This window comes from Hippopotamus amphibius, chromosome 6 (assembly GCF_030028045.1).
Source record: "Hippopotamus amphibius kiboko isolate mHipAmp2 chromosome 6, mHipAmp2.hap2, whole genome shotgun sequence".
NCBI lineage: Eukaryota > Metazoa > Chordata > Mammalia > Artiodactyla > Hippopotamidae > Hippopotamus > Hippopotamus amphibius.
In genome coordinates, this window is record NC_080191.1 from 60465283 (window position 1) to 60571442 (window position 106160).

Sequence of the window (106160 nt, forward strand, 5' to 3'; positions counted from 1 at the left end):
AAACACACCCAAAGGGTGGTTACAGGGAAGCCCTCTCCCCTGTCCTCTCTCCCCTCCCCTACAGACCAGTCCTGACATCCGAGCTAAAACCCAGTGCCAAGAGGGGCCCTGCGGCCCGTTACTTAGCTGCCAGGTTATCCCAGATGGGCCACACTCTCCAGTGGAGGATGCCTGCATATGTGTTGATGTACGCAGGCCTGAGTACAAACTGGCTTATTATAGTATCTGCCCTTAAGTCAAGGACTGTGCAGACTCACCAGAGTGGGAGGAGGGTTTGCAAGTGGGAGGGGAAGGGCATAGGCAGGGAGAGAGAAGAGCCCCCTCACCCCCACACGCGCATCCATCAGCACCTCGCAGTTGGTTCTGCTTGTCACTTCTAGAGCGTTGGGCTCCTCTCACTGCGCACCCATCCTGTAAGCCGATGGGGCAAGTACCGTCCCCATCTGATAAATGAGAAAAGCGGGCTCAGAGAAGTCAAGGCCACACGGTAAGTGGCAGGTCTAGAGGTTGGGGTCTCAGTTCTCTCCGAGAAAACACACCTTTGAATCCCCCCAAGTTCTGCCTGGTGTGAACAGTGGACCGCAGTACCCTCCGTACAGAAAGCTAGCAAAAGGCAGCATTTATCGAACACTTCCCATTTGCTGGGCATTCACCAAACCCTTTACACGAACTAACTCCATCCTCACCGCCACTTTATGAAGTAGGTACAGTTACTAATCCCGCTTCACCCGCAGGGCTACTGAGGCACAGGGGACAAGGGACTCGCCCAAGGTCGCAGAAGTAGATGAGAGAGGGGGGTGTGAGTGGGACTGGGGAGGATCTGGGAGGACGAGGGCGGACTACGGAGGACAGCAGAGGACCCGGGAGGATTATGGAGGGAGGATTACGGAGGGCCCGACCCCGGCGGTTTCGAGCCCCGCGGCGCCGGCCAGGCCCCAGCTGCCCATATAAGGCCGCGGGCGTCCGGTAACGTTTCAGGCGCATTAGGGCGCCCCGCGGACGGCAGCCTCCTCCGCGTCGAGGAATGTGTGGAATCCGTCCCCCTGGCTGCCGCCCACCGAGGAGGACGTCCCCTCCGCACCAGGGTCCGCGATTAGCCCCGCGGAGAGCCCGGAGGCCGCCCGCCGCTGCCCGGCCGCTGGGGGGAGCGCGGCGCCTCGGCGGAGCCGGCCGGGAGGCGGGGAGGCGGCCGCGCGCCCTCACCTGCCCGGGGCGGCGCGCGCGGGCGCGGAGGCGGCGGCGGCGGGGCGGGGGCCGCCGAGGGGCCGGGGCGGAGGCCGGGGAGGAGCCTGCGGCCGGGCCGCGGCGTGGGCGCAAAGTGAAACTCCTGGAAGTCGCGGGAGCGCGGGGAGCCGCGGCGGACCGCGCGCGCATGGCTCTGAGCAAAGGGCTGCGGCTGCTCGGGCGGCTGGAGGCCTCGCGGGAGAGCAGCGTCCTGCTGGAGGCGCGCGGCCGCGGGGACTGCCTGCTCTTCGAGGCCGGCACGGTGGCCACGCTCGGTGAGTGCGGCCGGAGGCGCCGTCCGGGGCTCCGCGCCGGCGACTCCGCGGCGGCGCCGGGGCTCGGGCCGCGCCCTGGTCCCTGACCCGGAGGGGGGGGCGCCTGCCTGTGCTGAGACCTAGACAAACGGGCCCCTCCCTTCCCCGAGGTGACCGGTCCCGGGCGGCGCGGAGGCGGCCGAGGCGTGGGGGTCGCTCGCGCGGGGCGGCGGGTGGCCTGTTTGAATGAAGTGACGCCGGGGAACACGTGTGGCTGCGCCCGGGGGCACAGGCGGCCCGCAGCCCCTCCTCGGGGTCTGCCGTCTGCGCGCCTGCCGGCGGGGTCCGTTCTTGGAGAGCCGCTTCTGGCCCCTTCTGCCCCGCGCTCTCCCGGGACGCGTTACAGATTCAGGACCATCCAAGAGGGTTGACTTGGGAGGCGCCCCGACCTAGTGCCTGGCGCTGTTTTTCTTTGGCACCTGTTGAGGAAACCAGTAAATACCCGTTGCTTTGTGACGGCCTCCTTCACTCGCGGAGGGGATGGGAACAAAAGCACCATAACATAGACTACGGACAAAGCGCTGATGGCACTTTTGCCTCGTGTAAGTACTTGGCTGAGAAGCGTCAGTACTGCTAAGTATAGAACTTGGAGGCAAATATACCACTTGGTGACTCTGTGCTGGGTGTATTTGACCTTAGGCAGTTGCGAAGTTCACTTATGAGCTCCAGGAAGTCTTGACACTGACATTGTGTTTAGGGCTTCAGAGACCATCTCATTTAATTTTCACAATTATACAAAAGGGCTATTATTATCCCCATATTACAGAGGGGTAAACTGAGGCCTGAAGAGACTAAGAAACTTGCTTGCTCAAGGTGACAAACAGCTCTACCTGATTTCCAGTGGCAATTTCCATATTGTTGTGTAATGTGTGGCTTCTTGGAATCATCTTGTTTTGTGGCTGACATTCATGAGGAAGGCAAGGTAACACCAAAGTGAGCAAAACCAGGTAGAATTGTTAGAACTTCAACCTGAACACTGGAGAGTAGGTTTACGACTGGTGTCCAGCTGTACCATCTCCCCTGTTAGTAGCTAAACAAAGCTCAGAGGAAGGTCACTAGTCCTTTAGGTGGATGCCCAGTGCACTCACCTCCACCACACTTTATAATTGAATCTAGTCTTTTTCTTTTCATATTGTATGCATCAATTCTTCAATTAGATTCTTCAGTATACATCTTGGAAGGACCATCTCTTCTATTTCTGCTTCCCTAGTCATTTCATTAGCATATAGTTACCTAGCTTGTTTTCAGTCACTTGGTTGATAAAATGTCTCCAGTATTGTCGGCACCGTAAATGTGCAGTAAATCATGGATTAAATTATTATCAGATTATGCCAGTTTGTGCTCTGTCCCGAAAAGTCCAAGTTTGGTCATTTGCTAAGGTCTTGAAAGAAAACCACAGAAATTTCCATTCCATTTTAGATGTCTACTTCATACCACGTTTATCAGAGCCGAGAGATTAATTGCATGATACAAAACTACTGCTTCATCAAAGAGATTAAAATATTCTTCATTTGGATTACAGCAACCTTAAGCAAGGTTCGTATATATTTAAGGGTTGCTTTGAAGCCACTGGAATAAAAAGACTTATTTTTTCAAAAGTGAAGATTTTAAAATGATTAATGGAGTGGTATGATGCATATTTTCCATTTGGAAATTAGATTTGGGCTGAAATCATGTATGCTATGTTGGTGATTACAATACTCTGGATTCTGGAACAGAGGGTGTAGTGAAAGGAATGGGCTTAGCCTCAACTCATGTGCAGTCCACAATTTGTCACTTAACTGAACATGCAGTTTTCAGTAGACTTTGGGCTGAATACTTAATTTTTGAAGTCGCCTTTTCTTTAATTAAGTGAAACTATTTTTAAAAGGCAGCTGTGGCATTTGGTGATGTTGCTGGTCCAGAGAAGGATCGTAGGAGCATTCTGTTACTAGAAAGTTGTTGTCTCAGACTTTTAAAGTACTCTAAACATGTCACAGTTGGATAGACCAGCTCCGAACTTGAAATTCCCATCTGTGTTCCAAAGGTCTAGCCTTTTGCTTTCCTTGCCTGGGTAAGGTGAAGAGTGCTTTCATTTTTTCTTTCCCCCGGAAGGTTGCAGTCTCTTCTTTTGTGTGGCAGCCAGCATAGCTGGCAGTGGACCCCTGGCCATTCCATGAGGTTCAAGGTTGGGGGCAGCTTCCTTTCCACGTCAGCTGTGGTTCCCTGTGAGGAATGAGAGGCCAAGCAGATTTAAGTCTAGGGTTTATTCCCATGAGGGTGGTGGTTTCTGCCTAGCCACTGAATGGTCCTGAATTCTATGCAGCTCTGTGGCAGGTGCACACTGCTGCTTTTACCGGGATAGCAGGAGAGCTAGGTGGTCCTGGCCAGCATAGGCACCACTCTTCCCACTGAAAGGGGCTCACCTTTGCTTCCTGTTTTTAGGCAGTGCTGACACGGGGGCTTGCGTTGGGTTGTGAGTTTAGGAAAAACTGATGATTCTTGATTGGCCGATTTCAGGGTTAGTCCTTCTATTCTCACATGACTTAGGTGGCCAGCCAGCAGTAGGGTTGCTGGAGGGATACTTCCAAACTCCAGCTTCTAAAAGAATTAGGTTGAGAATCTATCTTTAATGTGGATCAGTGGGAACAGGAATTCCAGAGGCAGAAAAGCCAAACGTCTTGGCACCAATTTCAAAGGTTTTTGTACAGTTTTCTTGATGACCTGATTCAACAGTAGGAGGACTCTTGAGTATAGATCCAAAGCCAGAGCCTGTAACAGTTTTCCTGGGTGCGAGTCTACAATTAGCATACAGATGTTCTCTTATTTGCATAATGGGACAAAAAGTGCTTGCTGCCGTCTTTCTCTTTGTTGCTTTTAGACATTGTGCTGTGGACCAGATGAAGGGAACTGTGCCTGTTGTTCATGGATTTTTGTCCATTTTTAGAGCCAGTACCAATGCTCCAGTGTTCCATATTCTCCAGACAGCCCCCTAGGAAGGGTAGCCTGCGAGTGTGCGTGTGGTTACACGTGTGTGTGCATCGTGCAGCCCTGCCTCGCCCTCTCCCAGCCACACGTGCTGTGGAGCAGGGAGCAGGGTGGGCAGGAGGCTCATGAGACTCAATTAAGCTGATTAGTGAGTGTTCCGAAATTACTTTGAGCTTCTGGAGGAAGAGGTCCTGAGGAAACATGGACACAGGTTCTCCCAGCTGCTGCGTTTGTACAGAGGCCACAGTATCAAGTTTTGTTTGACTTGGTGTTGCTGAGCAAGGCTCTGTGTGAACTGCGGCCTTGACCACTTTGTCAGGCTCCATAGCCTGGATTTATTTGGTCAGTGACTTGAAGTTTGACCTGCCTAAGAGCATCCGGGAGGGTCAAATGAATCCTGGGGAAAGACGGAAGCGCAGGTAGGGCCTGGCAGGGACTCCGGGCTTCCGACTTGGGAAACCTGGGCGGTGACCTGGGGTCACAGCAGCCTGTTGTGTCCATGGCTTATGAGTAGGACTTTCCCAGTTGTAGGTTTGCTTGGGGTAATATTGACAAAATTGCAAACTGGGTTAGTATGTGCTTCTGCCTGGCTTTTTTGTAACTCACCAGGAGGAATGTGATTTCAGATCTTGCCAGGCAACTTTTTTGGGCTGTGTGGCTCCAAAACTTTTCCTTTAACCTTTAATTGTGAAAAATTTCAAATGTACACAAAAGTGGAAGGAAGAATGAATCCCCTTCCCCTGTCACTCATTGTGGATGGTTATTAGTATATTTCAATTCTATGTCACCCATCCCTGTATTTTTTAATGAAAAATAAATCTCCTTAACTTTGGTTGGTTCATTGTCAAGCAAGATTTTAATTAATTTGGCTTGACTTTTTTTTTTTTTCTTCCTAACTTGCATTTGTATGTGTGTTAAGTTCAAAATTTACTTGATGGATTGAAATGTGACCAACAACAGAAATGGTGGTGTGAATTGATTCTGAGATTCTGGCCAAGATTTTTAAGAGTGAAGTGATCACATGGGAAGAGTACACCACAGCCTGGAAGAACAGGGTGTCCCTCCTCTTTGGACAGCATTGATGGGCCCAGAGGAGATGGTCTGGACCCAGTGGTGGCACGGCCCCTAGACCACGGCAAGAGGGAGCCTTGCCCTGTGCCTCCTGCCAGAATGAGGAGTTGGGTCAAGGGGCTGTGTCCCCTGCTGTTTGTCCCACCCTCCCCACCTCTGGACCACACTCCAGGTACACAGGACCCTGGAATCGCCTACACAAGTGGTGCCCAGCCCACATCCGGCCTGCCCAGGTCTCCTCCCAGGGCCCCTGACAGATTGTGCAGTGTGGGTGTGTCCACCCAGGTCTGGGAGAGGGATGTGGCAAGGGTGCAGGCTGTGAGTGGAAGTGGACGTGGACGCACACTCACTGAGGTGTCCTTCGGTGTGTGCACGAGGCCCCTGCAGGGTAATGTGAAGCCCAGAGGGAGGGGTCAGTGAAAGAGGAGGGGGCCAGGCTGGGAGCGGTGCTCTCTGCCGGGCACATTCTGGACCTGGCCTTCCAGTTAGCCCCAGGGGTGTCCTTCTCAAGCCAGAAGGGTAGAACATATTTAACAGTTTGTGAGCTTGATTGAGAGCTTACAAATAGTTCCACGCAGGGGCTGCAGGGCTGCGATGGTACCTGGCTCAAACTCCGTAGATGGCAGAGCAGGTGTACCCTGGGCACCTGGGCGGGTCTGGGTCTCACTTGGAGGTGTTCCTTGGGCACCCAAGTACCCCTTTGTGATCTGTGGCTGTGCAGCTTCTTTTGCTGGACATCGCCAGCCTTTCCACCTGAGGATAGGGAATATTCTCTGTGTTTTTTTCCCCCAGAAGTGTCCTTAAAGCCCTGTCAAGCTGCCCCAAGCTAAGACTTGGGAACTAGACTGGGGTCCCTATTATTAGGGTATGTGTGGTGGCCAGCCCACCTCTTGGGGAAAATCAAATGGAGCTGGCCAGAGTGTGTGCCCCTGAGCAAGCTGAGGGCTTGGAAACGAGGCCCCAGCGCTGCACTGGCATCTCCAGGCTGCAGTTACAGAGAGCGCTTCATTAGATGCAGGGTTCTCAGCAAAGGTCAACACAAAACAGCCCAGTTACAGGCACTTCCTGTTTCAAGGACTTGCTGGAAGGAGACCTGGGGCCCTGTTATGTAAATATGTCATTCTTGAGGACAGTTCAATGAAAACCTTAAAAGCATGCCTGTCCTTGATCCAGTATTCTGTGGGCAGAATGAACACACACGAATGCATTTTGCCTCAGGGATATTTATTGCAAAGTGTTTTGAATTTTCAGCTGGTCAAGTAAACTTTAGCGGACTTGATAATAACAGCTGACGCTTATGAAGCGCTTACCACGCACCAGGCTCTGCTTGTGGTTTCTGTGTGTTGACTTCTTCAGTCCTTATGAAGAGGGAGGTCCTAATCCTCTCCATTTACACTTGGAGAAACTGAGGCACAGGGAAATGTAAGAACTTGCACGAGGTTCCATTTCTTTTATTTATTTATTTATTTGGTTGTACGGGGTCTTAGTTGCGGCATGTGGGCTCCTTGGTTGTGGCATGTGAACTCTTAGTTGTGGCATGCATGTAGGATCTAGTTCCCTACCAGGGATCAAACCCGGGCCCCTGCATTGGGAGCGTGGAGTCTTACCCACTGCGCTACCAGGGAAGTCCCGAGGCTCCATTTCTAATTAGTAGCCAAGCCGTGATTTGAACAAGTCCAGGAGGCTCCAGAGAGCAGTGTGTTTGCTAAAATCTCATGCTTAGAAAAAAAGAAAAGTCATCGTGTGATGAAAGACACTAACCGTGTCCCGTCGTCTCTCTTGGTTTCAAAACACATATGTAGTCAGTGAAGTGTAATTGTCATACAGCATCCCGACTGTGACTGGGTTTGCATCTGACAGTTTCTCTATTCAGGGGTGTTAGGCTTGGGGAAGCAGTTACCTGCTTTCTGAGCCGTGTGTGTGTGTGATATTACGAAGGGGAGATCTTCAAGAGAAGTGTGTGGGCTTGAGTCCTGCATTCCAGAGAGCTGAGGCTTGTGCTGGCTCTTGTCCTTCTGTGAGGATGTCCTGACGCCTAGAACAGAGCCTGGTTAGAACTCAAGGCTCTGAAGGAAGTGCTGGGTTTCTCGGCACAGAGGCGGCCGTGAGATGCCAGACTCCCCAAGGATGTACATCTCAGTGTGAGGATGGTCAGATAACACGTTTGTGTCTTTCTGGAGCTCTCCTTGATTTTGAGTGGGAAGAGGTTCCTGAGTGAGGGTGCTGGGCACCCTGTGGAATGTATCTTCCTGTTCTCTGCTTGTTTGTTCTGGAGCCGGGGAGGGGCTCTGCCGAGGGGATGGATAGACTGCTTTGCATCCAGGGTGGGCACTGGGCACCTGTTGTGGGGCCAGCAGAGGGCCCCGTCCAGGAAGATTGGATGCGAGTGGCCGGGTGCTGGGGGGCAGCAGTCTGCACTCAGAGCATATGAAGCTGGAGCGTTGCCCTTTGCTTATGTAGCTTCTTGGTTCAGACAGTGACTCCGGGTGGGAGGATTCACTCTGAGCATATTAGCTATGGAGGGTGGTAGGGCAGCTCCTTCTAGTGGCCCAGTTCATGGGAGCAATTCCAAAGTGCAAATGCAAAAGTCTGAACTTAATTTTAAGGCAGTTTTTTGAGGATATGGGACTCTCCCAGAGAGGCTTCTGTAATATCACGGGAGCTGGTACTTAATTCTGTTCCTGCATCTGTGCCCATTTCTGCCTCGCCTCCTCCCCTCCCTCGGGCTGCTGGCTGTGATGGGGCCTCCCCCCGCCCCACCTTCTGGACCCTTGGGCTCTACTCTCCCACACTGTGTGTTTCAGTGAAACCATATGCGCCCTGAGAACAGAGCGTGGTCTTCTGCCACTTCTGCTCTTTGACAAGGTCTGAGGTGATGCTCAGGGCAAAACAGATGATAAGAAAGGACGAGGGACTTTTCCTGTGTCCTTTAAAGCACTGTGAGGTCTCACATAGCAGAACTTGGGCCACCAAATGCTCTCCTAGTTACAGTGTTGATGCGGGACTTGGGGTTGGGTTAGGGAGAGGGCATGGTGTTCAGGACTGCTGCTCAGAGCCATTGGGGAACTGGGATGGTGCGGTCACCCTTCAAGATCTAGGAAAATGGGCAGATTTAAGGTGAGCATGGTGTACAGCTTATCTCTGCTAGCCGGCTGCCTTTTTGTATTCAGCTTGTACTGACATTCCTGACAGGTAGTAGTAATCTCTACTCAGAAAAAGCAAACTACTTTCCTTTCCTCAGGTCTGACCCTGGAATGTTGTAGTGATAAGTCCTTCTCACCCTTCACCTGTTCCCTTTCCTGCCTCTTGGTAGAAGAGGGAAGGCCTGAATCCTAGCCCTGATTCCTTAAGATGTTCCTTATCTGAGGGAATTTAGTTAATCCCCCCAGGCCTCAGAATCCTAATCTGAAAACAAATGGATGACAACCTATACTGCCTTCCCTACTCTCAGATTCCAGGTGTCTTTGAAAAACAAAACAAAACCTTAAACACTAAGCATAAGCAAATAAACAACACCTCTGCTTTACACACCTATTTAAAATTATAAACTACCCAGAAATTTGAATCTTAGGAGAAATGACCTGGCAAAGTAAAATCTAAGATGACTCAGATCTAAGTCTGAAGCTAAACTTAGGAATCTGATGCTATACATTTTTTATTGGAGACTTATGAATAAATTAAAATGCATGAGATTGTCTCTCCTTGATTCTGCCCCTTTCCTGTAACCAGCAAAAAAAATTTTTTTAAGCCATAACAATTTAAACTTAAATTAGGAACATATGGTATTTATTAAACTATGCTAATTCAGTAGCTCTTTTAGCAGATTCTTATTAATATTCCCTGGCGTGCTGAAAATCATACCTTTCATCATATTGCATAACTTTTTTTTTTTTTTTTAACAATCTGGACTGGAATGGGGCGAGCTGTGTGTCTGTGGATGTGTGGGCTTGTTTATCTGTCTGTTTTTATTGCCTATATGTTGCATGGACAGCTTCATCATGAATCTTATCCGTGACTGATGAATATTGTATGTTGGAAAAACTCTTTAAGCAGAGATAGTCCTCTGCTGCTCCTGCTTCCCAGACAAGCAGAGCTGAGGTCAGGCAGGGCTGAGCTAGATGCTGCTGGCGGAGAGGAGTGGTGGAAGGCTGTCAGGTATCGTGGAGTCCATGTGCTCCAGCCGAACAGAACAGTGACACTCGCCTCACGGACTGTTTCAACAGTGGACCTGTTTTTCTTTAAATGGTGTGGATAGAGAAAGGAATATTGGAAAACGAGGGCTGGAAATAACTTGCCACCCACCCAGGCCTGAGCCAGGCCCTTATAACAGTGTCCGTCTGCCTAGTGCCACCTGCTTCTCTTTACCCTGGGACTACCAGGAGGGGAGGAACCTGTGAACCAGGGAGGAGGAGCTCGTAGGCCAGAGGGAAGTTGTCTGTCCAGGAAGGGATGTGCTGGTGGACCAGGGGAGACAAGCCACGGTCAGAGCACTTCTGTGTGGGTAACATGGGAGGCCAGCAGTAGAGCTGCAAGAATGGAATTCCACGTTGAAATTGTATGTCTCTGGAGTAGTGAACAAACAGAATCTTACATTTCCCATTTCTGAGGACTACTTTCCTTTTTCTCCGGACACACAGCATTTGGAGTAGGGACTGAGAGATTTTATCTGATAGTACAAACTGATTTTAACCAGAAGTAACAAGACTTTATTGCGATTATTTCTTGAAGTTTTGCTGTTTGTTGACAGGGGAAGAGGTATGATGTCCATTAGGATGTTAAAAATATTGACATTTGCAAAGACCCCAGGAGTCTGGGATGGAAACACCAGGGGAAGGTCCAGGCCTCTGTGCCAAGTTCTGGGGTGAGGTAGGGGCGGGGTGAGAGGGGTGGGTGAGGCCGGTTGAATTCCTGTTCCCTCCCAAGCTCCCCTGCTTTCTAAGCTGTGACTGTGGGTCTGAATCTGTCCAGAGGGGGCGCTTTTTGCTAATTCACAAAAAGGTACCATCCTGGTTGGAGGCTGCCCTGGAAAAGGTGGCCGGGTCATGGCCTTTTCTAACTTGTGTGGTAGTGATAAAATTTTAATCCAAGCACAGAACTGGTCTTTGTAGCCTGCCTGTACAGCGCAGGAACAAATTACCTAAGACATATATGGCGTGAGAAATTACAAAGAAATACCACTGCCTGCACAAGGGTGACTCCAGACTTCGGGGGTTTCTGGGTCAGTTTGCTGTTCGGAAAATTAGGTTACCGAGAGCTTATTAGAATTTTGTCTTCAAAGAGAAAATAGACCCAGGACGAAACCTTGAGGAGCATTCCTGTAAGGAAAGTTTGCGCGCCTCAGAGGATGAACTTTGTGGATTCCGTCTGGTCCCTGCCTTTCTCCTCGGTCTTGCAGGAGAGTCACCACATCTGTGGCTCCTGCCTTCCCCCATGCGGAACACTCTCGGTCTTTGGGTGTGGATGATACAGTTGTCTTCTTAGGAAATCCAGGAGACAGCCCCTGAAGTCCCTGTGGGTGCCGCGGGCTCACGTCTGGCACTTACGTGGCATCGCTCTCGGAGACAGAGAACTCGTGTGCGCACACACAGTGGGGACAGGACAGGTGGAGCAAGATTGGGAAGATGCTGCTGCCTGTTGGGTGATAGGCGCGCGACAGTTCATCAGAGTTAGTGAATTAGTACACTGGCTGCTTTTCAAGCTCAGCGGATGAAAATCGATAGTTTCCCCATATACCATCATGAGTCCGAGTACGTATAATCATAGGAGAAAGAGATTCCACTCACAGTAACAACAGTTTCTGGGAGTAAACATCATGAAGTATGCAAAGCTATAAACTTTAAGGACCCACTGAATAAATGGAAAGGTACAGCATATTCTTGGGAAAGGAACATCAACATTGTAAAAATGTTTGTTCTCAATAAATGTGTAGGTGCAAGCACCTACGGGTAAAATCCAGTCAAGAGGAAACGGATATAAAAGTTAACAGGCTGACTTTAAAGTATATCTGGGACTCCCCCCACCCCTTAAACTTGTGCTTATCTCAATCCTCCTGTTTTGAGTAATGGCAGCACCTCTCCCCCCCCCCCCCCCCGCCCCCATGGGTGGGCCAGATGCTCTGGGCAGAACCTGTGACTTATCCAGACGCCACTGTTTTCCTCACTTCCATCCAATCCACCAGCACGTCCAGACCACTCTGCCTCCAAAATAGATCAGAATCCACCAGTTCCCCTGTTGCAGCTGCTGCGGCACTAGTCCAGCCACTACCTCCTCTCCCTTGGACTGCACGCCACCTGCTAACTGGCCTCCTGGCTGCCCCTCCTGGCCCACACGCAGCCTGACCGAGGCTGCATGGCCTGTGTCCTCTGCCCGGGCTCTTTCTCCAGCCTCATCTCCCCCTGTTCCCTGGGGGCCAGGTCTGCTCCTCTGGAGTGGCCCTGACTGGTTCCTGCCTCAGCATCTCTGCACGTGCTGTGCCCTCTGCCCGCCGTGCTCTTCCCAGACCTCTGCCTGGCTGCCGTGTCCTCATTCAGGCCTAACTCAGCGACTTTAGCAAGACGTTCCTGACCACGCTAGCCAGACCAGCCCACAGCCTCCATGCCCCACTTGTCCGTTCCCTCACCTGTTTTCTTGTCTTTGTAGCATGCATCACCGAAATTGCCCTATTTATTTGCTTGCTATGTCTGTTGTTCTTGAGAATGCTGGCTCCTTGGGAGCAGGATGTTGTAGGTGGTATTGTGTCCCCACAAAAAGATATGTTTAAGTCCCAACCCCTGCTAATTGAATGTCACCTTCCTTGGAAACAGGGTCTTTGTTGCCACATTTAAGGTGTCCGTTAAGATGAGGTCATTCTGGAGTAGGGTGGGCCCTTAATCCAGCAGGACAGGTATCCTTGTAAGAAGAGGAGACTCAGAGACAGTTACACACAGAGAGGAGAATGTCACGTGAAGACACAGACACGCACAGGGGAGACGGCCACATGAAGGCAGGCAGAGACGGGAGGGATGCTGCCACCAGCCAAAGAACTCCGGAGGCTCCCAGAAGCAGGAAAAGGCAGGAAGGATCCTCCCTGGAGCCTCCAGAGGGACCCTGGCCCTGCCCACAGCTGGATTTTGCAGTTGTTTAATCAACTGCTGTTGTTTCAGTCCCCCGGCTTGTGGTACGTTGTTCGGCAGTCCCAGGAAACTAGTAAGAGGGGTGTTGTCTTCTCAGCACTGTCTGATGTGAGGAGAGGTTCAGGAAACACTGCTGAATGTTGAAGACGTGACCAAAATAGCCAAGAAGATTATGAAGAAGATCAGGACAGACTTGATCTACCGGACAGCAAATCATACTATAAAGCCTTGACAATGATATATTGTAATAGGCAAAAGTCAGTAGAATAGAGGAGAGGGCTCAGAACAGATTCGTGTAAATAGAGTGATTTAGTTTATTGTTACGGTGACAGTTTAAATTAGGCAGGAAAAGGTGGATCTTCAGTAAATGGTGTTTGTGCAACTTGACATTTGTTCAGCCACATAGTTCAGAGCAGGTCCCCCTTGGCTGTCTGGTCAGAAAGGAGAAGGGCTTGCCCTGCAGACCAGTGCCCAGGGTGTCCCTCTTCCAGGGAGGGGGTGGTCTTTGCAGCAGTTCGTGCCGGTGACTGTTCACACAGCTGTCCGTCACTAACTAGCTTCTCATCGGCTTAAAGCCTTATGCCCACAGGAGCTAGGATCCCTCGTAAAACCCCCATAGGTATAGATTCTGGGGTTCACACAGGTACCTGCCCAGTTACCGGAGTTGTCACACTTAAGGAAACCCCAAGCCTGGTGTCCCCATCAGGGTGTCATCATTCCTAAAGTTCATTTTGACCATAAGTAGTGTTATATAGTGACATGGTTGATGTTTTACCTTTTTGGGGTTCCCAGGGAACCAGAACTGGAGCGTTAGAAAAAGGTTTTGTTAAGCCCCTGTGGACATGAATTAAGTTAGAGCCCTACATTAAATCATATATAAATTCCAGAGGTATTTAAGAGTTAAATGTAAAGAAATCCCACTTTTGAAGTATTAGAAGAAAATGTAGGAGAAGCTTTCACAATGTGATGGTACGGAAAGCCTTTTTAAACAAAGCATAAAACTCAGAAGTCATAAAGGGAAGAATAACCTGAGAGATTTAAGAACTGTTTTTTATTAAAGTATAATATATGTAGAAAAATGAACAAATCCTAAGTGGACAGCTCCGTGGATTTTCACGGGATGAACATGCCTCATGACCAGCGTGGAGATCTGGAAACAGCGTTGGGGGGACCCTGCTCCTCCTTTACCCTGTGTCAGACTGATAGATTTGATTACAGAAAAATGTAAAACTCTGGGATATCAAAAGACGCCATAAATATAGTTAAAAGACAAGCTGCAGGTTGGAAGGAAACTGTGTACAGACCTTTGCAACATATACAGGGACCAAAGACTGATGATCGTTCTGTGCTATAAAAGCACGCCTATAGATCACCAAGAAGAAGGACCACTCATTCAACAGAACAATTGGCAAAGGCCATAGTAAGTAATTCTCGAGAGGAAAAATACAGACGGCCCAAGCAGAGAGTGGAGCCTGCACGGCCGGCTCTGCTGAGCACCGTCATCCGTGTTGGATGGGTGAGTGCTTTTCTCTGTGCTGCTGCGTTTCTCTTTGCTGTCTCCCTCCTGAGATTCTGACGTGGAAGCCCCGGGTGATGGGTAATGCAATCCCTCCCCCCTCCCCCCCGGCCTGCAGCTGTGCCCTCATACCTGTCTGTCCCCTAGGCCCGTCCCTCTCCCAGCAGACCTTCGGTTCTCATGACTGGCTCCCCAGGTCTGCCCCGTGGGCGCCCAGACAAGCCCGGATTTGACTCGTCCTCTGGGGACACACCTGCTCGGGTTCCAGCCCAGCTCGGTGCCGGGAATGGCAGGGCAGGGCTCAAGCGCTCGGGGTGTGAACAACAGCTGTGGCGGCTCCAGGAGTGGCAGGAAGCAGCACAGGGCCCCAACAGCCAGAGGTTGGGGCTGGCGGGAGGTATGGCATCCGTCCAAAATAAGCCTGGGTTGAGAAGGACAAAATAGGCCCCCTGGAAGGAGTGTGGGACAGGCTTCAGAGGTGTTCTGTAAAGGCGAGCTTCCCCAGACGGGAGCTCCCCGAACCAAAGGATTTCGTGACAGATGACTGGCGGAGACTGGACACCGTGACCCCTTGGAGATGTCCAGCACAAGTTAGCATGTGAAAGATGGCCAGGCCCTGCAGTAAATCCACCTGCTGAGACAGCCCCGCCTTCCCCAGACACCTTTGACCTTTAGTTTACAGAACCCACACAAACACCTGACAGTGACACGCGTCCCTAGGGTGCATTTGGGGATCTGTGCTGTCAAGCAATAAAGATTCTAAGGCCAGGTTCTGAGCCAGCCACAGGCTTCTTTGTTTTCGAGACTGGAGCTAATTCCAGGAACAGAACGCCTTTGGCTGAAGGGTTATTTGCAGGAGGCAGTTTCCAAATCAATGAAACAGTATAACTAGGTTCATTTGGGAAGGTTTCTTCTGCCCTTTAGTTAAAAAAAAAAAAAAAAAAAAAAAAGCATGTTTTCTGTTGATGTTGGCGGGACCTCTGTGAATAAGCAGGTGTGTTTAGTTAACAGACATACATGGAGAAAGAGGCCAAACCTGTCTCAAACTACGTCACAAGTTACCTACGTGTTGGGGTCTGAGTAATAAAGCGACAATAATGTGTCTGCTCTGAGCAAATCTTCCCTCATCTTCCCTCATCTTCCCTGGACCTGTGTGCTCCCGAGTTTGTCACTGGTCCCCAAAGAGCTTGGCTGCAGCACTGTGACAGTTTCTGAGCATCTAACACACGTGCACACACTGCTCTAGCCAGGTCCCTAATGAATCTGACCAAACAAAAAATTTTAAAAATCAGAGAAGTCTAGGAAATGAATTATGGACTGCTGTTTGGATTCTGAATTAAAATATAGAGTAGGAATCGACCTTGGGGAGGTTGATCAACTCTCACTCCAGCCTCCTGGAACCGTTCCTGTCCTCACCTGCATGTACTCCCCAAAGCCCAGTGGCCTTCCCGGAGGTGGCGTGGTTGTCTCTGTTCCTCACTGCTGCTCCCCTGAGGGTCCCTCTCCCTCCCTGGAAGACTGCCTGCCTCCTGGCCACGCTCCCATGCAGGGAGGGCTGGGCTCCTGGCTCACCCGCTCTTCTGCCACCTCTCCTGTCCCCATCCTGGGTGAGGTCATGCCCATTAGCTGCTCTGACCTCCTCACTGCCAGGTCTTTCCTTCCATCCCCCTTCACACGGCTAGACCTTCTCATCACCAGTCATTTATACCACCCTGGAAGTTCAGCATCAAGCATCCTCTCTGCTCCCTCTGCCCTCCTCACCTGCCCAGGACCCTTACTCAGACCTTGAGTCTGTGGCCCCCGAACTGTCCCACCACCTTTCCTCGCCTCACGTCCTCTCTTCCCCTTTATCCTGCTTAGATTCCCATCCATGCAGATCACTCCCCTCTTGCACACACTCACCACTCTTTCAACCGCTGTCTCTCCTTCATACTTGCCAGGCAAACCCCCAGCCCTCAGTTAGTCCTCTCCCCTCTACTCCACGCACACCCCTATGTTGCTGGACGCAGCTGGAGAAAAACCCGACCACATTGATTTGCCAGTCACAGCTTCCTGAGGGTTTCCGGTGCTGTTCGGTAGCCTGGTTGCATTTGCGTAGTCAGATTTCTCTTCTGCTCTCGGGGGTGACTGTTTCTCATCTCAAGCCTTCAACACCTTGTCCCTCTCAGCAAATGATTTCACTCCCTGTTTCACTGAGAGAATGAAAGGAATTGGAGAACTTTGACAAGCCCCATCACCTCCTCTGCCTGCCCTGTGCTCGTGGCACCGCCTCCCTCTGTAAAGGCACTTGACCTCTGTGCTTCTGCTCTTCCTCCTTCCCACCAGTCCTGTCCCCTCTCACCTTGGAAGACTCTGCTCCCCCAGTTCCTCCCTTTCCTTCCTAGCTGGGTGATTTCCACCATTACACCAACAGATGACTCATGTTTAGAAACACCCTCTCTCGACCTGAACCCCCCACCTCCTTTCTGTGTTCCGTTCCCCCACGTGAAGGGACTGTCCACGTGTGCTGTCTCTCTCTCCCTCCTCCTGGTCTCCCGGGATGCAGTTCCAGCCAGGCTTTGGTGCTCACCGCTATTCTGAAGCCCTTCATCAGGGTCCCCAGAGATTGCTACCTTGCCGCATCCCGCGCAGGTCTGCCCTCCATCCAGTAGCATCGCCCAGGTGACCACACCCCTTTCCTGAAGGATGCTTTGCCTCCTGGTCATCTTCCTGCCTCACTGCTGCTTCCCACAGTGCCTTGAGCAGCACCAGGCATCTAGATGCCTGGCAACAGTAGGCATCTAGCATCCTTGTTGAGTGATGGGATCGAAGTGTGAAAGGGTGTGACTTTCCCCTTCTCTCTGGCTCCCTCCCTGCACCTTGTGTAACATTAGAAGATGTATATGGGCCACACTACATGGTTTCTAAAGGTGGGGGGTGGGTGTGTGTACATGCATGGAAACAGGGCTTCTCTGTGAGGGAGGAGGCATTCCGGGGGGGTTGTAGCAGGGCTGGGAGGGCCGTTCAGGTGGAGTCAGGAAGTACTTCTTCCTGAGTAAGGTAGGAGAGAGGGGAAAGTACTCAGGAACTTGCTTGGCTGGTCAGTTAGAGAGGAAAGTGGAAGAGTAGCTGGGAGTGGCACCTCTAGCACCAGGCCCAGGCCGTGGACCTAATTTGTTAGTCACAGGAAGCAAACTGAAGGGTTTGTTGTAGGAGGAAGTGACACATCAGGACCTGCTCTGGGAGGAATCACCTGGGGGGAGGGGGAGGGGAGGAGACTGAAGGCTCCGGAGTGAGATCTGTGGTCAGGACATGAACATTGCCCTGAATACGATCTACCTCTCCCCCATGTCTAAAGAGAACATGCACTCATTTGTGGAAAAGGGGGTGTTTTATGCCCATTCTTGTTCTCTGTTGGGTGGGAAGCCCTGCAGCCGTCCTGGCCCAGCCCACGCTGCACCGTCCTGAGGTGTGAGAACTGCTGACCAGGACTTCAGCCCCTGTCGCCTGGCTCTGTCAGAAGCATAGTCAGCACTGTGTCAGTATTTTTTTAAAGGCCTGGATTCCTTCCTTCTAGGGAAAAAAAGACAACTCTAAAGGCTCCGTGTCCAGCCCAGTGCTCGAGCCCTCTTGTCCAAGGAGCCCGCCTCCTCCTCCAGCCTGGTCACCTCGGCCACCGCTGACCTCCGTGCAGGGAGGGGAGTTTATCCAGCTGCTTCTCCAGCTGTGGCTGCAGGAGACCGTACACTGTCCTCTTGTTTTCTCTGGCTGGGTGGTGCATGTGAGCAGAGCCTTGCTGGGAGGCAGTGCTTCTGCTTAGGTAGTGTTTTTCTGAGTGCCCTCCCCTGCCCGCCACTGGCCCTTTCATGTGGCTTGGACTTTTTGGAGAGAGGGAAGTGGTGGGGAGCGCAGGAAAGTTTCTTAACAGGGCTGACGTGTCTGCCCCGTTGGCTTTTGTCTTGGCTCTCAAGCTTCTGTTTCAGGCTGATGTTTTGATTTCCACTTTGCTTAGCAACCCTCCAGCAGCCTCCCTCCCGACCCGAGGAAAGCCATTGTCTTTCTGGAGAGCTGCTTTAGCTCCCAACTGATAACTCTGGAAGGAACAGCCACAAGCCGGTCTGAGCTGAGCTCAGAATTAGCACATGAAGAAGATGTTGACCTTGATCTCAATGATTCTGTCCTCTTGAGACCATGAAATAGAAGAAGCTGGTGTAATATCAGGCACAAGAACACAGCTGCAAATGGTACCTCAGTCTTGGGCCGTCTGTGTTCTTAAATTGAGCTACTTATTTTTCTGACCTGTGGGCTGGGCTTTGCTGGAATTTCCTTAAGGCGTATTATTGTGGAAAATATTATGAAAGAAAGAAGCACATGTGGTTGGTTTGATTATTGATCCAGACTGCTCGCCTGCTGACCAGGAACATGGCCTGCTTGGCCTGGAGTAGAGCAGACTTTGGCTACAGCCTGGGGCTCCCACGAGACCTGCCCTGGCCCCAGGACGTCTGCTGACTGAGCTCTGTCCTGGGAACCAGAATCCTGGGCCAGGGTTGCTCTGCTTTGGGGCAAGCACCATTCCCTCTGCAGCGGAGCCCTTCCTCTTCCACTCCCCTTGGCCCACTGGACCGGGGGTGGGTTGTGTGTCTCCCAGGCTCCTCTTTGCCACCTCCAGGCCATCCTCCTTCCCTCCACCATAAAAGCAGTCAACTAGGAATGTCATGTCCAGCGCCCACCAGGAGGTCTTCCTGGTTCATCTAAACATCCAGACTGTCAGCACCCCACTTGGCATCCAGGACAGGAACCAGAGCTCGCTGGTGAGGCTGCATGGAGTTCTTCTCTCTTCTCACAGCAGCCCTGTAAGGTCACAGCAGCCCTATCACCTGGTGCTCATGCCAGGGAGGTGTAGATGCCAGGGCAGTGGGGATGCCGGGTCGTCTTGCTGAGAAGCCTCACCCTCCGCAGGATCCAATGTCGGTGGCTGAGCTTCCAGGTTCCCTCAAAGGACAGCTCCATCCAAGAGTCTCCTGTGGCCTCATCGTCGTTCTGGCCACCTGTGATTGCTCCTGGTCCAATGCCTGCTCCCAGACGGGTCTGTTTTTATCAAAAGCCATCTTGTCTAGTGTCGTAGACAAGGTTTATCAGGTTTCCAGGGAAACAGGACTTGGAGGTTAATCTGGGGTGAGATTCTCTTGCAGGCTTTGTTGACTCTTTGTCACCAAGGAACCATGTCGCCCGCTGCCTCTCCTTGAAATCGCCTGGTTCCTTGATGATTTTACCTTCTTCTCTGTTGGCCCAGCCACTCCATCCACCCTCAGTGTCAGGCATCCCACTTTTCATCTTCCACCTCCGTCTTTCCAGCTCGTCCCTCAGTTCCCCAATTCCAACCACCTTGACCCCACTGGGACTGCAATCCCGTGAATCTGCCACCTCTTTTCACATTTTCTTTTTTACATATGTATATACATTCTTTTTCATATTGTTTTCCATTATGGTTTATCATAGGATATTGAATATAGTTCCCTGTGCTGTACAGTAGGACCTTGTTGTTTATCCATTCTCTGTGTAGTAGTTTGCATCTGCTAACCCCAAACTCCCAGTCCATCCCTCCCCAACCCCACCTCCCCCTTGGCAGCCACAAGTCTGTTCTCTATGTCTGTGAGTCTGATTCTGTTTCATAGATTACTTCATTTGTGTCGTATTTTAGATTCTCTGTGTAAGTGATATCGTATGATATTTGTCTTTCTCTTTCTGACTCACTGTACTTAGTGTGATAATCTCTAGGTCTATCCATGTTGCTGAAAGTGGCATGATTTCATTCTTTTTTTATGGCTGAGTAGTACTCCGTTTGTGTGTGTGTGTGTGTACATAGCACATCTTTTTTATCCATCCGTTGATGGACATTTAGGTTGTTTCCATGTCTTGGCTACTGTGAATAGTGCTGTAATGAACACTGGGGTGCATGTATCTTTTCGAATTAGAGTTTTGTCCGTATATATCCCCAGGACTGGGATTGCTGGATCATATGGCAACTCTATTTTTAGCTTTCTGAGGAACCTCCATACTGTTTTCCATAGTGGCTGCACCAATTTACATTCCCACCAACAGTGTAGGAGGTGAACCTGCCACCCTCCCCAACCCCCACGCCTCTCCTCCCTCTGCACCCCCTCACTCACCACCCCTGCCCCTCCCTTACTCACTCCTACTCAGCTGGTAAACCACTGGGTAGATCCTCCTCTTCTCGCCTGTACCTGCCTCTGTGTGGCTGGAAGTTTCTGGAGATGACCCACCACCACACCGACGGGTCTTATTGCCCCTTCCGGGTCCCCGGGTCCAGGTGGGCCCTTCAGTTATGCTCCTGTGTCCCGTTCAGCCTCCCGCCTCCCCAGACAGCTCTTCCACACCTCCGCCCGCAGCTCTGCCGCACCTCCGCCTCCTCACTCTCAGCTTCTCATTTCACTGAGAAAACTGCAGCGACAAGGAGAGAGTTTGCACCCGCTGCCTGCGCCACGGCCACCCACCCTCCACATCTGTCCCTGTGTCCTCCTCCTCTCCTGTCACCATGGATGGACTGTTTGTTAAGGCAGCCTCACTCACACGTCGGGTCCATGACTCAGTCCGGGGCGTTGCCTGCAGGGCCCCTGTCTCTCCTCCTCCAGCAGCTTTTACTTCCCCTGGGTCAGTTCTACCAGCATGCAAACTGGTATTAACTCCTCACCTTAGGGAAGTCTTGAGACCCCACTTCTCGCTCTATAGCCTCCCATTTCTACACACACACACACACACACACACACACACACACACACACGAGTTCCTCAAGGAATTGTCTGTACTCACAGTCTCTGTTTTTTCTCTTCCCTTCCATTCCGGTTTCTGTCCCTCAGCTTTCCGGAAACGGCCCGTCCCTGGCTCACCTGTGTGTACCTAGGGTGGTGAACGCTCCGTCCTGCTGGGATGGGACTCAGAGCACACCCGGCTTCACTGACCCCTCTTGCCTCCTTGATACACTCTCCTCTGCGCTCCGGACACCTCGCGCTGCTGGCTTTCCTTGTATCTTTTTGGCCACTTCTCCTCTGTCTCCCTGACCTTTAAATACACCATCTCCTCCACACACTCCCCAGGCGATCTCCCCCAGTCTCAAGGTTTTAAGTCCCTTCTGTTTGCTGGGGACGCCTTGTTTGTATCTTCAGCCGACGTCTTTGGGTGGCTCCAGACAGCACAGCTCCACCCTCGAGATCTCCATGGGGGCCTGTCTGAGCCGGACTCCCAGGGCCCCGCCCAGACCTGGCCCGTCGGTCTTCATGGGCACTGGGGGTCGTGGCCACGCCGTCCTGTCCGTTGTTGAGGAGCGAGGCTTGGCGTCATCCACGAACCCTGTCTCTTGTGTCCCACGTCCAGTCCACACATGCTTTTGGTTCTGCCTTCAAAATATATGCAGATATTTGATGTAAAGGAATTATGGTTACATGTCTTTCTAGATATGATCATGGTATTGTGGTACATTTTTAAAAAGAACCCTTTTACAAATTCTTACAGAAATATTTATAGATAAAATGATGTGAAGTCTGGGATTTCCTTGGAATCATCTCAGGCAGGGGTTCTTACATAGAGGACTCATGAAAACACAGATTTCTGGGTCTCAAGGCCAGAGTTTCTGATTCGTTGGGGCTGGGGTGGGGCCCCATGGTTTTTATTCCTGACGCTGGCTGATGCTTCCTGTCTGAGGCCCACGTTATGAGACGGATCTGATCTGAGGTGCAGGAGAGTGGTATGAATGAAGTAAGGTGGGGCGTGAATTGATGGCCGTCGGAGCAGTGGATACATAGGGTTTACTACACTGCTTTGCCTTTCTTTGGAAGTTTCAGTAGTAAAAAGTGTGTGTGTGCACGTGCATGTATGTACGCATGTGTGCATTTCCAGAATTGGACTGTTTCCCAGCAACTCCAGTCCCACCACTCTGGTCCAAGCATCCTTTTCTTTTTTTTTGGCTGTGTCGAGTCTTAGTTGTGGCGTGTGGGTGGGCTCTTTGTTGCAGCGTGCAGGGTTTCTCTAGTTGTGGCGTGCTCATTTTGTCTCTCTAGTTGTGGTGCATGGGCTCTGTAGTTGTGGCACACGGGTTCCAAACTGCGTGGGCTCTGTAATTTGCAGCACACGGGCTCTCTAGTTGAGATGCGCGAGCTCAGTAGTTGTGGCTTAGTTGCCCCATGGCATGTGGGATCTTAGTTCCCCGACCAGGGATTGAACCTGCATCCCCTGCATTGGAAGGCGGATTCTTTAGCACGGGACCACCAGGGAAGTCCCCAAGCATCTTCTCTTGCCTGGATCATTGTAGGGCCTCCTAACTGACCTCCTTGCCTTTCCCTTGCCCTGCTAGGATCTGTTTTCAACAGAGCAGCCAGGGCGATCCTCAGAACCCTGCAATGCCTCCCTGTCATTCACAGTGAAATCCCAAGTCTTTTTATGACCTAGAAAGCACTTTGCAATGTGTCCCTGACTCTGTTTCCTCTATCAGACATGCTGAGCTCGCTGGTCCTTGGATATGCCAGGAATGCTTCTGCCTCAGGACCTTTGCATGTGCTCTTCTGGGCCCACAGTGCTCCCCAACCCCCCCCACCCCTGTCCCCACTCAGCCATGTCTCCCTTTTCCTTCATCTACTCTCAAAGGTTGCCCCTGCAGTGAGGCCTTGTCAGACCCCACTGTGTAAAAGTTCACACTCCCCCACTTCCTACCCCTCTTCCCTGCTCGCTTTTTCTCCTTAGCTCACATCACCGTCTGTACTGTGCTGTTGATCTGGTCTGTCCCCTTTGGCAGGAAGCTTGCGTGGTTCGTGGCACCGAGCAAGCGCTGCCGCTCCACCACCTTTGTGTGGCCTCGTCGGAGCCACGGCTCCCGGCTCCCACCCCCGCCGGCCAGGCCTGCACTGTCATCACTCATCCATTCATGACACACGCCCCTTCTCTGCCGCTGCCCAGTGTCTGCCTCGGCTGTGGGTGGGTCTGGGTCTGTTTGGATCCCTGCCGGGTCCCTGTGCTGGGACTGTGCTGGCCCCATTGGCTCTCACATACACGCGCACTGAATAAATGGCTGAATCCCGGGGCAAGAGGTGGACGAGGATGAGGGTGGGAACGTAAATGAGAGGACTTTCTGGAAAGTCATGGCCAATGGCAGTGGGGGGGCGGGGAGCAAAAACATTCTCACGTGGAAGCACCTACCGGAAATGCAACAAAAGTGTGGAAGACAGGCATATTCTATTTTTGAGACATTAAGTAAGGAAGGACAGAATTTGCCATGGGGCAGACCAGATACAGCCTGCAGAGGTGTGTGCAGCCCACACAATGCTTAAAATAAATCTGGATTGGTTGCCAGCACTGAAAAATCAGAAGTGTCCTATTTCTCTTGAAAAACTGGAGACTTGCTGGCACTGGGCTGGCCTATCCTCCTGGGGGCAACAGGCAGGAACAGACTGCGTGCCCCCACGAGAAGGGGTGTGTGTCCTCTGGTCGCCTGTGGCCCCTCCAGCAGCTTCACTCGTGCGTTACCTGCCTGGGGCTTGTACGTATTTGATCTGCGAGCTCCCTTTAGAGGGGCAAAATGGATTTCTTCTTCCTTTGACACTAAGTGAGGAAATACAGTTATTTGGGGCAGGCGGCACTGTCGGGCAGTTTTGGAACAGGATGCCTGGGAGGCCAGGCCTCTGGGAGTGCTGGAGGTGGGGCCGTGAGGGCAGCAAGGGGGCCGTGCGTCTCAGGGGTGGGCCGCACCCTGCTTACACATGGCAGAGGCCAGAAGGGGCCTTGGAGAGGAAGGCGTGGAGAAAAGGAGAGGTGGTTTGCAGGGAGTCTGGGCTTTAAAAGGGCTGGCTCAGCAAAGGAGAAGGGTGCCAAGTCTTATGGGTTCAGCTGTGTCCCCAAAAAAGATATGTGGCAGTCCTAACTTCCAGTACCTCGGAGTGTGACCTTATTTGGAAATAGGGTCATTGCAGGCGTAATTAGTTAGGTTGAATTGAGGTCATACGGGAGTAGGGTGGGTTCCAAATCCGACCTGATGGGTGTCCTTATAAGAGGAGAGAGACACAGCACATAGGGAGAAGATGGCCACGTGACGGTGGAGGCAGGGGTTGGGGTGACGCAGCTTTGAGCCGAGGAAGGTCAAGATTGACAGCCACAAGCCAAAATGAGGCGGGGAGGACCCTCCCCGGGTGCCTTCAGCGGAAATGTGGCCTGCTGGCACCTTGCTTCCAGACTTCCAGCCTCCAGGACTCCAGGACCGAGAGCTGATAAATTTCCTTGTTTTAAGCCACTTGGTTTGTTTCTAGTTAATCTGTTTGCGGTGGAGAAAAAGCATCTTCTCCCAGGACTGTCACGTGTACCAAGGTCGTGACCTGCTGTGAGTTACCATGTGTGAAAATCGCGGATACTGGTGTTGATTATATATTCGGGAGTCAATCATTGACACGAATCGAATGGGACAAGGTGGCCGGGTGGCGTCGCGCTTGTTTGTTTTTTAAATAGGATGAAAAGCCTTTTTTGTTTGTGTCTGCTTAATTGTCCCGGTGCAGGGGGATGTGTGTGTGCTTCTCCTCTGTAATCCAGCAGAGCAGGGGGGCAGTTTCCACAGCTTCTCCTGCTGTCCCGTTCCCACCTCTGAAGTGCAGATTTGCCCATGTTGCTGTGGCTGGCAGTCTCCCAGGGTTTTGTGTATTTGGTCCGGACTGTTTGCAGAGGGACATAAATGCACAGAGACTGCCTTGTGTTCGGGTCAACAAAGTGAGACCCAGATGATACCCTGGCTTCAGGGTTCTGTTTGAAGGCTTTGTAAAGTTCTGAGGGTCGAAATATATTTTTTTGTGTCAGAATCATTCTCTTGCATTGATCACTTTGTCCACCCAGGTGAGGACCAGAAGCTGCTGGTTTACCTCTCCCTGGTTAGACCAGAAGATACAAGGCCTGCAGGGGGCAGTTCGCTTCCACCTGCGGGGTTGAGATTTCACAGGCTTTACCTGTCCTGGAGCAGGGAGCGGGCTGTTTCTAGGAGGGCTCCATGGCACGTGGTGCAAGGCCTGTCCCTTAACAGCAGGCGTGTCACCACCCGGGGCAGAAGATGCCCTTCCTCTTGGTGGGGAGCAGACTCAGGGATGGAGAGGATGCCTTGTCCCCATTATCATCAGCGTGGAGCAAAAGACCCGTGGGCTCCAGGAAGTGGGTTGTATCCATCTGTGGACCTCTCGGATGTCCACGTCCTGATCCCAAGTTCCTGGGGATGTCACCGCACGTGGCAGAAGGGACTTTGCAGATGTGATTAAGGGCCTTGAGACAGGCGGCTGATCGGGGTAATCTGGGGGCCCAGTGTTCTCACAGCGGTCCTTAACAGATGAAAGAGGAAGGCAGGGGAGGGAGAGGGAACGAGATGTGATGATGGAAGCAGAGGTCGGAGTGATGCGATTGCTGGCTTTGAAGAGGGAGGACGCAGCCAGGAGCCGAGGAATGCAGGCGCCTCTAGAAGCTGGAAAAGGCAGGGAAATGGCATCTTTTCTAGAGCCTCCAGAAGGAACACCATCCTTTTGACACCTTGATTTTAACCCAGTGAAACCCACTTCAGAGACTTTGGACCGGCAGAATTATAAGATCACAGACTTGTCTTGTTTTGGGCCGCTGAGTGTGTGGTCGTTTGTTGCCATAGCGGTGGAGACTAATGCATCATCCCACCACCTCCCAGCTGCCCCGCATCCTCTGAGGCAGGAGGATGGAGTCGGCAGGGCTGTGATAATTACCTTTAGGTTACTCTGCTCCCTCCTCTCCACCACTAAAAAAAAAACCTAATCAATTAGAAAAATTCACATTAATATTGGAGGGAAATGTCATTTATTAAACTGGTTCTTAACCTTTCTGGTGTCACTAACTCCTTTGAGACTCTGATGAAAATTATAGCTCCTAGCCTTATAAAAATATACATCAAAAATTTGCATACAATTTTAGAGACTATACAGATTCACCCAAAAGCTATTTGTGAAGCTCCTGTGTCTGCCCAGGCCTTCCTCTGTCTCCCGGGATAAATTCAGTTGAGGATAAATGGGATAAATTCAGTTGAGACTGAGTTATTGCTTCCCTAGTGAGTGTCCCTAATGGTATTTGGCAGGTCCTTATTTGAGGATTCATCCATGTTTGTGTTTCGTTCTGTGCGTTTAGAAACATTCTTCTGAGAAGGGGTACAAAGGCCTGGCCCCTATAACAGTTAATGGCACCTGCAGTGGCGTCTGTGGCATCATTGTCAAGGTTAAGGGCGCCCTGCTTCTAATGGTCCTTCCCTCTGTCAGTTTTTCTTCTTTTGCGTGTGTACCAGGCTGCATCTTGCCCTGGGCGTTTCCCGTAACTGCTGAAGACCCGGGGCCCCAGCTCATCAGCCTTCCTTGGGATTCACTGGACCCAGGCCTGGGGCACCTGGGGCACCCAGACCTCCTGCTCAGCCCCCGTGTGTTAGCAAGTCCCTGGGGGCAGGTGGGCACTCGTGCGATGCAGCCCCCAGTGGACGATACTTAGGACAGCAGGTCCTCCCTGTCGGGGATCCATGACTCACTGCTGTTTCTGAGCACGTGGACTGCGGCGCAGAGGGACAGGGCCGGCCTGAGGCACCTGCCCCAGGCTCGAACGCCAGCACCTCTGCCAGCCGGGGGCTCCCCTCCGCCTCTCCAGCCCCCCAGAAGCTGTCGGAGCTTCCAGAGAGCAAGCTTTCGGTGGGAAGATCTAAGTCACTGCAGCTTGGTGATTCGCTGATCCTCAAACCTCCACGCATATTACTTGGGGCCAAGCTATTGTCTCTGCGTTTTCTTTTCCAAGTGGGTGGGAGCCGCATTGGAAGCTGCAGTGAATGAACTCCAGAAGGAGGCTCCGCTGATGCTGTCTGTGCTGTGTTTCTCCCCCAGCTCCGGAAGAAAAGGAGGTCATTAAAGGCCAGTATGGAAAGCTCACCGATGCTTACGGCTGCCTGGGGGAGCTCAGGTTGAAGTCTGGTGAGTACGTACTCCGAGGGGCAGCGGCTGTCCGGCGCCCATGGCTAGACTTTAGTCTGGCCGGGCAGAGCCTCTTTTATGTTAGTGTGGAAAGACTGTGGGATTTAGGCATTTTATTTTGACTGTCACCATCTTTTAAAATGTTTTTTTCCCTGAGCTGGCTCCTCTGGGCTGGGGAGGAGGTCAAGGTGAGTGCAGCCTGGTCCTCACCTGCCAGTGCTGCTTCTCTGGGGGCAGAGGGAGCTCACCTTCGCTGTCTACCCACCAGGATCTGCGGTTTTCCAGCCTGGCCTGGCCTGGGGGTGGGGGTCTCCCCAGGGGCTTGTTGTTGTTTACAGGAGATCTGTATTCTAGAAGGGGTGGAGGTCAGAGGCCCGAAGCCCTTGGGCTTGCTAGATGCGTCTTGAGGGAGAAGAGCTGGGATGGGGTGATGTCGGCAAGGAGAGAAAAGCCACCCACACCTGACCATCGGGCACCGAGGGTGAGTGTGAGTGAGAGCAGGGGGAAGAGCTTCAGACCCGGCTGCGTAGTCTGACTGGAAGGGGCAGAGAACTTACAGGGACAAGCGGGCATCCCTGCTCAGTGTGAGACTCAAGGGGCTGAGCCGTAGGCCGGAGGTGGGGGGGGTGTGACAGCTTCCCCGTGGGGCCATTGGGTCACTTGTGTGCTCCTGGACCTCATGGGGGCCCTGGTGCACTTCTGGGGCTGCAGCCCCTGTTTCCTCCCTCCCCTCTTAGCTGCCTAATTTACATTGTCCCCGCCCGGTGTCTCTGGTGACTTACGGGGCCAGGAGCAGCGCAGGCTGTGAGCTGACCAGTGCGGGCTCTTCCCGAGCCGGGCGTGTGCATCTCCACATCACTGCAGCAGCGGTCTTCCTGGACTAAGGATTTTTAAAGCCAACAGAATAGCACTGTTGTTTGCCGTCACTTTTCTGGTCTTTTATTTAGTGGGATGACTTTTTCTGAACGATGATGATGACATTGATCATCTCCAGACAGTGTTGAGGAAAAACATTCAGTACCCACATGACAAGATGCATTTATTAAATGTCTATTTTGTGCCAGTGGCTAAGTATACGTTAGCTTCTTTAATCCTAAAAACAAGCCAATGTGAGACTGTATCTTTATCTTCATTTTCAGTAAAGGAAACAGGCTCAGAGGGTAAAAGTAACTTGCCTGAGAAGCTGAATTAGGATTCAACCCTGGATCTAGCTTGCTTTTTTCATGAAGATGTGCCGCCTGCCAAGGGTTTCTATAGGTTTTTTTTACCCTACAGTGATTTTTTTCTGAGGTTATGAAAAATCCCTGTGGCCTTTCCTCAATCATGAGGATGTGAGGATGACAGACAACTTTACGTGGTGCTTACTCTGCACTAGGCACTGTTTTAAGTGTTTGAATTTATTAACTCAGCTCTCCCTGTGAGGTAGGGGTTGTTACTGTCAGAGAGCTTAAGAGTGGTATTTCATCTATTCTGTGACACATTTTTTACATTATAAATGTGGGCATTTAAGATACGTTACAGTAGTTGGCATCTTACAGTTATAATTGGCAACATTCTTCTTGTACATAAATGAATGGTCCATTTCGCATCCGTAACTTGCGCAGAGTCGGGTGGTCCTCAAGTGGTGGCTGGGTTTTAAACTCCTGCTTTCTGGTAGCAGGGGCTGCCTTCAGCCACTAGGCTGTTCTGTCCTGAGAGGGGCAGAGAGGCTGAGATTTCAAGGCCAGGAAAGCAGTACCTTCCCCACATCCCAGGGGAGAGCTTTTCTCCCTGGGCTATGATTTGAGATCAGCTCCAGGGAACTGGTGCTCATTGGGAAGGGTGGCAGCCCCCAGAGACTTTGTCAGAGTGAGCCAGGGTGTCTGCGGATGCCCGGCTTCCGTGGGCTCATCCCAGGGCAGGGCGTGGAGAGAAGTGACCAACTCCTAGAGCTGCCCTGGACAAGCCCTCCTCCCCGCCTGCAGCCCTCCACCCCCCTGACCCCTCCCCTGAGGGATGAGTGAGCACAGCCTCTGGTCCCCGGCCCCCGTTTCAGGGGTCTCTGAACAACCCCAGCCCCGCCCTCCAGGGTTGCCCTCCAGGGCGGGCAGTGAAGGCTACAGGAGGGTGGTGAGAGTGCGTCTGACTTTCGGAATGTCAGGATTACCTGGTCTTTCTCAACACATATCTTCAAGTGCCCAGGGTATCTGAAGGATGGAAGGATTGGGCCTTGCCATTGAGTTTTTCAAACTCCCTTTGGTTACACTGAGGAGAGTTTGGCTTTAACTTGATTTTCTTTTCCCACTGCAAGTCCCCACCCCAGGACTATGATCTGTTTTGTTCTTCTCCCCCCTGTTGAGGGTGTTGACAGCACAGGGTGGAATTCCAGCTTCCATTTGCCACCAAGACAACCAGCCCGAGTTGGAGGTGGGCCTCCCTTTCGACTTTTGTAGGCTGAAAGTCCCTGTACAGAGAGAGAGACTTCCCCTCAGGCTCTTAACTTGGGGCAGTTGTTCAATTTCAGCCTACCTCAGTGAAAATAGCCTTTTATGTTAGAAATTAAGAAACACACAAATTTGTAGATTTTCATGGAGAGCCCAAAGTCCCTCCTTCCTCTCTGAAATGCCAGCAGTAAGCCTTGGAGTTGGGCTTCCTGACACCTACATCATACAAAGCTTAGAAAGTGAGAGTATAGTTATAAAAAGAATTTATCCCAATGATTATAAGGATTTAACTCCCTTTTCTCCTAAGCTCTCCAGGCCTCCCTATTTCATAGCCTCAGGGGTAGATTAAATTGAGGTCTCTAATGAATTGTGTCTCCTGCAATTGTGCAGTGCACAGCCTGTGAAGCTGTGCATGCTGGTTCTGTAAACCTTCCACCAGACAGCTCTCCTCAAGTCTAGTTTCCGCTTCTCAACAGACTGACCCGAGTTAATTTAATCTCTAATTTCCTCTAAAAGCAGGAAAACTGCCTTATCTCTATCTTACATAGTTCTGGAGAGGGCTGACTTCTCTGGGCAGTCACTACAGAACGGAACGTCTCTGGAGAGGGAATTTCACAGTCTTATGAGTCCTTTGTGATTCAGGGGATGCAGTGTTCTCTAGCAAGTCTTGAAAGGGAATGGCCATCAGTTGTAAGAATAATTTGTTGTAATACTTATACCCAGTGGTGTGCTGGTCATTATTTGACTTCCAGCTCGTGGGGCGGGGCGGGGTGGGGGGGATCCCTGACAGGTCATGTTTGCCAGTTTCCGTGGTGTAAATGCATCCACTGTGGCTGGGCCAGTGTAGAATTGGGATGTGATGTGCTCAGCTGGCTCCTGGGAGCTGGTGAAAGCTGCCAGCACACCACTGCCTTCACTGCTCTCATGTTCTCGGCAGGGAAGAAGGAAGAGGTACTTGGGACCAGAAGGTGGATACAGGTGTTTAGAATTCTGAGCTTGTTGGTGAGGGCGGGGGCAGGGATGGGGGCTCAGGCTCAGGGCTCCTCTGGCCACAGCTCCTCACTTCGCAGATGGGGAAGCCTAGGCTTCCTAAGCCGCTTGTTCCCAGATCTGAGCGTATCCTGTACCGGCAGATGGATAGGTAAGATGGTTTCAACCCAGGGTTGAGATCAGTACGAACCTGGTGGGGAGAGAACTCTGAGGCCCAGCAAACACAGAGACATTCCAACACGGAACACACCCCGCGTTGTCCCTGAATGAACCATTGTGTCTGCCCATGACTCATGGTGACCCCGGCGCCTTCCCAGCCTGGTGACGGTGACAGGCAGCCGCAGCTAGATGAACCTTGGACCCGCTCACTGCCGGGGCCGGGGTTTCTGCCGGGTGGCTCTGACTTGGAGCTGGGTTTTGAAGACAGCCCTCTGGAGGGAGAGGATTTCTAATGTGATGTTGAGGTTTTGAAGGTTTTTAAAAATTGTGGTAAAATATACGTAAGATAAAATTTACCATTTTAACCAATTTTAAGTGTACAGGGGAGTGGTGTGAAGGACAGTCATGTTGTTGAGCCGCCGTCACCACCATCCGCCTCTAGAACGTTTTTCATCTTCCCACACTGAAACCCGGGCCCCGTTAACCAGGATGTACATTGAAGTGCTTGTATTCCATCGCTCCACCCTGCTCACTCAGGCTGCCTCTGTGTGTGGGTGTGACCTCTTCTGGGTCTGGCGTGTCTTTTGGGCCTCTGACCCATTTCTTGCCTTCACCACCACCTCACCTGACTCTCGCCAGCAACCTCTGACCCAGGCGTGGTCGTACTTGGGTCAGAGCCCTGGAACAGGGTGTTGGAGCTGAAAGGGATGGAGCCCATCTGGTGCCCAGAGAGGGCCTGAGGCTTGCCTGAGGCCCCATAGGCCATTGGAGGCGGGCAGAGCCCTGTCTTCTGAGGCCAAGGCAAACTTGACTTTTGTCTTTGCCTTGCTACAAGGTCCTGACTGGTTTCAGGTCCTTGACTAATGACTTCTGAGGCACACACCCCCGCCCCACCCCCCCAGGCCCAGTTTACTTCTTCCACGGGGAAATTGATCCTGGGTTACTGAACACGCAGCTTGGATCCTGTGCTCAAGGTGATGTCACAGGGGACTTCTCACAAGCCCGGGGCGGGCGAGTCCCACCAGCCTCACCTTTACCCCTAGAAACACCTTCTGTGCGGGATCACAGGCCAACACCATCCTCACAGTACCCCCACGCACACCCCCAGTCTCCTGCAGCCCCTGAGAGCAGTGAGGCTGTTACACAGGGTGGGTAGATAGGGTGATGCTAGGGCTGAAGTGACCCCGGCCGGGCTGAGCAGGCCGGGCAGGTCCCCGTCTTGGAGGGATAGGGGCCTAGGGCCATTCTTCTGGGGTCACAGAGACTGTTTGCGGTGCAGGATATGGTTAGATCGGAGCAAAACAATGTTCAAGTCCTCAGCTCCTTCCAGTGATCAGTTTGCCTGAGAATGTCCTGTGATGAGGGCTTTCTCACCCTCTCTGTTCCATCCACAACCACCCTTCTGCCATCTTACCACCCCCCACCCCGCCCCCACCAAATCTCACCGTGGTGTGTTGCTTTGGAACTAAATGCCTCTAGGATACCCAACAAAGGGACAATTCAGAATATTGTCAGCAGTTGAGGAAGTCTGTTGCCTCTATGACTAGGTGACAAGTCAGATGACAGTCAATTGTTTGCTGTCCACAGAATTGAAGAAGTAATTGGGGTATCAGTTGACAGCATCAGTAGTAATTTTCTCGGTAGATTATTGTGATTTCTTTTTTTTGGTTTAACGTGTAGTTCAGAAGGGCTTCGAAGAGTTTAGTGACATTTCTGTAATGAAGCCCTTTCTGTTCCCATGTATTTATTAATGTGAACGAGGTTTCTTAGTGTTTACATCTATAAGAATGAAAAATAGAACTAGAATTGATATAGAATCTATTGGATAGTTTCATTCCATCAACAAATAATATTTATCCATGAATTGTAAGTCCCATCCATCTCATTAAGAGAAGCCTTTCCAACAGATCTTTACTTTTTATGTTAAACGATTGTTTAGCAGAAGTGTTTTGTTTACATCATTTGACCAATTGTGTACTAAGAATCATTGCAGTGATAACTCAAGCCAGAAGAAACTCTTTTTAAAGACCTGGAGCTTTATGATCAAATTGCTATACAGTATGATCAGGTGAAGCACAAAAATTTTACATTAGGATGAGGTTCTGTGGGGAAAGTGGACTGGAAATAGGAGAAAAAATCCCATCTGTTACAGAAGAACTTGTTCATGGATTCCGTTAAACAATAGATGATGTTGAGTGTAAGTTGTAGATTCCACCAGATGCTGGTAAAGAGGCCCACAGCAGTCTTACGTTTACATGTCCATGTTTAGCGGATGTTGGAAAATATATTACTCACAACCATGTAAACTAAGGATGTAAACTTCTGGTGTCAGTTTGAAAATGAGCGAGGGGTCGGGGTGCATTGGTCAACCACAGTTCTTAGACAATAGCCGAAGTGGTTGAAGGCTGCTGGACCTTAGGGCTGGATGGAAGCGGGGCTGAGGTGAGACCGATGGTTGCATCTTGGGTCCAACACAGGCCGGCCGTGCACTGGGCAGGTGATCCAGCTCCCCGGGGACAGTTTCTAGTGTAAAATGGCAGCCCTGTTAGGCAGGTTGGCCATACTTCTGCAGGGACCAGCTCTGGAACCAGACTTGGCTTGAGTAACTTGCCCAGGTGGGATAGCCAGAAGGTGGATTCGAATCCCAGCTCCCCACTGTGCCGCCTTGGGCCGATTACTCACCCTTCCTGTGCCTCTGTCTCCCTCCCTGTAAAATGGGGTTAAAAGTGGTACCTCCCTGATGAGGGTGCTGGGAGGAGGATTGTGGACCGGTGCCTGCCACGTGGTGAGGTGATCCCTGAGGGTTAAAGCTGCTTCCCGTGCATTCCCACGTGGTGGCTATTCTTGTCCTGCACCCTCCCCTGAGCCCCTGGTCCCAGGACTCGGGAGCCTGACTCCTCCGTGGTGGCGGCCTCTTCCCTTTGCTCTCATTTATTGCAAGAGCCTTTTCGTGCCTGCTGCCACGCGCCCGCCCCAAGCCTCCCCCAGGCCGCTGCCCTGCACAGGAAGTGCCTGCTGTCTTCCGAGCAACCTGGGCCTCTTGCCAGGGACTCGGGTCCCCCCACGCAGAGGCTGTTGAGGCAGTGGTGCTAGAAACCCACTTCACAACTTGGATGGAGGGATGTAAAGCAGAATTTTCCACACCTCCCCGGGAACCCACGCCCTCCAGAGTGTGATCGTGGGCTCGTAGCCTGGACCACAGGACTGTCCTCTGGCCACTGCAAGGGGACACTTGTTGAACTGTGCTTCTCCCCGTGCTGAGCCCTTCGGAAGGAGAGGCAGGTGGGATGCCTGGACAGTGGTTCCAGCACAGGCTGGCAGAGTGTTTGCATTTGTGAGGATGTCAGCCCTACATAAGCCCTACCTGTCTTCCAGAAACAACGCCTGCTCTGCTTAAGACACTCAGCCCCCGACACCTGTCGTCGTCCATAGCGCAACTGCCTTATTCTTACTGTTTCAAGATTATTTCCTGACCACGTGACTGGAGAGGTGGGGTGTGGTCGCCTGCTGCCGGTGACCCCCCTCCCCCAGAAGGCCTGGTACGAGTGGTGGCCTGTTATCAAATGAAGGGCCCTTTAATAAAAACCAGGCGTCACCTGGCCCCCAGCAGCAGTCTTTCTCTGACTTGGTGTGCGTAGGGAGTCTAGGATAGCTGAGCAGCGGAGTTGGCAGTCTTAGGGGTCTCGGCGAAGCGTCCGGAGGTTTAGGAATGTTGACCACCGTCACGCCAGCTGATGACCACTGAGCCTTTGGAGCGCATCTTGGCGGGTTTGGGTCCTTTGAAGCTCCGTAGGGTGGGAGGAGTGTGCCCTAGACGCCAGCCCCTGGAGGCCAGTTGCCCACCCCAGTTATCTCCTGGGCCTCCCCCTGAAACAGAGGACCAAGGGGCCATGTCCGCACCGTCCCCAGAGTAAAACTCGCAACCCCACCCGCAGCACGTGTCTTCAAGCACCTTTGCGTGCCTGGGCCTGCTGCACGGGGGGGACGTGGAACAGAAAATAGCCGTGGGTGATGTGGTGAGGTCCCGGGAGAGGGGCATCTCCTCCTCCTCCTGGCATCAGGGTCCGCAGTGGTTGGGGTAAGCTTTCACGGGGGGTGGGTAGGCGTGAGCTGCTCTCTCATTGGCCTATTTAGGAAGTGTTCATCAAACACGTGCCGCGTGCAGTGCCAGGAGGCCGGGATATGAACCAAACAGAGCCCCGCCCCTAAGGAACACCCAATCTGCTGGGGGACACATGCAGTGAAGGAGGCTGTTAGCTTTGTGTGTGACAGGCATTGTGCTGTTGGCATTTAGAAGGGACAGCCAGCAGGGTCTTGGGAGAGCAGGGAAGGCTCCCTGGAGGAGGTGTTGCCGACTGTGGAGAGGATGGAGAGGAGTTCTGGGAAAGTGAGTGGAGGCATGGGGAAAGCTCATGCTGGTCTAGAGGGTGGGGGCGGGAAGGTGACTGGGGAGGGCTTGTGGAAGGCCTCCCTGGCAGAGGAGGGACTGCCCAGGACTGCCCACCTGGCCCAGGACTTCCCACTTCAGCTCTGTGGGCAGGTGAGAGCCTAGAAGGATTTCAGCAGAGGAGGGAGGTCTGCGATCAGGCGGGTTTGGGAGGCCGCTCCAGCAACGGAGCTTGGAGGACTGACCCCATCTGGAGGCCCTGAGGATTTGTGGGGAGGGTGGATTTGAGAGGCTTGGGGTCCTGCACCCTCCCACCCCCTGGAGCTGGAAAGGCTCTAGGCATGTATTCAGACTCTGGAGGGCAGCAGGACCCCCTGGGCTTGTGAAGCACAGGCTGCTGGCCCAGCCCCAGAGGTCTGGGTCGGGCTGAGAGTTGGCATTTCTAACAGGCTCCAGGTGGCACTGCTACTGGCGGTCAGGGGCCAGGCTCTGGAGCCACGGCTCCAGGCTTCGGGCTCAGGTGACAGGGCAGATGGTTAGTTTAGGAAGGTGAAGCGCCCAGATGTGAGGCAAGAACAGGCAGTGGTGTGGCTGCGGCTGGAAGCCAGGCTGCCCATCGCCCCGGGTCACCGCCAGCCGCCGTGATCCTCAGCCCCCGTGTCTCACTTCCCTTCCAGGTGGCACCTCCCTGAGCTTCCTGGTTTTGGTGACGGGCTGCACATCTGTGGGCAGAATTCCAGAGGCCGAAATCTACAAAATCACCGCCACCGACTTTTACCCTCTTCAGGAAGAGGCCAAGGAGGAGGACCGACTCATAGCCTTGAGGAAGATCCTCAACTCAGGGTTCTTCTACTTCTCGTGGCCCAACGACGGGTCTTGCTTCGACCTCACCGTCCGGGCACAGAAGCAGGGTGACGACAGCTCCGAATGGGGCAACTCCTTCTTCTGGTGAGGCCCCGGGTCTCCCCCACAGCTCGCACGGAGGGTGGGCTCTGATGGGCGCCTGCATCCTTGATCTCTGCTTTGCATCATCCCTCGGTCACCTCTGCGAGCTGTGAACCCTGCCCGCTCCCTCTCTGCACAATCAGAGGAAAACTAGCCCCACTCCCCACCGGGGGTCGGGGAGCGTGTTCAGCGTGGTCTAATGCAGACTTAGGAATGAAAATCTGCTCCCTAAGTAACGAGCATAAGCGCCAGCATCTGCCGGTGCCTCCTAAGTGCCTGGGCCTGTGCTCAGTGCTTCCCTGGTCCCTGGTCCCCTCAGTTCTCCTGGTTATCCTCCAGCGTACAGACACGTACCACCGACGTTTATAAAGCACTGTTTTAAGTTCTCTGCGGGTCACAACTCACATAATCCTCATAGTAACCTGTGAGGTAGGGTCTGTCCTCCCCATTTTACAGGTAAGGAGACTGAGGCTTGAATAAAGGAGGGAATTTGAACCCAGGCATTCTGGCTCCAGGTCCCATGCTGTTAATCACAAAACCAAACCGTTTGTATCAGTGGCGACAACTGAGCCATCCTGCCCAGGTGATGTGCAGTAATGTGGTAAGACAGACCCGAAGCCCAGGCAAAAGCAGTTGGGTTTCTGTATGTTTAGGGTCATCTGGGCACTCCCTCGGGGACTAGCTGGGTGTGGATGACCCTCTAAATATGTAAATGGTCGCCCCTTCTGGGCCCTGGGGGTCATGACCCTGACCAGTCCTGTGACAGAGCCAGGGGGGTGCAGTGATTTATATACAATGGAGCTGCTCCCCTCAGATTTACCAGGAGATGCAAGTCAGAAGCAGAAGTGATGGACATCCTGCTGTAGAAATGGTTCCAATAGGCCTCACATGATGAGGCGTCCCTCGATTCCTGTGCTGGCCTTGGGGGGCTGCACCTGTTTTCAGCCCCCAGGCAGGATCGGTGAGGCTTCTTCGTGTCCTTCATTTGTGCCGTCCTCCCTTTGCCCAGAGGAGCGCATAGTTTTCCATGACCAGATGAGTGTACTCTCCTTGGCGCTTGGGACCTCCACAGGTGAATTCCTGACGTCCACTTGGAGGAAGGGGGTTCACCGTATCCTTCCGTGTGTCCCCGTGCTCCCTGGCCCCCCCCAGACCCCCTTAGCTTCTCCAGTTGTGTTGAGGCGTGGGGGCGTTAGCCTGCTCAGACTTCAAGCATGTGAATCTCGTTCCGATCTTGTTAAGATGCGGATTCTGACTGAGCAGGGCTGGGCTGGGGCTCGAGGCAGCGTTTTTAGCAAGGAGCCAATGGTGACGCCAGTGCTGTGGTTTGAGGACCGCCCTCTGGGTAACAGTGTGTCTGTGAATCACTGGCTCCATTTTGCAGGTGCACGTGCTCCTAAAGGCAGCCAAGCTCGGGGACTCAGGGGCCGTGGGACCGTTTTCAGCTGGGACCGTCTGCTGAGCAGAGGGCAGAGGTCTCAGAGGCTGTCACATCCCCTGGAGGCCTGGAGCATCTGAATCGCCCTCCGTACCTGCTCTTTCCGGGCCTCCTCATGCCAGCTCTGTGCTTGCAGATTTGAGAAGAATAAGACACAACAGAGAATCATGGAGCAAAGGCTGAGAGGGGCTTGGGAGGGGGGGAGGCCCCAAGTGGACCCTGGACTGTCTCGCGTTGGCCAGGAGGAGCCAGCTCTGGAGGGCGCGAGGCTGCTCGGCAGTGCCACCCGCCCGGGCGTGGTGTTTGGGTCAGGGCGGCACCCGTGGAGCTGGGCACAGCTGAGTCAGCCCCCGCTGGCATGCTCACGGGCCTGATTGCCTGAACCCACCATTTGGGGTTCTGTGTTCAAGGTCTGAACCCACATCTGGAGTCAGACGGGGTCAACCGTGAATGTGGCTGGTGTACTGTGCGGTGAAGGCATTTTTCTGGGCTGGTTCCTGCTCCCCCCACCCCAGTACTTGCTGCCCAGTACCAGCCAGTCCTAGAAGGGAACCCAAGCTGTTTTCCTTTATAGGACTGAGTTTCTTCCTTCAAGGATATAAGCCGTCCTCCCACAGGGGGTCAGGCTATTGTGACGACAAACAGGGGTTATTTAGAGTTGTCTGTTTGGCAGACGGTTCCTTCTGATCCCTGATGACTGACAGCGGCCGTCGCTGTGTGGCTGGAAGACCCTGGAATAGTCCAGAGGCCTTCCCTTGATGCAGATTTAATATGTGGATGACTAACGGTGGTTTATCATCTGCATTTTAGAGAGGGATTCAGAAGAGGAGAAGGTGTTTCTGTAAAGCAGTGCTTCATGCTTACCGTTCTGCAGGCAGACCAGCTCCCTGTGTGAGAGCCCTGCTCCCTGGGGGTGGGGTGGAGTGGGGGGTGTCCCTTAGTGCCCATGTGGTCACATTGGGGAGGCTGACCTGAGAGCAGGGAGTGGCTGCTGCTTGTCACTTGGAGACGCTACCTGGGATGTCAGAGCCCTCTGCACACTTCTCCAATAATAAGAGGGCTGCTATCTTTGAGGAAGGCTCAGAGCAGGAATAGTGCTGCCTTTTTTAGACAAATAGGGCATTGTGATCTAGATTAGCTCGCTACCCTGTGGTGCTTCCTGCCTCCCGGGGAGCATGTTAGGGGCCTCAGAATGGCACTACTCAGGTCCCCTGTGTGAACCGTGTGGAGCCTGGAAGCAGCCTGAGGTCCAGGCACGCCCTCCAAGCCCCACTTCTTGGAGCAGCTGTTACCCGCTCAGTAAGCTCCAGTGGGTGTCAGGGAGGCTGAGCAAGTGGGAGAGGAGAGCAGGGTGTGGCCGTGCGCAGGTGTAGCTGTACAGGTAGGACGTTCAGCAGGAGAGGTTTGGGGTGAAGAGCTCTGACTCCATGCTGCCGCTTACTGGCACCATGACCTTGGGCAAGTATTTCTCTTCTGTGCCTCAGTTTCTTCATCTGTGAAAGGGGGTGAATGATAATACCTTGTACATAGGGCTGTTTCAAGGATGAAGTGAGTTGCTCCATCCCAAAGCACTTAGAAAGATGCTTGGGGCCCTCGATAAACATTTGCTGTTATCCCCATGCTTACCATCTTGGATGCCAGAGACCCAGAAGAATCCACTGAGTATGGGGAGGAAGTCCTGGAGCTTTCATTAAGTTTTACGTTCACCTCATCCTTTTTATTTTTTATCCATTGCTTTGTAATGCTCTCAGTATATTCACCTTGTGGGAGCTGAATAGAATTTAAGTAAGTATGCATATATTTAATGAATGATTTGTCATTTATCATTTATCATTTTCTTTCATCATAAAACATGATTAAATTTTTACTAATGGGATTTATGATCGAACACTGCCGAGGCCACCAGTGTAAACAGAGGCTCCTCTGCGATGCCCGGAAAGGCCTGGGCTTGGCTCACACCCGCACCTGGATTCCCTTCACTGATCCTGACGCAGGGAGGGGAGTCGCTTCAGGAAGGGACCCCGAGCCCGTTCCCGCTGCACACGTCTCGGAGGCCCTGCCGTTTGGGGGGTCTCTAAAGCACGTGAACATGCCGGGCTGCGTGTCCCAAGCGTGGCGTTCACGGGGAGTGTGCCGTGCGGGAAGGCAGCCTCCAGGCGCCTCCCCCGCTTGCTTTGGGCGCCGTGTTTTCTGGAGGAGGCCGGGCCGCCTGAGTCGCCGTGCGGCTCCGTTTTGCAGGAACCAGCTGTTGCACGTGCCCCTGCGGCAGCACCAGGTGAGCTGCTGTGACTGGCTGCTGAAGGTCATCTGCGGGGTGGTGGCCATCCGCACGGTGTACGCCTCTCACAAGCAGGCCAAGGCCTGCCTCATCTCCCGCATCAGCTGCGAGCGCGCAGGCGCGCGCTTCCACACCCGCGGCGTGAACGACGACGGCCACGTGTCCAACTTCGTGGAGACGGAGCAGGTCAGTGCCCGGGCCAGCCGTGGCCCCTGATGGTTCAGAGCAGACGCGTCTGCGCAAACGTGTTTCCGTTGCGGGGGGTGGGGGGAGGTGGGGGGAGATGGGGGGTGGTGGAGGCATTTTCTGATGAACGTGGCTTCTCACTCTGCCAGGAGGACAGAATGTGTCACGGGGGCTCTGTCTCCAAGAGTGGCCTCTGGTTTGCACAGTGTATCTTTTTTTTATAAGAACTTTTATTGAGATACAGTTAACATACAATGAACTGCATATATTTAGAGTGTGCAATTTGGTATTTTTTTTCTTAATAGTAATGTATATTTGGCAATCCCAATCTCCCAGTTCATTCCCCCCTCAACCCTGCTCACTTTCCCCACTTGGTGTCCATATGTTTGTTCTCTACGTCTGTGTCTCTTCCTGCTTTGCAAACTGGTTGATTTGTATCATTTTTCTATGTTCCGCATATATGTGTTAATATACGATATTTGTTTTTCTTTCTGACTCACTTCACTCTGTATGACAGTCTCTAGGTCCATCCATGTCCCTACAAATGTCCCAGTTTCATTGCTTTTTACAGCTGAGTAATAGTCCATTGTATATATGTACCACATCTTCTTTATCCGTTCATCTGTTGATGGACATTTAGGTTGCTTCCATGTCCTGGCTATTGTAAATAAGCACGGTGAATCTTTTTTGATGCTCTTCTCATACTGGAAAAGTGTTGCTCACCTGGAGTATTTTTAGCTCAAAAGAAGCAGGGATTCTTTCTGTGATCACAAATGGTGGTGGTTATTCAGAGAGCAGCTGACAGATGAACCCGTAGGGTCTGCAAATCCTTTTAAGACGAAAGTAAGTAGACGAATAATGGCAGGATGAGAGAAGAAAGTTATTTTTCACTCTAGATCCACTGAAGCTTCCTCCTAGAAGCAAGTCTTGCTTAGCAGCTGGGAGTCGTGAAAGCTGCATGTGAGGCAGCAGTTGCTTTCAGTTCCGTGGAACAGAACCATCTGCTTAATTTCTCATTGACTCCCTCCCCCCCCCCAAGTTCTGTTCTCATTCCCAGAGATGCTGTCTTACACCTGCTTTATTTTTTTGCTAACATGCGATTTGTAGGATAATACTGCTGTGTAGACTAACAGGTGGAATAAATCATAGAGGCACACCCATGAAAGGCACAGGTGCAGTATTGCTGTGGGTGTCAAGCTGCAAACAGCCTGTGTTTATTTAGTGGTGGTGGGGCTTTGCATCCCCTCTTTCTGCTGCAGCTGCGACAGGTGTTTCCTACCAGGACTTTAGCAGTTTAATTCAGCACAGATTTGAGAACCTGCCTTTGGTGTGTGAGTTGCACCTTCTGACTTTCGGAGGGCACAGAGGGGAGAGGGTCCTCTTGGAGTCAGATGCTGAGTAGGGGGACCTCAGTCAGCAGCCTGAAGATGAGCAGCGGGGGCGATTCCTTGCCTGTGACTCCTGCTCCCAATGGACATAGACAAGGCTGGTAAATAAACACCTGGTTAAAAATGACAGAAAATGTGGCACGCAGTGGAGGCACTTTTCTTCTTCCTTGCTCATGTCTGCACGATGGAAATTACTTTCTTGTGTTCTCTTGCCCCAGCTTCTTTACTGTGTTTCATCCCAGTCTTTATCCTTGTGTTTTGTTTTGTTTTTTTAAACGCTTGTTATTTGTTGTCTTTTTTTTTTCTGGCTTATTCGGGTCTTAGTTGCGGCACTCGGACTCTTAGTCGCAGCACATGGGCTGCGCTCTAGTTGTGGCACGAGGGTTTAGTAGTTGTGGCATGGGGGCTTAGTTGCCATGCAGCATGTGGGATCTTAGCTCCCCGACCAGGGATTGAACCTGCGTCCCCTGCACTGGAAGGTGGGTTCTTAACCACTGGACCTCCAGGGAAGTCCTTTATCCTGGTGTTATTAGTCTTCAAACCATTCAATTCATTCCACAATCTTGATTTTTTTATCACCTGCCCCTGTGCTGGGAGCTGGGGGCCAAAGGTGCAAAGCACTTTTTGTACAAATCAACATCCCAGAGACCCTGAACCTGGTAACTGAGCCGGATTTAGGAGGTTTTCATCAGGCAGCCCTGGAGTGAGCCCCCGCCCCTCAGCCTTCACCTCGTTCCCCATCCTGCCCTTGGACAGAGAGTACCTTGTTTGGCACTCCTCGGATTTTTGAATTTCAACCAGTTTTTTAAAAATTGGGGTCCCATCTACGGTCTTGTCAAGTAAGTCATTGGAAAAGCAACTGCTCTCCTTATGACAGTCCCTTCCTAAAAGATAAGACATTTTAACACTGAAAATGTAAGAAGATGGTAGTAGTTTCCTGGAGCTGTAGTAAGTACCACAAATGGGGCTGGGTGGGGAGAGGCTTAAAACAACTGAAATGTATTGTCTCACAGTTCTGGAGCCTAGAGCCCTAGATGAAGGCGTGGAAAGGGCTGTGCTCCTTCCGAAGCCTCTGGAGAAGGATCCTTCCCCCTTCTTGAAGCTTCTGATGGCCCAGCTGTGGCAGCATCACCCAATCTCTGTCTCCAGCTCCACGTGGTGTCTTCTCCCCATGTGTGTTTCTCCCCTTTCCATAAGGACACCAGGCATATTGGATTAAGGGCCCATCCTACTCCAACCAGACCTTTCTTAACTAATTGCAGCTGCAATGGCTCTGCTCACCAAATAAGGTCACATTCCCAGGTGCCGGGGGTTAGGACTTTCAGATATCTTTTTGGAGGGACACAATTCAATCCATCAGAAGGACATAATCTGACATTAACAGATTAGGACCATGCTTTAAATGCAGTACATTTAGCTTTATGAAAGATATCCCTGTTGTCCTTGCTTTTTGCATTTTTCCACAGACGGGCTGGGCCTCTGTTCTGGTTGGTTCGTCTGAGTGTGCCTGGTGACTTGCGTTTGTCTCCTGCCTGCTCAATTTACGTGCTCAGGCTCAGAGGCAGGGGCCTTGTCCCCTCCAGCACTGTGCGGCGGGTCCAGCGATGCCTTAGAGACAGCAGCGGCCTGCCCCTTAGCTCCCGGGCCTGCAGCCCCAGTGCTACTTCAGTTGCCGGCACCTGCCTCCCTTCTTGGGCTTGGGGAGGGATTTCTCAGGTCCTTTGACCTCTGTGGGCATCCGGGCTTGTATTTTTCCTCGCTTTCCTCCTCTGGGCTGCTCTCTGGATGAGGCCCTCCCCTCAGCCTTGCTCATGGGAGCACTGGATGAGCTGACAGGCAGGTGGACGTCATCAGCTGCTGTCCCTCCAGGACCCGGAGGCGGCAGCTGAGCCCCACGGTGACTCCATTTTCACAGACGCGTGTGGGGTGGGAGGTCTGGGCTTGCACCCAGAGCAGTTCCTCGGGGGCGCGCACATCTCAGGCTGCTCCCCACGGACCCCCTGCTCTCCACCACGGGCGGGAGGAGCTGGGATGATTCACGCCATCGGGGGCCCCAAACAGCGTGACTGCCCTGGTGTATGGGGGAGAAGGGAAGAGCGTTTCCGAGAGCCGATTCCAGGGATGTCCCTGTTGGCAACACAGATGCAAACCCTGGGCCCCTCGGCTGAGCTTGGTTGGGAGCCTGCTTGGTTGGGAGCCTGCTGGGCGGGGTTGCAGCAGGAGGGAGATAGGCCAGCTGGCCCTGGGAGGTGCCTCTCAGGTGTGGAGAACGATAGCAGAGCAAGTGAGGGCAGGGAGAGGCTTGTGTGCTAGCAGAGGACCCTGGGAGGTAGGGAGTCTCGGGGGAGGAGGACCCTGGGAGATGGAGAGTCTCGGAGGAGGAGGACCCTGGGAAATGGGGAGTCTCGGGGAGGGGAGGAGGACCCTGGGAGGTGGGGAGTCTCGGGGGGAGGAGGACCCTGGGAGGTGGGGAGTCTCAGGGGAGGAGGACCCTGGGAGGTGGGGAGTTTCGGGGGGAGGAGGACCCTGGGAGGTGGGGAGTCTCAGGGGAGGAGGACCCTGGGAGGTGGGGAGTCCCTGGGATGGAGGACCCTGGGAGGTGGGGAGTCTCAGAGGAGGAGGACCCTGGGAAATGGGGAGTCTCGGGGAGGGGAGGAGGACCCTGGGAGGTGGGGAGTCTCAGGGGAGGAGGACCCTGGGAGGTGGGGAGTCCCGGGGATGGAGGACCCTGGGAGGTGGGGAGTCTCAGAGGAGGAGGACCCTGGGAAATGGGGAGTCTCGGGGAGGGGAGGAGGACCCTGGCAGGTGGGGAGTCTCAGGGGGGAGGAGGACCCTGGGAGGTGGGGAGTCTCGGGCGGAGGAGGACCCTGGGAGGTGGGGAGTCTCAGGGGAGGAGGACCCTGGCAGGTGGGGAGTCTCGGGGGGAGGAGGACTCTGGGAGATGGGGAACCATGGAGGGAGAGGAAGACAGAGGGGTTGCCTGCTTTGTGACCTGGCATTTAGAGAAATGGCAGGGTCTGAAACCCCAGGTCCACACCCGAGTGTGGCAGGCAGCAACTTTGAGGATGTTGGTGCTGAGTCCACGGCAGGAAGGAGCAGCAGCCGGGGCAGCTCCGCCCTTCTCGTGATGCCTGCAGGTCACTTCTGGCCTGCGCCCTCTGCTAAGGGACTGAGACGCACTAGATCTTAGCCATTGGTGGGGAGGTCCGGTAGCAGATGCTTGAGGGCGGCTGATGGGTTGCTGTTCCTCTGTCGTTCAGACAAGTGATGGGGCGAGATGGAACAGGCTGGGTCCCTGACGTGGAGACTGACTCTCAGGGAGCCAGAAAAGGGAGGTGTTTTTAAACCATCCCTCCTGCCTTGCTTTTGTGTTTTTCCCTAAGAGAACAATCTTTCTCCTCCGAGGCAGGCTGTGTGTGTGCACATTTGTGGGTGGGGGGGTCTTCTGTGTGTGTGGGCATGCAGGCGTACATGTGTTGTGTATGTGCTTGTGTGCACACATGTACGTTGTGGGTGCATTTGTGTTGTGTATACGTGAGGGTGCGCAGGTGTGGATGGCATCTCGGTCTCCCGGGGCCGGGGGGGATGTCTGGGGTCTTTCTGGCTCTGCTGGGAGTCCTACCTGGTGGGCTCACTCTGCCACCATGACTCAGGGCGCAGAAAGTCCGTTCATCTACCCAAAGAAAACAAAAGATAAAGGTTTGGCTACTGAAGATAAGACCACTGATTAATCAGGGAGGTTAGGATGGCCCGTGAGTGTCCTCCCAGGAATGCAGACCTGGAAAGAGTTGGTTTGCAAACACCTCATCCTGAAACAGAAGTTCAACAAAAAGCCTTTTACTTATTTTTTTAATTTTGGGCTGCACCATGTGGCATGTGGGATCTTAGTTCCCCAACCAGGGATGGAACCCACACCCCCTGCAGTGGAAGCACGGAATCTTAACCGCTGGACTGCCAGGGGAGTCCCCAAAAGCCCTTTAGAGAAAAGTGTACCCAGTAGCGAGTCTTCCTGTTTTGTCCCTTTCTCTTTATGGTTGTTGGGTTGTTCCTCCTGCCACTCTGTGAAAAGGGGTGCTCCGTTGCCAGGTCCCGGGGTCCCAGGCTTGGCCTCACGCCCCACACCGCAGTGGCTCCCCTCTTCCTGAAACCCCTCCTGCTCTGCGTCTCCCTCCTACCTCTGTCTGTCTCCTCCTAGATTCCTCCTAGATTCCTTCTCCTGCCCGTGGCCTGAACCCTGTTCCCGTGTTCTGCAGGGCCTCCTGTACACATGTGAAGCAGCAGGCTCCTGGCCTGAACAGGAGTGACTGCCCTGGGCTCCAGAACACTCCCTCGTTTGCTCTTCTTGCTCCTCACGGCATGTCACCTCTCTTTGACCAGGGGACGCTAACTCTGTGGAGAGAGGGAAACCCAGGCTGGAAGTGGTTAAGGAATGGAGCCAGGTCACCCTGCTGGGCAGATGGGAGTGGGACCCCTGTCTGTGGTGTCCCAGAGCCCACGTGCTGACCTGCATACACTCTCCATCCTGTCTCTCCTCCCCCCGGGGCCCCAGGTGCCCCCTGTGAAAATTACCTCTGTGAGCCGGGCCAGGTGTTGAATCTCCCCACTAGGGTTAAAACCTGTGTTCTTTCGCCCCAAAAGGAAAGCACCGTAAATCCATCACTACTGTGTGATGATCGGGGAACAAAGAGGTGGGTGTCCTGATGATAGGATGGGGCACAGGCTGGAGGAGGAGTGGAGAAATTTAGAGGCATCTTTTCTTCCTGCCCCAGGTCCAGAGTGCTGGGACTGCCTGTTGCTGTTTTTCTGAAGCTGGTTCTGTGCAAGTTCCAGCTCAGGAGGGGTGTGGTCTAATGCTGAAAGTAGTACTTTTAGCATGTGTTACATAAAGTGAAGGGTAATAGTTCTTTAGCTTCCATCAGGTCCTGGGCACTGTTGTGAGTTGTCTTTACATAGAGATGTTGGCTGACTTGGTGATTCTCAACAATCTGGACGCAGGCAGCAAGGTTGTATAAGTAATCTCCCTGTGGCCAGTGCTGCCTGTGGTAGTTTAAACAGCTTGCTGCTTTCTTCTGTTGGTAGAATAATGGAGGGTAATCAGTTTGCTGGTGATCGATATCTGGAAACAGACAAGTTCTTCAGCCAGTGCCCTTTTCCCTTTGGAGATTAAAGGATAGAGTTTCAGCTCAACATTGTACCTCCGAGGCTCGTGTAATTCCTGTAGTCCAGAGAACCTTCAGGTCTGATGTTCAGCTCCTCCACTGCAGAATTACTAATGCATGCGTGATCTGAGCGTGATCTAGCTGCATGGAAAGCTACCCTGTAAGGGAGCAGGCCAGTAAGAAATGGAAAGGGCCAGCGCATGGCCCGGGCCGGCCCTGCGGGTAGAGTTACTCAGATAAAGGACAGCATCTGATAACTACCGCAGCCTCCCCCCGTGATGCCCGGGACTGTACTTTCTGTCCTTTCAGACCTCCGTGGCACTAGAGCCTCCGTGGGGGCCTGCAGACAGAGGAGTTGGTACACCCTGAAAGAACTGTGTGTGGGAGTGCGGAGGAGATATGTTCTTCAGCTTGTAAAGGACCGTCTATGTCTGTGCAGGTGCTGTCACCCTGGAAGCTTGTGGAAGCTGTGTGTGTGTGTGAGTGGACTCCGTGACACGTTTAAGAACACGGTGGTGTAGGGCCAGTACCAGCTATGAGTCCAGGTCAAGTCTCGACTTTGCACTGTCAAGTGCAGGACCGACTAGTACAGCCAACTAGGGCTTTGGGCATAGCTGGTTCATTTCCTCCAGTCCCTTTCCAGTTGCTGTCTGCTACTTGGTCAGTTGACAGGGTGACAGTAGAGGGCTCCCAGGGAGGTCTTCGTTAAATCCCAGAGCCTATTTGCTTCTGTTCCTAAGGTTGGTGGGGACGGGACTGCTGGGCTTTTCAGGGAGGTCGGCAAGTTGTGGGAATTCCCATCCACCTGTGCTGCCTCCTCGGAGGCTGGGAGGTAGCCTGCGGGGCGGGGAGCGGCCCTGCCAGGCTGAGAGAGGGGCAGAGGGCGCTCGAGCCCGAGGTCGCCCTGCGCTCTGGCTGGTGTCGGGTCTCAGGCAGCCGGATCCCGTTACCCGGCCCCAGGACATTCGGTTTCATTGAAGAATACCTTTCCCTTTCTGTCTCCTATGCTGCAGACGATTTACATGGATGATGGAGTGTCGTCTTTTGTCCAGATCAGAGGCTCCGTTCCGCTGTTTTGGGAGCAGCCAGGGCTTCAGGTAGGTCATAAAAAGCCTGTCCACGTGTGGCATCATTCCCCTGTTCTCCTCTCCGAAACGGCTGTGGGTTTGGTCTCTTTTAACCATGTTTCTTTCGTGGCACGGTTTCTGGTTTTTTTCCGCAACCCCGTTGGGTTGAGCTAAGCTGTCACAGTGTGTATACGAGTGTGTGAGCATGCGTGCGTGCATGTGTGTGTGAGATCGTACACAGAGACGTAGACATTGTGTGATTTTCCGATCTCAAGCTCACTGATGATGCTGGTGAGGTGGAAGGTCTTTGAGGGTAGGTGGACCACATTGTGTGATTACCTTCACTTAGACCCAAGTTCAGTGTTTTGAGAAGGTGGCCTAAGATGTCCTTTTTTTTTTTTTTTTTTTTAGTTTATTTATTTATTTGGCTGCATTGGGTCTTCATTGCTGTGCGTGGGCTTTCTCTAGCAGTGAGCGCGGGCTACTCTTTGTTGCGGTACGTGGGCTTCTCATTGCAGTGGCTTCTCTTCTAGAGCCCAGGCTCTAGGTGTGCGGGCTTCAGTAGTTGCAGCATGAGGGCTCAGTAGTTGTGGTGCATGGGCTTAGTTGTTCTGTGGCATGTGGGATCTTCCTGGACCAGGGCTTGAACCCGTGTCCCCTGCATTGGCAGGCGGATTCTTAACCACTGTGGCACCAGGGAAGCCCCCTAAGATGTGTTTCGAGAGTTGTGACTCTCCTGGAAAGCTGTGAAAGGTTTTGGGGGCCCCAGCGGCTGTGCAGCAGCTCTGGCGTTTCGAGGTGTCTGTGGTGGGGCCACGTGAGAACTGCACAGAGCTTTCCCGTGATTTCTAAAAATACTCCTTGCTTTCCCAGACAAGGCTCTGGCCAGTGCCAGAGGTATTTGGCCTCTGTCTCCTGGGAAGAGTTCAGGGTGTGGGTCCAAGGACACATTTGTCATCAGTGGAGGGCATGCTGCCTCATTTAGTGTGTTCCTACCTGGGAGGGTCACGGGCGAGTGGACCTGAAATTCCTCCACACTGATCCCAGCCTTCCTCCCTGGCCAGAGGGGACGTTGGTGCCCTCAGGAGACCCCTGTGCCTGGGCCTCTGTCGCTTTGGCTCTTCTTCCCGAGTGCTCTGTGTGACATGGTGGTTGGGTCGTCAGCTGGTGACTAAAGAGGCCCAGGGCCACCTGCCAGGTTCTTGGAGTGTTTGACATGCTGAATCTCACCCGCCCTTGACTTGACCCAGCCTCAGCCATGGGCACTTTGTCCTCATGCTGTCTTCGTGCAGTTGGCAGCCGAGGAAAGGAACAGTGTCAGCCCTTAGTGAGACAGGTGGATGAGTATCTCACTTGGGCTCTGAGTTCTGTGGAAAAAAGCCGTATCCACGTTCAGTTTTTCCAGTAGAAAGGAACAACTAAGACATGTGCGGCAGCTGGTGGCATTAAGTGGCGGCAGAGAGATCACTCCCGAGGATGGGTGGAGAGGCCCTCTGGAGCCCATCCCACGAGAGCTTTGCTTTTAAACAGCTCTATTGAGGTGTAATTTACATGCACAGACCTCGCTCATTTAAAGCGTGCAATCCTGTGGTTTTTAGTGCATTCACAGAGTTGTGTAGCTGTCGCATAGTCTAATTTTAGAACACTTCCATCACCACTAAGAAAACCCGGTACCCATCAGTGGTCGCTCCCCATCCCCTCCAGCAATTCCTGAGGCCTAGGCAACTATTCATCTACCTTCTGTCTCTATAATTTGCCTCTTCTGGACATTCTAAATGGGGTTTTGAAACTTGATTTTCTTTAGATTTGGAGTTTTCCTTTGATTTGTAAGAAAACTGGGGACGATCATGATAGAGTCTTAGAATTGGGGGAGGACCCTTTGAAATTCATCTGTTTCACCCTCTCACCCAGTTTGGGGTCCTTCTCCCAGGCTCAAGGTCACTATTTGGGATGGCTGTATTATTATTATTATTAATATTATTATTATTATTATGACATGGTTTCTCCCTGCCTTGCACACAGTCTGTCTCTACAGGGTGTTCCAGGGGACGTGCCACACAAAGTCTGAATCCTCAGACCTTCAGGAACCTTCATGGTTTCCCCTTTCTCCATTTCACCTCCTCCAGGACCTTCCTTTGGCCATCTCTGTCTTATTTCTAGGACTCTCCATGCTCTGATCTCCCTCCTCTAAAAACAAAACAAAACAAAACATAACTTGTCATTCCCCTCTTTAATTTTGGCCTCCAGCTTCACTCCCCTGATGCTTCAAATGCAGCCTGACCCTGCACTGGAGCAAGCTGTCCCCAGTCTGACTTGGCCCAGCATCCATGGACCTTGGGCGGCTTGCTTTTCTGCAGCTGTAGCAGCTCTTAGACTCCTAACACTTGTTAAGGCTCCTCCACAGCCTCCATGTTTTTTGTTTTTTGCTTTTATTATTACCGTTATTATTATTATTGGCTGCATTGGGTCTTCATTGCTGCACTCGAGCTTTCTGTAGTTGCAGAGAACGGGGGCTACTCTTCATTGCACTGTGTAGGCTTCTTGCTGCGGTGGCTTCTCTTGTTGCGGAACATGGGCTCTAGGCATGCGGGCTTCAGTAGTTGCGGTGCATGGGCTCCGTAGCTGTGGCTCGTGGGCTCTAGAGCGCAGGCTCAGTCGTTGTGGAGCACGGGCTTAGTTGCTCTGTGTCATGTGGAATCTTCCCAGCCCAGGGATCGAACCCTTGCCTCCTACGTTGGCAGGTGGATTCTTAACCGCTGCGCCATCAGGGAGGCCCCCTCCATGGTTTCTTCAAAATAAGTTTCAAAAGGCTTTCGTGTTCACAGATCTTAAGGATTTGCTAAGCTTTGTGGTTAATACCTGTGTTTATCTCCTAAGTACTGTCCATCATCGAAGAGAGGTGGCGTCATCTTCGCAGGGCCCAGGAGGACAGCTTTTAGTCACCCTGCCCGCACCAGCAACAGCAAGCCTGACGATCCGTCCCGGCTGTTCCTCTCCGTTTTGGAAACGTCCCCCTCTTTCTTTACTTAGGTTAGATGGAAAGTGCAAAGATTTTGGGGTGAATAGCTTGCTTTTTAAGTTGCCCTGTTGTACCCTCGCCCTCTTGCGGTTTCCCCAGGGAATGGATAAGCCCTGCTGGGGGTGGGGTGCACAGACAGGACTGTGGGTGATGATTTGTCCACACGTTTTCACGGGCATGGTACCTTCCTTACAAACTCATGGCTCCTGCCTGCATTTCCAGCAACCATGTACCCTTAGCAGTTCATCTTTATCATATTAATAGGTTGTGCCATTTATAAATAGCCACATTGAAATTTTACTCTCTTTAAAAAAATTTTATTTATTTTTGGCTATGTTGGGTCTTCGTTGCTGCACGTGGGCTTTTCTGTAATTGTGGTGAGTGGGGGCTACTCTCCGTTGCAGTGCTCGGGCTTCTCGTAGCAGTGGCTTCTCTTGTTGTGGAGCACAGGCTCTAGGCACGTAGGCTTCAGCAGTTGTGGCAGGTGGGCTCAGTAGTTGTGGCTCGCAGGCTTAGTTGCTCCACGGCATGTGGGATCTTCTCAGCCCAGGGATCGAACCCGTGTCCCCTGCATTGGCAGGCAGATTCTTAACTACTGTGCCACCAGGGAAGTCCCTGAAATTTTACTCTTAAAGCTAATTGCTCTCCTGGTATATTTAGTTGTAGTTTATTTTGTATGTACTGTTAGTCTGTTAAAAATTTTTCTCCTCTTGTCACTTAAGAATATCCCTCCCCCGTAACACGCACGTACAGACACAAGTCTTGCAAAGGTGAGTCAGGTCAGTGTTTTGAAGCTTCGTGTGACTCAGCCAGCTGGAGGAGGATGTAGAGTCGCTTAGACCCCACTGTGGCTCCCACCTTGCCTACTTTCGCCTCCTCCCCGTCAAAGGCTATTTACTAAGCTCTGGGATGCATGGCACTGTATGTGCTCAGTTAGTTGGTTGCACCTTCCCTTGTTCCAAAAAGAATGTGAGATGGATTGCAGCTCAACAGTTTCAGAAATGATGACAAGGTTGGGAGGAGGGGAAAAAAATACTTAAAATGGAAGCAAACTGAAGTGAGAATAAAGTTGTACACACAATGCAGACCGTGGGTCTTGGGTGCTTGCACAGAGCTCCTGGGCTTACCAGCAACATCCCAGAAAGAAACAAGGCTGCAAGGCAGCTTATCACGTGATTCAGAGCATAAGCTGTGAAGGTATAGGGACCTGGGTTCCAGTTCAAGTTCTGGCTCCCATACTTTGGAATCACATACTTTTTTTACATTAATTAATTAATTGGCTGCATTGGGTCTTCATTGCTACGCACAGGCTGTCTCCAGTTGTGGTGAGCGGGGGCTACTCTTGGTTTCAGTGCACGGGCTTCTCATTGCAGTGGCTTCTCTTGTTGCGGAGCATGGGCTCTGGGTGTGCGGGCTTCAGTAGTTGTGACTCACGGGCTCCAGAGCACAGGCTCAGCAACTAAGTAGGCCTAGTTACTCCGTGGGATCTTTCCAGGCCAGGGATCGAACCTGTGTCCCCTTCACTGGCAGGCAGATTCTTAACTACTGCACCACCAGGGAAGTCCCAGAACCACATACTTTTGAGAATCTTTTTATCTCAAAAAAAAGGTTGAGAAGTTCTTATCTTTGCTAAGCCTTCATTTACTCTTCCGTAAAATGGGATTGACAATACCAATCTCATGGAGTTACAGAGAGGATTAAATATCATAATATGTATTAGAATTTAGCACAGTATCTAAAATCTAAAAAGTACTAAAAATGATAGCTATTAATGGTATTAAGAACGTAAATTGTGACACGTAAGAGACAAAAGCACAGGTTGCATTGGGAGAAGCGTCCTGCGAGTAGAGTAGGAGTTCCCCCGAAGTCCCCATGAGGACACTCTGCAGTGTAGCGACAACGTCCTCACCTCTCTGAGTTCATGTGCGGCACGAAGACCAGTCTCCTAGGCTCTTCCATCTCCTACCCCTCATACACACCCCAGGGGAAGCCATTTATTCATCCCACAGACACTCATCAAGCATTTGGTACATGCAGGCACCTGACATCAGATGTGACCCCTGCTTTCCGGGCGGAGGTGAGAGGACGTGACAGTGTTGTGTGAATAGAGCCAGGAGAGAGGAAGGCTGAGATCGCTGTGGCCGCTCTGGGGAGGGGTAGTCCACCCAGGCTGTGGGCCTGGGTGTCTGAACTGACCTGGGAGGGGTGGGGTGGAATCACCCAGGCCGGGCAGGCAGCCTGCGGAGGGAACCACGGATGCAGATGCTGCAGCCCCTGCATCAGAGCACATCTGGGGACCTGAGCAGGCTCCGCTGCTTGCAGCCTGGGCCTGTGGAACAGGGGTTGGGGTGAAAGGTGAGACTGGAGAGGCCGGCAAGGCCCAGATAAACATGGGCTTTCTATGTTCGCTAAGCAGTTTGAGTTTTACCCCAGTCGTGCCCAAACTGCTGCACGTTAGAATCAACTGGTCAGCCCATAAAACTCCGGGTACTCGGGGTGCATGCCAGCCCAGTCACATCAGCATGTCTGCGGGCGGGAGCAGGCATCCGTACTGTTCTGAAGACCCTTAGACGGCGCCAATGGGCAGAAGGCTTGGGAACCACTCAGGGTTATGCTGGTAAAACAGTTTTTTTAGGGCCAGGAGGGAGACGTTTTGGTTTGTAGCATTTGCCCATTTCTGTGGTATAAATACTCTCATCGCAGCTGATTTCAAGCCCACAGCGTGAACTTGGAGCTGGGAGGAGGTGTGCACACCGTGGCGCGTGAGCTCGGAGGGGCTGGCTCCCACACTCTGGACGCTGCATGGAAGGGTTTCAGGGGGTGGGTGGGGACACCTAAGTAGGCTTTGGAGTTTGGAGGAAGAAGATGGGAGGTACAGACACCAGGTAGGACAGTTGCACGGATCCAGATGAGAGATGCTAGCAACTTGAACTAGGGGCGGGGCGGGGAGAGGTTCGGAGATGCCGTTTGTGGCTCTGGGAGTGTCTCAAGTGCTGGTGGAGACTGCCTCAGCTCAGCCAGGTGTTATTCTTCCAGCCACTCCCTCAGGCTCAGCCTGGAGTCTTTAGGATTGAACCTGTGCCTTTAGGGACCAGACAGGAATGATTGGCTGAGTGTCCACCTGGCCGGGGAAGGAGGGTGGGTGAAGGAGGAGGAGGGAGGCTAAAAACAGCAGCGCGCTCAGTTCCTGTGTGCCGGGGCCAGCAGTGGTCTCATTCCAGCCCTGAGTGAAGCTGCTCCCTGAGGCTCTGGCTCACGGTGGCCTCAGGACTAGGTGACACCAAAGAGGAGAGATTCAGGTCAGTGTCAGAGCCGGGCAGGGGTGGAGACAGGGCCCAGGGTGGGGAGGCCAGACGTGAGGCCTCAGGCAGCCGAACTAAAGGGTTGTCAAGGTGACGGAGGAAGGATGACCTCCTGAGAGTGTCCAAGACCCCCTTCTGCCCACGGCCCCGTCCACTGTGGGAGGTGGGGACACACGGCTGTGGGCAGAGTGCCCTGTGTGCGGGTGTAGACACAGCCCCCCGGGCTGGTCTTGTCCTGATGCCTTGTCCCCTCACGGGCATTCAAACCGCCAGCAAAAGGGAATGAGGAAGATGAGGAAGTAGAAACCAGCACTTCTCAAACTTTAGCGTGTGTGTGTGTGTGTGTGTGTGTGTGTGTGTGTGTGTGTGTGTGTGCGCGCGCGCGTGCGTGCACACACACGCACGTGCAAACAGAAATCGCTTCATGCAGGAATCACCTGGGGACTTGTTAAAACAGATTCCTGGCCCCACCTCCAAAGGTGTTCATTCAGTAGGTCTGGGGTGGGTCCCCAAATCTGCATTTCTAACAAGCTCTCGGGACGCTGATGCTGCCGGTCCAGGGACCACACTTTGAGAACCACTGGAGTCAGGGATCCTTTCTGCCCATTTACTGCCCTGGTCGTTCACTGTGGGTGATGCCCTTGACCTCTTAGTGTCTGTTGTCAGCAGTGATGTTGGACTAACCACTGTGGGGGAAAGAACATGCCTACAAGGGGCCTGCCTTGCCCTGTCCACACGGCAAGGCTGGGGTGAGGGAGACCGGGCAGAGGCACCAGAAGGGCTGCCCCGGGGCTGGGTCGTGTGCTCTCCTGCTGTGGGCTGCCACTTCCTGTCTGGGCCCCACCTTCCCCGAGTCCTGCTGATGCCAGGGAGGGCCTGCTGCATCTCACCCTGGTAAGATGCAGGTTCTCAGTCCGAAGAACCAACACTACTGGTTCTCAGTACAAAGGGGCACAGATTCCACCAAATTAATTTGCACTTGTGCAGACTTGTTAGAAACACTGAAGTGTGTTTCTCAGTCTTTGCACAGTGACCCGGTGGCAGTCGTCATCCAGGGATGGGAATTCAGGGTCTCCCATCCCTTTGCTGTCTCCATAGCACCCGGTGCCACGTGAACCAGAGGAGTGAGGCTCACTAACTCAGGCCTGCATGGGTTATGCAGTTTGTAACAGGACTTAGGTAATTTTTATCATGGAGAAAGTTTAGAGCCAGAGACCAAGCTTCTGAGCCCTGAACCGTTGTTTTTTGATTCTCTTACTTGCTCCCATGGGAGCAAGTCTAAAAACAGCGTGACTTCTCCCTGAAGCCCCAGGGGGGTGGGGGTGGGGAGGGGATTTCTTGTGATGACTGACAGGCAGACGCACAGCAAGCAGCCCCCTCCCCGGGGCTCAGGGACCTCTCAGAGGGAGACTGGAGGAGTGTGGACCCGCTTTTTGCTAGCACCTTCCTTGTAAGTTCAGAAGAAAGACAAGAGCTGAGTTTGCCTTGGGTGTAGGATGTGGCTGTCTTCTGGGAACTCAGGGGCTGTGATGGTTTTGGGGGTTAAGTATCTGGCATTTCGTCAGCCCGATGTCGATGGCCACCAGGAAAGGAGGGCAGAGTACACGCAAAACGAAGGCGTGTGGGTTGAGCCTTTCTTAGGAATGCCCGCAGTTAACAGTGAGATGCCTCATTTAGATGCCATTTTAGACCGGCTCATTTCCTTTGTGACCAAGGTTTCTTAGGACCCAGAGGGTTTGGAGACTTGGTTTGTACAGTCATTTATGTGGACAAACTTAATCCCAGTAATTTCTAAATCTATTGCTGAGAAACTAGTTTTCTAGGTGGGTTCTTTCCTCACACGAGGAGAGGGACAGATGTGGTACCTGTGATGTTAAGAGTTGTAAAGTAACACCTCTCACATATTCAGTAATAACTACATCGGATGATACAGATGAATCCAAGGACACCACTTTTTCGACCTTCAATACCAAGCAAAATTGAGCAGTACATTTTAAGAAATGTTTTATCTTGAAATAATTTCAGACCTACGGAACAGTTGCAAGAACAGCAGAAAGGACTCCCATACATTGTTACCCGGATTCACTAAATGTTAACTTCTTGCCACACACACAGACGCTGTTATTTATTTCTGAAGCACTTGAGAGTAGGTTGCATACATCATGTCTCTTTACTTCTTAATGTTTCAGGATGTTATTCCAAAGAGCAAATGTATTCTCTTACATCACCACAGGGCAGGTACACATTCAGGAAATTTAACCTGGACACAGTACTTTAATCGGATCTGCAGCCCATATTCCAGGCGTATAAATTGTCTCAGTGATAGATGTCCATTGGGGCTCCTTGCCCCCTTCAGCCCAGGATCCAGGCCAGCAGCACACCCTGCACTTAGTTGTCACATCTCCAGGCTCCGTTAATGTGGACCAGTTCCTCTGCCTTTCTGTCTTTCCTGACATTGATGTTTTTGGAGAATGTAGGCCACCTTTTTTTTTTGCAAGTTGAATGTTCCTCATTTGCGAGTTTCCTGGTGATTCAGTGTGATTAGGCTCCGGGTACGGATCCCTGGCCAGAACGCTGAGCGACCTTGTCCTTCCCATCTGGAAGGCCCCAGTGTCCCTCTGCTCCTGCTTAGTGATGTTAGCTTTGATCACCTGCGCAAGGTGTTCTTCAGTTTCTCCGCTTATGCTTAATATATTTTCCTTCTCAACTAACAAGCGATTTATGGAGACACTTTGAGACCATGCAAGTATCCTACCCCTCATCAAACTTTCCCTCAAGATTTATGGTCAGTGAATGATTTTTGCTGAAAATTTTTTTACTATGATGGATTTAAGATCTTGATTTTACACCACTCCCTCCATGTTTATCAGTTGGTATTCTCCGTAAGGAAGAACCCTCTCTTCTCCCCGTCCCCCACCTCCACGCAGCTAGCCACCTACCCATCCATCTATCCATCCACCCATCCAGCCAGCTCTCATTTGTGCAGATTCATGGATTCCTGTTTTATTCATCAGGTTATAATCCACTACCGTCCTTATATTGTTCGATGTTCAAATTGTCCCAGTTTTGTCCAGAGAGAGTCCCCTCAAGCAATAACAATACATAGGTTTAAGTTTGTTTTTTAAGCTTCTGGTGTTAAATAGATAGTTCTAAACAATAAGACAAACTCATTTCCAGGTAGTTATGACAGCTCAGGTTTTAGGGGCAGTCAGGGGCCCTGGAGTTGCAGAAGAGGCTGGAAGCAGGTTTCTCTCTCCTGATTGACTTAGCCACACCTCTGCACCATGGAAGGGTTTGTGGTTCCAACGTGGGCCTCAGGGTCTTGCCCTGAAGTTTGTCTTCTATCTGTGGAAGAATCCAGATGATGTGGTCTATGCCGCATATAGGACAGGGCCGCAGCAGACCCAGACTCAGGCTTCGGCACCTGAGTTCAGGGCCCCGCCATCCTGAGCTGTGGATGGGCCACAGCGGGGTGAGTGGCTGCTGCTTGTGGCCTGGCTGGCAGCAAGAGGGGGAGTGGGAAGGCCATCGCGTCTTGGGTTTGCAGGGTGGAAGGAGTCACTGGTGTCGTTTCTCTTTGATTTAGGTGGGTTCCCATCATCTGAGACTCAACAGAGGCCTGGAAGCCAACGCCCCTGCATTCGACAGGTAGGGTCGTCCGGCCCCATCCTAAAGCTGTTGTCCTTCCTCCCATTGGACAGAGTGGCACAGGGGCCAGGGTGCAGCAGGTAGTGGGAGACCCCAAATCTGGAATCTGAATCTGCCTTTTACTTTGGTTCTTTATGCAAAAAGGCAGTTTACAAAATAGAATTTTTACTTGCTCTCCGATTTCCGTGAAGGTTCATTCCTAAATGCTCAGATAACACTTTGCAATTATTTTATCTTATCAATTCCTTCTGCAATGAAGCTTTATCTATTTTTCCTGGTTAATAAAGGATCATCTAAACTATAGAATAATTGTAAACTGGTTTCTTTGTATTTTTAAAGTAACATTTCCCAGGCTTTAAAAAGTCACAGCATAGAAAGGTATAAAGGAGGAGGTAGAAGTACCCTAACATCCGATTCCCACTGAGTTTTTTGTGTATCATTCTAGAAAAAATTCTGGCTTATACATAGTTCATTTTTTAAAATATATCTTTATTGAAGTATAATTGCCTTACAATATTGTGTTAGTTTCTGCTATACAACAAAGTGAATCAGCTACATGTATACATATATACCCATATCCCCTCCCTCCCACCCTCCCTATCCCACCCTTCTAGGTCATAATAAAGCATCGAGCTGATCTCCCTGTGCTATGCAGCAGCTTCCCACTAGCCATCTGTTTTACATTTGGTGGTGTGTATATGTCATTGCTACTTTCTCACTACGTTCCAGCCTCCCCCCACCACCACTGCCCCGTGTCCTCAAGTCTGTTCTCTACATAGTTCATTTTTTAAAACACAAATTGGATCATTACACGCTATTTTACAACTTGCTTAAAAAAAGCCATCGGTAACCTGAACTCTTGGTAATTTGTACTTGAAATAGTTAATAGCTTCTTAAAAAAAATTTTTTTTTACTCTAAATGCTAATTTTATTTTATTTATTTATTTATTTTATTATTTTTTTGGGGGTACAGCCAGGTTCAGTCATCTGTTTTTATACACATATCCCCATATTCCCTCCCTTCCTTGACTCCCCCCACCTCGAGTCCCCCCCACCCTCCCCGCCCCAGTCCTCTAAGGCATCTTCCATCCTCGAGTTGGACTCCCTTTGTTATACAACAACTTCCCACTGACTATTTTACAGTTGGTAGTATATATATGTCTGTGCTACCCTCTCGCTTCATCTCAGTTTCCCCTTCACCCCCCGCCCCCTCCCATACCTCGAGTTCTCCAGTCCATTCTCTGTATCTGCATCCTTGTTCTTGTCACTGAGTTCATCAGTACCATTTTTAGATTCCGTATATGTGAGTTAGCATACAATATTTGTCCTTCTCTTTCTGACTTACTTCACTCTGTATGACAGATTGTAGTTCTATCCACCTCATTACATATAGCTCCATCTCATCCCTTTTTATAGCTGAGTAATATTCCATTGTATATATATGCCACATCTTCTGTATCCATTCATTTGTTGATGGGCATTTAGGTTGCTTCCATGTCCTGGCTATTGTAAATAGTGCTGCAATAAACATTATGGTACAAGTTTCTTTTGGGATTATGGTATTCTTTGGGTATATGCCCAGGAGTGGGATGACTGGATCATATGGTAGTTCTATTTGTAGTTTTTTAAGGAACCTCCAAATTGTTTTCCATAGTGGCTGTACCAACTTACAGTCCCACCAACAGTGCAGGAGAGTTCCCTTTTCTCCACACCCTCTCCAACATTTGTTGTTTCCAGATTTTGTGATGCTGGCCATTCTGACTGGTGTGAGGTGATACCTCATTGTGGCTTTGATCAGTGGAATAGAATAGAGAACTCAGAAGTAAGCCCAAACACATACGGGCACCTTATCTTTGACAAAGGAGGCACGAGTATACAATGGAAAAAAGACAGCCTCTTCAATAAGTGGTGCTGGGAAAATTGGACAGCAACATGTAAAAGAATGAAATTAGAACACTTCCTAACACCATACACAAAAATAAACTCCAAATGGATTAAAGACCTACATGTAAGGCCAGACACTATAAAACTCCTAGAGGAAAACATAGGCAGAACACTCTATGACATACATCAAAGCAACATCCTTTTTGACCCACCTCCTAGAATCATGGAAATAAAATCAAGAATAAACAAATGGGACCTCATGAAACTTAAAAGCTTTTGCACAGCAAAAGAAACCATAAACAAGACTAAAAGACAACCCTCAGAATGGGAAAAAATAATTGCCTATGAAACAACGGACAAAGGATTAACCTCCAAAATATACAAGCAGCTCATGAAGCTTAATACCAAAAAAGCAAATAACCCAATCCACAAATGGGCAGAAGACCTAAATAGACATTTCTCCAAAGAAGACATACAGATGGCCAACAAACACATGAAAAGATGCTCAACATCACTCATCATCAGAGAAATGCAAGTTAAGTGCTAATTTTAAAATGCTCTTAATGGATATGAAATTATTCTCAAAGTAATTTTTTAAATGTTTTACTCATTCTAGCTGAAGCTTCACATGGACTTTAAATTTGCTTGCAGCCTTCTTTACCTTAAGAGTGGTAACACCAGCCCACCTGTGCCCTCCTGATTAGCATGTTACAGAGTGCACTCAGACTCCCCACCTGAGCAGGGCCTGCTGTGTCTCTGTGTGTCAGACCTCAGGCCAGGATGCACCTTCTTGGGGAGGAGGAACCAAAAGAGCCAAGAGGGGCCAGGCCATGCATGTTCTCTTTCTCCCGGCACCTTCCCCCAGGGCTGCCACGCTGCGTGGCTCCAGGGATGGTGCACAGCCGGCCAGCTGGCGCGGAGGCCCTGATCTCCCAGATCCGATCCAGCCCTGCATCCTCCCCGCGGGAGGGACTGCGGACAGGGCAGGGCTGCCAAGAGCGTGGCCCTGGGAGAATTCCTCCTTACGGAGCCAGAGCCCGCGGGCGGCTTATCTTCAACTGTCTGCAGAGGGACGTAAACTGCCCACTTCAGAATCCATATTCTTCTGTGAAACGCTGTCCCTCAGAGTTCGTAAGAGAGTCTGTTTTTCTCTTAATGGGCTAAAAATGGTTTTTTTGTGATAATTAACTTAAAAAAAATTCCATTTATGAGAGAAACATGTTATTACAGAAATTTGGAAAATACAGAAAATGTTTAAAGAAGAAAAGAATTTAAAAATCACATGAAACTCTACTGCTGTTAACATTGTGGTGTTATTGTCCAGTCTTTTTTCTTGTTTTAGACGTAAGGATTGCACTATTAAATTAGTTTTACATCTGTTTTTTGCATTTTTTCCCTATTTTTTTTTTAAAAACCACATTTAAATTTTTCTAACAGTATTAAAATTATAAAGTTACTTTTCAAAAACTGGTGGTAAAAGATAAATATTAGAGTCTCTCCCTGCTATTTTAACATATGTATTTAAAAGTAGGCTCTGGTGTACAAAGAATGTTCCTAAAGACTGAAATTTCATTATACCTTCTTGTTGAGGGTAAACATCATGAAATGCAGCATGTAGGTGCAAACATTGGGCCCTAAGGTCGATGCCTCTCCTCCCAGTTTTTCTAGTTTTGAGAAGGTACCAAGTGAAGAAGATTAACTTCAGAGATACACACATCGCAGTTAGAAGGCTCTGTTAATGAAAGGCCAGGTTAGCTATTCTGGATTTAATGGGTGACTTCTGTAAAGTCTGGCATATCCTCCCCCTGATAACCACGTGTGTTTAGAAGTCTGATGTGCCTTGTTAACTCTTGGCTGGTGCTTTTCGTGGGGAACAGCTCGTCCTGGACCTCTAGTGCCTGGCAGGTCCCCTTGAGGGCCGGGCCATCAGTGTGTGTCCCGGGGACGTGGCATCAGTGGGGACACAGCATCAGTGCTGCCCTGCTCTGTTGCAGGCATATGGTGCTTCTGAAGGAGCAGTATGGGAAGCAAGTGGTCGTGAACCTGCTGGGGAGCCGAGGCGGCGAGGAGGTGCTCAACAGAGCCTTCAAGGTAACTGGCTTCCCCACCCTGGGTGGGGGCAGAGAGTGAAGGAGCCGAGGGGCCCCTGCTCAGGGCGGGCTTCCAGGGGACTGGAGGCAACGGTCCCGCTTTCCCCATGTTGGGGGAGATTTTTCCCATCAGACCTTCAGCATTAGGTGATTTGGGCACCTGACAAATGAAGTTTAACTTCTGTAAAGCAGTGGTTGGGAGAATTTGCTTAAAATGAAAACAAAGCATCTCCCATCTCCAGCTGCATTTCCTCCCATGCTCCCCACTGGGGCATTGAGGACTCAGGATGCCGGCCTTTCCGTGGCTCTCTTGGACGGACACACACATATGCATGCACACGCGTATGTTTGGGCTTCACTCCATGTATCCCTGACCTGCTCAGGGAGCCAGAGTTCTCTCTTCCCTTGTTGGTCTGGCCCAGCTGCTGGCCAGCACCTCCTGGCAGGATCCCACAAACACCACAGGGCACTTGTGCCTAAGTGGCTCTTCAGAGCCCTTGCTTGGTTTAAAGCAAGCAACCTTACATAATTTCCTCCTGTGAACTTGGAAACTTCAAGTCATCCATCCTTGTCTGGGCTGCCCTGAAAGCTGCTTCCTGTGCCCAGCTTTCTGTGGGCTCCCTGCAGCTTCCAGCTCATGTTCCAGGGAGTTGCAGGGAGAAACCCTGGTTGGGGAGGGAGCAGTGAGCAAAAGCCTTCCCCCACCTCGCCTGCATCTCTCCCTGTTCCCAGTGCTCCCATGTATATTCAGTCTCCTGTGGACCACGCTGCAGAATGAGCTGTGGGCTGTGGGCCTGCACAGTCCTTTCCCAGCCGTCCATGTCCCCTGCTGAATGGGGAAGAAAGCCCTGTGGTTGTGCAAAGCTCAAGGAAGCCCTTTATGGAGAGAGTTTGAAGTCAGACCTCACTTCACGGGAAGCGTGTTCCCTGTGGTCCTGGCTTGTGGCCAGTGGATGCTGAATCCAGCTGGGTGCTCGTTTCCCTCTGCTTAGGAAAGCCATGTGCTTGGAGCAGAGACTTTCTGGTGGCCAGTTTCACTTGGCCAGACCTGCTTTTCCTGTTTGGTTTGTTGCTATTGGCAACAAGCTCAAGAAGTATCTCCCTTCCCACCCATCTTGGCAGCAGTGTTGGCAGATTATTTTAAGGAAGAAGAAAGAAGAAAAAACCCTCAAGAATCTTTTCCCTTTATGTCTTGATTTTGGGGAAAAGATGTCCTCAGCACCCCGCCATCAGCTGGTGGGCCCCTGGGCAGGAAGGCAGGAGAGGACAGCAGGTCTCTGGCCTAGTGGGGGAGGCCAAGCTCCTGGGCACGTAGGAGGTAAGAGGCACACTAAGGTCCATGCTCCAGCAGCTGGCCTGTGATCCGTGGCTGTCAGACTACAGGGGACAAGACACTCACTCCAGATCATGAAGCCACCAAGCATGCATGCTTCAGCTCAGCTGCCTACTTCACAGCAAGACCTTCTTGTGATGGTGGCTGTGCGTTGATTTGCATTCTAGAGCAGGGGGGACGGGCACTCAGGGTCGCTGGGACCAGATGCCCTGAAGTCCTTTTAGTCCTTCAGAGTCACTAGACTCTGGCTGGGCAAATGTTGGACAAACCTGAGCTGAAGCCACATGGGAGGGTGCCCTGGGAAGGCAGTGGTTCATCCTTTGCCATGGGGCTGCCTGGTGAGAGTGCTGAGGGGTTGCTGGCTGAGGTTCCTGGTGTGGAAGACTGACCTTGGCCAGGGCGCCACACCTGTGGGGCGCCACACCTGCCCGGCACCCGCATGCTGTGCTTCCCCACCTCTGGCCCTGCCTTCAGTCCAGCTCACATGCTGGACCCGGGCCTGGATGGGCCCTGAGCCCCTGTCTCCCCCACCCTGGGGTTTCACTGGGCTGCACCTCCCCTCACCAGGTGGCCTGGAGGACTTGCCGAGGGACTTGGCTTGTAGGGATGGGACTGGTTACCAGGGCAACGGGAGCTGGATTATGAGCTCCGCAGCCTCCTGCACTACCCTGTACCTGGTGTGCCTGTGGCACTCAGGTGCCTGCAGAACAGAGCGGTCCTTCCCCTTGGGCGCCCTCCAGAGAGCCCCGTGGGAGGTGATGTCAGAGCAGGGCCCTGGGCTGCCCCAGGGAGCCACACCCACTCTGGCTGTCTTTTGTCCAAGGTGGACCTTCTGTCCTTCTGCAGGTAAGACGCTCTGCGGTTTTGTCCCCAGGGTTGTTGTTCTGTGCTGCTCTTTCTGGGTCAGGGCTGGTAAACTGCCTGGTCCACGGTAAGCCTTCAAGCTAAGTCCTGTGCCCTGTCGAGAGACGCGGTTGGCTGCTCAGTTGCCCTGCCACCCTCCCCCTTCCCTTTCAGAAGCTGCTCTGGGCTTCTTGCCACGCTGGCGACACGCCTATGATCAACTTTGACTTTCATCAGTTTGCCAAAGGCGGGAAGCTAGAGAAATTGGAGACCCTGCTGAGACCCCAGTTGAAGCTGCACTGGGATGACTTTGACGTGTTCACCAAGGGCGAGAATGTAAGTCCACGGTGAGTCTCGCCTGCGTCTTGTCCTCCCGCCGGGGGAGCTGCCGAGTGGCCGGGGCTCTACTGGGAGTGTGCCCTCCCTTGCTGTTCCTATGCTTGACATTTTTGGGACTGCAGACTTGATGATGGGTTCCAGCCTTCTCTTTTCCCTTCCCACAGACGTGCTTTTGAATTTTGTGAGTAGATGATAAATCATGGTTTTCTGGCAAAGTAAATGTACTGATGGAGGGGGCTGGGTGAAACGGTGGAGCCGTGGTGACCATATAACTTACCATCTGAACTGTGATGAAAATTAGGAAGAGTGAAAGGGGGCAGCTGGCATAAACCCAATTGCCCGAGGAAACGGGGATGTGGATTCCCTGCTCAGAGTGGAGAAGGAAGTCCAGTTTCCTCAGATCAGTGCAGTGGTACTCAGTATTCACAGATTCACGTGTTTGCAAATTTTCCCACTTGCTGACGTTTATTTGTGACCCCAAAATCAAATTCTTGGAGCGTTCACAGTCATTCACAGACCTGCTCGGAACGGTGAGAAATTCGAGGCACCTGCCATTCATTTTCCTGGCAGAGGTGGAGCCAGGCCACGCTTGGCTTTCTTGTTTCAACTCACCCTGGAGACGTGTTCCTGCACCATCTGCTGGGTGCCACGTTTTCATTTTTTTGTGCATCTTGTTGGTGATTTCATTGTTGAAAATGCCCGCCAGGTGTAGCACTAAGTGCTGTCCAGGGTCCTAAGCACGAGAAGGGTGTGACGTTCCTCACAGAGGAAGTACGTGTGTTCGAGACGCTTCGTTCAGGCACACGTTACAGCACTGATGGCCAAGGCTTCATTGTGACCAAATCAACAATGTGTATTAAATTAGGTGTCTTTAAACAGAGATACACATAAAACAAGGTTTTATATTGATTAGTTGATGAAAATGTGTGAGTGGAGGCTCACGGGAACGTAACCTGGTATTCCCCCAGGAGCAGTGACTTAGCATGTGCTACTTTGCTAACAGGTCAGTTCTCTAGTAGTTCACACAACTTTCTAGAATGTAACTATGGCGATAAGGAGAATTGATTGTATTTATAATGACCCGGGTGTGCAGGCTGCTGAGAGCGGGCTCTGGGCTTGGCACGATGTGCTGGGACCCACCCCGCTGTGTACCGTCGGGGAACCTCCATGGGAAAGACCGGGCAGAGCAGACAGCTGAGGATCAGCTCGTCTGAGGGACGCCGGTGGCTCTGGGCGGCAGGGCTAGGCTCTAGGTGGCGCGTGGGCTCCCAGGGAGGAGGTGAGGGCTGCTCTCTCGGTGCAGGGTTCCTTGGGGCCTAGAGGCAAGCAGGCCGTTGCTCCTTCCAGCAGAACTTGTGACGTGTGTGTGTTGTTTTCGTCAGTTTCCAGAAAGGCACTCTGCGGATGAACTGTCTCGACTGCCTGGACCGAACCAACGCGGTGCAGAGCTTCATCGCCCTCGAGGTCTGTCTCTCGGGCCCTCCGTGTCCTGTCCTGCGCCTTTGCGGGGACGGGCTGGGCTCAGCTCCCTCGTCGGCAGGATGAGGGAGGCCTCGCCGGGCTAACGTTCTCCCTGTGGGGAGGGGACAGCCATGGGCCCGGCGTCTAGAGAGAGGTGTCCCTGGGTGGCCGGCTGGCCAGGGCCGTGATGTGCCTTTGGCCTGTCCCAGGCGCGCTTTCACACACGCGTTGGAATGCACCTTGCACGCGGCGGCCCAAAGGTGCCACCTGGAGAAATGGTGGCCGTGTGTAGTGATCGCTGTGACTGTCCCCTCGGAGGAAGGCAGGGTGGGGCGGCCTGAGGTGAGGCTGGGTGTGAAGCCTGTGGCCTGCTGCCTGGGGGACCTCTCCCGGCTCCCTGCTGGGAGGAGACGTGGGGTCGGTGCTGCCCGCCGCAGCCCCCCTGCAATCCTGGTTGCTGGTGGTGTGGGGGAGGGGGAGTAGGAGGGCTGAGTGACGTAGGGATAAAGTTGGGCGGGTTGCGGAGGCCCCGTTCCCCGCTGCGAGGACGCCTCGTCCTCTGGAAGGCGCAGAGTCGCCCACGCCTCTCCGCTGAGCGCGCGCTCACGGGCGTGGCGCCCGGTGGTGTCCCCTGGGCAGCTGTGGTGACCGCTGCCCCCTCCCCTCTCCCAGGTCCTCCGTCTTCAGCTCGAGAGCCTAGGGCTGAATTCAAAGCCCATTGCCGACCGCTTCGTGGAGTCCTTCAGAGCCATGTGGTCTCTGAATGGGCACAGCCTGAGCAAGATGTTTACGGGCAGCCGGGCCCTGGAAGGGAAGGCCAAGGTAGGGGCGGGCCGCGGGGGCGGGGGGCGGCGGGGGGGCGGGGCCTGTGCGGCCCCTCTCACGGCCTGTCTTCTGGCCCCGCGGCAGGTGGGGAAGCTGAAGGACGGGGCCCGGTCCGTGTCTCGCACGATCCAGTCCAACTTCTTCGACGGGGTGAAGCAGGAGGCCATCAAGCTGCTGCTGGTCAGGGACGTCTACACCGAGGAGTCTGCGGACAAAGGGAGGATGCTGCTGGACAACCCGGCCCTGCTGGGTGAGGAGCTTCCGCTCTGCCCGGGGAGCATCCAGCTGCGTTGCCGTCTGGAGGGTGGGGCTGGGGGGTGCTAGCCCGCCTTCCCACCTCTCACGTCATCCCAGATGGTGGATGGCAGGCACCCCCCTGAGCTGTGGGGCAGCGGGAGGCAGCGTCTGTGCTTGGATCTGACCCTAGACTTCAGCGTGATGGGTCTCGTGGTCAGACCAGCTGATCTGAGCAGCGTGCAGCCGTGTTTCATATTTTATGAGAGGCTGAGCCGCGTGCAGCCACAGGAGGAGCAGAGTAGCGGCTCAGGAAGAAACAAAGTTAATACACTCACAGGTCCTAGAGATGCCACGCAGGGCCACGTGGAAAACCCCAGGATAGTCAGGAGGCAGAAGGGCACTTAGGCCATGGCCTTTATTGGGGTTTCCCTAGGGAAGGCCAGGCAAGGTGTAGGACCATCTGGTTTGAGTAATCCTGGGGGGCTTTGGGCTATAGGGATGGGCTCTAGTTGGATGGTAGCTGGTCCTGGGATGGTTAAGGCGGAGGAACATCACCCCCAGGGTATGCAGGCCGGAAAGAGGAGGTGTGGCTCTGGGTTGGTTGTTTGCACATAACAGGCTCTGGCTGAGTCTGAGAGTTGGCTTAGCCCCAGGAGGGGCAGTCTCTCCCAGCCAGGAGGCCGAATACCACAACATACAGAAGATAAAAATGTGTGCAGGGTACCAGCTGTCACTGTGGTTCCTGGGAGCCTGTGCTTCTGGACTCGCGTGAGAGCTCACTCTTCTACTTTCTTAGTTTGGACCATTTTCACACCGAGAGGTGGGGAGAAATAGAGAGGGTGCTGCAGGGGTCAGGGTTGATGTCTTTGCATGTTAACTCATCCAGGAATCTTTCTCAGCTCGAAAGGGTTCTTGGTCCCATTGCCAGGTATCATTTGTGGGGAATCTTCTATGAGGGTGACCTCCTGTTTCTGTTACGGCCCCAGGACCCTGTAGAAATCTCCCAGGGATGAGGATGCCTTCCACTCTTAGGGGCAGGACGGTCATGATTCCCTCAACAGCTAGAGGTCTCTCTCTTTTTTTTTTTTTTCTCTCTTTCTTTAAAAATTGAGATATATTTGACATATTAGTTTCAGGTGTACGACATAATGATTCGGTATTTGTATGTGTTGCAAAATCATCACCACCATAATTCTAGTTAACATCCATCACCACACATAGTTACAAATTTTTTTTTCTTGTGATGGGAACTTTTAAGATCTACTGTCATAGCACCTTTCAAATATATAATACAGTATAGTTAACTATACTGTTTTATGGTTATGCTGTACATTATGCTGTCATGCTGTACATTACGTCCCCAGCCTTATTTATTTTATAGCTAGAAGTGTGTACCTTTTGACCACCTTCACCCATTCCTCTTTACCCCCGCCCCAGCCTCTGGCAACTGTTCTCTGCATTTATGAGTTCATTTTTTTAGGGTGTGTGTGTGTGTGCACACACGGGGGTGTGTTGAAGATTCCACATATAAGTGAGCTAGAGGTTTCCTTGGGAAAATTTTAGTGATATCTTATTCCCTAGAGCTTGTAAACATTATAGGACTCATGGAAAAGAAGGGGAAACCTAGCATTTTTCCTTCTAAAAGTGTGTAACTCTTGTTTTAGAAATTTTTGGTGTTTTTGAAACATTAGTTTGCCCATGCTTAAAATGGTTTCACACCCCTTTTCTACTTTTATTCTTCCATCGTTGGGGGAATTCTTATTTGACTTCTGGTAGCCAAGGTGACATGTGTCAACCCTGGAAACAAGGCCAGCTCTGTAAAACTGTAAAGAAGCTCTGAGTAGAACAGTGAGTCTATTTCATAGCAAAGTAAATGTGATAGGCATTTGGGTTAAACCCCTAGTTTAAAAAGTGGACTATATTTTGGCTATCAGAGGATGGACCTGGTTCAGAGTAATGATTTTTTAAAGGTAAAAAATGGAATTTTCCCCCCATTTTTTAATATGGAAAGTTGCCGTGTCCCCTTGATTAAATTCCCAGGGGATCATGGAATGACCGCTGAGGATGAGATTCCCTGTGACCTGATATCCCAGCCTCTGTGGCTCTGTTGGGGGAGGGGTGCAGGGGGCACATGAGGCGGAAGTGTTGTGGTCGTGGCAGTTCTCAGCCTCTTACCGCCTTTGCAAGAAGCATCCATTGGTCTGTGTGGAGGGATCGCGCATCCCTCTCTGACAAGGAGCCTGGCCGTTTTTCTGGGGGACGCGTGGGGATTGGAGTGCAGACAGACATGCCCTTTCCGTGTCCCCGACAGTGACTCCCAGGATACTGCGAGCCATGTCGGAGCGCCAGTCGGAGTTCACGAATTTCAAGCCGGTGCGCGTCGCTGTGGGCACCTGGAATGTGAACGGAGGGAAGCAGTTCAGGAGCAGCCTGCTGGGCACGGCCGAGCTGGCTGACTGGCTGCTGGACGCGCCTGCGCTTTCCGGAGTCGCCGGATCCCAGGGTGAGCGCGGCCGGGACGGGACGACAGGTGCAGAGCCCCCACCCTGGCCGCGGCCTGGCCTCATCTGCAGGTGTTCTTGGGAGGTTGGGTCTTTGGCTTTCTCGCTCCTCGGAACGTTTAAAAAGTGCTGTGGTCTGACTTTCCAGAACACGCCTGGCAAATTGAATATTTGGCGCCTTTTTCTTTTCCAGATGTTTGGAAGGGTCGTCAAAGCAGTGAATCTCTTTTCTCTTCACACGAAGAGATTTTGCAGTTTTAGGTTTTGATGATGAGAACCTTTGGGTTGTAAGGAGGGAGATGCTGGGCTGGACCATCCCTGCCTTTTCCCAAACTGACCATGTGATCCGTGTCTGCTTTAGCATTTGTGTCCTTTTTTTTTTTTTTCTCCTTTTTGGCCGTCCATGCGGTTTGCGGGATCTTAGTTCCCCAACCAGGGATCGAACCCAGGCCCTCGGCAGCAAAAGCAGAGTCCTAACCACTCGGCAGCCAGGGAATTCCCTGTGTACCTTTTAAGAATAAAACAATTCCAAGGTTGACACTTCACCTTTTGTCTTATATCATGCTAAGTAATATTTAATGGCCTCAAAACTTAGGATTTGATCACGTACTTTTTCTCCAGTCAGCATTTATGTAGGGGTTTTGCTTTTTTCTGCTCACTTGGATTCCAGAAAGACGCGTGGTCTGGTTCCCTGCCTGTTGATGTGTGGTGGAGGGCGGGGTCGGTCCTGCTTACGTACCTTGATCAACAACGGTCCGGGGCAGTGCCCAGAGCCCTGTGCCCGCTCTCTGTGCACTGTCTGCGTGGGGTGGGGGCAGGGTAGCTCAGGTACACAGTGCGGAGTCACTGGGGTGGCTCAGGCAGCTGAGTGTCAGGACACATCTGGAGGGACGCAGCAGGTGGCTGCAGGGCTTCTGTTCACCTAAGATTCCCTGTTCATGGGGCAGAGAGAACAGGTGCGGAACACCTCTGCTCTCTGTGCTTCCTGTAAGCCAGGCATTTCTGGGGCAGGTTTCATCAGCACGGGTCCCAAGCAGGGCTGGATGTCCCCTTCTCTGACCACCAGGACAGCAGTGCCCTGAGACAGGGCCACAGCCAGTCATTAACCCGGCAAGACTGGCCCAGCACTGTGAAAAGTGCTGAGGGTCACAAGGACAAGCCAGTGCCGCCCCTGGGGGACTTAGGGTCTGGCTGGGGGGTGGGGGGGCGGGGTCTGCTTCGCGGGGAAATTATTGGTCCAGGCACGTGACACGTGTTCTCTGACTTATGCTTCACGACCGCCTTGCAAGGTGGCCGTTACCGTCCCTTTTGCAGAGCAAGTGGCAGAGTTTGGAGACGTGAGTGACGTGCCCAGGATATAGACAGGGAAAAGCCACGTGCACGGTGGGAGCTGGAGGGAGGTTGGCGTGTGGAGCTCACTGTGTGGTCTGTGGCGGGGGTCACCAGGGTCGCGCGAGTACACTTGAGACGTGCCACTGCTGGCCAGCACAGGCCTGGGTGGGTCTGATCTCCTTTGTCTCCTGCCTGTTCTGCAGAGGAGAGCAGCCCAGCTGACGTATTTGCCGTGGGCTTCGAGGAGATGGTGGAACTGAGCGCAGGGAACATCGTCAGTGCCAGGTAGGCGGCCGCGTGGAGGGGCGGGGCGCTGAGCCGGGGCATCCGCTTCCCGCTGTGCGCCTGCCGCATCCTCACAGACGTGCCCCTGCCCGCTGTGCGCCTGCCGCGTCCTCACAGACGTGCCCCTGCCCGCTGTGCGCCTGCCGCGTCCTCACAGACGTGCCCCTGCCCGTTCCCCTCTCTCTGCTCATGAGGGACGCAGAGGGAAGGGCGGGGCGGGCTCTGCATTCCATGAGGTGCGGCTGCCTCGGCCGCCTGTAGAGGCTGGTTCACACTTCCTTGCTGCTGTGTGTGAGCCCCGAGGGCGTGGGCCAGGCTGCGCAGGGGCTGACTCACCTTTCCTGGGGAAGGGTAAGAGTGTGCCAGCGTGCCAGGGAAAGAAAACCACTGGATTAACATTTGGTGTGAGGCCAGCTGGACTCTCTCCTTCCTAGTCCACTTCAAGGCACTTTCGGAACAAATAATAAAACCTGGTTCTTTGGAGGTCTTATGAGCAAGGCCCTGTGTTGGGTTTCAGGTAGCCGGGGTTGGGATGGGACACGTGCTGTGATGTGTACAACACAACCAGACGTACGCGGATAGTCCATTGCAGGGATTAAGGCTCACGTGGCACGAATGCAGGAGGGCAGGCATCACGATGTCAATTTAGTGAAAAGAACCACCTACAGGCGGGAGCAGGTGGGAGAGCCTGCTTCCAGCTCACACTAACTAGCACCACTCTTTTCTCTTCTCCAGTACCACCAACAGGAAGATGTGGGGTGAGCAGCTTCAGAAAGCCATCTCACGGTCTCATAGGTACATTCTCTTGACTTCGGCACAGCTGGTGGGCGTCTGTCTTTATATCTTTGTACGTCCGTACCATGTCCCCTTCATCAGGTAAGAACATTTCGTTTACAGCATCTGGGGGAACACGGGATTGTTTTATTCTGACTTCCTTTTCCCCTCCTTCCTGCTACAGGAATCAGGACCTGCCGTTATTTTAGATAAATGTAGCAAAACCCCCAAGGAAAAGCCAGGCTGAATAGAATATTGTCTAGCATTTAAAAAGCCACAGTGGGAACCTTCTAGCTCAGGAAGCTGGACCCTTTTAGAGGCAGTGTTTCCTGATCGCTGTCACCCAGGCTCAGCTTTGCACAAGGGAAGGGATTCCTTGCTTAAATGTTAGACAGGAAACCTCTGACCAAGAGCTGGGGAACTCATCAGGAAATGCCAATTCTTTTGTCTCTTTTTAAAAGAATTCTAAATAAGATGTGTGGGCAAAAAGCTTCCATCACTGTCACCCCGTTGCTGAGTCTCCAAAGCAAAAGCTTTGTGGATGTCAGAAAGGGAAAAGCTTAGGAAAAGGTGTCTTTTAGGAAAGGCTGTGCATGTCTGTGTGTGTGTGCGCGTGCGTGTGGGTTTCAAGGTCTGGGAGGAACTCCCTTTTTCCCTCAACTGTCTCGTAGCCTCACATAGCTCCCTGGTCTCATTCATGTTGTTGGAATGTTCTCTGGTCTTTGTCTTTGCTGATACCAGGCATTAACTGTCCTGACCCCCCCCAAGCCGAGTAAGGGTCACACCGGGTTGTGCACCTCCGTGGAGTCAGGACCACAGGCTCCCGTGGCGGCACTTGGAGAGCAAGACTGTGCTCTGTGCTCATAACCCTCTTGTATGACCTTCGGGAAATGTTAAAGTCTGTGTCCCCTGACTGTTTGCTGTGACAGTCTGGCAGTGCCCACAGTGAGTGGGTAAAGGTCAGTTAGGGTCAAGGTAAGGGTGAGGTTAGGGTAGAGGTCAGAGATAGAACGTGAGGAAGGGAGTGATGCCAAGGTGCTCCGGATTTCCCAGGTGCCAGCGAAGGTCCCGGCACCTGTGTCCTTGGCCTCGTGCCCCTTCAGCCTCAAGCTCGCACAGCTGTTGGCAGGTTACCCCCGTACCGTGTCTGCTGGGTGACACTCAGCGGGTGGAGGCGTCAGCCCCTGGTCCTGTGGACCTGTGCACTCACTTGTGTGCATTAGAAGTTGGCATTTTGATGCCAGCAGGCGTCTGTGTGGAAACCACCCACCCCGCCCAGCATCGATGACTGAATGGTTCCTGTTTTTTAAAATGTGTTGATTACCTGATGGCATCTCCTGTACTTTGTAGAAAAGCCGTGTGGGATGGGGTGGGGGGGCGGGGAAGTCCATTCTGCTTCTGCTGCAGCAGCAAGACCGGAAGCAGAGGGCGGGGGTGGAGCTGATTCAGCTCCATGGTGCTTTGTGGGGTGCTTCTGTGAGCACCTGGGAGCTGGGGCTGCGGAGAGGATGCTCCAGACCTCCCACAGGGCGGCTGCCCACAGTGAGAGGAAGGTCGGGGTGACGCTGGTGCCGTGTGGCCTGGCCACTGGAGATGGGAAGAAACAGCCTCTGAGCTGATGGTTTTGAGGTTCTTGGAGCCACAGGCCTTGTGCTGCTGCCCGGCGCTTCTCTGTAGCAAAAGAGTTTGTGCTTTTCCTTCAGAGCCACTGAGAAGCCCCCCGCGTGTGCCTTCTCTGTTCCAGGGACGTGGCGATCGACACGGTGAAGACGGGCATGGGGGGAAAGGCGGGGAACAAGGGTGCCGTGGCCATCCGCCTCCAGCTCCACAGCAGCAGCTTCTGCTTCATATGCAGCCACCTGACGGCCGGGCAGTCCCAGGTGAAGGAGAGGAACGAGGACTACAGGGAGATCACACAGAAGCTGAGCTTCCCGATGGTGAGTGGCTGGTAGGGGTGGCTGGGGACCCCCTGCTCAGGTCAGCCCCGCACGTGGTTTTCTGAGCTGCTGACGTGGGCAGGTGGAGGGGATGGGGGCTCAGCACTGGGGACGGAGAGACAGCCAGGGATGCTGCAGTAGCAGTGAGCAGGGAGTCCAGCCCGGGAGTGCTCTGTCCCCTGTATCTCTGTATGTTTCCCGAATGTCCTGATGTGCCCTGCATTTTCTTATTCTAATTCAGCTGTGTAGAACGGGGAAAGAAAACCAGTGTCCATGTTTTGTCCAAGTTGGTGAAGAACATTTGAATCCAAACAGTATAAGACTTGGTTTTCTTGAGGCTCACGCATACGTTCTGTTGTGGCTCAGAAAAGAATACCTGGTTTTGAAACCATTGAGTTCTTGACTGAGGAGCCCTGGACGCTGGTCTGGTTACAGGGGTTCCCGTACCATGCATCATGCTACCCTCTAGTGGTGGTCCAGAGGTTTTCCTTCTGAAGCCGGGGGATCTTCTCAAATTCAGATTTGAGTGTTTTCCTTTCTGTGAAAACACTATGGTCCTGCACACCTTGAGCCAGGTGCAGACACCTGTTTCCCAGCAGTGAGGGTAGACCTCAGCCGTTCCTGCCACACATTCTGCCCGTGTCAGATACGGTTGGTTGGGTCACGAAGTTCTCTTCCACATGAGGCCAGATCCGTTAAAACTGACATCCTATTCACTGGGCTACCCTCAAGGCAACAATTCCTTAGTTTTCATTAAGAAGTGCTATATCCTTGTTGGAGTTTTTATTTGTTGGATTAAAAAAGAAATAAATGAGTTGGGAAATTTGCAATTGTAGTTTTCCAGATTATGTAGGACTAATTCTTTCTGTGTCTATGTAGTTTAAAAAGTCCAGCCCTTTAGTTTAAAGGGAAAAGTCCAACCCTTCTCACTTAAAAAGTGCTGTTTCAAAGTAGCAAACATGGGACACATTTAAAATAATTAAAGGGTTTATACTATAGCTTTTTTCAACAGAAATATGGAGGGTACCTATGAGTTAATACTCTATACCTGTTCAAGAGAGTAGCCACTAGCCACAGTAGCTATTTAAATGTAAATAAAACTAAAAATCCCTCGGTCACACTGGCCACACTTCAAGTGTTCAATGGCTACGTGTGGTGGCGGCTCCTGTTTTGGGCAACGCAGGTAGAGAACATTCCCATGCCTGTGGAGTGTTCTTTTAGGCAGTGCTGCCCCGCACGGTTATTTTATATGGCTGTGATCCTTTCAGTATTTTGAGGAACAGAAACAGACTTTGGAGCTTGGTGGATCTGAGTTCATATCTTGTTTTTATCATGTACCCGTGGGGTAACCCTCGGCAAAGTGTCTGCACTTCTTTTTTTTAATCTGTAAGACAGCCAATAGCATGTGCTTCCCAGGGCTGCTGGGAGGACAGTGTGCCCCAGAACAGAGCCCAGCATTGTAGACGGCTGATACTGTGCTGCTGTTGTTGCTGTGATTCCTGGGGGAAGGCAGGGAAGGTGCCACAGCTCTCCAGGGCTGCCCTGGACGCGGGCCTGGAGTGACTGGACCGGAGGGGGGAGGGGGAGAGCGAGATGGAGGATTGCAGGAGGAACGTGTATGAAATCTACCGGGTTTTACGGAGTTGCATGTCCTGAGCCATGATACCTATTTTTTTAAACCTCATTCTTGTAACACTGTATGTTTAAGCAATTCTTTTTAGGATACGGCGGTAACAAAGTAGGGGCACAGCCTGGTAGTCAAGATCCGATGGGCAGAGTAAATAATATCAGTCGTCATGCTCCCCCTGTTAGAGTTGGAGCTTTCTCCAAACCACTCCAAAACACTATTTAAAATTTACAAAGTAAGCCCTGTGCAAGTCCCTCAGTAGGTTTATGGGATTAGTGAAAAATGAGATGCTTTAGCAGACTTTTTAAGTAATATTTTAAGGAAAACATATCTGCTCATCATCTGTACAGTGAGCTTATTTTTCTCCCCTTGCCCCCCTTCCTTGCAACAGGCCAAATCATCATGATTATTTTTTTTTTTTTTATGACTTAGGGAAGAAACATTTTTTCTCACGATTATGTGTTTTGGTGTGGTGATTTCAACTACCGCATTGATCTCACTTATGAAGAAGTCTTCTATTTTGTTAAACGCCAAGACTGGAAGAAGCTTCTGGAATTTGATCAGCTACAGCTACAGAAATCAAGTGGAAAAGTAAGTTGTGCTTTTAAAATAGTTTTTAACACCTGCTTCAACGTGGAATAGCTTCTACTAAATGTACACGCTAGTGTTCGTGAATTAGAGTTTCATGCGCGGATTTAACTGATTCCCATAATGGTAGAAAATGTGTCTGGCCTAAGAAGTTAGAGAAATGTGAGCATCCATCCACACTCACGTCCTGTTCCTGCTTCCACTGGCCGTGGTCAGGGTCTGTGTCTTCTCGTGGCCAGAGGGGCCGTCGCTGTATGAAAGGACACTGGACACATGTAAGCCACCACAGGGGCTCAGGGCGACAGGAGCCTCTCTGCCCATGCTCTGTGGTTGGAGGGGGGTCATCTGTTCCTTCTTCTTTCAGAAAAACTAAGCCCTGGTCCAGGGCCTCCCAGGGATTAAGTAGCTGTGCTCAGTTTGAGTCTAAGCAGCTTCAAATGGCCTCATGTCAGCATCTACACGCATGGCTAGGTGAGGCTTGCGGGTGTGATGTACAAAGTCCCTACACCCCGCACTCAGGGCGAGGCTCACAGGGATGGCTGTATGTCAGACATGCTAAACCAGCAAGTGACTTGCTAGACTCTGCTGAAAACATTTTATTTTGGTGACATCTCTATTTCTTGTTATTGAACATACTAATGAGTTAATTTAATACACTATATCTAATACACTTTATACACCGAGTTGTACACATAATCCTCAAGACCATCTTACAGATTAGGTATTACACCCATTTTATAGATAAGAAGACTGAGGCCGAGGTCAAACAATGTGTCCAAGGTCACAGTCAGTGAACAGAGCCATGATACAGTCCACGACTGTTATACTTCCACTACGTGACCCCATGCGGTTTTTTAGTGCCTCCTTAGGCCAAGATGTAATAGGGAAGATTCAGCTACAGGATCTGTCCTTAGTTCTTCAAGGTCACGCAGGCCAGCCTCCATGATTCGAAACGTATCTTCTCCTCCAGCTGATACTGTTTGTGATTTTGGTTTCTGTTCACTTCCTAGCAGGACGGGCTGAGGGGAGGGAAGCACAGCTGAATTCCATTTACCTGTTAAAAACGTAGCAGGTTAGATGGTGCGGGCAGGGAGGTTGAGGCCCCTGCTGCAGCGAGATCCGGGTGTTCCTCCAGGTTTCTGTTGTCCCGCTCAATGACATGGGACGCTGGGGGTGGCCAAAGGGCAAAGTAACCACACCAGGCCTTCCCGTGGCGGGTTTTTCTTTCTTCCTTCTGCCGATTTCTCCACACCCTTCCTCTCTGGCACTGAGTGAACATCTGTTCCCGGGTGTTCCCATGGCGTCAGGGCTGGACCGGGGCTAAATGGAGACAGAGGAGAGCTGGACTTCAGTTCTGGGCTGCTTTTTACCCCATTGGTTTAGTTAATGGATATGGATCAAGGCCTTGCTGGGGCTGGGCTGGACGTCCCCTCGGCCTGGAGCCTGCGTCCTTCCCTGTGTCTGTCACGGTCACCTGGGCGCTGACAAGCAGACGTGGGACAGATCCAGTGCTGAGGTGGGTGGGAGACCCAATGGTGTGTAAGTCAGCAGAACAAGGAGATAATTATCACTTTTTTGCTAATTAAAGGGCGCACATGTGTCTCGTTTTCGACGTATTTGCAAATATGATATAGCTTCTGTTACTTTAGGAATAAAAAACACTCTGGAACATGCCTTCTGTTTGCATGTAATCTACAGGATCTAGGAGAACTAAGATGGTCTTGTGACTTCTTCTCCCAATAGATTTTTAAAGACTTTCACGAAGGCACCATTGACTTTGGACCCACCTACAAGTATGACGTTGGCTCCGCCGCCTATGACACAAGTGACAAGTGCCGCACCCCCGCCTGGACGGACAGGGTCCTGTGGTGGAGGAAGAGGCATCCTTTTGACAGAACAGGTACATGGATGTGTGCGCCTTCAGAGCTGGAGAAGGGCGAGTGATCGGTACCACAGAGGGAAGATCACTTTTCTTTAGTCCAGTGATCTTTGCTATATCAATAACAGTTCTCTCGTCGACCCAGAACTACACAAAAGTCATCCCAGATGTCAGCCCTAAGCTTTGGGAGTTGTGTTTCAGGGAGCTCTGCTCTGGCCTTTTTCTAGAAACTGTGACCTGCAAAAGTGCCTGCTCCTGGCTCCCCGCATCCCTGCCTCAGGGCTGTCCCCCGACACCACTCCACTGCCTTTTGTTCCCAGTGGGGACAAGGAGAGAGGCCAGGGCTTTTCCTCTCTGGTGCGTCTACCTCTCCCACTGATGCCTTTTTTCCGGGCCATTTTGTCTAGCCGAATTCTCATCTGCTTAAAGCCCCAGTTCCAAATCAGACATGAGCAAGACACAGGAACGATAAGATTTTTTGGTTTTGTTTTTATCAATTGGTTGTCTATAGCGTTTTGAATAATTATTGATGCCCAGCTAGGAAGTTCAGTTTGTTTAAAATTCGAACATCTATGAACTGATACATAAACAGCTAAACTTTCCTGGTGAGACAGATGCTGAGGTTTCAAAGCCCGAAAATCTTACCTGCAGATCGAGAACATGCATTTTGGTTCAGATCAGTTTGTGGACTTGCACCCAGGAGGCTGGCTGCCTTCAGGGTCTTAGTCTCTGCATAATCTCCTGCTGTACAAAGAGCTGCAGATCTCCTGCCTCCCGTAGGCCTGAGGCGGAATCCCCGCAGCAGCGTCTTCCGTGTCCTCACCCAGTTTGCCCACTGGGGAGGAGTTTTTACCCCAAGGCCGCCTTGACCTGGTTTGAAGCCTAAGGGATTAGAGTGACTGAGTCTGAGATGGGAGGCGGTCCATGACACGGTGCACGTCTGTAATCAGCATTCATGTATTGATACCGTTTTGTTTGTGTGTCTCTTGATTGGACTCTCCGTGAGTAGCTGGAGAACTCAACCTTCTAGACAGTGATCTGGATGCTGACGCCAGAGTCAGACACACCTGGTCTCCTGGTGCCCTCAAGTATTACGGCCGAGCAGAGCTTCAAGCGTCTGACCACAGGTAGGGCCCTGGCTGCCGTGGGCACGTCCTCTGCTGAGGAATGCAGGGTTGGCTGCTCCCCACAGAAAGCGGACCCACTGGCCCCATCCGAATGTGTGTGTGTGTGTGTGTGTCACACAGTAAAGAGCAAAGAACAGTGTGACAAATAGCTGTGTTCTTGCCACCAAGAATTAATCAGTGTTAGCATTTTGTCATTGCTCTGTATCATAAGTGACATCTTTTATGAAAATTGCAAAGACACAGCCTGTGGTATTTTGTGTCATTTAAATTCTGATAAATTATGTCATTGTGCGGCTTGCTTTTTTTGTTACTTAATATTTTTGAGATACAGTCACATTGCTATTAGAGATCTGACTTTTATTTGTAACCTCTGTCCCATAGTCTGATAAGGAGATCCATGCAGTTTACCCATTCACCTACTGATGAATATTTTTTCCAGTATTTTATTGTTATAAACACCACAGGGTTTTACAGTGTTGGATTGAGGGTTTTTGATGCTCTGGGCTGTTGGTTTGGCCGAGTGCGTTGTGGATTAAGGATGGGACAGCAACAGAGGCCTGTCAGCTCCGCAGGCACTGGGAATGGTCACGGAGGGAGGTTATTCTTGTAGGACACCTTTAAAGACAGCGGAGGGCATTTGAGGGTGTGGACAGAGAATTTGAGCTTCCCAAGGCTGCTACCAAAACGAGCATGTCAGTTTCAGCTTTTATGAGAAAAGAAATTAAGAAAGAGAGCTGGTGGTGAACAATTGGTCAGTCACTAGGTGTAAATCCTTAGATGCTTCTAATTTCTTGAGAAACCTGCTGCTGCAAATACATGCCTAGAAATGAGCATGGGGAAATCTACAGGTATATGACTTTCAGCTTTGCTAGTTCAGTGAGTATATTTAGAAGCATTCACTTAACCAGCATTTACTGGGGGGCCTTATATTGATATATAGGCCCTGTTCCTGGCACTGAGGATAAGCAGTGAACAAAACAGGAGACCGTGCTCTCAAGGAATTTTCTAGTGAGGACAGACAGACGGTAAATAGATGAAAGTGCCCTGAATGAAAACAAAAATAGTGGCGGGGTCAGTCAAGGGGTTGGTGCTATTACATACCCAGTGTTCAGGGAAGGCCCCTCTGATGACCTTGCCGCCGAGACCTGAGGGAAATGGGAGTGTGAGCCGTGTGGGTATCAGGGAGGGCATTCCAGGGCGGGAACATGGGGTGAACATCGAGGAGTGCAGAGAATAAAGAGGCTGGAGAGAGAGGAGTGAGGGGAAGAGTCACAGGAAACGAGGTGAGATGAGCAAGAATCAGCCTCTGTGGAACCCTGTGGGCCATAAAAAGGATGCTGGATTTCACTCTGAGCGCAGTGCCATTGTCTGCCCAGGTTAGAGCAGACTCACCTGTAGAGACTCCAGTGGGGCTGGGGTAAAGGAGGGAGCCAGGCGGCTTGTGCAGAAAACAAGGGAAGGGACGGGCTGGCTTTGGACCAGGGTGGTCGTGGGTCACCGTGGTGAGCAGTGGTAGGTTCTGGACAGGTTTTGAAAGTGGAGCCAGCAGAACTGGCTGATAGAATGGGTGTGGGGTGTGAGAGCAGGGAGGTGAGGATGGTACCAGAGTTTTTGGCCTGAGCAGCTACGAGGATGGAGTAGCATTTACTCAGCTGGGGAGACTGGGAGGTGCAGATCTGAACATCCTGGTTTGAGATGCATCTTAGACATATATTGATTTTTCTAATTGCGAAAGCAGAGCATGTTGGTTGTTGACAATTAGGGAAAATATACACAAACAAATCATCCGTAGTCGCAGCCTCTGAGACGATGTCTGGTGGCGATTTGTTATATATCTTTCCACTGCCTTTTCCATGTACATTTTGCACCAAAATATTAACCTGTGTGTAGGGTGTGTTCATGTGCACACAAGCTTATAGATGTTTAAATGTGGATAAGAAAATTAGGATTATATTATGTGAACTGTTATCATTTGCTTTCTTACTTGCTACATTAGTATTTTAATTAAACTTTTTATTATGAGGTATAGATTCAAGTGCAGTTGTAGGGAATGATGTAGGGATTCCATGCACCGTTTGCTTCTAGATGCAAAAAAATCTAATAATAGTAATATGAATTTGGGGGGATGCTACTGATTTACCACCCATATCTCTTAATTCTTTCAATGTTCCCTAGTTTTAAGCGTCGCCACTGTTTTATATACCATTTTGTATTATGCTTTGTTTCCACTTAATATTGTAAAAGTCTTCAATAGGGTGATGTAATCTTCACAAGAAAGGATTTTTAAATTTTTTGTAGAGTAAACCCATCCCTATATAAAATTTACAACAAGGTTTGCATTATTTCCTATGATCTGTTTTTCTGTGTGTGTCAGACAGCTTTCTACAACATTATTCTTAATGAGCGCATGGCATATGGTCGTGTGGTTGCATCATAACAGCTTTTTCCCTATCACAGAACAGTTTGGTTGTTTTCCCCTTGTCCCTCCCATCAGCAGTGCTGTAACAATCAATCTTGTGTATAAATCTTTTTTTTTTAAATGTACATATTTATTTGGCTGTGCCAGATCTTAGTTGTGGCATGTGGGATCCTTAGTTGCGGCATGCAGGCTCTTAGTTGTGGCATGTGGGCTCTTAGTTTCGGCATGCATGTGGGATCTAGTTCCCTGACCAGGGATCAAACCTGGGCCCACTGCATTGGGAACGTGGAGTCTTAACCACTGGACCACCAGAGTGTATAAATCTGTTTGACTCTCTGGGCATTTCCTTAGAACAGAGTTCTAGAATTGAGATTCATTGGTCAAAAGATGAACATTTTTGAGGTTCTTAACACAAATTGCCAAATACCCCCACCCCCAAGAAGCTTGAACCCCCAGCACAGGGCGAATTCCCTCTTCTCCACATCCTTGGCAGTCCTGGGGTTACATGTAAAGAATTTTTGCTGATGGCTGGTGTGGTTTTCTCTCACATCATCCTTAGATAGAAATGCCAAGATAACACCAAGGTTGGAAAAAGACAGACTGAAACCCCAGGATGGAGAGCTTGGCTCCAGGACCCGTGGGGGAGGCCACACGCATAGGCTGTGTCGTGGATGTTTACTGTTGACGGGATGGAGGCGGGGCTGGGGGCTGACTTGTCCCGAGTTCACAGCCCCCCCATCTTCCCTCTGTGTCTAACGCAGACCTGTGCTGGCCATCGTGGAGGTGGAAGTGCAAGAAGTCGACGTGGGGGCTCGGGACAGGGTGTTCCAGGAAGTGTCCTCTTTCCAGGGCCCCCTGGACGCCACCGTTGTTGTCAACCTTCAGTCGCCAACCTCAGAAGAGAAAAACGAGTTTCCCGAGGACGTGCGCACGGAGCTCATGCAGACCTTGGGCAATTACGGGACGATTGTGCTTGTCAGGTAGGAACACGCTCCTCACGGGCTGGTGTGCACGTGTGCGTTGCCGGGGCTGACCTGGGAAATCTTGTTTCTTCCAGGATCAACCAAGGGCAGATGCTGGTGACTTTTGCAGACAGTCACTCGGCTCTCAGCGTCCTGGATGTGGACGGAATGAAGGTGAGTTGTCCTTGGTCACCCACGGAGCGGGGCTGTTTGTCCTCATGGGCTTCTTGTGCTTCACATGGCCAGGTCTGCGGGTGTAGATGCCTCTTCATCCCGGCATCTGGTTCTGGTATCTTCGTCGAGGTCTCTACTATCCAGCCTTGGCCTCTTGCAGGACTGGGGAGAAAGAGCAGGTTTTGGAGCGCAGCTTCCCTTGAGCTACTGGGTCTATCTGTGCTCACATCCTCCTGCCCGACTGCTGTGATCTTTCTCGTTAGAGTATGTGGTTTGGGACAGGCAGCTCTTAGGTAGTTTCCATGTTGATAATATCCTGGTTTTAAGTTCACATGGAATAAAAAGCTAGGGGTGACAGTTCAACTTTTATTCAGACCAAACGCGAGTTGTGCTGGGCCTGCCCAAGATGTAGACCCTCGGCTTTTCTTGGCAAAAGTGAAGGTGGGCCTGGCTCTCAGTACGTGCATTTGAGCGAGGAGCACTTTGGGGTCAGAGGGTCTGATGGCTGCGGTCATTCTCGGGTGGGCGCTCTGTCCTCACAGGTGAAAGGCAGAGCCGTGAAGATCAGACCGAAGACCAAGGACTGGCTGAAAGGTTTGCAAGAGGAGATAATTCGAAAGCGGGACAGCGTGGCCTCCATGTCCCCCACTGCCAACTCCTGTCTGCTGGAGGAAAACTTTGACTTCACGAGTCTGGACTATGAAACAGAAGGTGAGTAGTGAGGCGGGCAGGCGAGATGTTCTCCCAGCACCTGGCATGAGAGCCTCAAGGTCCCTTCTAAAACCCAGCCTCGGGAAGGTTACAGAGGATGCTTGAAGCGCAGGCTTACTCTCCATGCCAGAGTTGGGCGATATTCAGGTGTAGGGGAGATGCACCCAATAAGTAAGATGGGAGGTGTCTAAAATTACACTGAAGACAGTTTTGAGGATGTTAGGGCTGTGGGCTCGGTCCTGTGTCTCAGGCATCCATGGCATTGGGGTCCAGGCCCTGCTGCCACGTGGGCACCCTGGGCTGCTGGCAGCTGTGCCTGGGGTGTCCTGACACGAGCCTCAGGCCTCCGCGTTGAAACAGACCCACCGATGAGAGACTAGGACCCTTCCCCCTAATTGTTTACTGTGACATTTCCTTCTCCAAGGGGATATTCTCGAAGACGACGAAGACTGTCTTGTGGATGAGCTGAGTCGGCCTGCGGTCTCAGACAGTGAGCTGGGGGGAGACGAGCTCTCCGATGCCCCCAGCTCCACGGCAGCGGCACCTCCCAGCAGGTCGCCGGCACTCACCAAAAAGAAGCAGCACCCGACCTACAAAGGTAGCTTGGACCTTCCCTTTCTAAATCGCTTCCGGTGTAGTGATCACTGTCTCAGCAGCTGGGCATCACATAATGCCACCGTCAAGTGTGCACGGCCCGTGAGCAAAGGGGTAAAACAAGTCACAGCAAGTGGTGGTAACCGGGCTCTGAGCAGGAGTCCGGCTGCTACCACACTGATTTCCTCTAGTGATTTTATTTTTTTCCAACAACCGGTACCCCTGTAACACACCAGATGCATGATCATCCGTTTCCCCTGTATATTTAAATTGTCATGGCTCTGAACTGGCTTTACATTTGTGATTTATCTTTCCCTCTCTGAAACTTTTCTGATTCAGTCCCATAAGAGACATATTCACCATCTATGTCCTGAGTTACTGGGGTCTGGTTACTTTCATATAGCATTATATTGTATATACAGTAATATTACACCTTAGCCTCATTACGTCATTTTAGACTTAAGAGGGCGTGAAAGTCGCTGGGGTTGAACTGCAGGTCCCTGGGTTATTAGAGTAGTTCATGTTCCACATCAGACTCTTCAGCCCAGTTTCAACCACAGCCACGAGTGCCTTCCAGCTGTTGGTCATCGCGTCTCCCCGTTGGAGGAGAGCAGGTGCAGGGACTTAGCCAGGTGTCAGGATCCTTTGAGCTGCGACTGAGAACAGAGAACAGGGGTGACAATAAGATGCTTCCCAGGAAAGGTATTTGCTGGGAGAGGTGCAGAGACACCCCCCAGGCCCCTTTGACTGTATTTGGTCCCAGACCTGGTCAGTAGCTTGACTGCATTAACTCTCAGGGGCTTTTAAACTTACAGGTTGCTGAGCCCCTTCATGAGATGTGGGTTTGGCAGGTGTGGGCTGGGACCCTGGAAATCTGGTAACTCATGAAGCTTCCCAGGTGACTGGGACGCACAGTCCAGGTTCCAGGACTGTTGCCCGATACAGAGGCAGCAGCCTCCATCAGCGAATCAAGGTGGTTCTGTGCATTGCACGTCCAGAAGGCTCCTGTCCTGGAGTGGAAGTGGCTGAAGGGATGTGCTCTTGAGACCAGAAAACAGTCGTCTCCTCCAGGGTGGCCGTAATTCAGGCATCATCTCGAGGGCAGAGCAGGTGTGAGCAGGCATGCCTTTTGAATGAAGGATTCATAGAGCAGCATGGAGCTCTGACATGGGCACCCTTGCCCCCTGGTGGACATTGAGGAAACATCTCCTCGATGCTACAGGGCGTTCAGGCACTCCCTTTAGAAGGAGAAATCCTGTCTCCCCAACAGAATTCCAGAGATACTTGAGGATTTGAGGGATGGCATGTATGAGCCAAAATAAAATGAATCAGAGTGTGTTGTAGTGTGGAAGAGAAGACCTAGATTGTAGTGTGGAAGAGAAGACCTAGAATTGTCCTGAATTTAAATGTAATAAATGTACATGCAATAAAACAGAAGCGGTCACCCTCCCATGCCCCTCTTAGCCTTAGAAGGATTTTGCAGGGTGAGTCAGGATGGTGAACACTTGGGCAGTAGCTGGCATGGGCTGTAGGATTTGGGGTTTGAGTGAGCAGTGAACACTCCATACTGGACCTTGGCGCTGAATGGCAGGCTGCCCTGCTGGCAGAGAACTGAAAATATTCTCACGTCCAAAACCGTTGTCCTGCTTCCGAATGAAGAGTTAAGAGTAAGGGGCTCTGGTTTTCAACTGTGTACTCTGTGTGGAAGTCTGTGGGTTATTTCAGAAGAAAGCATGCCTGCACTTTAAAATGTTTCCGTGTCTCTCGTGCCTGGACAGCCACGCCTTGTCCACGGTTCACTGAACGTTCCAAGCAGGCGTTGGGTGCCCTCCCCCCACCCCCCATGCCAGCAGAAAGGGACCCTGCGGCTGTCTTGCGGGAGGAGCGCCTGCCACCGCCAGGTCCCTGCAGACCTGAGTCTGACTCACCTGACGCCCGCCCCACCGTGTCCTCCAGATGATGCTGACCTGGTGGAGTTAAAGCAGGAGCTGGAAGCAGTTGGGGACTTCCGCCACCGCTCTCCAAGTCGGTCTCTGTCGGTTCCCAATAGGCCTCGGCCACCTCACCCACCGCAGAGACCCCCCCCTCCAAGTAAGACGTCGCTTGCTTTGCGCTTACAGCGATGCCTGCTGGGAATAATCGAGTACTTCCTGCTACTGAATGAATGGCTCTGCGTGTAACCTTTGAGTTTCCACAGTGCTTTTCCCCTCCTTGGGCTCCTTTTTGTCTTAAATCCACGGCAAGTTTGATGTCAGAGATAGCTGTGTTTCTCGTGGCAAATCACACGATTCGTTTATAAAGCTGTTCTTTGTCCTCCCGTGGGTGTGCTTTTGCTTTAAGCTGCTTTCAGTTTGAAACCTTGTGGGATGGAAAATTGGGGCCACAGACAAGCTAGGGACATTCTGAGCTCCTTTCTCCCCCACCCCCCCACGCCATCTTTCAGCGTCTTCTCTCCTGGACTGCTGCCCAGCCTCTCTCTCCTTATGAGGACTCGGGTAAGCCCAGGTGCCCTGACCCATAAGGTGACCACACGCCCACCTCTAACCAGGAACCATCCCATCTGTGAGCTCAAGCCTGCTAAGAACAGCTCTTCCTAGCCCAGGACTCAGGAGAGCACTTTTCTTCCTGGCTCCTCAAAAAACAAAACAGAACAATGCTTTGTGCGTGAAACATTCCTTAGTAGTCTGAAATAAAGTCGTGACATGCATTTAATCAGTTTCTGTTTACCTCCACTGTTTACTTCTCCCCCCTCCCCCGCCCCCCATGTGACCATAAAGATTTTTCTAAGGCTATACTTTCAGAATTGGGTTCCTCTTGGCTTACATCAGAATGGTAATTGATGGCAAGCCAGAAACACATGCCTTGTTAAGCATATTTTTTACTTTTCTGAGTTGTTGCTCAGAATATAAAATAAAATATTGAAAAATAAAAAACAAGTTATGTCCTGTATTATTGTAGAGGTTTACAAAAAGAGATACATGTAAACAATGCAATTTTTAATTTCACTTACCTAGAGATGACAGTTAGCCAAAAAATTTCCATCCTTTTTCCAATTAGTTGTATCTGTACCTGCACAGACTTTTTAATTTTTTTTTTTTTTTTTTTTTACAGAATTGGTATCCATTTTGTTTGGTCATTTGTCTTCCGTCTAATGTCTTTGTCATTAACTGTTGTTCTAAAACATGATGTGTTAATGGCCACAGCTATTATTTAATACAGTTTATTCCCCATGCGCTGGGATTTTTTTTTTAGATTTTGCCCACAAAACATTTAAAAAATTTGGTCCTAATAACAGTAGTGTGTTTTAAAACACTTAAAAATGATTGATCAGAGTTTATATCAGATTTAACTCCCCCAGGATGTTAGATTAAAATTTTCCTTCAAACAATGCTTCTCAAGAGAATCTACATTAATAGGCCCAAGTTTCTAGAGAATCAAAAGAGAAACTCATTAGTGCCTGTGAACCCCCAAAGGCCATGGATGTACTTAGACCCTGTGACCTTACTCTCAGCTGGCTGGGAATTTGCATTGAAGCAGCTGTGACTGCACTGAAATTGAGACTCTGCCCTCCTTGGTTTTTACAGCTGGTTTAATGGTGAAAAAGTCAGCCTCAGATGTGTCCATCTCTTCTGGCACCCACGGGCAGTATTCGATTTTGCAGACAGCGAAGCTTCTGCCGGGAGCACCTCAGCAAGCAGTGAGTCCTCCTGTGTTCAGAGCACAGCGAAACGGGCCAGCATTTCAAACCCAAGAGATTTGCCCTGTGGTTCATCCTCAGCCCCTAACATCATGCAGGATCAGCTCTCGTCAGTGAATATATAGATTTATGTCTTTAACCCTCTGCCTGTCCACCACTCATCCCCAAACCCCGTAACTTAGTACCAGGCCCTTTACAGGGTTTTTAAATGGTCGTACAGAGAATGAGAGAGAAAATCATGTTTGATGAAAAATCCCAAGTGCCTCTTCATGGAGAGACTGTTGGTCTCCAGACCCACCTGCTGCTTTCCCTTCTGATGCTTGCCTTTGACCTTGGTGTATAGAGCAGGGGCTGGTAGAGAGGGAAGTAGAAGTTCAGATCAGTTGTCTTGAGAGAAGAGGCTAAAAAGAGATCAGATGGGGCCTAAATAACGCGGTAGGGACACGAGTGAAAATAACAGTCATGTAGGGTTCTAGAGGCCGGGAGTTCCGGAGGACGACCCTGAGCTCTAAAGAAGACTGTAGGTGAAGGTCAATGGACCAGAGGCGAGGGAGGGGGGAGGTGCAGCCGGGGACTAAATGGAAGCTAACATGTCCCAGGACAGTGCGGAGAGCTGACCCTGCCAATGGTCACGGTCATGGTCACAGCAGGAGTAGGCGGATGACTTGACCTCAGTGGTTTGCAGTAATTAAAGCAGGTTCTCAAAGGTGACCCAGAGGTCTCGGATAAGAGGTAGAAAAGTGAAGAGGTAGAAAGAGCACTATTGAGAAAACATCTGGAAAGTGTTTTAATGACTCTGCTGAACCGTGGAAGGAGTGGCTTCTGACTATGCTTTCTGCCTTTTACCTGGTTATTGAAATAAAGGTGGAGGATGGTTTGTCCACATTGCAAAATCCTGTAACCACCCAATTTGGGAGACCAGGGTCATCTACCCAGTACTGTGTTCACCCTCTTGGTATGTGAGTGCTCCAGGGGGAAAAGAGGCTTGAGGGATGTGGTTTGGGTTGGAGTCGTGTTTTAATCACTGTCTGCTGGAGCTCTGTCAACCTCTCGCTCCTGTACAGATCAGCAGGCAGAGAATTCACCAGGTAAGGCTGTTTCCTACCTCCGCTAATATGCGTTTTTTTCCTGATTTTGTCCTAAAGCCCAAAGCTAGGACTGGGATAAGTAAGCCTTATAATGTCAAGCAGATCAAAACTACCAATGCTCAGGAGGCAGAAGCAGCGATCCGATGTCTCCTGGAAGCCAGAGGAGGTAGGTGTTCCCCTCCTCCCAATTCTGCTTTTCTGTTCATCTTCCTGTGAAAAGGACCCTAGAAAAGAAAAATACTCTTTTTTTTCCTGGAGGCAGTATTCAGTGGAAATATCCTTTAGCAACATTTTATTTCTTTTTATTTTTTATAAATTTATTTATTCATTTATTGGTTGTATTGGGTCTTTGTTGCTGCGCACAGGCTTTCTTTAGTTGCAGCGAGTGGGGGCTACTCTTCATTGCAATGTGCGGGCTTCTCATTGCAGTGACTTCTCTTGTTGTGGAACACATGCTCTAGGCGTGCGGGCTTCAGTAGTTGTGGCACATAGGCTCAATAGTTGTGGCTCGCAGGCTCTAGAGCGCAGGCTCAATAGTTGTGGCGCACGGGCTTAGTTGCTCTGCAGCATGTGGGATCTTCCCAGACCCGTGTGCCCTGCATTGGCAGGCGGATTCTTAACCACTGCGCCACCAGGGAAGTTACTAAGATTTATTGTCCATTTAAAACTATATACTTAAAATTCAGTAAGTATGTAAAAATAACCCCAAGATTATTAGCGGCACTTAAGGGAGAGATTGAAATAAATGAAAATGAGTTTTAGCAGAGGTTCGTGCTTCAGACACTAAGTCATCCTGCTGGCTCTATAAAGGGATAGGTAGGGAGGCGTCTTCTTTCAGGCAACACGTCTATTTTTTAAATCTCCAGCGAATGTAGATTCTTTACTGTCAGGCAGGGACTTCTCTGTCATACTGCCTGTTAATTTTTTGTTGCTGTTACTTCACCTAAACCCATGCTAATCATGTTTTAACTTGGAATCTCCCCTATGCATTCAGAATCACTGGTAACTAACATTTTTAGGGGTTTGTTTCGATTTTATACTCAAATCTCTTTTGAAGAGGGGAAATTATGCCCTCTGAAAAGCCAGATGCAGTTACAGTTGCCTAATTTGCTTTTAGTCTGGGTATATAACTTATTTGGAATTCCCAAATAACATTTAAGGAAGGCATGGATTAAGAGGCTGAGAAATACTGTTGTAGGATAACAGCATGGTTTCTTTTTTATTTAAAAACAAACAAACCTCAAATTGTATGGATGTAACAACCCAAGTGTCCATCAACTGATGAATGGATAAATGGGGTATATCCATACCATGGAATATTATTCAGCCATAAAAAGAACCAAGTACTAACACATGCTATATCATAGGGGAATCATGACAACAGTGGGCTAAGTGAAAGAAGCCAAACACAACACCATGTATTGTGTGATTCCGATTATGTGAAGTGTCCAGAATAGTCAAATCTATACAGAGAGAAAGTTATAGAGGTTTCTAGGGGCTTGAGAGAGGAGGGACTGGGGAGTGACTGCTGTGGGTCTGTGTGGAGTTTCTTTTGGGGGTGATGAAGGTGTTCTAGGGATTAGATAGTGGTGATGGTTGTACAACTTTGTGACTATACAAATGACCACCAAAGTATATCCTGAAAAAGGGTAAATTTTATGGCATGTGAATTATATTGCAGTAATTTTTTTCCCCCCAAGTCTATAGATGTAGAGGTTAGGAGAGGTTTGAGGTTTGAAATCTACCCAGGGTCCCAACTTAACATTTTCTTGATCATGGGCGCTGCTGAGATTTTGAGGAGTTTTGTGTCATCTCTCCTTAGAAACACAGGTATACATTAAACTTTGCACGTGATGTCAAGGCCTCAATGATCCTCCCCTACACAGACCCCAAATCACCATCCCTGTTGAGAAGGTGAGCATGGGAAACAGGGGCCCAACGCTAGCTGGTTGGTCCTGAGAACCCTCAAAGATTTATTTTTAGACAAAAAAGAAATACATTGCGTTAGCAAATTATCCTTAGAGTAAGGATAATTCAAGGCCTTGTCCTTTATACTTCAGCCATGCAATTATATGTTTCAGGTGCCCCAGGAGAAGCCCTAAATGCCACAGCCTTGAGGGACCAGGGATCTTCCAAACCAGAGCCCACAGCAGGGGTGGCCCCAATTCTGCCCCGTCGGCCCGCACCCAAAGTTCCTGCCATCAAGAAGCCAACCTTGAGGAGGACAGGAAAGGTAAGAACCAGGTTGCCTAAGCCTGTCACTCCTGGGTTGCTCAAATGTCTTGTTAGATAAGAATTACATCTCTGATGGGTGTGGTCTCCTTATACACATTCACGAGTCCTAGACACAGCCCCATCCTTGAGGAAAGTGCCTGGCAATTGCTTTCCTCTTCACATTCCTGCTGCTTCGTGACTCAAGCTGAGCAGAAACATTGGGAATTTCTCACCAAGACAGGAACAGCTTGGAGGTATCACGCTGCCCAAGTGTTCCATTTCGGTTCCCAAGCCGAACCACGGTGGGATGCTTTATTCCAAGTGTCCCAGTAATTCCCATTTGTGTGTGGTCTGTGTCGTGTACATGTACAGATTCTCTTTGCATTAGAAAAACGATCACCGCTTCCTGGATGGGCCGTGTTGACAAGCACTTGCGCGGCCTCGGAGCCTGCAGGCGCCACAGCTTTTCTTGCCACTTTTCTTGCAGATTGTTTTTTGCTCTCGCTCTCAAGCTTCTCAGCCTTGCTTGCTGCTTCAAAGACATGAGTTTGTCAGGACAGTAGCAGCCCAGAGACTGGCACCTCTAGAGACATCTGGATCTTCCGTTTGAGCTCAGTAGGCCAGTCACGGACACTCGGTAATCCCTTGGCTGGTCATTACAGAGTGGCTGCTCTTCCCCCTGTAGAAAGCGTGAGCGTGGCTTGGGCGCGTGCTTCTTACAGAGTTTGCTTTGTGTTTTCTGGGTTGCTCTGCCGTCCCACGTCTGCACATTCATCTGCCCGTTTTCCACGCCTTGTTACGCAGCAGACCTCTTTCCTCCTCCTCTTCTCAACTCTCGCTTTGTCTTTTCAAAGCCAGGGGCAGACATGGATTCATTTTCCCCACCCGCTCCACGGGAGCTGCAGTAAAAGGCTGTCGGAGAAGGGGTTGTTTTTGCAGCTAGTTTTCTGAAGAACCAGTGGCAATAGTGAAGTGCTGATGCTTAGGCTACCGACAGCCCGGTCTGTGCAAAAGCTCCCTCTGACCTCGTGCAGTTGTTTTCTTTGTGATCCGTTTGGATCAGAACCAAGGAAGTGAAGTTCCTGTGTGAAATTTTCTGTTTTTCTGTATTTAAGTATCAAAGATTCAAGGGGCAAGTATACCCATTAGCCCTTCTATTAGCTTAACGCTGTGACATAAGCTACTTCACCCTAGTGTGGTACAAACTGAATTATCAAAGCTGCGGCCTCGAAGAAGAGTTTTCAGAGAGGTTCGCTGTTGATTAAGGAAGAGCATCACCCCGTTTCCTAGGTGACAGAAACATGGTTCAGATGATTCATGGTGGCCCTGGTTTGAAAGCTTCCACTCACATTTCATCGGACCTGCTGGTCCTCCTTGATGTGTGTGTGTTTCTCCCGTGCTCTTTCGTGCCTGGTCACACTCCCGCATCCCAGACATTCTCAGATCCTGAATTTGCTAGAATGTTCGCTTGGTCCCATCTCTGCTCCCCTGCAGACACCGTCTGTGTGCTCGCATTCCCAGCTTCCCCCGGCAGGCTGCTTATTGACGCTCTTTGTCGTGCCTTTTCTCAGCCCGCGTCACCAGAAGAACAGTCTGGGCATCAGGCCGTCCATTTTACAATCGGGCCCCCGGAGACGAGCCTTGACACTCCTCCTCTAACGACAGTCCCTCCCGTTCCCAAACCGAGAACTCTTCAGCCCAGGAAAGGTGCCGCTGGGAAGCCAGCGCTGGACGAGACCCCGCCCGCGGCCGCCCCGCCCCCTCTGGAGGCCCCGCCTCTCGTGCCCCAGGTGCCCCCGCGGAGGAAGAAGTCGGCCCCAGCGGCCTTCCACCTGCAGGTGCTGCAGAGCAACTGCCAGCTTCTCCAGGGGCTCCCCTGCAGCAGCCCCAGCAGCGACTGCCCCCCTGCACCCCCACCTGCCGAGGGCGCCCTCTTTCCACAGCCCACTTACCTTAGCACTTCATCACCTGCGAGCCCCGGAACTGATGGCACCAAGGACGCGAAGTCAGAGGCGGCCTACCTTCTCGGTGACTATCAGGATCCCTTCTGGAGCCTTCTCCACCACCCTACCCTGTTGAATAATTCCTGGCTTTCCAAGAGCTCCGGCCCCCTGGACTCGGGGACCGAGAACCTCGGAAGGGCACACGCAGCCCCCCTGCAAGGCAGTGCCTCACCTGCCCAGGAGCCGCCCCCGGAGCATGGGCAGACAGACTTTGGTCACTGGGTGACAATCAGTGACAAGGACAAGAGGACGGTGCTGCAGGTGTTTGACCCACTGGCGAAAACATGACTGGGAATCGGACAGCTGCTCTCCTGCAGGATGTGTGCCTTCTCCCCTTGGCCGCACCTTACAGGGGAAAGCCCACTGGTCTCAGCTCCCCAGTTGAAAGAGACATCTAGTTAAAGGCTCACTGAAAAAACGTTGATACTCTTGTGTAGTTTACAAGAATGGTGTCTCTTATTCAATAAGGTTATTATTCAGCCACCAAGATATGTTTTATTCTTGACTTGTGCATGTTAAGTTTCCTCTCAGGGTGTGAGAAACCTCCGGGTAGACTTAGTGTATGGATTTTAGGAAAGGAAATCTAGCCGGTAATGCCCAAGAAGCTCCCTCCCATTGAATCTTAAATGGTTGTTCAATTTATGTTCGTATGTGGTATGTGTGTGTGTGTTCTTAATATTGTTTGTATTTTACAGATTTGGAATAACTTTTTGTGACCCACCTGTAGGTTGATGCATAAAGGATTACACTGAAAGGTGGTTGGGACCATTAAGAGCTATACCTGGCTGGCTGACACCAGGTTAAAAAAAATACCAGAGTAGGAAGCCGCAGATAGGTCAACCAAAAGACAAGACTGTACATTCCCAGGAGACCTTGTGTTTATTCACATACATGTATATTCACCATGATTATATGTGAGTCCTGGGGGAGACGGTGTCATTCCTTGCTTTGGTTCTGAAGCATATACCATTAGCTTCACCCGAGCTCCAACTGGCTAAAGCCTCCTGTACCATGTCTTAGACTCTGCATGTCCCGTAAATTGCTACAGTCCTGAGCTCTGGTGTGCTACCAGTTTTTACACACTCTCTATTCCTTGTTAAATAAAACTTCATGGATTTCTTTTTCCCCTTATATACCATACCCAGTGAAAGCACAAAATGTGAAACCTCATACTGGTACATAATACTGGTTCTCATTGTTATAATTTGAAGAATATTTGTTTTAGTCTGGTGGCTTCAGGAAGGAAAGTACCACATGTCCCCATATGTAAGAAACCCCAGGATATTCTGAGTTAACTTATCTATATTTTATTAGGGCTTTTATTCCCAGTGCATTTCCAGCACCACTTCTTAACTATTCAATCATCTAAAAAGACATCGCCATATTGCTTAACATTTTTAAAAGAATGTTATAAGGCCTAGAACTCATTTGGAGCAGATATCATAATTTTGCTGATCAGAAATTCACTGGTAAAATCTTAGTGTGCCACATCCCATGTTTAGGAGTCTTAACTTGTCTTAGAATCATACAGCAATTGTTCTCTGTTATCCCTGATGTGACCAGGAAATTCCTGTACTCAAAGCTAATGATTAGGATGGCAGTAACCATCTTGCCTGGGGAGATACCACTCTCCTTTTACTGATCAGACCTCTGGCATTTCAGAATTAACTCTCACTGCCACTATCAAGATGCATTCCAGATTATTTACATCTGGCACTCAAAACAAAAAACAAAACTATGTCTCATATCATCTGAAAACTAACAAAAGAAAAAAATGTTAGGGACCCATAGAGATAAACAGGTAATACGAGTAGTTAACCAGTCGTAGAAGCTGGTGTTTTTAGCCTTAGCTGATTAGGACACCTTCACTAGCACTTACATGCTTTATATCATTTTTACCTCTCTAAGAAATGCAAGGAGTAAACAACGTGATCCTTGAAAGAGTTAGGAGGAGAGAGGAAGCAAAATGAGTAATAGGCTTGGGAAAGAGAAATCCTTTGCCAGGATTCACGTCACTTCTAAGGGCATGGTTGGGAATGGAGTCGATTTCTTGATTCAAACATTCTTTTCTCCATAACCTCTTTTCCTACTAAAAAGGAGGTGTATTTGAAGGCATATCTAAGTAACAAGTCAGAAAAGCAGGGGGGAAGTAAGCACCACAAAAGTTGCTTCCAGTGCTTAATTTTCAGGTTTCTTCTTTGTTCTAGATAGCAAATAGCCAATAAATGGTGCAGAGAACAGATTTAAGATAGGTGTTCATCACACAAATAGTTCTTAAGAATCTGACAGTAAGTATTAACACAGAATTGTATTGAGGCAGGTCACGGGAAAAATTACAAGTAGTTTAACATTAAGAAATGAATATTATTTGATCATGGCTGTTCAAATTTAATGAACAACAGAAATTGGATTTTGAGTTGATAATATGTTTCTCACACTAATGTTCTCTTTAAAAAAGAACAATTGGAATTGCCTTACTTTTTAAATCAGTGCTTCACAGTTGGTGTCTTTCCTGGGTTAGCAGTAGAGTTGATTGAATAATCTGGACAATGAGCAGCTGCCATCCGGAGATTTCACCCTTTGGTTTTTATTTTTAATCTTTCTTTGATGCTCCCAAACTGGCCTTTTTATTGTGACCTTGCAGTTTATTTCATTGCTGTTCTGTAAGGCGTTACAGTTCACTGCAGAGTATTTTAGGAACAGAATTTACAATTCTGCATTGTCTCCCTGACCCCAATTAGATTCCCTTTTTACAACATAATCTTCCCAGACTTCTTGCCTATTTAAAAAAATTTGTTCCAGTAAATTATTGAAACTAGGACATCTGCCCGTGCAATTCCTGTAAAAGTTTAAAGTTGTTGAAGTTCAAGACACCTAAAATTCTCCTGTCCTGTGTATAAATATAAGCAAGGTAATGTATTAAAACATTTGCTTTATAATGAAGTAATTCTGTTAGAAAGGAAAGCTGCAAAAATTACTTATTGGATGACTAGCAATGAATAAAAACCCTAATGTGTATTTGAAGTGATAATTTGTACTGAAATTGTAAAAAAGAAAAATACCTATTAAATGTTTTATCTTTTTTAAAAATTTTTGGCTTATTTCCTTTCAGATATGAAGAGAACCTTGGGATATCTTCCTTGGCTAGCCTTTTGTTTTGGATGAAATGTGATTACTAGTTATTCCTCTGTTTGAGTTTTTGTTTCTTTTTTCAACCATCAAACTAAGTTGAAGCTGCATAAAAGTAATAATTTGGTTAAGAATTTATGAGTTGAATGCTGCTAGCAGGGACCACTGCCATAACATATATAATAACTTTATGCTATCATATTGAGAGATGCTAGGATTCATTTTCTATAGGATGTTATAGCAAACTTATGTTACTGGAGTGGTTTGAGTACATTACTGCATAGAGGCAGGAGAAAGGAGTAAACAGTCTTCCAGTTCTGTCTCGGTTTGTCCTTAGCTAATTAATACACAAAATTTAGGTCATAAATATTCTCTGATGCCTTTCAGGAATAAGAATATACCGACACTCTCCACATAATAAAGATGCCTAGTCCTTCTTGACCAGTAAGTACTGTGCTGAATTCGTTTAATCTGAGTGCCTGAGACTTGGATGGGGAGGAAGGAAATGGCCGGTTACAGTACCTTCCTTTCCCAAGGTTGTGGATTGAAACTCATCCTCATCCGAGGCAAACTGTTTGCACCTGTATAATCAGCTCTATCTCCATGAGGTAGGAGAGTACAAATGAGAGAGTGATTGTGAACAGAGGGCCAGGGAAGATTTGAGAGAAGAGGATTAAGAACTTGACATGTAGCTAAGTGGATTTATGCACATGGAAAGAATGAGCTGTTGGGAAAGAATTTCAGAACACCTTAAATGACAGTTTAGGATTTTATTTTTAGGATTTTTATCTACTTATGTAGATAATGGAAGTAGTGGGTGGCAAAAATAGCTAAATAAATCTGAGTGTTAGCATGCTTAAGATTACAGGCTTTGCCTGGGCTAATAGCAGCACTTCAAAGCATCTGGAAGATCATGTATAAATGGTGTGAGGTGGGGTGTCCAGTATCTTCCTGAGTGATAGTTATACTCTATCATTTATTAAATAACAAGCCATTGCTCTTGCTTTCTTAATTGAGTTTCTCAAGGTATTATCCTTTTTTTTTTTATTTTTCAAAGAACAACATTGGTATTTATATATCCTGTTTATTTTTATTTTGTTATGTTGTTTTTTAAAACATTTTTCATTAACTTCAACTTATCTTTAATTTGCATCCTTCTCTACTTTTTGTTTAGTTTTGTTATTTTCCTAATTTCTTAATTAAAGCTTGCACTGGGTTTCATTATTTTTAGTCTTGCTTAACAATAAAGACATTTAAAGTTATATATTTTCCCCTGATTGTAGCTTTAACTGCACTCTACACATATTGGCATGAAATAGTCTCATTTTCATTAATCTCTAGACTGTAATTTGCTTTTAGTTTCTCTTTGATTCAAGGGAGACTGTGCAATTTTCCAATAGTTAAGAGTTTGGCAATTTAAAATTGTTTCCTCCTAATTTTATTGGATTCTGACCTGAGAATATGGCCTAGAGAAACATCTACTTTTTAAAATTTATTGTTTGCTCCATGGTCAAGTGCAGGATTGACTTTTCTAGTGATTTCATCAATATAAAAATATTTTTTAGCTGTAGGGTACAAAGGTGTGTGGTGTATGACATATGATGTGTTCATTCCACTGTCCCCCAATGCTACAGGTCTTTCTGGAAGGCACTTCTCTTGGGGGAAGGGTGCAGGCTCTAGTTCTAAGTCTAATGCAGTGGCCTCCCATTGTTCTTACTAGGAATCCTTAGATTTTGTTGAGTAAAAGGCTTCTCAATTTGTTGTAAGTCTTTTGATCAATCTCTAGACATTTGAATGATTGTCTTTGTCTAGTTTAATAGACCTCTTTCTGGGGGAGAGGTTTCCTGAGATGTTCACACTGCCATTACAGAGTCTCTGCTTCCTGGGCTCTCTGTTCTTGTGCCACTGGTCTGCTTGTCAATCTCTGTGTCAATATCATGTTGTATTATTTCTTTGATACCTGGTAAAATAAGCCCTTCTACCATGTATTTTTCTTGAGTATCTTGGCTATTCTTGATCCTTAGCATTTTCATATAAATATTTTGGAATCAATTCATCAAGTCCTATAAAAAACTGAAACCTATTGGAATTTTTTACTGGGATTTCATGGAATAGAATGGACATCTTTATAATATTGACTCTTCAATCTAAGAACATGGTATATTTCTCCACTTATTTCATTAATGTTTCTCAAAGTTTTTAACTTACAAAAATTTTCAAACATACATGAAATCAGAGGGAATAGTTTGAACTCTTATACATCCATCACCAGGATTTACTAGTAATTTAATGTTTTGCTATATTTGCTTTATTTTTTTCCTTTGCTGAAATATTTTTTAAAAATTCTGCTATCATGATATTTGCTCCTAAATACTGTATCTGTAAATAACATTTTCTTTTATAACCTTGATACCATGGTTTTATCTAACAGTTAACTATAATTCTTACTTTAAAATTCACTTGCTATTTTTTGCAAGTATACTTAAGTATGAAAGTTTTTTTGTGTATTGACTACAAACAACCTTGCTTTTATATAAACTGTCATAAAAATCTAAATTTACTGTATTTCAATATACCATCAATTATGAGATACACATTTACATGCTATTTTTCTTATATTTAATTAGTTTTTATTGGAGTATAGTTGATTTACAATGTTGTGTTAGTTTCTGCAGTATAGCAAAGTGAATCAGTTATACATATACATATATACATATACATAATAACTCTTTTATGGATTCTTTTCCCACATAGGTCTTAAGAAAGTGCTATGGTCTGAATGCTTGTGTCCTCCCAAAACTCATATGCTGAAAACCCAAAGTGGGTTATAAATTAGGTATAATTTATACCGCTTCTCAGTATAAATTAGGAGGTGGAGCCTTTGGGACATTCTAGGTCATGAGGATAGAGCCCTAATGAATGGGATTAGTGTTCTTATAAAAGAGACCCCATGAGGTCCCTCACCCCTTTCACCATGTGAGGACACAGTGAGAAGTTCCCAGCTATGAACTAGGAAGAGGGCCCTCGCCAGAGCATGCCAATGCTGGAACTTGTTGTTGGACCCCCAGCCTCCAGAACTGTGAGAAATAAATGTTTCTTGTTTATAAGCCACCCAGTCTGTGGTATTTTGTTATAGCAGCCTGAACAGACTAAGCCAGAAGGCTTTCAACTAAATTATGACTCATCTATTGCAAGATGTAGCCCACCTGCAGAGATGTTAAGTATTTCTAAGGTGTCTTAAAATTGATAAAATATGGTGTATGTGGATTCTTTGGGTTTTCTATGTAGACAGTCACTTGCAAAGTATTTGTATGCTGACTTTCCCATCATTGTACCTTTTATGTCTTTTTCTTGCCTTACAGAGCTGGAGGACATTTAGTACAGACATTTAGTAAATACAAACATTGGTAATAGGCATTCTTGGGTTACTCTTCTTCTAAAAGGGACAATGATAATATTTTTGCCATTAAGTATGATGTTTATTGTTTTTTGTTCTTCAGACAGCCTTTATTAGATTAAGGAAGTTCTCTTTCTAGATTATTAAATTTATCTTTTTCATGAATGGTGGTTAAATTTTATCGAAGACATTTTCTCTATGTACTGAAATGATTATGATTTTTTTCTCCTTTTGTTTGTTAATATGGTGAATTATACTGATCAATTTTCCAATGCTGAATAACCTTGCATTCTCGGTATAAATCCAACTTGGACAGATTATATTATCTTTTAAAATATTGTTGCACTTAGTTTGTCAATACTTTTGTTTCAGATTTTTGCAACTTTGTTATTGAGATTGGCCTGTAGCTTTCTCTTTTTTTGTGCTGACTTTGTATGGTTTAGGTATCAAAGTTACACTAACCTCATGCGTTGGGGAGTACACTCTTTTCTATTAACTGAAAGAATTTGATAACATTGAAATTATTTCCTCCTTAAATTTTTGGTAGAGTTCACCAGGAAAGTGAACTGTGTCTATAGTTTTTATTTTGAACCTCTTGGTGCCCTCATGCTTCACATGGTCTCTTATAAACAGCATATAATTGAGTGTTGTTTTCTTATCTAGCCTGACATATTTATCTTCTAACTAGAGTATTTAATCCATTTACATTTAATGTAATAATTGCTATATTTGGGCTTAAATTTAACATCCAGTCTTACGCTTTCTCTTTTTACTATCTGTTTCTTGTTTCTTTTCCTTTCTTTTCATGCCTTCTTTTGGATTTTTATGATTCCTCTTTTTGTCCTCTCCTAATTTGGAAGTCATTATACCCTATTTTTGTTGGTTACATTTTTACTGGTTATCTTAGAAATTAGAACATGTATTATTAAATTCTGAAAGTCTAATATTAATCATTATTTTTACCTTCCTCTTGAATAATGTGATGACTTTGGAACACTTTAGCTCCATTTATACCATCCCAACTATAGTTACTATGTATTTTAATTTTACATATTTTAACACCCACTCAAGACATTATTATTGTATTATACTATCAGTTTTTCACTTATTTTATCCAAATAGTTGCCTCTTTTTTCACTCTACATTTCTTGAATCTCAGCACCTCTGGCTAGATCATTCATTTACCTTCTACCTGAAGTACATCCCTTAATATTTCCATTAATGAAGCTCTGCTGGTGGTACACTCTTTTAATTTATATAAAATGTCTATTTTATCTTAATATTTTAAATGCCTTATTATTTTTACTGAATATTATTCTAGGGTGGGAGTGGTTTTCTTTCAGTACTTCGGCAATATTGCACTGTCTTCTGGCTTGCATTGGTGACTTCTCAACAGTAGTGATCTTATTCCTGTGAACCTTTCTTACTCTACTTTTAAGGTTTTCCTCTTGTATTGGCTTTTCTGCAGTTTCACTATGTGGTGTATAGATGTGAATTTATTTTTATTTGCTCTGCTTTGAATTAGTTGAACTTCTTGAATGTGTGGATTGGTGTTTTTTATCAGTTCTGGAAACTTTTCAACCATTATCTCTCCAAATGTTGCCTCTGGGACATGCTTTTTCTCTTCTCCTTTTGGTACTCAAATGAAGCATAGAATTTGTTATCTTCTTAGTCACCAATACCCTTAGTCTTCTGCATTTTCCATCTTTTTTGTCTCTCTGTGCTGCGTTCTGGATAATTTTTCTGACCTGTCTTCCAGTTCACTACTTATCTTCGGTTGTATCTAATCTAATTTCAGCCTTCTTTTCAAGAAGCTATTTTTGGCACTTTCTAAAATCTAAGTCATTGAATAGCTTCTTATTTTTGAAGATATTTCAACCTTGTATTCTTAAAAAAAAAACATAGTAAGCATAGTTATTTTATCATCTGTATATGATAGTGCCAACATCTCAAATCTTTTTTTGAAGGAGGGCCTGTTCTGCTGTTTTTCCCCATTTGTGGTATCTTATTTCCTTGTACGCTAGTTTATTTTGACTGTTCAGTGATTATGGCAATTGATAAACTACTTATAAGAATAATTTGTGGGCTGACATGAATGTATCTTCCTTCTTTGCCTTTGTCAGGTACCTTGGGGACACTAGTAGTCTGGGATCCTCTAATTCAGGTTGTAGGCTTGTGATTCCCTAGATCACCCAGGAGTTATGAATACAGAATGTTTATTTCAGGGTCACCCTTATTTTGCATATTTGTATCCCTTTGCAGTCCCAGCTTATGTACATGTGGGGTTATCAGACTCCCTTGGCAAGCCCTGAACTTTGACTTCTGTCCACCACACCTTGGGAATTTGCCAGAACCACAGCTCAGTTGCTCACTTGTTTCTTTTAACTCTGCAGATGCCTTGAGTGGGGCCTTGCACAAAGATGCCCAACTAAGAAGGGTAAGTGGGATCACAAATAGAACCCCTATTCTCTGCCCCAAGCCACATGCTGGAGGAAGAAAGGTCTTTTTAAAAATTATCTGACCATAGGGAACGTTTTTTGGTAATTGTCTGCACAGAGGGGCTGCCATATATGGTACTTGCATCCCTGCCTGAAGCAAAGGTACTTTTTTTTTAAGCTCTTTATTGGAGTATAATTGCTTTACACTGTTGTGCCAGTTTTTGCTGTACACCAAAGTGAATCAGCTGTATTTATACATATATCCCCATATCCCCTCCCTCCCGCAACTCCTTCCCACGCTCCCTATCCCAGCCTCTAAGTCATCACCCATCATTGAGTTGATCTCCCTGTGTTATGCAGCAGCTTCCCACTAGCTATCTATTTTACATTTGGTAGTGTACATATGTCAGTGCTACTCTCACTTCGTCCCAGCTTCCCCTTCGCACCTGGCCCCCCGTGTCCTCAGGTGCACCCTCTGCATCTGCGTCTTTATTCTTGCCTTGTCACTGGATTCATCAGTACCATTTTTTTTAATTCCATATGTATGCATTAGCATACAGTATTTATTTTTCTCTTTCTGGCTTACTTCACTCTGTATGACAGGCTCTGGGTCCATCCACCTCACTAGAAATAACTCAGTTTCATTCTTTTTTATGGCTAATATTCCATTGTATATATGTGCCACATCTTCTTTATCCATTCACCTGTTGATGGGCATTTAGGTTGCTTCCATGTCCTGGCTATTGTAAATAGTGCTGCAATGAACCTTGTGATAACATGTTTCTTTTTGGCTAATGGTTTTCTCAGGGTATATGCCCAGGAATGGGATTAATTGCTGGTCTCTTCTCTGGTTTCTTGCCTTTTTATACATTTTTGTCAGTAATTCCCTATTTTCTTATTAGTACTTTGATCAATACATTTCATCCAGGTATTTTGGTTGTCCTCACTGGGAGGTTGTTCCAAATTATCTAGCCTGCTATTACTGAGAGCAGAAGCCTATTGCTAATTTTTAAGATTCCTTTTTCACTGATATTTCAACGTATCTTTGTTGTTCTAAGATTTTCTCTAGCTTATATTGCAATAACTTGACTAATGATCACAGTAGCTACAATTGAATTTTGACTTCTGTAGAGCCTGCTTTTTAGAATAAGTTGTGTATTGAAATAACAAATACTCATAAAAATTCAGCATTACAGAGAAGTACAAAAAGCTAAAAATTCACTCCAAATCTACCCAGAAATAATTATCATTAACATTATTAGAGAGATTTTTCTGTAATGTATAGTAAAATACCAGGTGATTCATATTAAAACATCAAGTATATATCATTGTATGATAAGTATTACACTTAATTTACCTGAAATTAACCTAAGAGGATGGAGCTAGAAGAAGTGATTAACATTATTCCCAGAGCTTCTCCAGGTTTGAGCATATTGGTCCATTACCTTGGTACCCATTTCAAGGGCAATTCAGCTGAGCAAAATTCTTTCTTTCCAATGTTACTGTTTTCTAACATGAGGGGTTTTTTGTTTTTAGGATTTTTGTTTGCATTTTAAAGCGTAGTATTTTCTTTCCTTTTTTTTTGCTTTTTATATTTTGTTTTTTGTTTTGTTTTGTTTTTTGTTTTTTTGGGGGGATGCCTGGATTTAATCAATAAGCAAATTTGCCAAAAGATGCACATGGTCCCTATTCCCTGAGTTTGTTGTTGACTATGTCTGTCTATTGCCTTATAGTTGAATGGACTTCTTATCTATTATCTTCTAATTACTCTGTTTTACTTTCTTTCTGCATCCATTGTGGTTCTGCATCCATCGAGAAAACGTCTATTAAGAAGAGGATTTTCAACCCTATCTCTGTTCTTTAATGTGGTGTCTAATTTCTTCTGTAATTGTCCTGATTGAGTTTCCAATTTGTTTTTGTGTCTCTGCTTTTTTCCCTGTTTATCACTCTTTGCTGTTGTTCTTCAGGGATTACATTTCCTTTGAGAATTGAACCTTCAGCCATCAGTATATACCTGCTTTGTTTTGCTTTCCTATGTTAAGTATCATGCCATTTCTTTTCATCTTACTTGTATACAATAAACTTCATACAGACCCATTTGCCCTGATAAATGGAGGGTGAACTCTCCTGACCCTTTCCCCTACCTTATGTGAGGCTGCTTCCTGTGCGTCCACACTTGACGTTACGGCTCATGCCCTCTTCCTTTATCTGAGGGTGGAAGAGGGCAAGAGTCAGCCCCACAGCACAGCTGGGGAGAGCATTATATATCTTTGTTTACAGATCTGGCCTCTGCTGCCTCTTTTGAGATTTTGTTAAATGGCTATTCTAGGATTCACTTCACCCGGACTGTATCCTAGTCCCATGAGGGCTTCAGAAAACAAAGCCTTGCTGTTTTTGCCTCCCCTCTTCCCTTTATTTTTTACATTTTCAATTATAGATGTTTCCAACCTCAACGCTTTTTGCTTAACTTTGTTCAAGGCCACCTTCCCCTTTTTTTCTACAAAATAGAGAACTATTATCACAATTCTCAAGATTAATCATCTTCCCTAATATCACTTATTTTTTCTTAGCTACCATTTTTCAAAGTTAATGATGGCTTTCAGTCCTTTCATTTTTTTAAGATGCTGCTGAATTATTTTCTTTCTAGTTTTTCTTTCTTTTCTTTTTTTTTTCCTCCCTTGAATTAGCTATTGAGGGAGAGAAATTCCAAGATCAGCTTAGAAGTCCTAGACTACCCACTACTGTGACTTTTTGTCACTTTTTAAACTTAGTTTGAAATTTTCTGTGAAAATACTGCAATGCACATGCTTAGATTTTAAAATAAAACCTGAGTTTAACCTGTGCTATCACTAGTTTTGAGACTTTGGGCCAGTTTTATGATTTTTTTTAATGCTTAGTTTTCCTATCTCTAAAATATGGCTAATAAAGCTGCTTTGTATTCTTATATAAAGCAACAATTAGTATATAAGTACACAAAATGTGCTCACTGAATTACAGTTCTATTTTATCACTAGGATGAGGAACCAATTAGGAGGGTATTACAGTCCAGGCCAAATGTGAAAATCTGAACTGAAGATGGGGCAGTAGAAATGGAAAAGGATTCTGGGACCTTTGGCGTAGAGTGGACAGCATTTGGTAGTTAATCATACAAGGAAAAGTCAGAAGGTTCTGCTTGAATGAAATGTAATGAATTATCTGAAACAGAAGCGGAAGAAATGGACTTCGTGGTGAATAAACGGAATGAAATTCTTAGGACCTTTCAATATGTTACATTTTTTTAATTAAAATTTAAAAAATTTAGCTTCGTTGAGGTATATAAAACTAAGATATTTAAAGTGTACATTGTGATGATTTGATATAATCCTTCCCATCTAGTTAATTAACACATCAACACCTCACACCTTTATCTTTTTTTTTTCTTTCTTTTTTTTGATGAGAATTTTTTTAACACCCTTTGCAAATTTCAATTATAGAATATAGTGTTATCAACAATAGCCACCATTTTACCATGTTTTGCATTAGCTCCTCAGACCTTATTCAACTTAAAACTTAAAGTTTTTGTACCCTTTTATGAGCCTCTCCCTATTTCCCATCCCACCCCTCACCCAGGCCCTAGCAACCACTCTTCCACTCTCTGTTTCTACACGTTTGACTTTTTTTTGTTTTTTTTCCCAGATTCCACACATAAGTGATACTATGCAGTATTTATCTTTCTCTGTCTGGCTTATTTCACTTAGCACAATGCTCTCGAGGTCCAACCATGTTGTTGCAAATGGAGGGTTTCCTTCCCAGAAGTTGGATTGCTGAATCATATGGTGGTTCTTGTTTTAGTTTTTTGTTTTTTTTTTTTTTGGCACACGGGCTTGCTTAGTTGCTCCACGGCATGTGGGATCTTCCTGGAGCTGGGATCGAACCCGTGACCTCTGCATTGGCAGGCGGATTCTTAACCACTGCGCCACCTAGGAAGCCTTTGTTTTAGTTTTTTTGAGGAAAACCTCCATACTGTTTTCCATAGTGGCTGCACCAATTTACATTCCCACCAACAGTGTGCAGGGTTCCTTTTGTCTACATCCTTACCAACACTTGATATCCCTTGTCTTTTTGATGATAACCATGCTGACAGCTGTATGAGGGTATCTCGTGGTTTTGATTTGCATTTCCTTGATGATTAGTGAGGTTGAGCACTTTTTCATGTACCTACTGGCCAATGTATATCTTCTTTGGAAAAATATCTATTCAGTTCCTCTGTCCATTTTTAAATCATATTGTTTGATTTTTGCTATTGAGTTGAATGAGTTCTTTATATTCTTTAATATTAACCCTTTATCAAATATATAATTTGTAAATATTTTCTCCCATTCTGTAGGTTGCCTTTTCATTTTGTTGATGGTTTCTTTTGCTGTGCAGAAGCTTTTTAGTTTGATGTAGTCCTACTTGCTTATTTTTGCTTTTATTGCCTTTGTTTTTGGTGTCAAGTCTAAAAAAGTCATTGGCAAGACTGGTGTCAAGGGGCTTACCTTTGTTCCCTTCTAGGATTTTTATAGTTACAGGTCTTAAGTTCAAGTCTTTAATCCATTTTTAGTTGACTTTTATGTATGGTGTAAGACAGTGGTCCAGTTTTATTCTTTTGCATGTGGCTATCCAGTTTTCCCAATCATCGTTTCCCCACTGTGTATTTTTGGCTCCTTTGTCATAAATT

General features: G+C 49.4%; 1 protein-coding gene across 6 annotated transcripts; it reads left to right on the forward strand.

Moving 5' to 3' along the window:
• The first annotated feature begins 1284 nt into the window (after positions 1-1284).
• SYNJ2 (synaptojanin 2) lies at positions 1285-95567 on the forward strand. Of its 6 annotated transcripts, none has more exons than XR_009054287.1 (27): positions 1285-1499; positions 27098-27184; positions 35821-36091; positions 39765-39990; positions 47551-47634; positions 57512-57573; positions 61452-61548; positions 63898-64070; positions 65445-65526; positions 66196-66345; positions 66433-66598; positions 68897-69088; positions 70622-70703; positions 71439-71579; positions 73222-73414; positions 75474-75632; positions 77373-77529; positions 78518-78635; positions 81816-82034; positions 82112-82190; positions 82733-82901; positions 83326-83499; positions 85452-85586; positions 87080-87192; positions 88338-88446; positions 90103-90194; positions 90362-90499. XR_009054287.1 is itself a non-coding variant. In XM_057738661.1 (27 exons), exons 1-27 carry the CDS (start codon positions 1373-1375, stop codon positions 92783-92785), a joined length of 4437 nt encoding a protein of 1478 aa, XP_057594644.1. In that variant the 5' UTR covers positions 1285-1372; the 3' UTR covers positions 92786-95567. The 6 variants fall into 6 exon arrangements, 5 of the variants coding, with proteins under 5 accessions (XP_057594644.1, XP_057594645.1, XP_057594648.1 ...); XM_057738661.1 differs by lacking the exon at positions 90103-90194 and adding an exon at positions 92066-95567 and having other exon boundaries at positions 90362-90513; XM_057738662.1 differs by lacking the exon at positions 90103-90194 and adding an exon at positions 92066-95567 and having other exon boundaries at positions 71439-71498; positions 90362-90513.
• The last annotated feature ends 10593 nt before the right edge of the window (positions 95568-106160 follow it).

What these genes read in the sequence shown, in the direction of transcription:
- SYNJ2 (XM_057738661.1), top strand. Translation starts at nt 1,373, where the DNA reads ATGGCTCTGAGCAAAGGGCTGCGGCTGCTCGGGCGGCTGGAGGCCTCG. An exon ending in CCCTGGAAGGGAAGGCCAAG is followed by an intron (nt 66,346 to 66,432) that starts GTAGGGGCGGGC and finishes GCCCCGCGGCAG; the next exon opens with GTGGGGAAGCTGAAGGACGG. An exon ending in GGGAACATCGTCAGTGCCAG is followed by an intron (nt 70,704 to 71,438) that starts GTAGGCGGCCGC and finishes TCTCTTCTCCAG; the next exon opens with TACCACCAACAGGAAGATGT.